The sequence below is a fragment of the Triplophysa rosa genome, linkage group LG3, assembly GCF_024868665.1.
Source record: "Triplophysa rosa linkage group LG3, Trosa_1v2, whole genome shotgun sequence".
Classification (NCBI taxonomy): domain Eukaryota; kingdom Metazoa; phylum Chordata; class Actinopteri; order Cypriniformes; family Nemacheilidae; genus Triplophysa; species Triplophysa rosa.
This window is the reverse complement of record NC_079892.1, coordinates 5,600,365-5,742,764: the sequence shown is the minus strand read 5'-3', so window position 1 is coordinate 5,742,764 and position 142,400 is coordinate 5,600,365. Positions and strand designations below refer to the sequence as shown.

Genomic DNA, 142,400 nt, shown 5'->3' with positions numbered 1-142,400 from the left:
AGCAACTTTTACTCTCTACTTAACTACATTTTTGAACAAGTATATGTACTCTTTACTCCACTACATTTGTAATGACTAATGCAATTACACATTACATTTTGCATGGCACCTATCTTATAATTAATATTGCCATTTACAGGGCAATGAAGGTACTACAATCTTGTGGATTTTGCCCTAACTTACAAAAACTTGTCAACATGGCTTCTTTATATGAATATGAGTGCAGTATCAGGTAGATGTCAATCGCTGGCGGTTTATACATGGTTAGCCCTTACCCGCTATTTCTACAGTAATATATTGGCAACACTGTTGCCAGCTAGTTACTGTAGGTCACACATCTACAAAAGCTCTTATTTTTAAAACTAACTCTTCCTAAATGTGCTCTAAACATGTTTGCTCAAAATTTGACCATGTGGTGGGACTATTGCCATGAAGTGATGTAAACCAGTAAAAAGAATGTATAGTATTTCAATTTTCAAAAGTGCTCTCACACTATATAGACAAAATATTAACCTATAGAATGAGTCGGACACAGAGAAATGAACAATCCACATATGAATCTCAACAATGGTGACAATCAACTGAACAGCTTCATGCTGCAATGCATGCTGGGTACATAGTACAAAACTCATTCATGATTGTTTGTCACCATTGATGAGGTTTGTATGTCAAGTGTCTAACTGTGTCTCAATTGCAAAGAAAGATTTTCTGACAGAGATCTTTCCATTATAACATGTAATCACTTTACCAAACATATCTTAATAAATCTTAAATGCTATATTATTATTATTTAATGATTGAATTCTTTCAGATGTATCTTCAGTTACTAAGCAAACATAAAGTTGCGGTTCCTGTAAAGTCCCTTTCAGTGTTATTGTATAAGTGTACATTTTAAAGCTACAAGAAAGTCAAAGAGTCCAACCAAAGCAAACACTGATCGCCATAATGGTGACTTAAAACATAATTGAACCACTATGAACTAGAGTTAAATCTCAATAAGATCTTACACAGATGACAGAAATAAAGTGAAAGTGGTGTCTGTAATATGTGAAGATGTTATTGATGTTTGTGTTTAATTCTCCTCTGGTGAAATCTTGACAGATTTATTGTGTTCATCTGTTATTTACACTTGTTCATCTAAGACTGTGTGACTTAAGTGCGTTAATAGATTCTTTAATAATGTATCTTCAAACAGCCATTGCAGTAGTTTACTGTAAAACACCTACAGTAACTAGCTGGCAACAGTGTTGCCAATATATTACTGTAGAAATGGCAGGTAAGGGCTAACAGTGTATGTGAAATGAGGACATGACTGCAGCTGGCGATGAGGCCCAAACCAGCATGTCCAGTGCAAAAAGGCTTTGACTTTTTAATTCTACTTAACATTATTTTATTTATCTGTTATATTGAAGAGACCTTTTTGAAGGACTTTGGTTTACTTATGAGCACTTGAGCTTAAATGAGACTTAGGGTGTTTGTAATGACGTAGGTTATGGTGTCGACCATGATTTGTTGCAATTTTGAGGTGTTCAGTCTTATTATGATTTAAGAAAATAAATGCGATTGCTCTCCTCACAAATCAACTGTTTCTAGTTTTTCACTGACGTGTCTCTTAAGTGTTGAGGACTAGTGCTGCTTTGAGCCTACATTCAGTATGAGTAAAATACTCAAGTACTGTTCAAATCAGATACTCGAAGACTTTTACTCAAGTCGTTTTGAAATTGGTGACTTGTAACTTGTAATGGAGTAATTTTCACTGCAAGGTATCTGTACTTTTACTTAAGTATGGTTTTCAGGTACTCTTTACACCTCTGTCGTAAATACAAAGAAACGAAAAAGTGACAAAATTGTCCTGTGTCAGCCCCCATAGCGCTTTGGAATTGGTTGCAGTTTGCAATCTCACCGCTAGATGCCGCTAAATTTCATACACTGGACCTTTAAATGCGTTCCCTTGTGTCAGGCTAAATTCATTTTTTAGACATTTGTGTAGAAAAAGAATAACGCTTAAATAGGAAGCATTATAATTCGACATTGCAGTGCCTGAATAATATGACTAAGCGAGCAGGTGTTTTGGACAGCTCAGAGGTGTTCATGTTGTGACTGTAACCTTTTAACACGGTCCCCAGACGACCCACGGGCAGATAAAAGGAATCCAGAATGTTATGACAGAAGAGCGACGTGCCGACTGTGAGAGAGATACAAACTGCACTCCGGGTGTCGAAAGCACTTCATAAATGATTTGGCATTTCAAAGTTTTGATATAGTAAAGTCATCACGTTTTATTTTGTCCTCTCTCTTTTAGGTGCAGGTAGGACGCTCCGCTCAGGAACAACGGGTTGTCGGATATATCACGTGTACTCATCTGCATGCTGTTGAAGGTGGGTGTCTGTAACAAATATACACAATAGACAGCACACATTCGACATATCGTCCTGAAACCTTGGATGTCCACATTGGCCTTTTTTTTAGGAAATGGAAAACACACTTTACTTTTGATGATTAAATATGATTAAATGATTAATACTGTGTTATCAAAGTTGACGAGCACTTTTTATTGATTAGATATTTGCAAAAACCAGTGACAAACATGGTGACTAATTATAATGATTTATGGCAACAAATTAAAATGACGAAATATGGAGATACAAGGTGTTTAGATTAGATATCTAGTGGTTATTGCTTTTCTAAGCAATTTACTTCTTTTTTTACCAGGCAGATAATAAAATGAAAAATCCCATAGATTTGACTAGAGCCATGTCTATGAACCTGAATCTCATACTTGATATTGGGCTTTTTTACTTTTTTAATCACACAGGACACCTTAGCAACCGCAAATAAAATGTCCCTGGCAACCACCTAGAATACTTTAGTGACTGCATAGCGATGCCCTAGCAACCCTCCAAAGAACCCCAGGATTGTTATGCAAGTTTTGCATTATATAAAATCATGAATTTATACACCCCATTTGTACGTTTTAGTTTGTTTTAGTTTACTCTGCTTTTTTATTTTTTATATAATAATCGTATCACATTGTATGAATTCATACAAATTAGGCTGAATTAGACATTATCTAGTCCGCTTATAAAGCTGTTGTGTTTGAGGGAACACACAGCAGGTCTCCACATTGTTTTGATTTTGAGGTTTTACTGTGTTTAATGGAACAATACGGCCCCACATACATAGCAAAACCAGACGCACAAACCCAAACCCCGCCCCGGCCGTGATGCGGATCTCTGACTTGTGACGTTGAGTGAAACTGACAGGTTCGTCCGGATCTACTGTGTGGTAGCACACATCCGAGTAGATTTCCACATAAAGAGAGGAAAAAAGAGAAAGAGAGAGATGCACATAAAAGTCAAGCAGTGCTTATGTGTGCAAAATAAAAGGCTCTATATTTTATCGCACATCTGACCAAATCGACACTTCACATACAGCGCCCTGTGACATCACTGCATGTTGACCCCTCTTCTCCGCCGCTCAGATTAATCAACGTGTCCCGCTCGCCCACAGGGTCTCCGTTCCCATGGCGACAGGCTCCTCACCGATCCTAGAGTCAGCCCTATTTAAAGCTCGCAGTCTCCAGCGCTCATTTTTTACGAAGACAATCTTGCTATTCCGGGATCCTCCTACGGCTCCGTGTGTCTGCCACCCGTTCTAATTATAGAGCGAGGGCTATTTCAGGAGCGTAAATGAAACATAGGGGAAAGAGGCAAGAGAAGGATAGCGAGACCTGATTATGTTGGAGATGATGTTGGACGGACACTTCCAGGGACGACCGCCGCTCGGTTAATAGAAGGAGGCAGGGCCGTCTCTGGATATTCTCAAGCCCTTGTTTGCTGTCAAAGCGTGTGCGTGTTATAGAGTTCGAGCGCGGAGGTGGATTTAAGTTATCCCACTGACATACACACATGTATGTGAGGTTTCTTGACTTGAATACATTTTTGCTCTTTTATAGCCCAGGAGATCTCAGTTATGGTTCAGGTATAACTTTGTTTCAGATGATTCTCTTGAAATTGGTTTGAAAAAAGAGACAATTAAGGTGAAATAAGAGAATAGGGCTAAAAATATAAAACCCTCAACTGGTTGGTATTGCGAAATAAAAACCAATATGCGGATCAAGTGTTGAGAAAACTTGTATTTCAGATTTAGTAGTACTCGGCAAACCTGGGCGCAATGTTTTGCTCACCGTTTCATCACTGAATTTAAATGTGATTTAACCTTTTTCTTTATTTCTCTGCCTTTGTCAGATCTCGTCTGCTCCTTCTATATGCTCATGCGCTTTCTATTTTATTTCTTCTCTGGTCTTATTAATTCTCTTCATCTGCCAGAAGTTCAGAATGAGTCGCGAGAATGTGACACCTCAGCGCGACGTTACTTCATTAAATTACACAGAAATTAAACTAGCTGCGTGCTTGTGTTCTTTATTAAATAAAATTCGCCGTAAAATGGAATTTGTGCATTTTGTTCGATTTCGCTTTATTGTTTGTGTGAATGTCTCCCTCTCTCAGGTGATTCGTCTGTGCGGTGCGAGCAGCTAGATCTGTTACTGGAGTGGGGCTCTGAGTTCAGGAGGGCCACCTCGGGGTCGCCAGATGAGGAGAAGGTTCTGGAAGATCAGGTGGCCTTTGACGTCATACTTGGAGACCTCAACTTTGACAACTGCTCCTCGGGTAAAAGCGTTTGGCCGGATAAACGTCAAATACAACCTACAACCCAGCGGAAATAAAACGGCATTAAAGCAATACGACATTACTGTTTAAAAAAGAACTACATTTATTAATACTTGTTAATTATTTTGATCATATTACATTTTTGGATCAAATTAGTTAAACTGTAAGATTTAATGCATGTCAGGTTTGACCAGGGCTTCATTTTAAAAGATTGCTCTTGATATAGCCTTGAGGTTGACTCATCAAGTGAGATTTTAGAACCAGATCTATTCTTATTTTACATTTGTATTATTGTACATCTTATAAAATAGATTTGTAAATGTAAACTTGCTAGGGTTTTTTCAATGTGGAAACAATGAATTGGCATTGTGTGACCAGGAGGAGGCAATATAGACCTTTCCTAAAACTCTGTATATCTCTCTCATGCCGTTTCTCTGTTTGGTTCTTTTTTCTCCAGAGGATAAGCTGGAACAGCAGCATTCTCTCTTCACTCAGTATAAAGACCCGTGTCGTCTCGGCCCTGGAGAGGACAAACCATGGGCCCTGGGTGAGTTTAACATCAGACAATAAGAGTCTAGCTGGTGTAAAAGTATTTTATAATAAATTGTTTTTTATAAACAATTTTAGATTAAATATGTGTGACACCACTAACATAATCAAAATATCTGACAATTTATAGGCTTATATATCGCTCTGTCTACTTGTGACTATAGGGTTGTCACTATATCATAAACATATCTTACGATACTATACTGAAGTATGATAATACCAAGTCGGATTGCGATGCTGTGCCATGTTCATAATTCAAATCTAAAAAATAACCCAAAATACACAAATACCGTATATGAAACAGTTTATTTTTACTATAGTAAACTATGTTATACTGTAATATATTACATATGCAATATACAGTATTAATATATATTGCATATGCAACATTATACTACCGTTATAATATAAAATAGAGCGGCACGGTGGGTACTTTGATGCTATAGCATCGCTATGCTACCGTAGCACCGGTACACCTTTTCAACCCTACTTGTGACACAAAAACAACTTTTAATTCAGTTGATAAACTTAACAATGTTGGTTTTGTTCATAAACCTTTGTGCCACTTGTCCAGGACATTCATCATGTAGGTGCAACTTAAAACCAAGCACCCACATGCTTTCATTTTCTCAAAAGCTCCACAAACCTCAAGCTCATCTCTTTTAGCATTGCATCAGGTTGACTGAAGAGTCCTCCACATCAGGGATAAATTAGATGGCACACGGCCGTCCCCACCGCGGTCGCACACAGATGGTGCACTAGTTGAGCTGGCGGGGGACCACCGGAGGGAAGTTGTTGCCCAGCCCTGCTTCCAAAATAGATCTAAAGGTTTTTTATGACACTTTAGATTTTAGCGGGGTGCTGCATGTGGGCATGTTCCACTTCTCTTTTGTAGCACACCCTGTTTTTTCTCTGTCCTCTGGGCTTCCGAACCTCCGAGGTCAAGATGAAATGAAAAACAAAACTATTTTTTAAATGACCTCTAGAAAAATGAGACACTTTTGCCAAAATGTGGGTTTAGTTTTTAAGCTTTTAGTTTTTAAACACGGTTCGAACGGGATCAGTTTAGATTTAAACAAAGAATTACATGTAGAATTAAAGTGATAGTTCACCCAAAAGTTTTCTTTTCTTCTGCAGACACAATAGAAGATATTTTGAAGAACGTTGGTAACCGAACAACGGTGGTACCCATTCACTTCTATTGTGTGGATACAAAACCAATTGAAGTCAATGGATACTGTCACTGTTTGGTTACCAACATTTTTCAAAATATCTTCTTGTGTGTTCTGGAGCAGAAAGGAAGAACCACAGGTTTAAAATGACAAGGGCGTGACAAAATGATGACAGAATTTTCATTTTTGGGTGAACTATCCCATTAAACTATTAGAATTAAGGATCCTGCATCACTCTGTATGGCAATGGTTATTTATCTAGGTAAAAAAAGTAGGTAAAGGCCATAATAAATGTACACCAGTCAGCGCAATGACAAATTTAGATTTAGTTACAGTAGTCAACAAAGGAGAAGCATTACTGTACATTACTGCAAACACAGACATTATTATCCCGACAGGATTAGATTTCTTAGAGCGTGCTTAATTTAGCTGAAAAACAGGGAAAAAGGCAGATGTGTTAAATTCTGATCAATCTGAAATGACAAATTATAATATTACCTTTATAAAATAATCATATTTTATACAGCAAGTACAAAATATGCATTGCATTGGCTTTAAATTGGTTGCATTCATTTTATTAAATTCCCAAGACATTTTTTTAAAAAGCATTTAATAAAAGTGCGTCAGTCAGAAAGATCACCTTCATCTGAATATAGCCCTCTGGAAAGTACTGGAAGACCTCATCTGCATTCTAGAACCAGTGAAGCAGTAAGAACAGAGAACAGAGTTGAGGGGGAACCTTAGAAACCTATTATGGTTATACTGTATATATCAGAACTACTGTTTGACTCATAAGATTTTCCCTTGAGCTTATTTTAATAGTGTGTGATACCCCGGGTGGCTCCACTGGGTTTATTCTCTAGAGGCGTTAAAGAATTAAAGAAATCTTAATTGCAGAAGGATGTCATATATCTTGTACATGAGTGACACTCTATTAAATAATGAAAACTGTCAGACTTTTCTTTTTTAAATTAAATGCAGTGCTGTTGATGTTAAAAGGGCAAAGATGGATTGTGTAATTTAGAAGAGATGAATGATTCAGAGGCCAATGATTTTACTACTCAACTCAACTTTATTTATATAGCGCTTTTACAATTTTCATTGTTACAAAGCAGCTGTACATGAGACACATTGACTACAAGCAAAACAATCAAAGTTGTACCTGCAAAAACAAGAAAAGGTTGAAAACACAGAAGACAGACACACCCACACACAAAACACTCCACACACACAACACGCACACGCACCAACACACACAGACACAGAGACACACACACACACACACACACACACGTACACACACAGACAAGTACGCACACACACACACGCTCAGTGAGAGCACACATTTAGGATAAAGGAGAGAGAAGCACAGGTCAAATATAACAGATAATAAATTCCTATATGCAATATTAATTAAGTAAAACTTTAAGATTCTAAAGCAGCCCCCCCGGTCAGGCAGATAGTGCAAAAACAGTATGCAAACGGTGGCGAGGAACCCAAAACTCTAATCGAGAAAAAAAACCTCAGGAGAACCCAGGCCCAACCAGGGGATTCCAGTTCCCCTCTGGCAAAAGCTGCTGCCTCTGCACAAGCTCCAGAGAACTTGCACAACAAGGCTAAATAAAATAAATAAACTTAATAATAAAATAAATTATAGTTTAAGATTATCATTAATAATCTAATAGCATTTGAAGTTTTGTGGTGAAGACATGTCAAGAGACCGCGTCCTTCTTTATCCAGCTCTATCATCTCAGCTCTTGTCAGGTCCCCACTTCCCATTCTCCGCTCTACCATCAGGTCAGGCCATGAACTGCATCCTGCTCGCTGTGGTAACCTTGGAACAATGAGACAAGACTGGCTGAGAGTAGAGTACTGTTCTGTACTCTTTGATGCAACAAGTACATCAGTTGTGTTTTTGGTTCCGGTTGATCTAACTAATGCAGCCTAAACCCTCTGAAGATTTATATTATGGAAGAGTAGTGTATGCAAGATTAAAAAGATGCGTCTTTAGTCTAGATTTAAACTGACAGAGTGTGTCTGCCTCCCGGACAGTGCAGGGAAGACTATTCCAAAGTTTAGGCGCTAGATAGGAAAAGGATCTACCACCTGCACTTGATTTTGAAATTCTAGGTATTACCAACTGACAGGACGCCTGAGAGCGTAATGCACGTGAAGGACTGTAATACAAAAGGAGTTCATTCAAGTACTGAGGAGCTAAACCATGTAAGGCTTTATAGGTAATAAGCAAGATTTTAAAGTTAACGCGATGCTTTATAGGTAACCAGTGCAAGGTTGACAGAACCGGGCTAATATGTTCATACTTTTTTGTACGTGTAAGAACTCGAGCTGCCGCGTTTTGGACCAATTGGAGTTTTTGTAATAAGCCTGCAGGGCAACCACCTAACAGTGCATTACAGTAATCTAGTCTTGATGTCATGAATGCATGAATTAACTTCTCTGCATCTGAGATTGACAGCATATGACGTAGTTTAGATATATTCTTAAAATGGAAAAACGCAATTTTACAGGTGTTGGCGACGTGGCTCTCAAATGACAGATTACTATCGAATAGAACGCCAAGATTCTTTGCTGACGACGAGGGTTTTATGGAACATCCGTCAATAGTTAAACAGTATTCTTGGTTGTTACTTATAGCAGTTTTCGGTCCAATAAGTAACACTTCCGTTTTGTCCGAGTTCAGTAATAAAAAGTTGTTACTCATCCAGTTTTTTATATCGACTATGCATTCCATTATTCGATGGAACTGCTGTGTTTCATGAGGCTTCGAGGAAATATAAAGTTGAGTATCATCAGCATAACAGTGAAAGCTAACTCCGTGTCGCTTTATTATATCTCCTAGAGGTAGCATGTATAATGCGAAGAGCAGAGGCCCTAAGACTGAGCCCTGTGGTACACCGTACTGGACTTGCGATTTGCGTGACACCTCATTGTTTATTGCTACAAATTGAAAACGGTCGGATAAATAAGATTTAAACCATTTCAAAGCTATTCCCTTAATGCCGACATAATTTTCGAGTCTATGTAGGAGTGTGCTGTGGTCAATGGTATCGAATGCAGCACTAAGGTCTAGCAGCACCAATAACGAGATACAACCTCGGTCAGACGCCAATAGCAGATCATTTGTAACTCTGATCAAAGCAGTCTCTGTACTGTGACATGCTCTAAATCCAGACTGGAATTCTTCATTGATGTCATTCCTTTGGAGGAAGGAGCATAATTGAGTTGAAACTACTTTTTCCAGAACTTTAGATATGAAAGGTAGATTCGATATAGGCCTGTAGTTCCTTAGTTCTCTAGGGTCGAGTTGGGGTTTTTTGACAAGGGGCCTTATAACAGCCACCTTATATGCTTTAGGCACATGTCCTAATGTCAGAGATGAGTTAATAATACCAAGAAGAGGATCTATAATTTCTGGGAGCATCTCTTTCAGTAGATTTGTAGGTATAGGGTCTAGTATGCATGTTGTTGATTTAGATGATCTAATAATTTTAGACAGCTCATCTTGATCTACGGTATAAAATAATTGCATTTTCTCCTTAAGGGCGCTGTAGTTAGTTTGTTCAGCGGGTTTCACTTCTGATTGCATTGTTATAATTTTTTCTCTAATATCTTGGATTTTATATGTGAAGTAGTTCATAAATTCATCACTGCTATGCTGATATACAGGATCAGAAGTCACTGACGATTTATTTTTTGTTAATTTAGCCACCGTGTTAAATAAAAACCTAGGGTTGTGCTGGTTTTCTTCTATTAGTGATGAAAAGTAGGCGGATCTAGAAGTTATTAGGGCTTTCCTGTATTTTCGAATACTATCCTTCCATGCTGTACGAAATACCTCTAATTTAGTTTTCTTAAAGTTGCGCTCCATTTTTCGGGCCGCTTTCTTTAGAGCCTGAGTGTGTTCATTATACCACGGTGTGGGGCTGCCATTTTTAATCTTCTTTAAACGTAGAGGAGCAACTGTGTCTAGCGTTACCGAGAAGGTGGAATTAAAATTTTCAGTGGTAATGTCAAGATCTTCAACGTTATTTCTCATGATTTGAGACAATTCGGGCAGATTATCGAGAAACGCATCTTTGGTAGTTGAAGTTATTGTTCTACCATATTTGTAACAATGAGTTTTATTTGCAGCCGTAGGCCAGTGAAGCAAACATAATACCAGATAATGATCCGAAATGTCTTCACTCTGCTGAAGGATTTTAACGTCGTCCACATTTATACCGTAAGACAGTATTAAATCTAAAGTATGATTACGAAGGTGAGTGGGTCCTGACACATGTTGACTAATGCCCATGGAGTTAAGAGTGTCTTTGAAAGCCATTCCTAAGGCATCTGTAACGTTATCTACGTGGATGTTAAAGTCACCAACGACAAGGAGTCTATCTGCGGCCAGTACTAGTTCTGATAAGAACCCACCAAATTCTTTAATAAAATCTGTGTGGTGCCCTGGAGGCCTATATACAATAGCTAGAATTAATTTAAAAAGTGTTTTATCTTTAGTATTAGGTGTTGAAACATGAAGAACCATGACTTCAAAAGAATTATATTTAGAGTTCGACTTCTGGGAAATGCTAAGAGAGTTATTGTAAAGTGCTGCGACACCTACCATCAGTATATGTCAGCTGTTCACTATATATCTATGCATATACCTCCAATTTATGTAGTAAGAAGAAATTAAAAGTTTTTCGTCATTTACTTGCCCTCATGTCATTCCAAAATCAGTACATTTTTTTATACTGCAGAACACAAAAGAAGATATTTTGAAGAATGTTAGTAACCAAACAACATTGGCCCCCATTGACTTTCATTGTATTGACACAAAACCACAGTCATTTCACAATTTTTTATTTTTGGGGTGAACTATCCCTTTAAGAACCATTGTATATAACCTGTCCTGTACATTGTGTTTGTACAGGTACACTGCTGGACACGAGCGGGCTATATGACGACGAAGTCAGCTCACCAGAGAGCCTTCAAAAGTAGGTTGAACATAACGTTCAAAAACGTACAAAACGTTCAAAAATATGCAAGGGTAGACACTCATTTATATTTCATTTGTCCGACAGGGTCATGGAGAACGAAGAAGGAAGAAAGGAGTACTTGGTTTTTCCCGCCAGCAAGAATCACTGCCCCAGCCAGAAGGGGCGTAAAATCCCCCTGAAGGGCAACGGCAGACGAATCGACTACATCCTCTATAGAGAGGAAGGCCTGCAGCAGGACTGGAAAGTGGTGAGTTGTGATTACAGATCAACTTCCCATATCAAGTTGCTGATACGACTAAACACTGAGTTGTGTTTCAACAAAACATTGTAAATGAATCATGAGATTGTACTGAATAATAATAATGAGAAAAGACCAGATAAAAACATAAACTAAATGATTTACTTCCAGATTATTCCATGTGTTTATATTGTGCTCGGAATGTTGAATTGTCTTTATGCAAAGAATACCCAGATGACCTTACAGGGGACTGTTTTATTGCTCAGAAGTTACTCCGTTTATTCCGTAAACAATAATCTAATACGCTATTTGGAACATAGTCCTTATTTTGATACGGTATTTTTTTGTTTGCTATGCAGTGCCATCACATGGATAAGTGATGTACTAACATGTTAGCATGTTTATTAACACCAGTTACCTTCATATAAGATCATTCATGGAGAATTAAACTGCCATCACCAGATGATGTGTATATTTTATAGATACATTTTTCTGTCACTTTAGTACTCACTCGCGCTTTGATCTATAAACTTCAACAGGACATAGAAGAGTTCAGCTTCATCACTCAACTGGCCGGATTGACTGACCACCTCTCGGTGGCCGCGAGACTGGTAGTGTCGACTGGAGAAGAGGAGAGTTAGAATCCAGCCGTAAATTTACAAAAAAATCAATGCCACGGAGAGACAGAGAGCAGTGAGTAGAAAGTAAAAAACAGCAGGAGGCATTTGTCAAGCCTCCAGATGTCAGATGAGGCCCGAGTGATGGAGATGGTCGAGAGGTCGTATAAAACCATCGATGAGATGAATCGGCCGAGAGCAGTACACGGGCGTGACATCCGGACCGCCGTTCTCAAATGACACAGACACGCACGTTCTGTTGTTGCCATGGATACGGACACGGTCTCACACACCATCTACTCCTGCACTGTCCGTGTTTACATCTCAATTGAAGAAGAAATCGAAAGACTGACTCACCTCGCACATCCAATGCTTTTCTCCGGGGCCGGCGAGGAGACGGAGGAGTTTTTCTGGTGCCATGACCCGGTTGTTGCATGAAGCGGTCCTGTCACACAGTATGGAAAGGACATCGACCACGAGAGGACACAACCTCTCGATGTCTATCCCTCAGCGTTCTTCAAGACCTCAGCAAAGTGTCTTTCTTTTCTAACATCTTTCTAAGGTTTCTATGGCCTCGCGTCATCTTTTTAGGGAGTTTATATACTCATGCTGAGGTTTTATTGTACCTCAGCCAACACTACTACGTCCGTCATAAACGATTAAGCGCAAAGCTGGGATACGAAAATGTCTGAAATGTCCCGGACTGCTTACCACTGGATGTTTGGATTGCCGGAAGATGCATGTGTTTCAATGCACTGCTATGTTTGTCATGGCCTGCATGTTTGACATGAAATCCCCAGAAGTTATTAACACAATGTCCACCTCGCTCTCTCTCTCTCTCTCATCTCTCTCTCTCACGCACGCACGCACGCACGCCACGCACGCACGGCACGCACGCACCCACGCCACGACGCACGCACGCACGCAACGCGACGCACGCACGGCACGCACGCACGCAGCGCGCAGCACGCACGCACGCCACGCACGACGCACGCACGCACGCACGCACGCACACATTTCCCTTTTGCAGTATTGCTTTGGCTCCATCACTGGAAATGGTGCCGTAAAAAGAGTCACAGTGTTCAGTGTTTACATATTTGAGCCAAGATGGCCGTCCCCTGAAAATGTTTACACACTTATCGATTTCAGGCAACAGTACCAAAACCGGCCGATCTAACCAATCCCAGTTAAACCCACAGATGATCTCTCTATATTGCTTTTATACGGTCTAAAATTCTCTTGTTATAAATTGATATTATTGTTGTTATTATTCTTATCATTATTCTTATAAAAATTGTTTGTAGATTATGTGCTTTTTACAAATAACTACATTTCCCATAATGCATTTATTATCCGCTTTGGCTGTGTTAGAGGTTTACAGCAACCTAGCGTAGAGCTCCGCCATGTTTCAACCGGCAGACTGATTGGCCAATCAGCATGCTAGCTTAAGTTTAACCAATCACCTGTGTGATGTCACATGGGGGGGGGGTGAATCGTAAACCAACCTTTCACATGACTTTGGATAAAATGCAGCGTAAAAAACATACATCCTGTCCCCAAACACTCTTCTGGCACTATTTTTTTTCATGACCTTTGATGCGATCACTGTGCCATAAAAATGAAACCTGTACAAACCTTTATAAAGGGTGTGGGGACCATTTTAGGTCATCTAGGTTAGTGCCTGTAGTATTTTTCCATCTTCACTATTGTAAGGGATTAAAATTCAAGAGTAAGATTGTAAAAAGTAGTTTTAGAATGTAAACTGTCATCCTCTTCTTAAAAGCAGGGGGTCAAAGGTCAAACAGGGAGAGCTGTAGTTAAGATGCATGCAGTTAAAAACCAGAAGCTTCACCAATTCTCACTCTAATTGCTGTCCATTAACATCTTACTGTTATCTATATATTGTTTTGAAAACGATTAACTTGTTCTTTAGTTTTCTTAAAATCTTGAGGAATGCTGCTTGCTGCAAGCTCACGGCTGGTCATGTATTTAAGGGAAGAGTGGGAAGGGAACAGCTTTCTCCATGTCAGCTCTTTATAACACGTTTGGTTTTTATTAAAAAAAATCCCTCTTTGATTCAATGTGTGTGCTTGATTATATTTATACACTTGACAGACACTTTCGTTTTAAAAGGCATTTAAATGCATATACATTTTGACCCGTGACAAGAAACAGTGTTTTTAACACATCACTATAGAATCTTTACAGTCAAATCTAAGCGGCAACACTGGATGTCATAAATACTTTTGAGAAAGCCATAAAATGCTACATTAATAACAATCGCTTTGCATGAAAGACAAAACATTCACTTTACACTTGCTGTTTATCTGAAAAAAATTCCACAGGAAGCTGTTAAAAGTTACAAGGTTGAACATGTGTTTATGGTTCTGTACATCACAATCAGAAAGTACCCGCTGAAGCACATTCTTCAAAAGCAAAGATTCAGCCAGATCCTCGCTTGTAAAATTGTGAGAAAGGTTGGGTATGAACAAGACAAATTATTATATACTGTATATGAAAAACATTTTTCTCTGATTCCTCAAAAGAAAGTATTCAAGGGAAAGTATTAAATAGAGTATTATTGACTCAAATGTCAATTGAGTATTCAAAAAGAAAACAAAAAATAAACTATAAATAATATAAAGTATTCATGGTATAGATGATGTATAGAATATAGATTTATTTTTATTTCGGAACACTGTCTGCACACGTCTCTTAAAATCAGTGATGTCATTCACCAAGACTAAACTGCTACCGAAAGAGGAAGTGATGCTTTGGCATTTTGGTTTCCTGAAACTTGCAGTCTACAATCAAAATGATCCCAACTTATTAGTAAGGAACAGTACACCCAAAAATGATCACCTTCAAGTTGTTTCAAATCTGAATAAATGTATTTGCTCTGACTGATGAACACAGAGAAAGATATTTGGAAGAACTGTAAACAGTTCTTGGCCACCATTGACTACCATAATAGGAAAAATTACTTTATAAATTTCTTTGTTCTGTTGAACACAAAAGAAGATATTTTGAAGAATGTAGGAAAGCAAACAGTTCTGGGGCACTTTTGACTACCATTGTCATTTTTCCTACTATGGTAGTCAATGCTTGGTTACAAGCATTCTTCCACATGTCTTTCTCTGTGTTCATCAGAACAAAGAAAGTTACACAGATGATTGGAACAACTTGAGGGAGACTGAATGATGACAGAATTTTTATTTTTAGATGACTGTCCCTTTAAACAGATTTTTATGTTTACGGCAAAACGAGATCGCTGTTGTACCTGATGTAAAATATAGCAGAATATGAGCTTCACATGAGATGCAGGAGCACATGAAATTCTGTAGCTTGATCCACTTCAGTGAACCTCAATCCCCAGATAGGACTAATAGCTAGAATCGGCTTTTCTAAATTTTCAATTTATGAGTTCTTTACACCTACACTGTACAGCTCTGCCAATCTTAACACAATCAACCCATGTGCACATGGCCAAAGTGTACAGTATGTGACTGGTTCCATTTCTCTCTCGAGTGGGCTGCTGTCACTCTTTTCCTGTTTCTGAAATGTCAAAAGAAAAACTGCAATAAAATAATTATACAATTCTAAAAATATAAAAGTTTAAAGGTTGAAAACCTGCTTCTTGAAACTGCAAACACTCAGATTTGAATAGTTACAGATACTCTTGCTAAATGAGCTTTCGCGGTTTGTCCCCTTTGGGCATCTGACAAGTCACCTATTTGACCAATTTCTTGTACCCAGGGAAAAAAATGCACCTTGTTTAACTACACTTCTATAATGTACCTCTATAAGTGAAACGCTACAAAAAATGATGTATTTGCATAATTGTGATTGCTGTTATGTGTATTTAAAAAAGCAATGGTGCTTGGATGGACCCATATCTATGCCTACATCTAAGTATTTTACTTCATTGAAATGTATGAATAGTACTAGAGAAGATGTGGCCAAAAGGTCAGGCTGGTTAGTTTCACAAGTTTGTCTCTGCTGGTGGATGCTGGAAATTATGTTCATTAATGTCCATTAGCAGCCGGGGCTAATGGGGTCATGTTAACCCGACATCCATTGACCCCTTGCATGGACCAGAGAAAATCACTTCAACAAGCTTGAGACTGCACATTCTTGTGGTGTTATCAACCAAAAACATATTTCCTTTAGCAAAAGCCCCTGTAAAATGATTCCATTGCATTTTACTTCACAAAAATTACTGATGCATTATCTGGGCTTCCTTGGAAAGTTTCGAAAATGAAGGGATAACTTTGTTACACACACATGCAGGCCATCTTTGGTTTAAATAAATAGTCGATGCATATTGTCATGAGGAAGTTGATGCTATATCATCAAGAGCACAGATTTGTGAGCAAGATATTTCATTTGTGAATCATTAGGAATGCACCTGACTTACCTTCTGTGTTTCTAACAAACTCAAATCAGGAAGTATTCTTCTGTAAAATATTTACAATACTTCTACAGTATATATTTAATAGTATATTGAGTATTTTGCTTACGTGGCTTTTAAACATATATCTTGAAATAAATACACAAGGTTACTAAAGCATGACACACTTGAACGTGCATGAAAATGGCATTCAAACTCATCTAAATTTTATCAATCTTATCAACTCTTTAGGATTTTTGGTTTAATTCAAATGTCAGAATGAGTTTCTTTAATCAATGGTGTTTATGAAATATCTTTGATTGTTTTTTCTAGCTGAAAAGGAAACGTTTTAGTCGCTGGTGAAACTCTGTGTCTATAAATAATTCAATAGTTCACTCGACAAACGTGGCTGACGTCATTTGTCATGCGTTAAGAGTGATTTTTTGAATGAGGATGTGAAGCATCTGGGGGGCCACATTTAAACGTGATGCCATTTCCTATTTAAAATTATTTATATCAAATTCAACAATGACATTTAACAATTTGTGGGATTTTAGGTATTTTATTTGTCAACCATAATAAAGAATAGCAATGATATTTAAGGAGACTTTAAATTACATTTTCTAAGATAAAGATATTTTAATACATTCATATCATTCATGAAATTTAAATCATATTAATAATTTATGATTAATAATTTATAATACAATTAATTAAATGATGAAACAATTCATAGTTCTTTTGAATGTAAAATATTCTTAGTATGATTATTAATGATTGATTATTTATATGACTTGAATTTAAATAAAACATACTTATATTGTAAACATCTAAATTTATAAAATATAAATATTCTATGAAACATCCTACATTTTAAAATTAAATCTTTACATCTTTAATAATGTAAAAAAAGTAAAATTATCCACAAAAAAAATCCCAAATTGTATTTATTTTCTGTTTGTGGCGCACAAAACAAAAATAATGCACAGCTGTTATTACAGTATTTATCAAGCTCCACACTTATGTTATGGTTGTCACAATGAACTGTCGTTTTATACAAAGAAATGAAATAAAAAAAATCATGTGGTGTCACACAGAAAGAAATATGTTTGAAATGACATTCGGAGGGCAAATAAATAATACATGAACTATTCCTTTACACAGTCAAGTACAGTGACATACGACATAAAATGACTTTCCATGGTGCGGTAGCGAAAGAGGAACCGAAAGCTTTGCAATTCAGACAGTCCCGAACACAACAGCGTTCTGTTACTAAACAAATCTTGTGAAGGTCAAAAGCACACATGAGACAACAACAGATACTGTGGATTTTTATATTATGAGTGGGAGAATTCAAACCAGAATTCCCCATCACTTGAGGGTTCCCCCCACACAGAAAACTCTGTATAAAGACAAGGAGCCTTGTCATTGAACGACACAGTAGCAAGTTAAACTTGAGTGTTTCACCTTATCCAACAGACTTCATCCAGTACAACAGAACGACCAGAATGACTGCTTCTCGCCTTGTCGTTTTCTCCGCAATGGTGGTGCTTCTGGGCGCTATTACACTCAGTGAAGGTAAGATGGAGGAGAAACAAAGATTTATATTTTGTGATAAAGTAAAATTGCTACAAGGAAATATGTAAACAAATGACCTACACACTAAGATTTATCTCCTACTCACGACCATAACTAACAAAGTCTTGACGTATTGTTTTTGTCTCGGCATTCCAGGTATGCGTATGGGACCAACGAAATGCTGTTTCACTTTTTCGGACCGTGCACTGCCAATCAAACAACTGAGCGCCTACAGCATGACAAGCCAGCAGTGCCCAAAAGAAGCTGTGATGTAAGTGTGCAATATATCTTTAAATACAATATATCTTTGTCTCTGTAATGTTAGCATAAGATGAGGGTTTACCAATTTCATCAAGTTCATTCACACTTAGGGCTGTCATGATTATGAAATTTGGCTGACGATTAATTGTCTAATAAATGATTGCGATTATGATGATTAATTGTCTGTTTTAGAGCTTTGACTTTTAATTCTCATACATTTTTTATTCAGCTTTGAAACTATCATATTGTTCTGAATATAAAGACTATGTTCTTTCTCTTGGAAATACATAAGAAAAAATTGGGTCATCATACTTAAGGTTTAGGCTTTTACCTGTCAATAATACAACCGCCAAATACTTGTAAATGAAGTAAATTGATCAGGAGTGAATTGAAGCCACCATTAAAATGCTATCAGTCATAGAAAAGCTTCTAGTCTGTTTTTTTCTCACTTGCGAGACTACAATACATGTTTACTTCTATGTTAATGAGATTTTGGTAGACTGGTTTTCACACTGAAATAATATTAAATTGTACTGCAGGTTATTTGTATGGTATATGCTTTAGTTTTTTTAAGTGATGGTGTTGTGGTGGTACATTTTACAAGTATTACCATGCTTTAGTTACAATATATACACTAAAATATGCAATATGCAGATCCACTACAGCTCCCCCTAGTGTCTTCTATAGAGATGTGCAATAATTGCGATGATCTGAATCCATCGCGATGAGACGATTATTCAATAATCGTGACAGCCCTATTCACACTCATACACATTTGATCCATAGACGAGTTTACATTTGTTTGATGGAATTGATTTGCTTTTTACAGGTTTAAGACTATAAAGGGACGTCTGGTGTGTGCCAAACCCACAGACCCATGGGTACAGGATCGCATGAAGGTCCTTGACGCAAGGGGCTTAGGGGGCCAGGGGACCTTGTAAGCACGGTGACCTGCATCTTTCAACGGCATCACTGTTTGGAAGCACAAGAACAAGTGTAATGTAATGTTTGCACTCGCCGACAAATGTATTGTCACTAATTATTCAGCATATTAAAGCTATGGGTTCAACAAACCACCAAAAATGGTACCTTAGAAAAACTGTTTTTCTGTTGTTTGAATTATTTACCTTTTGACTTAACTGTCATGTGTCTAACTAATGTATTTCTGAAGAGTGTAGTGCTGAAAGATACTGTATTTCAGTTTTATATAAACTGAGCTAGTGCAAATAAAAAAAACGATTATAGAAAAGATGATCTATAAATTTCTTCTATTATCTTTTTCCATGTTGTGTCATTAAAGAACATGGCAATATAAAGTTTGCCATATTTTGTGTATTATGTAACGGATGTTTTCTTTTTGTGCTACAAACTTAACCACAATAAAAACTAGTTTAAAATAAAATAAAAAAACAGTTGGTTTGGTTCATTTATTCACTGTCTGGGTCTTTATATTTGTACTAGCTGGAATGTTTGGAAAAACTTTTTGACCTTATGTGTGGTGACGCACAGACATTTTTTAACCACATTTATGGTTTGTGGATATGTGTTAATGAATATTCCTTTGCTGAAATTGAGAAGGCCGGCTGAAATATAAACCAAGTTCAGTTCTCTTTTCTACTTGCAAACAAATATCGACATGATCTCAGACGTTGTCACCTTTAGATGTCAGTGGCATTTCTTTTTGGGGGTCCCACCTTAAAAATTAGGGGGGAACTAAAATGTATATAGCCTGTATACTAGGGTAGGCCTACATATATAAGCACAGAGACATATGAGGGTCTAGACATAAAAAGGTTTCCCAGACACTCTTGTGGCTACGCTACAGTATTTAAACCACACTGTACATGACAATCTACGGAATATGTAAGCAAATAAAACACTATCACAATGAATCTGAACGTCATGAGAAAAAGAAGCCCGAAATGTTTTTATGTGATATAAATTTTCTTGGGACTGAGAGGATCGAGAGGTCAGATTTAGAACAAACAAACTGTTCCTTTCAATACAGGCTAAGCCTTCACATCCCCTGAGATGAGAAGCAATTTCTGCAGAAGTGGAACACACGCTGCTTCTAAAACGCTTTCTGCTGATCTGCGGAGATTAAAATTAAAATAAAGCACTATTTTTAACTTTTTTGGTTAAAAGGGGAAAAAAACATAAAATATTAAGCAAGTACATAAAAATCTGTGTTCAAAATGTCTTACCGTACCCCGGTGCGCAACGGTAAGCGTAGACGTCGTTCATCTCTACGTGTTACGTCACACCGTAAACAGAACGAAGAGGACCCGGCTACTTTATTGCGTTTGTAAATTGTGTGCTGAGATCGGAGAAGTGTTTGCAACTTGTTTTTGAGTTACAATTTACAACAGCTGTTAGTAGTATAACATCTGTCATCCACACGGCGGCATTTAATTAGGAAAGAAACAGCAAACATATGGGGAATGCCAACAAATTAATTTAATAATTCTTTGCTCTACATACAAAACCTGTTGTCGAATCCAATAGACTTCAAAATTAGAAGAGCCTGCAGTCAAAAAGGCAAAGCGACAGAGCCTGCCTGTGCTAAAACGAGATTAAATATCGGCGGGGAGAGGAGGCCACAACTCTTGAGATCTAAAGGGAATGAAGTATGATGCTAAAACTTAAGTAACATGATACATTTTAAAATATTTGTTTTCAGTTTGTCATAACAAAAGGGACAGGTATTATAGGCCAGATGACATATTTTTCAATTTATGTTAACGTAGGACTTAATGATAAACTCATACTGTAACCAGCAGTGTTGCCAGATTGGGTGGACAATTTCCAGCCCAAAGGCTCAATAAAACCCGCCCACTCCAACAAAAACCAGCCCAAATTTTAACTGCCAAAATAATGTGTGACAGAAATGTATTGCGATGTCAATCAACGATGATAATGACCATTTTATCTCCTTACAACGAACTATGACAAGATGAAAAAATGCAATTAAACCAGAAAAACAGGTCAAACGGATCAAACATAGCATTAAAAAGAGTTAGAAAATATGACTAATATGTCCAGAAACCACTTCAGCGACAATCAAGAAATTAACCAATGACTTTAACCCTCAAAAAACACATTTTGTGCAAAAAGTGGCCACTTCAATTAATCGATTCAGAAAGCTGAGTAGGCATTTTCCACTCGTTCATGAACTTCATTCACACACCACGGCAGCCAAAAATTTGCAATTCATTGATACATACATACAACAGAACAAAAAAAGAACAGCAGCAACAATAATGTGCTCACCTTTGAGAGTTGCCTTAACATCTGACAGAACTACAGTACGTCTTTCGTGAAGTATATATTGCAGAACATATAATGCAAAATTTAGCAAGTGCAGCAGCTTTCAAGGACGGGTATGATGAACAGAAGTAACATTAGCAGAATCCCATATTCAGTTTGATTTTTATTAAATCACTCAACTGCTGTGAATTCAGTTATAGTTATATTTACAAAGTATTCAAGTCGTCTGTCACCACTTGTGTAATCCACGTTGTGAGATTTGAGTTACTCTCCCTATCATGCAACATATATTTGGGCAACTTTGGCATTGCGATCGCTTCAATATACAAAATCTGGTCCTTTATCGCACCAAAACCCCGTCACTCACGAGCCATCACATGATCTCATCTGTAGATTGATTGACAGGTGAGGTCTCACTATCCCAGACCTGTTTGGTTAAACTGAACCAATAAGGGCTGTGTTAAGGAATAATGTGTTTGGACTACACATTACTTTCGAACGTTTTGAAATAACTTGACTAATCAAAAGCAAAGAAAAGGCAAGCAGCTTGGGCGGGTTTTTAATTTCATAAGCAGCCCAAATTTTGTCCACCCGCCCAATGCATTTTTCTCCGGTGTAACCCGTTCAAAAGAAGCCCAATTGGGCGGCAACCCGCACAATCTGGCAACACAGGTAACCAGATGATATCCGCGCAGAATAGCAGTGCCGAAGCACAACCCATACAGAAAATAACTTCGCAAATATGTTATTTTACACACAAGATGGCGATAGAGTGGTAAAAGTTACGGATTGCAGCATACATCTGTCAACTCAGTTGTGTGTGCTTTCAACGTTGTAGCAACATTTATATTTTGTTATTAACATGCAGTACCAAAATACTATGTGAAAAATAATTGCATTAGTCGATTGCTACCTGTGCTAAGAACAGAAGTTACAGCACTACAGTCCCTTTCTACTTGAAGTCTTGTGCAAACCTCTACTGCACTCTAGTGGTTAAACGTTTTTTTTTTTAAATTCTCATTAGGAAATATGATAGAACCTCTAAGGAACACTAGATATAAAAATGTTTTTGTCCAAGGCAGGGATTATGTCATTTTAATATGCTACAGTCAATTAGATATTGATTTTTGGATAATAAAATCAAGAGAGGGTGAAAAGGTAGAATGACACAGAATTGGTCTACTAATCAAACTCTTCACAGATAGTTAAAAAGAAACGAACAAATAAAAGAAAGGAAGGAAGAAAGAAAAATAAATTTGCTCTCAGTTTGCCGACAAAAAAACATCAATCAAGTAAATAAGTTTGTTCTGAAAAGTTCAAAGTATACTTTGCCACAAATGTGACTTAGGGTTGGGCGATGTCTACCAAATTGACATCGGACGATGCCTACAGTGAAACATCGCGATGGACGATGACATCGGGGGGCGGGGCGAGGCGGGGGTTGTGGTATATCAGTTTGCTAGATGGCCATCTGCCAAAACATTAAAAACAATGATATCAGTGATCCAGACTGCGACCAGAACACATTTTGTGACCAGTTTTCAAGACAGCATGATTTTTTTCACAAGTACTCGCACATGTACGACCTGCAAATTTGGAATTTCTTCTGGTTGTTATTTCATGTGGAAAGACGAGTAGATCGTGAGCCCAGCAGTGTAGGCTGTGTGTGTAGGTGTGTGTGTGTGCGTGCGTGTGTGTGCGTGATAAGTCAACTACGCGGGTCACGCGGCACTGATGTTTCCCGCTGCCATTGCGGACGCGCATAGTTCAGGTCGTCATTGACAACTTTACACACACACAACGTGAGCGCATTACGATTCACTATTTGCGTTCACTTTCTACATCCGTCTCGCGCACACACGCGTCGCGCAGCTTCCAAATCATACTCAACTGCGGATAAGCATGAATGGACGAGCTCGACACATGCGCAGAATGTCATACTGTGGACTCGGCTGTCAACATCTGTCTTGGGAATGTGCTGTATGAGTACGGGATGTGCGGACAACCGCGGTCCCTCCTGATGACGAAAATTGCGTCTTTTCAGAAAAAGACATAGAATAGTAGTAAAATAGAATAATAGTAAAGAAAACATATTTAAAAAGTATTAAGCAAAACTATTTTGTTATAATAATACTTAGAAATGATTGACCTTGAATAGGTTTAAGAACCTCCACTTAACTATATAAAAGGGTCAGGCAGCGCACATTTGTGAATGATTGCTGATCTGTTTGGTGCAGCTGACTGATGGTAAAAGTATTTTATTAACAAAAATGTTTACATTATTGATGCATGTGTGGTAGAGCACAATGCTTATTTGAATAATGTTGAATGTGTGTATACATGTATACTGTATTATTAGGGATGTAACAATAGCAACATTGTCTCAATATTGTCGTGGTCACATGACTGTATGAAACGATAGGTCTTCTGGGCCTAACATAAAGAAAGTTAGAAAAAATAATAGATGTTTGTCAAGGTCCATCTTTATTTTTTTTAAAGGGATTTTTAGGTCATTTGACCCATCTCATACTATAACTCATACCTCTAAGCAACAGTTATGATAAGAGGATAAAGAAAAGAGGATGCTCCAAGTCATCATTTGTCATTTTAAATATTGCAATAAATACCGGACCGTGGACTTTACCGGGGTATTATCGTACAGTGAGATTTTGATATTGTTACATTCCTATGTATTATTTAAGATAACCAATTTATTAAAGCTCACTAATTATTTAGCATATTAAATCCACAAAAATGTTTACCTCAGGAAAACTGTTGGTTTCCTGTTGTTTCATCTCTTCTACAAAGTGCTCAGATTATATTCTGATGTGCTGGTTTTTGAGATTGCAAAAAAATGGAATTTTATAATTCATATATTTCTATGTATTTTAATATTCAGTACTACAGTGGTGTTAAAATCAGCCATTCAGACCACGCTAACCTATTTCTGGCCCCAATGCTCTGCACACCTCTGCCATCACCAACAGATCACACCTTTTTTTTCTTATTGTCACATTCTTTGTATACATGAAGGTGATCAGATGATATTCTGCACACACCATCTCTTATCCAGCTCTGATATATTCAAGCTCAACATAACGTCTTCACTGTTAACACATTATCTGAAAGAATGAGACGTCTTATGGCTTTGTTGTTTCTGGTGATCTTCGGCTCTCTGCCGCTGACTACAAGGGGTGAGATGTCTTTTCCTGTATTACGACAAATCTTTTTCCCAAAGCATTTGTATTTTGGTAGCATTCCAGTTTGCTCTTTTTAAAAACACTAAACGTACTTCGAAAACTATAAGCAGATCATGGTACAGATTTTACAAATCTTAACATTTCAACTATAGCTGCCTCTAAATGGGCCAATTCCAAGTGCTGTTTTAACTTCAACAACACACCGATTCCTTTGAAACGAGTGAAGTCATACTACTGGACCAGCAGAGAATGCTTCAAACGTGCCATTGTGTGAGTGTTCTAATTTGCAGAGTTTAACTGAATAAGTCTAGATCTGTTGAAACCTTTCCCAGAATCATTGTTATGTTTGTCAGGTTTCAGACTGAAAAAAGGGAGATCTGTGCAGACCCAAAATTCACCTGGGTAAGTGATTATATTGCTAGGATAGACCTCAGAACATCTAGTACTGCAAAGAAAGACATTGGAACACCTACTGCAAAGAAAGACATTGGAACACCTACTGCAAAGAAAGACATTGGAGCACCTACTACTGCAAAGAAACACCTCCCAACATCTACTATTGCAGGCATAGACCCCAGAACATCTACCACAGTTGAAAGAAACTATTCCTTTCGGAAAACTTCAGAGGCTGCTCCATCGCTATTCCAATTAAAAATATGTTTGTAATTAATATAACCGTTATCTTTTGATTTTAATAGGTCAACTAAAATGATATCCTTGTTGTGTCCATTTCCAGAGAACAGCAAGGTATTTCTGTCTAAATATAGTGATGCAGAAATTACACATTTTTGTTAGCCAATTGGCCCCCTCAACCAAAAGCCTATGCATTTTTCCATATACTTTTGGAAGCTCGCAAAAAATAAGCTTTGTGATTAACAAAAGTTTATGATACTTGCACGTTTTGTGTATCAAGATAATATTTACAAATTAACACCATGTTTGCTATTTTTGAAAAGCTAACGTGAGGCTATGAACATACAATACGGTCGCTCGATATAAACGTCACCACCACCACGCCTGTGACAACTTTTTCAAACTTTATTAAAACATGTTCCCTGGTAAGTAATTACTTCGTAAATGAATCTTCATCCGCATTGAAAGAAATTTGTATCTATGTTGCATTATTTGTTAGATTTTTATGCGTGACGACATTTAACTCCCCGCCAAAGCATGAAGTAGCTTTATGCAACTACTTGCTTGCAACCGTTGTTTTTACGACACGATAAAGCTTTAAAAAATCATGAGCGGGTTATAACGTGTGTTTTGTCATAAAATAAAACTTAAAAAATGTAGAAATTTTGTTAACCACAGACCTTGTTTTAAGTGAAAGTGACCTATTTGTCAGGTATGGTGACACATACCCAAAATGTGACCTCTGCATTTAACCCATCCAGTGAGTAGTGAACACACGTACACCCAGAGCAGTGGGCAGCTATCACTGCAGCACCCGGGGAGCAAGTAGGGGTAAGGTGCCTTGCTCAAAGGCACCTCAGTCGTTACCAGCCGGCCCTGAGAATTAAACCAGCAACCTTCTGGTCACGAGGCCGACTCTCTAACCATTAGGCCATGACTGCCTTTAAGCATTTAACCGAAAACCCATTGACTTTGGGGCGAAGGAACTGGTAGTGCTAAAATGCTAACTCGCTTCCGGTTTATGCATACAAAAATACGTCATCTCATCCGTACTCTATTCTATAACATTAAGAGGTCATGCATGTACACTGCAAAATATGGTTGTAAATTATGTATTTGAGAGTTTTAAAAGGTTGCCTTCACAAGCAGTTCGGTTATTGACTCATTCAAACCACATTAACCCATTTCGTGACAGTTACAATGCTCTGCACACCCCTGACATCAATGTTTCCATGCAGATCACACTTTTTTTTACACCGTCTCTTAAGAGAAAACAGCTAGCCTCTTTGTTTCATTTGCATGCTTGTATTCTGAGAATGCAGCTGGATTATTTTGGTTTCTTTGCTTGAATACAGGATGTAATTCGGTATCACTCACTGCACTTCTAGCTACAGTTATAAACCAGAAGTGACAAGGGGCTTTTTAAGAGCAGGGATACTCAGTTCTGCTGTGTGAGGTCAACCTAATAAACTATTCTCATAAAAATATGTGAGCCAAGTACAATATACAACAAATACACTTGCTTTTCCCCTTTTAAAAAAGGAAGAGAAAGTTTTGAGTAAAACAATTTTGTGTGATAACCAATGATACTTTTTGTTTTACGAATAAGGTTTGCCTCTCACTATATAAAGCCAGTGGGCCTCATTCATGAAACAGAACGATTTATGTGTAAATCGTTCGTAAAGTCGTTTTGACGTAAATTTTCGTATTCATGAAAATGTTCGTTTTTTCAAAATGTTAGTTGGTACGAAAGAAATGTACACCTGCTCCATACCACGTGTAAATAGTGCGTAAATACTCGCGTTAGTCCGTAACAAAGTATTTTACAATGAAAATATACTTACAGGCTGCGAATCTGAAGCGCCAGACTTTCCTTGCGAAGTTTTTATGGTTGGAATTGACCCACTTTTTAACAAAAGCTTTCGTGCATAGCCGGTCTTGATCTCTCCCAGGTTTGTGAAGCATTCGTCGGTGAAATGCGCTGCTCAAACTTGAACAATCTGATTGTACTTCTCTGGAACAGTGTTATAAATAAAATGTAACCATTCCGTTTTAGTCGTCTCATCTTTTGGCAAGGCAAACAAAGACTCTTTCTTTTCGCAAAGAAACACACATCGTCTCCGCGCTGGCGACGATACAATGAGATTTACAATTACGCCCACCTCACTTGCATTTAGATTTGGGCGGTCTTAAGTCAAATCATGTTACGAAGTTACGTAGATTCGCCGGGGTGTGGTTACACGAGGCGTTTCAGGCAGGTCTGGGTTCGCACTCGCTTTTAGATAGAATTCATCTTTTGTTCCGACACTTTAATTTAGCAATTTTACGTGTCTAATACATGCACGGTCAATTTATAACACACCAAAAACACAGAAAAACACGTACTTCCCTTTAATTTCAGAACACGAATTTGCAGCGTCTTCATACACGGACAAAACTTACTACGGAAGTTTGAAGGGTAATTTAAAGGCGGGGTAACCGATTTCCGAATTACGCTTTAGACAACTGAGTCGGGCCTAGTATCAAAACAACCTTGTAGTCAATCAGCAGTAAGGTGCACAGGACGGACATTAGCCGAGCCGAGCACTGACGAAAGCGAAAGATGGGGGTAGGGATGTGTTTGTTTTGGTGATTTGTACATCAACAACGGCTAAGAGAAATCGGACACCCCACCTTTAACCGCAATCATGAGATTTGCGTAACGTTAGTAGTTACGTTTAGTGCACTTCAATGCCCTTTATGTCCACTTCGCAGGGCTTTTACGGGCAAATTGAACAAACCTCTGAAGCGGTAAGAGACGCATACAAAATATGCAGAGGAGAGTCGTGAAGACCAGGATTAAGTAGCTCGGCGGCTACCAGTCAAACCATTGTCTTACCTTTTACATGACAAGGCGGAGTGTTCGAGGGTGAGGAAGGTTTCTGTTGAGAAAAGTCTACAAGAAGTTAAATGCAGTGTAACCGTTATCTTTAGCAGTCTACTGATTTTCTTCTTGCTCATCTTTTCGTAATTTATCAAAAAAAGAAACAGAATATTGTGCGCACCCGCCATTGCAGCGTACAAATTAAACTCTTGGCGCAGAAGTCAAGATGCTACCCACACAACACGTGACATAATTAAACCAATAACTTTGAAAACAGCGGGGAGCACTGATTGGTCGATCAACCAGCGTAACAAATCAACAATTCCTTGTTTTTTTATTTTAAGCAATCAAAAATCTAAGGGGGCCGTACATGTAAATGAGGGAGCCTAGGTCCCCTCAGGCCCCCTCGTGGCTACGCTACTGGGGTGAACGGCTTGTTAAGCCAAAAAAGAGAATGTCCGCTACTATAGAAGCACCACAGTTGAGAAAAAATATTCCTTTAATATTTTTCCACAGAAACTGTTCCAACAGAAAATTTGTTATTTTTCATTTAATTTTACAATTTGTAATTTAATCATTTCTAACTTTATATGATGTACACAAATCAAATAAAACCAATTTAACTATTTTTTGTGTTCAATATAGTTTTGTGTGTTTTTGTTAGGAGATGATATAAACAAGAAACACCCTTGCAGACATTTTTCATAATAAAAAATATTTTATTATTTTAAAGACTTCTAAGCTACATCACTATAGGTGCATCAATGTAGCTTCCTCGTTTTAAAATATTGCTTAATTTAACAGATTAATGTTATACTGTGTCGTATATATTTTAAATAATAATAAGGCTCAGTGCCTATAATCTGTGGTAGCAAAATATACATTTTCTTGTGCAGATTTTTCCGATAAGAGTATAGGGCATTTGAAGCAGCTTTTTTCTGAATATTTTCCATTGTGAAATGTTTAACCGAGCTTCATTTACTGCTGAACCAGACCTGACAAATAAGGAAGCAGCATGTTTTCCTGAAGCACGTTTTCAGTAATTCAGTAAGTATTCTCACATGGGGGGAAGTGGCAGCAGACCGCACAGAAACGGAAGAGGAAAAGGAAGAGCTAAAAAATAATTCTGCATTACTTTAATACTCAGAAATGGACTAACTTGAAAACCTGTTGGAAGAAAATCTATACACCTGACCTGATAAGTCAAGTGGAGAGTCGAGTCAAGTCCAGCTTTATTGTCATTCCGCTTCATGTGGGGAGCGGACCACCGTGCTACATAAATACGGACATACAACAGTGGAGTAAAACAAGAATAAACCTATACACAAACTATCCTCCTTATTTACTGAGAGATTTGTATGGGGTTTCACAGGGGGGAAGGTTGAATTGAGTTCAGGGCTCTCACAGCCTGGGGGAAAGCTGTTAAGCATTCTGGCGGAGTGGGCTCTGATGCTCCGGTACCGTCTTCCTGATGGCAGGAGCTGGAAGAGACGGTGGGTGGGGTCCTTCATGATACTGTTGGCTTTGCTGGAGAATTGTGTGAGGAAAATGTCCAGGATGGAGGAGAGAGGGGCACCGATGATCTCTTCAGCTGTGTTCACTGACCTCTGGAGGGTCTTGCGGTCTGCTGAACTACAGTTCCCATACCAGACAGTGATGCAACTGCTCAGCACTCCTTTGTGATGTGCACCCCCAGGAATTTAGTGCTGCTGACTTTTTCCACAGTTGTGCTGTCGATAGTCAGTGGGGGGTGTTCAGTTGAGTTTCTCCTGAAGTCCATTATAACCTCTTTGTCTTCTCCATATTGAGGGACAGGTTGTTTGTGCCATGCCATAATGTGTGAAGAGCAGCGGGCTGAGCACACAGCCTTGTGGGGCAACTGTGCTCAGTGTGGTAGTGCTTGAGGTGTTGTGGCCAACACGTTCTGACTGAGGTCTTCCGGTTAGAAAATCCAGGATCCAATTATAGAGGGAATTGTTATGCAAACTGGAGCGGGTCGAGTGTTGGGGAGGCTGCATGGCTTTGATGTTGTGCATGACTAGCCTCTCAAAGCACCTCATCATGATTGGGGTCAGCTATGGGACGTTAATCATTCATACAGGACACAAGTGATTTCTTTGCTACCGGTATGATGGTTGTGGATTTGAGACACGTGGGGACGACTGCGTGGCTAAGTGAGATGTTGAAGATATCGGTTAGGACCTCTGTCAGCTGTTTTATTTATTTTTTAGGACTTTTATTTATTAGAATATGCAAAGCCAATTATAAAAAAAACCTGTATTTTATAAATAATATTGCTTTTCCCAGTGTTGCATTTTACATCTATTTGGGATGGATGAAATCAACATGCATTATGGATTTGACAAAAAAGGCCACAGGTTTTTGAGAGACAACTAAATTTGTAGGATTTCTGCGAGTTAAAATACACAAACCAAAAGCAATAATACCCAACAAAAACATAAAATAATTCTTATTAGAGATGCACCGATACTTAATTTCTCCACCGAAACCAATTCGACTATTCAGAGTGATGATATCTGGCGATCTGCCGTTTTTGAAGATTAAATTAATAAATTCATATTTCTTAACTTTCTGAATGTTATTAATTCATACAACTAGTACTGAACATCAAACTGGTGATGTTTCTTAACATTTTCTATATACAGAGCACAAATTCATTGCATTTTCATGTCCTCTTTTGATTGACAGGATATGTCGGCCTAATCATTGGCTGTTTTTAAACTATCTGCCTATAGCCGATGTGTGAAAACTGTCTGGCGATATCTCGGAGCATCTCTTATTATTATATTTTATATGCCAATTTATGAGGAATACGGATTGTCAATTTATGTGCCCATTTTAAAGTTGATTCTCAGTGCCGGCGGGTAACGACCACTTGCTCCCCAGGCGCTGCTCCGGGTGTATGTGTGTTCATGACTTGCAGTTCACAACTACTCAGTGGATGGGTTAAATGCAGCGGTCACCTTTCGGGTATGGATCACCATATCTGACAAATAGGTCACTTTCACTGTTCTCCTGAAATAAGAACGATTTTTAAAACATTATTTTTATAGTTATCGTTATAATGTGAACAGCCGTTAAGACTAACCTGAAAAAAACCTGAAGATTCGTTCAAGTTTTCCTGAAAAACGTTTTCAATGGACTGGTCCCGTTCTTGCAACACTAAGCAGAATAAAACAGAAAGTGAAAAAGGACGAGCTTAAAAGAACGTCATGCACCACTTCTGTGTGTTGATACTCAGAAATGGATTTACATGAATATCTGTTAAAGGAACATGTCTCCTGCTGTGTATATAAGAAGATGTTCAGATGATATTCTGCACACATCTCTTCTCCAGCTTTGAGATCTTCATTTCGTCACTGTGAACACATCATCTGGAAGAATGAGACATCTGATGATGCTGCTGTTTCTGGTGATCTTCTGCTGTCTGCAGCTGACTACAAGTGGTGAGACCTCTTTTCACGCATTGCATTTTTTTCAGCAATTTTGAAGGACTGAATGGTTGCTGTTGTATTTTTGGAAGTGTAAAACAGTATGCAATTACTAAAACATTTTACATAAACATTGTCTTGAAAACTCGTAGCAGATTGTGATATTTTACAAATTCTGATATTTCAGCTCCAATTGCTTCTGAGATGGTAAATTCAGAGTGCTGTTTCAAGTTCAATAATGTACTGATTCCTTTGAAGCGTGTGAAGTTGTACTATTGGACCAGCGATAACTGCGCCAAGCGTGCCATTGTGTAAGTGTTCTGTCATTTTTTCATTTCAACTTTAAAGTTAATGTGAAAGAGTTTTTCAATAAGACGTTATTTATGTTTATCTCTTCAGGTTTCAGACTGATAAAAGGAAGATCTGTGTAGACCCAGAAACCACCTGGGTGAGCCGCCATATGGCTAAAGTGGACAACAGAACAACTACAGCTACACCAAAGACTCAAACCACCACAGTCTAAAAGAATCTGTTCATCTCTGTTTGATGTGTAAATTTAACATTGTACATATGCTTCACTCATACCATGTTCTCATGTTTATATGGTATGATAACCATGTATTTTTTTACAAAATATTTATGATTTGTATAAACTCTTTTCATTAAAATGTATATAACATAAATATGTCCGTGTGTTGTGAAGTTTCCCTCTTAAATTTCACGTGTAAATGTGAATGCAAGCAAGGCTTGTGTCTCTTTTCCAAAGATTGCTTATACTGTACAACACATTCACTGCTTCAAAAAACGTGTACGTTTGAATATGCTGAGGCAGTTATTCAAATCCTAAATATGGGATTGATGCAACACCAATATACACAAGAAACATTGCACATGGTTTTACATTTAGTCATTTAGCAGACGCTTTTATCCAAAGCGACTAACAGATGAGGGAAAGAATGGAAGCAATTGGAACAACATAAGGACAACAAAAAGCATAAGTGCAATAAAAGAAAACTGGTCTCATATAGCCTACCACAGTATACAGAGCTAAGTATTTTTTGTGTGTTTTTTTGAAAGAGTAGAAAAGAGATAGATCGGCAGATCATTCCATAAATATAGAACCGATCCCAAGAAGGTACGTGAGAGAGGTTTTTTACCTTTTTGGGATGGCACCACAAGACGTCGTTCGTTTGCAGAGCGTAGGGATCTGGCGGGTATATAAGTCTGCATTAGCGAGTGAAGATAAGGGGGTGCCAAATCAGTGGTGGTCTTGTAGGCCAGGAGTAGAGTCTTGAATTTGATTCGAGCGACTATAGGTTTTGAAACCTTCTGACATCATTCCATGACACGTTTTCTTCTCTCTCCACATAAGTTTATACTATGTTGCTGTCACAAACTTTCCAGCCAACAGTGTCTATTCAGATTAAATTCCATTTTCCTTAAGGTTTTTGTGTAAAATAATGAAAATGGACTTAGAACATTGTTACCAAACTGAAAATATATTACTAGATGACTTTTAGGTAAGAATAAACATACAGACAATGACTATTAAGTAAAAGACTATCTGTCCATCCTCTGTCAACCAGGCAGGCAGAGATACGCAGACAGACAACAACCCTGAGGGGAAGTGAAACAAAGTAGTAGGAAAAGAACCATTTTAAAAGCAACTATTTAAAAAACCCTGGACCATTTTGACACTCGGAAGTGCATTTTTTAATAGACGGTTTCATCAGACACACATGCCTTGCCCGAAGTTAACTTCCAGTCTGCGTTTGGTTATAATATAACAAACAATTTGTTTTATTTTATTTATATTAATTTCCATTAATAGTTTATTGTACATTATATTAAATTGAATTGAACCTACTCAATAGTCATTGATTCTTTGCAGAGGTTTAGTTTGGGCCACATTTGTTTACGTTGCCACTGAGAACCGTCCGTATGTTGTAGGAATATCTTCCATTCCATAAGAAATGAAACAACATGCTTAAATTATTCTGGATCTATTTGTCTTTAATGCAATTCTCAGATATTTTCTTGGAACATCTACTCTTTTGAACTGCTGAGACAGATTTGAGAACCAGAAACGGGGGTTTAGAGCATGTTTTCCATTTAAGGAACAATGTCTTAACTTTGACCCTGGTTAAATACAGAAGTAATGGAAATCTCAAAATGGCCAATAGATTAATATATTAGTCTTTTACTGTCACAGTTCTTAAATGATATTAAATGAAAACCAGTGTCAGTATATATTACCTTAATTTACAGTAAATGCAATGCTTTATTNTGAAATGAAGATCTCAAAGCTGGAGAAGAGATGTGTGCAGAATATCATCTGAACATCTTCTTATTTACACAGTAGGAGATATGTTCCTTTAACAGATATTCATGTAAATCCATTTCTGAGTATCAACACACAGAAGTGGTGCATGACTTTCTTTTAAGCTCTTCCTTTTTCACTTTCTGTTTTATTCTGCTTAGTGTTGCAAGAACGGGACCAGTCCATTGAAAACGTTTTTCAAGGAAAATGTGCAGCATCAAGTGGTTTTTAAATCTTAGTCAGCAAAAAATGAATGTTTTACAGATAAATGTTCATAAGGTGAATTTATTTTCTGGTTATCAGCATATTACAGAAGGGAGTGGGGTCTGGGCTTTTAGAGCACATCTCTTTAATGTTGTAGAAATGTAAAAATGTTCTTTCATTCACTGAAAGACAAACTATTTCAAGATTCTTGCTTTTGCAAAAGATCACTTTCATACAACCTGAAAAGATCATCTGAGAATGCTGTTGTATATTAAGGAACTCTGGTGTTGACTTAACCTTTTAACTAACTTTTTAGGGGAGCAAAAAATAGCAATGTGGAGTCGTTTTGTATTTAAGCTTGCACTCGTTTTTTTTTGGTCGACCACCTGCTTAATTTTTTTGGGATGTGCGGACATTACTTTAAATAAATATCATCATGTGACAATGAGAAGTAAATGTGACATTGTCACCCTGTCTGTAATGTGAGATTTTATGTAACAATCTGAGACAATTCTTCTTTCAATTATTCTGACAAGCTTGACTCCTCTTCTTTTATGAGTATACAGTACACACCAATGTATTCATTTAAAAACAGTAAATGTACTTAGAGATGGATGATTTTATCTTAAGTAGGCCATATAAGTCTTAAAAGTATTCAGGTATTTCCCTTAGTTTAGCAGAGAATCTAAAATCAGTTTTCTGAGAGGTTTGATGTTTCTGAGAGCAGTATAAGGTGCTTCACGATGCCATATAAGAACCTAGTTTGTCTAAATGGTTCCATAAAGAACCTTTAACATCCAAATAACTTTTTCGTTTCACAGAAAGTTTTTTGTTGCGATAAAAGGTTCTTCATCTTATAAAAAGCTAAGAAAGAGATGGTTCTTTAAAGAACCTGAAAGGTTCTTTGTGGAACCAAAAATGGTTCTTCCATGGCATCGCTGTGAAAAACCTTTTAAGCACCTTTATTTATAAGAGTGTAATGGAAGCAAAGCCAAACAGTTTTTAATGTTGTGTTCTCATTTTAATGTCGTTGACAAACACGTGAGTGTCTGGGATGATGACACAAGGTTTAAGAGAAATATACAGGACAAAAGATTGTGTTTCTCTATACTGTATGTCGATGTTACATCATGTGTTTGGGTTTTTACATTTTCTCCTATTCAAACTTTCTTTTTTGCTAGAGCAGTGAATCTGTTTATTGCAATATTACATAAATTCAATTTAACACAATCCTGACTTTGTTGGACACTTTTTGTGGAAAAAAAGAGAGGAAAAACTTCGCCACACATGGATGTAGTCATTATTTAAATTTTATTAGAAAGAGTTTGGACAAATCATAAATATTTTGTAAAAAAATACGATGTTATCATATATCATATAAACACGAGAACATGAGGGAAGTAAATGTACAGTAGATGTAGATGTACAGATTAAACAGGCAGAGATAAACAGATTCTTTTAGACTGTGGTGGTTTGAGTCTTTGGTGTAGCTGTAGTTGTTCTGTTGTCCACTTTAGCCATATGGTGGCTCACCCAGGTGGTTTCTGGGTCTACACAGATCTCCTTTTCAGTTTGAAACCTGAAGAGAAAAACTAAGTCTTAGAAAAACTTGTTCACGTTAACTTTACAGTTTATAATGAATTAATATTAGAAAACTCACACAATGGCACGTTTGGGGCAGTTATCGCTGGTCCAATAGTACGACTTCACACGTCTCAAAGGAATCCGTGCATTATTGAACTTGGAACAACACTTTGACTTTGCCAAATCAGAGGCAACTGGAGCTGAAATATCACAATTTAAAAAATATCACAAATCTGTATTATGATCTGTCAACAGTTTTCTAAGTACATTTACTGTTTTTAAATGCAACAAATATGATATAACAAATACAATAGGTTCAGTAGCCTTTGGAAAATGTTTTGTCGCAATGCGTGAAAAGAGGTCTCACCACTTGTAGTCAGCTGCAGACAGCAGAAGATCACCAGAAACAGCAGTTTCATCAGATGTCTCATTCTTCCAGATGATGTGTTCACAGTGACGAAATGAAGATCTCAAAGCTGTAGAAGAGATGTGTGCAGAATATCATCTGAACATCTTCTTATTTACACAGCAGGAGACATGTTCCTTTAACAGATATTCATGTAAATCCATTTCTGAGTATCAACACACAGAAGTGGTGCATGACGTTCTTTTAAGCTCGTCCTTTTTCACTTTCTGTTTTATTCTGCTTAGTGTTGCAAGAACGGGACCAGTCCATTGAAAACGTTTTTCAGGAAAACTTGAACGAATCTTCAGGTTTTTTTCAGGTTAGTCTTAACGGCTGTTCACATTATAACGATAACTATAAAAATAATGTTTTAAAAATCGTTCTTATTTCAGGAGAACAGTGAAAGTGACCTATTTGTCAGATATGGTGATCCATACCCGAAAGGTGACCGCTGCATTTAACCCATCCACTGAGTAGTTGTGAACTGCAAGTCATGAACACACATACACCCGGAGCAGCGCCTGGGGAGCAAGTGGTCGTTACCCGCCGGCACTGAGAATCAACTTTAAAATGGGCACATAAATTGACAATCCGTATTCCTCATAAATTGGCATATAAAATATAATAATAAGAGATGCTCCGAGATATCGCCAGACAGTTTTCACACATCGGCTATAGGCAGATAGTTTAAAAACAGCCAATGATTAGGCCGACATATCCTGTCAATCAAAAGAGGACATGAAAATGCAATGAATTTGTGCTCTGTATATAGAAAATGTTAAGAAACATCACCAGTTTGATGTTCAGTACTAGTTGTATGAATTAATAACATTCAGAAAGTTAAGAAATATGAATTTATTAATTTAATCTTCAAAAACGGCAGATCGCCAGATATCATCACTCTGAATAGTCGAATTGGTTTCGGTGGAGAAATTAAGTATCGGTGCATCTCTAATAAGAATTATTTTATGTTTTTGTTGGGTATTATTGCTTTTGGTTTGTGTATTTTAACTCGCAGAAATCCTACAAATTTAGTTGTCTCTCAAAAACCTGTGGCCTTTTTTGTCAAATCCATAATGCATGTTGATTTCATCCATCCCAAATAGATGTAAAATGCAACACTGGGAAAAGCAATATTATTTATAAAATACAGGTTTTTTTTATAATTGGCTTTGCATATTCTAATAAATAAAAGTCCTAAAAAATAAATAAAACAGCTGACAGAGGTCCTAACCGATATCTTCAACATCTCACTTAGCCACGCAGTCGTCCCCACGTGTCTCAAATCCACAACCATCATACCGGTAGCAAAGAAATCACTTGTGTCCTGTATGAATGATTAACGTCCCATAGCTGACCCCAATCATGATGAGGTGCTTTGAGAGGCTAGTCATGCACAACATCAAAGCCATGCAGCCTCCCCAACACTCGACCCGCTCCAGTTTGCATAACAATTCCCTCTATAATTGGATCCTGGATTTTCTAACCGGAAGACCTCAGTCAGAACGTGTTGGCCACAACACCTCAAGCACTACCACACTGAGCACAGTTGCCCCACAAGGCTGTGTGCTCAGCCCGCTGCTCTTCACACATTATGGCATGGCACAAACAACCTGTCCCTCAATATGGAGAAGACAAAGAGGTTATAATGGACTTCAGGAGAAACTCAACTGAACACCCCCCACTGACTATCGACAGCACAACTGTGGAAAAAGTCAGCAGCACTAAATTCCTGGGGGTGCACATCACAAAGGAGTGCTGAGCAGTTGCATCACTGTCTGGTATGGGAACTGTAGTTCAGCAGACCGCAAGACCCTCCAGAGGTCAGTGAACACAGCTGAAGAGATCATCGGTGCCCCTCTCTCCTCCATCCTGGACATTTTCCTCACACAATTCTCCAGCAAAGCCAACAGTATCATGAAGGACCCCACCCACCGTCTCTTCCAGCTCCTGCCATCAGGAAGACGGTACCGGAGCATCAGAGCCCACTCCGCCAGAATGCTTAACAGCTTTCCCCCAGGCTGTGAGAGCCCTGAACTCAATTCAACCTTCCCCCCTGTGAAACCCCATACAAATCTCTCAGTAAATAAGGAGGATAGTTTGTGTATAGGTTTATTCTTGTTTTACTCCACTGTTGTATGTCCGTATTTATGTAGCACGGTGGTCCGCTCCCCACATGAAGCGGAATGACAATAAAGCTGGACTTGACTCGACTCTCCACTTGACTTATCAGGTCAGGTGTATAGATTTTCTTCCAACAGGTTTTCAAGTTAGTCCATTTCTGAGTATTAAAGTAATGCAGAATTATTTTTTAGCTCTTCCTTTTCCTCTTCCGTTTCTGTGCGGTCTGCTGCCACTTCCCCCCATGTGAGAATACTTACTGAATTACTGAAAACGTGCTTCAGGAAAACATGCTGCTTCCTTATTTGTCAGGTCTGGTTCAGCAGTAAATGAAGCTCGGTTAAACATTTCACAATGGAAAATATTCAGAAAAAAGCTGCTTCAAATGCCCTATACTCTTATCGGAAAAATCTGCACAAGAAAATGTATATTTTGCTACCACAGATTATAGGCACTGAGCCTTATTATTATTTAAAATATATACGACACAGTATAACATTAATCTGTTAAATTAAGCAATATTTTAAAACGAGGAAGCTACATTGATGCACCTATAGTGATGTAGCTTAGAAGTCTTTAAAATAATAAAATATTTTTTATTATGAAAAATGTCTGCAAGGGTGTTTCTTGTTTATATCATCTCCTAACAAAAACACACAAAACTATATTGAACACAAAAAATAGTTAAATTGGTTTTATTTGATTTGTGTACATCATATAAAGTTAGAAATGATTAAATTACAAATTGTAAAATTAAATGAAAAATAACAAATTTTCTGTTGGAACAGTTTCTGTGGAAAAATATTAAAGGAATATTTTTTCTCAACTGTGGTGCTTCTATAGTAGCGGACATTCTCTTTTTTGGCTTAACAAGCCGTTCACCCCAGTAGCGTAGCCACGAGGGGGCCTGAGGGGACCTAGGCTCCCTCATTTACATGTACGGCCCCCTTAGATTTTTGATTGCTTAAAATAAAAAAACAAGGAATTGTTGATTTGTTACGCTGGTTGATCGACCAATCAGTGCTCCCCGCTGTTTTCAAAGTTATTGGTTTAATTATGTCACGTGTTGTGTGGGTAGCATCTTGACTTCTGCGCCAAGAGTTTAATTTGTACGCTGCAATGGCGGGTGCGCACAATATTCTGTTTCTTTTTTTGATAAATTACGAAAAGATGAGCAAGAAGAAAATCAGTAGACTGCTAAAGATAACGGTTACACTGCATTTAACTTCTTGTAGACTTTTCTCAACAGAAACCTTCCTCACCCTCGAACACTCCGCCTTGTCATGTAAAAGGTAAGACAATGGTTTGACTGGTAGCCGCCGAGCTACTTAATCCTGGTCTTCACGACTCTCCTCTGCATATTTTGTATGCGTCTCTTACCGCTTCAGAGGTTTGTTCAATTTGCCCGTAAAAGCCCTGCGAAGTGGACATAAAGGGCATTGAAGTGCACTAAACGTAACTACTAACGTTACGCAAATCTCATGATTGCGGTTAAAGGTGGGGTGTCCGATTTCTCTTAGCCGTTGTTGATGTACAAATCACCAAAACAAACACATCCCTACCCCCATCTTTCGCTTTCGTCAGTGCTCGGCTCGGCTAATGTCCGTCCTGTGCACCTTACTGCTGATTGACTACAAGGTTGTTTTGATACTAGGCCCGACTCAGTTGTCTAAAGCGTAATTCGGAAATCGGTTACCCCGCCTTTAAATTACCCTTCAAACTTCCGTAGTAAGTTTTGTCCGTGTATGAAGACGCTGCAAATTCGTGTTCTGAAATTAAAGGGAAGTACGTGTTTTTCTGTGTTTTTGGTGTGTTATAAATTGACCGTGCATGTATTAGACACGTAAAATTGCTAAATTAAAGTGTCGGAACAAAAGATGAATTCTATCTAAAAGCGAGTGCGAACCCAGACCTGCCTGAAACGCCTCGTGTAACCACACCCCGGCGAATCTACGTAACTTCGTAACATGATTTGACTTAAGACCGCCCAAATCTAAATGCAAGTGAGGTGGGCGTAATTGTAAATCTCATTGTATCGTCGCCAGCGCGGAGACGATGTGTGTTTCTTTGCGAAAAGAAAGAGTCTTTGTTTGCCTTGCCAAAAGATGAGACGACTAAAACGGAATGGTTACATTTTATTTATAACACTGTTCCAGAGAAGTACAATCAGATTGTTCAAGTTTGAGCAGCGCATTTCACCGACGAATGCTTCACAAACCTGGGAGAGATCAAGACCGGCTATGCACGAAAGCTTTTGTTAAAAAGTGGGTCAATTCCAACCATAAAAACTTCGCAAGGAAAGTCTGGCGCTTCAGATTCGCAGCCTGTAAGTATATTTTCATTGTAAAATACTTTGTTACGGACTAACGCGAGTATTTACGCACTATTTACACGTGGTATGGAGCAGGTGTACATTTCTTTCGTACCAACTAACATTTTGAAAAAACGAACATTTTCATGAATACGAAAATTTACGTCAAAACGACTTTACGAACGATTTACACATAAATCGTTCTGTTTCATGAATGAGGCCCACTGGCTTTATATAGTGAGAGGCAAACCTTATTCGTAAAACAAAAAGTATCATTGGTTATCACACAAAATTGTTTTACTCAAAACTTTCTCTTCCTTTTTTAAAAGGGGAAAAGCAAGTGTATTTGTTGTATATTGTACTTGGCTCACATATTTTTATGAGAATAGTTTATTAGGTTGACCTCACACAGCAGAACTGAGTATCCCTGCTCTTAAAAAGCCCCTTGTCACTTCTGGTTTATAACTGTAGCTAGAAGTGCAGTGAGTGATACCGAATTACATCCTGTATTCAAGCAAAGAAACCAAAATAATCCAGCTGCATTCTCAGAATACAAGCATGCAAATGAAACAAAGAGGCTAGCTGTTTTCTCTTAAGAGACGGTGTAAAAAAAAGTGTGATCTGCATGGAAACATTGATGTCAGGGGTGTGCAGAGCATTGTAACTGTCACGAAATTGGTTAATGTGTTTTGAATGAGTCAATAACCGAACTGCTTGTGAAGGCAACCTTTTAAAACTCTCAAATACATTATTTACAACCATATTTTGCATTGTACATGCATGACCTCTTAATGTTATAGAATAGAGTACGGATGAGATGACGTATTTTTGTATGCATAAACCGGAAGCGAGTTAGCATTTTAGCACTACCAGTTCCTTCGCCCCAAAGTCAATGGGTTTTCGGTTAAATGCTTAAAGGCAGTCATGGCCTAATGGTTAGAGAGTCGGCCTCGTGACCAGAAGGTTGCTGGTTTAATTCTCAGGGCCGGCTGGTAACGACTGAGGTGCCTTTGAGCAAGGCACCTTACCCCTACTTGCTCCCCGGGTGCTGCAGTGATAGCTGCCCACTGCTCTGGGTGTACGTGTGTTCACTACTCACTGGATGGGTTAAATGCAGAGGTCACATTTTGGGTATGTGTCACCATACCTGACAAATAGGTCACTTTCACTTAAAACAAGGTCTGTGGTTAACAAAATTTCTACATTTTTTAAGTTTTATTTTATGACAAAACACACGTTATAACCCGCTCATGATTTTTTAAAGCTTTATCGTGTCGTAAAAACAACGGTTGCAAGCAAGTAGTTGCATAAAGCTACTTCATGCTTTGGCGGGGAGTTAAATGTCGTCACGCATAAAAATCTAACAAATAATGCAACATAGATACAAATTTCTTTCAATGCGGATGAAGATTCATTTACGAAGTAATTACTTACCAGGGAACATGTTTTAATAAAGTTTGAAAAAGTTGTCACAGGCGTGGTGGTGGTGACGTTTATATCGAGCGACCGTATTGTATGTTCATAGCCTCACGTTAGCTTTTCAAAAATAGCAAACATGGTGTTAATTTGTAAATATTATCTTGATACACAAAACGTGCAAGTATCATAAACTTTTGTTAATCACAAAGCTTATTTTTTGCGAGCTTCCAAAAGTATATGGAAAAATGCATAGGCTTTTGGTTGAGGGGGCCAATTGGCTAACAAAAATGTGTAATTTCTGCATCACTATATTTAGACAGAAATACCTTGCTGTTCTCTGGAAATGGACACAACAAGGATATCATTTTAGTTGACCTATTAAAATCAAAAGATAACGGTTATATTAATTACAAACATATTTTTAATTGGAATAGCGATGGAGCAGCCTCTGAAGTTTTCCGAAAGGAATAGTTTCTTTCAACTGTGGTAGATGTTCTGGGGTCTATGCCTGCAATAGTAGATGTTGGGAGGTGTTTCTTTGCAGTAGTAGGTGCTCCAATGTCTTTCTTTGCAGTAGGTGTTCCAATGTCTTTCTTTGCAGTAGGTGTTCCAATGTCTTTCTTTGCAGTACTAGATGTTCTGAGGTCTATCCTAGCAATATAATCACTTACCCAGGTGAATTTTGGGTCTGCACAGATCTCCCTTTTTTCAGTCTGAAACCTGACAAACATAACAATGATTCTGGGAAAGGTTTCAACAGATCTAGACTTATTCAGTTAAACTCTGCAAATTAGAACACTCACACAATGGCACGTTTGAAGCATTCTCTGCTGGTCCAGTAGTATGACTTCACTCGTTTCAAAGGAATCGGTGTGTTGTTGAAGTTAAAACAGCACTTGGAATTGGCCCATTTAGAGGCAGCTATAGTTGAAATGTTAAGATTTGTAAAATCTGTACCATGATCTGCTTATAGTTTTCGAAGTACGTTTAGTGTTTTTAAAAAGAGCAAACTGGAATGCTACCAAAATACAAATGCTTTGGGAAAAAGATTTGTCGTAATACAGGAAAAGACATCTCACCCCTTGTAGTCAGCGGCAGAGAGCCGAAGATCACCAGAAACAACAAAGCCATAAGACGTCTCATTCTTTCAGATAATGTGTTAACAGTGAAGACGTTATGTTGAGCTTGAATATATCAGAGCTGGATAAGAGATGGTGTGTGCAGAATATCATCTGATCACCTTCATGTATACAAAGAATGTGACAATAAGAAAAAAAAGGTGTGATCTGTTGGTGATGGCAGAGGTGTGCAGAGCATTGGGGCCAGAAATAGGTTAGCGTGGTCTGAATGGCTGATTTTAACACCACTGTAGTACTGAATATTAAAATACATAGAAATATATGAATTATAAAATTCCATTTTTTTGCAATCTCAAAAACCAGCACATCAGAATATAATCTGAGCACTTTGTAGAAGAGATGAAACAACAGGAAACCAACAGTTTTCCTGAGGTAAACATTTTTGTGGATTTAATATGCTAAATAATTAGTGAGCTTTAATAAATTGGTTATCTTAAATAATACATAGGAATGTAACAATATCAAAATCTCACTGTACGATAATACCCCGGTAAAGTCCACGGTCCGGTATTTATTGCAATATTTAAAATGACAAATGATGACTTGGAGCATCCTCTTTTCTTTATCCTCTTATCATAACTGTTGCTTAGAGGTATGAGTTATAGTATGAGATGGGTCAAATGACCTAAAAATCCCTTTAAAAAAAATAAAGATGGACCTTGACAAACATCTATTATTTTTTCTAACTTTCTTTATGTTAGGCCCAGAAGACCTATCGTTTCATACAGTCATGTGACCACGACAATATTGAGACAATGTTGCTATTGTTACATCCCTAATAATACAGTATACATGTATACACACATTCAACATTATTCAAATAAGCATTGTGCTCTACCACACATGCATCAATAATGTAAACATTTTTGTTAATAAAATACTTTTACCATCAGTCAGCTGCACCAAACAGATCAGCAATCATTCACAAATGTGCGCTGCCTGACCCTTTTATATAGTTAAGTGGAGGTTCTTAAACCTATTCAAGGTCAATCATTTCTAAGTATTATTATAACAAAATAGTTTTGCTTAATACTTTTTAAATATGTTTTCTTTACTATTATTCTATTTTACTACTATTCTATGTCTTTTTCTGAAAAGACGCAATTTTCGTCATCAGGAGGGACCGCGGTTGTCCGCACATCCCGTACTCATACAGCACATTCCCAAGACAGATGTTGACAGCCGAGTCCACAGTATGACATTCTGCGCATGTGTCGAGCTCGTCCATTCATGCTTATCCGCAGTTGAGTATGATTTGGAAGCTGCGCGACGCGTGTGTGCGCGAGACGGATGTAGAAAGTGAACGCAAATAGTGAATCGTAATGCGCTCACGTTGTGTGTGTGTAAAGTTGTCAATGACGACCTGAACTATGCGCGTCCGCAATGGCAGCGGGAAACATCAGTGCCGCGTGACCCGCGTAGTTGACTTATCACGCACACACACGCACGCACACACACACACCTACACACACAGCCTACACTGCTGGGCTCACGATCTACTCGTCTTTCCACATGAAATAACAACCAGAAGAAATTCCAAATTTGCAGGTCGTACATGTGCGAGTACTTGTGAAAAAAATCATGCTGTCTTGAAAACTGGTCACAAAATGTGTTCTGGTCGCAGTCTGGATCACTGATATCATTGTTTTTAATGTTTTGGCAGATGGCCATCTAGCAAACTGATATACCACAACCCCCGCCTCGCCCCGCCCCCCGATGTCATCGTCCATCGCGATGTTTCACTGTAGGCATCGTCCGATGTCAATTTGGTAGACATCGCCCAACCCTAAGTCACATTTGTGGCAAAGTATACTTTGAACTTTTCAGAACAAACTTATTTACTTGATTGATGTTTTTTTGTCGGCAAACTGAGAGCAAATTTATTTTTCTTTCTTCCTTCCTTTCTTTTATTTGTTCGTTTCTTTTTAACTATCTGTGAAGAGTTTGATTAGTAGACCAATTCTGTGTCATTCTACCTTTTCACCCTCTCTTGATTTTATTATCCAAAAATCAATATCTAATTGACTGTAGCATATTAAAATGACATAATCCCTGCCTTGGACAAAAACATTTTTATATCTAGTGTTCCTTAGAGGTTCTATCATATTTCCTAATGAGAATTTAAAAAAAAAAACGTTTAACCACTAGAGTGCAGTAGAGGTTTGCACAAGACTTCAAGTAGAAAGGGACTGTAGTGCTGTAACTTCTGTTCTTAGCACAGGTAGCAATCGACTAATGCAATTATTTTTCACATAGTATTTTGGTACTGCATGTTAATAACAAAATATAAATGTTGCTACAACGTTGAAAGCACACACAACTGAGTTGACAGATGTATGCTGCAATCCGTAACTTTTACCACTCTATCGCCATCTTGTGTGTAAAATAACATATTTGCGAAGTTATTTTCTGTATGGGTTGTGCTTCGGCACTGCTATTCTGCGCGGATATCATCTGGTTACCTGTGTTGCCAGATTGTGCGGGTTGCCGCCCAATTGGGCTTCTTTTGAACGGGTTACACCGGAGAAAAATGCATTGGGCGGGTGGACAAAATTTGGGCTGCTTATGAAATTAAAAACCCGCCCAAGCTGCTTGCCTTTTCTTTGCTTTTGATTAGTCAAGTTATTTCAAAACGTTCGAAAGTAATGTGTAGTCCAAACACATTATTCCTTAACACAGCCCTTATTGGTTCAGTTTAACCAAACAGGTCTGGGATAGTGAGACCTCACCTGTCAATCAATCTACAGATGAGATCATGTGATGGCTCGTGAGTGACGGGGTTTTGGTGCGATAAAGGACCAGATTTTGTATATTGAAGCGATCGCAATGCCAAAGTTGCCCAAATATATGTTGCATGATAGGGAGAGTAACTCAAATCTCACAACGTGGATTACACAAGTGGTGACAGACGACTTGAATACTTTGTAAATATAACTATAACTGAATTCACAGCAGTTGAGTGATTTAATAAAAATCAAACTGAATATGGGATTCTGCTAATGTTACTTCTGTTCATCATACCCGTCCTTGAAAGCTGCTGCACTTGCTAAATTTTGCATTATATGTTCTGCAATATATACTTCACGAAAGACGTACTGTAGTTCTGTCAGATGTTAAGGCAACTCTCAAAGGTGAGCACATTATTGTTGCTGCTGTTCTTTTTTTGTTCTGTTGTATGTATGTATCAATGAATTGCAAATTTTTGGCTGCCGTGGTGTGTGAATGAAGTTCATGAACGAGTGGAAAATGCCTACTCAGCTTTCTGAATCGATTAATTGAAGTGGCCACTTTTTGCACAAAATGTGTTTTTTGAGGGTTAAAGTCATTGGTTAATTTCTTGATTGTCGCTGAAGTGGTTTCTGGACATATTAGTCATATTTTCTAACTCTTTTTAATGCTATGTTTGATCCGTTTGACCTGTTTTTCTGGTTTAATTGCATTTTTTCATCTTGTCATAGTTCGTTGTAAGGAGATAAAATGGTCATTATCATCGTTGATTGACATCGCAATACATTTCTGTCACACATTATTTTGGCAGTTAAAATTTGGGCTGGTTTTTGTTGGAGTGGGCGGGTTTTATTGAGCCTTTGGGCTGGAAATTGTCCACCCAATCTGGCAACACTGCTGGTTACAGTATGAGTTTATCATTAAGTCCTACGTTAACATAAATTGAAAAATATGTCATCTGGCCTATAATACCTGTCCCTTTTGTTATGACAAACTGAAAACAAATATTTTAAAATGTATCATGTTACTTAAGTTTTAGCATCATACTTCATTCCCTTTAGATCTCAAGAGTTGTGGCCTCCTCTCCCCGCCGATATTTAATCTCGTTTTAGCACAGGCAGGCTCTGTCGCTTTGCCTTTTTGACTGCAGGCTCTTCTAATTTTGAAGTCTATTGGATTCGACAACAGGTTTTGTATGTAGAGCAAAGAATTATTAAATTAATTTGTTGGCATTCCCCATATGTTTGCTGTTTCTTTCCTAATTAAATGCCGCCGTGTGGATGACAGATGTTATACTACTAACAGCTGTTGTAAATTGTAACTCAAAAACAAGTTGCAAACACTTCTCCGATCTCAGCACACAATTTACAAACGCAATAAAGTAGCCGGGTCCTCTTCGTTCTGTTTACGGTGTGACGTAACACGTAGAGATGAACGACGTCTACGCTTACCGTTGCGCACCGGGGTACGGTAAGACATTTTGAACACAGATTTTTATGTACTTGCTTAATATTTTATGTTTTTTTCCCCTTTTAACCAAAAAAGTTAAAAATAGTGCTTTATTTTAATTTTAATCTCCGCAGATCAGCAGAAAGCGTTTTAGAAGCAGCGTGTGTTCCACTTCTGCAGAAATTGCTTCTCATCTCAGGGGATGTGAAGGCTTAGCCTGTATTGAAAGGAACAGTTTGTTTGTTCTAAATCTGACCTCTCGATCCTCTCAGTCCCAAGAAAATTTATATCACATAAAAACATTTCGGGCTTCTTTTTCTCATGACGTTCAGATTCATTGTGATAGTGTTTTATTTGCTTACATATTCCGTAGATTGTCATGTACAGTGTGGTTTAAATACTGTAGCGTAGCCACAAGAGTGTCTGGGAAACCTTTTTATGTCTAGACCCTCATATGTCTCTGTGCTTATTCACTGTGAACACATCATCTGGAAGAATGAGACATCTGATGACTCTGCTGTTTCTGGTGATCTTCTGCTGTCTGCAGCTGACTACAAGTGGTGAGACCTCTTTTCACGCATTGCATTTTTTTCAGCAATTTTGAAGGACTGAATGGTTGCTGTTGTATTTTTGGAAGTGTAAAACAGTATGCAATTACTAAAACATTTTACATAAACATTGTCTTGAAAACTCGTATAGCAGATTGTGATATTTTACAAATTCTGATATTTCAGCTCCAATTGCTTCTGAGATGGTAAATTCAGAGTGCTGTTTCAAGTTCAATAATGTACTGATTCCTTTGAAGCATGTGAAGTTGTACTATTGGACCAGCGATAACTGCGCCAAGCGTGCCATTGTGTAAGTGTTCTGTCATTTTTTCATTTCAACTTTAAAGTTAATGTGAAAGAGTTTTTCAATAAGACGTTATTTATGTTTATCTCTTCAGGTTTCAGACTGATAAAAGGAAGATCTGTGTAGACCCAGAAACCACCTGGGTGAGCCGCCATATGGCTAAAGTGGACAACAGAACAACTACAGCTACACCAAAGACTCAAACCACCACAGTCTAAAAGAATCTGTTCATCTCTGTTTGATGTGTAAATTTAACATTGTACATATGCTTCACTCATACCATGTTCTCATGTTTATATGGTATGATAACCATGTATTTTTTTACAAAATATTTATGATTTGTATAAACTCTTTTCATTAAAATGTATATAACATAAATATGTCCGTGTGTTGTGAAGTTTCCCTCTTAAATTTCACGTGTAAATGTGAATGCAAGCAAGGCTTGTGTCTCTTTTCCAAAGATTGCTTATACTGTACAACACATTCACTGCTTCAAAAAACGTGTACGTTTGAATATGCTGAGGCAGTTATTCAAATCCTAAATATGGGATTGATGCAACACCAAAATACACAAGAAACATTGCACATGGTTTTACATTTAGTCATTTAGCAGACGCTTTTATCCAAAGCGACTAACAGATGAGGGAAAGAATGGAAGCAATTGGAACAACATAAGGACAACAAAAAGCAAAAGTGCAATAAAAGAAAACTGGTCTCATATAGCCTACCACAGTATACAGAGCTAAGTATTTTTTGTTTGTTTTTTGAAAGAGTAGAAAAGAGATAGATAGGCAGATCATTCCATAAATATAGAACCGATCCCAAGAAGGTACGTGAGAGAGGTTTTTTACCTTTTTGGGATGGCACCACAAGACGTCGTTCGTTTGCAGAGCGTAGGGATCTGGCGGGTATATAAGTCTGCATTAGCGAGTGAAGATAAGGGGGTGCCAAATCAGTGGTGGTCTTGTAGGCCAGGAGTAGAGTCTTGAATTTGATTCGAGCGACTATAGGTTTTGAAACCTTCTGACATCATTCCATGACACGTTTTCTTCTCTCTCCACATAAGTTTATACTATGTTACTGTCACAAACTTTCCAGCCAACAGTGTCTATTCAGATTAAATTCCATTTTCCTTAAGGTTTTTGTGTAAAATAATGAAAATGGACTTAGAACATTGTTACCAAACTGAAAATATATTACTAGATGACTTTTAGGTAAGAATAAACATACAGACAATGACTATTAAGTAAAAGACTATCTGTCCAACCTCTGTCAACCAGGCAGGCAGAGATACGCAGACAGACAACAACCCTGAGGGGAAGTGAAACAAAGTAGTAGGAAAAGAACCATTTTAAAAGCAACTATTTAAAAAACCCTGGACCATTTTGACACTCGGAAGTGCATTTTTTAATAGACGGTTTCATCAGACACACATGCCTTGCCCGAAGTTAACTTCCAGTCTGCGTTTGGTTATAATATAACAAACAATTTGTTTTATTTTATTTATATTAATTTCCATTAATAGTTTATTGTACATTAAATTCAATTGAACCTACTCAATAGTCATTGATTCTTTGCAGAGGTTTAGTTTGGGCCACATTTGTTTACGTTGCCACTGAGAACCGTCCATATGTTGTAGGAATATCTTCCATTCCATAAGAAATGAAACAACATGCTTAAATTATTCTGGATCTATTTGTCTTTAATGCAATTCTCAGATATTTTCTTGGAACATCTACTCTTTAGAACTGCTGAGACAGATTTGAGAACCAGAAACGGGGGTTTAGAGCATGTTTTCCATTTAAGGAACAATGTTTTAACTTTGACCCTGGTTAAATACAGAAGTAAAATAAAGCATTGCATTTACTGTAAATTAAGGTAATATATACTGACACTGGTTTTCATTTAATATCATTTAAGAACTGTGACAGTAAAAGACTAATATATTAATCTATTGGCCATTTTGAGATTTCCATATGCTGTTATTTTCTTTTCTTTTGTGAAATTATCTTAGATAGATTGCTTACGAACATTATATTACACACAGTTGCATTTCATGCGCATTTGCAATGAGGAAAACTGTCTTTGGTATTAAAGACTTCTTTTACAACATACACCAAAGTAGAAAAACTATTTTCACAACCATGACACCCATGAACCAGAGGAAGTCAAAGGAAACAATTGAAGGTTTGATAAGGACGTTATTTCAATACGTCATTTCAATACTTGGAAATCGCGGTCCACATCATGTCTAAGAATAGCTGTCATGTCCTATAAATCAGAGCACAAGCGCAGGTTCTCAACACTCTCAAACCACTTCAGAGAGCACCTATAAGTCTGGTAGGCTTTTCTAATCTCTATTTGACAAAATATTCCTAAAGAATGGCAAATCTGATGTCTCTACTGCTTCTGGGTCTGTTCTGCTCAGTTCATCTGACCTCAAGTGGTAAGTATGAATTGGATATACTGTAAATACTTTACATTTGTGCTGCTATTTGGGTTTTAAATATGACAGACAATATGCATTTACTGCAACAATGTCATATATGAACTATAGGTTAAATGGCAAATCTTTGATTCTTTAAGGTCCTGCGGCACTTGATTCTGCTAAATCAACATGCTGTCCAAAAAACATTCCTAATAAGCCGATTCCTTTGAAGAAGATCGTGTCTGTTTACTGGACCAGTAGCAGTTGTCCCACAAAACGTGTTGTGTAAGTGTTTACACTGAAATTGTTGTTTTCGGTATTTCAAACTGAACTGAAAGGGCCAGCTTTAGAAAATCTTTCACTTATGTCTTGTTGTCATAATTTTTGCCCTCAGGTTTCGGTCAATTAAAGGCAAGGAGATTTGTGCAGATCCAGAAAAAGCCTGGGTGAACAGCCATATTATTAAAGTGAACAAGAAAAGAACTACACAAACAGCAAATACTCTAGGGACGGGTCTGACAGACTAAATAAAATGTGGTGAAATGTACATGATTGAATATTATTTAATATTTTGCCCTCTTGTTTATATTATGATGGTGCACATTAAGTACCGTATATAGGCTATACAGTATTCATTTAAAAATATATTTTTTTTATTCCGTTTTTGTATTTTTTGTATTTAAATGATCTCACACACTAGCTGTTTTAAACCACCACGTTGTACCCATTTTGTCATTTACTTTGTAAATAAATGCTTTTATAATCAAATTTAACTTGTAAAGCAGCATTTGTATAAGCAACAATTTCTATAAACCATTTCAAACTTGGTTTCCTTCTTTATTTCGTTTTTATGGCAGGTTTTAGGAATTGCAAATATCAGAAAACACATAAGAACAATAATACAAGTGAAGAATTACAGTTTACTAAAACATGTGTGATGTTTTCAATGCTTTTTATTGGAGATTTTAAAAAAACAACAATAGTAAAGTCAAAAGCAAAATGTTTGAATTCAAGGCATCTTGTTTTGTGAATGTGGTTTTACCCACCATACAAAGATGGCATCATCTAGCTTTATCATAAACGTTTTCATTCTCAATGTTTAAATATAAAAATGAAGAATTCATTATTATCATGAATTTACACTGGACCCGGAAAAAACGTTGCCACCTCATTTGATAAGTCAACCAAAGAAATAGCCTATCATGTAATCATGTTAGACAAAGGTATGTCCTAAAAGTCTGTGAATATGTGAATATTTTGCTAAATGCCTATTAACTGTAATTAAAATGAAATAAAATGTTTATTTTAAAACAAATATAAAGCCTAGCGATCATATAGGCTATACAATATGTCATGAACACCATTGAGAAATATAAACATTCTTCATTAAAAATGTATGCATGATACAATTCCTGTTCTTTCAAATGAGTATAAGAGTCTAAAGTAAACATTGTATTAACGTTACATCAACATCTGGTGTCTTTAAAGTTAATGTCTATGTCTAAAGTTATCAATAAGTAATTCTTACCAGTTTGCAGTCTCTATAGACCACTGGCATATCACTTTATACACACAACTCATCGAACATAAAATATATTCTGCTTTTGTGCATAACTAGAGAATGAGGACGATGTTTTCAGCCCTGTTTCTGTGCTGTGTTTTGCATCTTTCATCAGTTGGTGAGTGTCTAACATTCTGTCAGATATCTTAGTACTGTTTTGGAAAGAGACAAAATTATAATGTCTGAAGAACATTAACAGAATGTATATACACTGCAAAAAATGACTTTCTTACTTTTTTTCTTGTTTTCCAGTAAAAATGTAAAAAAAATCTTGAATCAAGATGCATTTTCTTGATGAGCAAACTGACCTAAGAAAATAAGTCTCGTTTTTAGTCAAAAAATATGAAGATAGAAAAATAATCTTGAATTGAGTGACTAAGAAAAAGGTAACCCTTAATTCAAGATTATTTTTCTTAACCCATTGTCAGATTTCTTTGCTTGTTTTAAGCACAAATTCACTGAAATGTCATATTTTTTTTACTAAAAACAAGACTTATTTTCTTAGGTCAGTTTGCTCATCAAGAAAATGCATCTTGATTCAAGAATTTTTAGACATTTTTTACTGGAAAACAAGAAAAAAAGACTAAGTAAGAAAGTCATTTTTTGCAGTGTAGGCCTATGTAAAATCTTTATTTTTCCTAGTGTGTAGGAAACTTGAATAGATAATTGAATATCTTTCATTGAATATCTAAAAAATTAATAAGTGATTGAATACCATGCTGTTGTATGGATCATGTGTATGTGTAAGAAATCACTCATCTACAATGTTATTTTTCAGCTCCTTTTGCAATTATAAAAGCAAACAGCATATGTTGCCCAGAACCATCCAAGACCGTTACACCTCTGCCACGACTGGAGTCTTATTTCTGGACAAGCAGCAGTTGCCCTTTCAGACATGTTGTGTGAGTATCTCAACTATGCATAAATCCCATTCTGGGATGAACAGAAATATTGGTACAAGCATACACATGTTGTTGTAATGTGTATCTCTCATCTGACGCAGCCTCATAACCAAAGCTAAAAAGCAGTTTTGTGTGAATCCTAATGAGCAGTGGGTAAAGCGAGCCATAAACCACATTGACAAAAAAACGTTCTTCAAACTCAACAAAATAAATGTATGCTTCAAGAGTTTCTGTATACTCACTCTATATATGAACTCAATAGTAAAATAACATTATGATGGTGTACTGTTAGCCTTCACTCTGTTTATTTTTATAATATGATGGTGCAAAATGTTTTTAAACATACATTTGTTTAATAGTGCTTCAAAATCATCAAAATATATGTATGGGTCAGGATTTTTTGGATGCACTCGCTGTATATATGAATTAAATTGTAAAATACAATTATTATTGCGTACTGTAAACCTTCACTGTGTTTTATTTTTATATGACTGCGCAAAATGTTTTTTAAAGGGATAGTTCATCCAAAAAAAAAATTCTGTCATCATTTACTCACCCTTGTGTAATTTCATACCTGTATAAATTACTTTGTTCTGTTGAACACAAAGAAAGATATTTGGAAGAATGTTAGCAATTTTCATCATTCACTGCCATAGTAGGAAAAATTAAATGTTTGTTTTCCTTAATTCTTCAAAATATCTCATTTTGTGTTCAACAGAACAAATACATTTATACAGGTTTGAAACAACCTGAGGACGGAAACCATTTTTGGGTGAACTATCCCTTTGACATACATTTATTTAATGGTATATTCCAGAAGATGGCGCACGAACATTACTAGAATACGTGAATTGTTTAAGAATCGGTCTTTCGTAGTCTGTGAAACCTTCTATTTAACTTCTTTCAATTACGTTTTCTGTGTAACAATTTGATGCTGACATAAATACTTGAAATACATTATAGCTATACTTTGCAATATCATGTCCGCACCTTTCGAAGCATTCGCACAGCTGTCCTGCGTCTTTTTGATTCGAGTCGTCTTGCTTCTGACTACATTTACCACAAAGCATTGTGTTCTTCCATCGAACCAATCAAACGCCTGGGCGGGTCTTGTTGCATGACATCACGATAAGCGGTCGGTCTTTGGCCAATGAGTGTTGAGTTCTGTAGGAGGAGGACAATCGCCGTTCATGCGCTCGATGCATTGTACCTATTTCCCCGGCCGATGCTCACGTGCTGGTTTTTGTCCTATGCGCGAATACTTCGATTTAAACATTTTTTAGACAGTGTTTGAATCTGTTGTATCGAATTTTAAGTCAGGGTTGACCAGTGGCTTTGCACTGGACCTTTATTGAATCGACTCATCTTTTTATGCCTGATCCATTTGGATTCAGAGTGGGTGTTGTCACAGGACAATGATCGAGAGACCCGACTCGGCTGTTTCCAGCGTTGCAGTGAGTATATTTCATACATTTTCCTGAAAATACATAGATCATGAAACATATCCTATAGGGTTTGAACCTTTTAGTATTATTCGATCTCGGATTCGCGTGGTGGTAGGCGATTGGATCCCTAGTCTGACTGCCCACCAGTTATCTATCCGATTTAATGCACAGAACATCCGAATCCTATTGGTTTATACTGTAACGTTAGTTACTATTGGCAATGTAATTGGCAAATATACATCATGCCTTGATTCATATACAAATATAACACGTTTATATACACAGTATGTTTATAACAATGGTAGGTTGGGCATTGAGATTGATGATTAATAGTAATTTGAATCTAGTTAGTTTAACGTTAGTTTATATAGCTTTTGGTAAGGCAAATGTGAACGACAGGCTCTTACATAGCATGATGCGAAGCTCTCTTGTGGAGAGCAGTGAATGGTGATGCATTTCAATGGGGTGAGAAAGGGAACAGCAGCCAAAATCTGTCACTATATCACGGTTCCTTCTGAACAGAGACTGTATCTTCACAGTATATATGCACAGTCACGTTATAGAAACATTATTTTCAAGACAAAACTTACACACTTAGTGTCTTCGTGAAGTCACTAGAGAGAATTTAAGAACCCACTAGTCCAAAAAGTATTTGACACGTAAGCCTGTGGATGCTCACCTGTGTGAATCTTCATCTCCAAAGGTGGATAAAGGCAAAAAGAATGGTCATTTTGTTTTCGACATATTATCCGAAATGGTCAAATAAATGCTCAAAAACATTCTGGGGCACAAATTGTGTTCATAGTATGCTCGTGAACACCCACATAATATTTTGCCTCACATTTTCCACCTACACACACTCTTCAACATGTCCTTTCCTCCACCTTGGTCTCCTATCTTATATTATTAATACAGAGAGTGGGTCGATAATTATTTGATTTACCCATTTGGCCAGATGTGGTTGTGTTTTCCCAAAGTTGGGCTATGACATCAGTTGAAGAGTCAAAGCGTGGAAAATGCCCTGAGCAGTTCACAGAGCAGATCTAATTATAGATTGATTTATAAATTATATTGTATAGATTTGGATAAGCTGCAGAATGGTCTGCGTGTGTACTTGATATGTATAAATCAGTATAATCAGGATTCAGCATTATTTCTAGGTCACTTAATGTCAGGTTTCCGATTTCCATGCTTTCAGTGATGCACACACAAGATGCTCTTTGGAACGTGCTCGGATCACGCTGGGTTAACATGCATCATCAGGTTTTGAACAAACTTGTGGAGTTCGTGCCTGCTCAAATGCATGCTGCCATTAAAGCAGAAGGGGGCAAATTCTAAGAAATACTTTATTTTTTCATTTAAAGGCGTAGTTCACCCAAAATTCTGTCATTATTTACAGCTCTGGGGCACCATTGACAACCATAGTAGTTACAAACTTTGTTTGGGTTTAGCAGAACGACAAAATGTACGCAGGTTTGAAACAACTTGAGGGTGAGTAAATGATGACAGAATTTTCATTTTTGGGTGAACTGTCCCTTTAACTTAATTGTTTTCCAACAAGTCTATCAGCCTGTAATTGTGCATTGAACCCATGAGCTGTCATTATCAATCGTTCAGACCAGAAATGGTTAACATGATGACCGTAGCTCTCCCCCTCAAATGATCTCTCTCTCTAAATGATCAGCATGGCCCCTTCTAGTTAGTTTTCCATTGGCCTGGCACGCATGAGAAACTCGACGCAGCCAAAGCAAAGCAATCAATTGTGTTTGCCTCGCCTAGCGTGTGCTACAGCCTCGCGCTTCCGAGAGCATGAGATTACGGGAGAGAGAAACTGGGGAAGAAACGGAAGGAGAGAAAGGGATGGAGGAGTTTGAGAGAGAGAGGGGGGATTTACTGCTGGACAAGGCGCTTGCTGTCATATGGAACGAAATCCACTGTCTCCATGACGACATCGAGTTCATGATGGATTTGATACGAAACGTAAAGGAGCATGTGGAACGGGCTTTACCTCCCTTCAATCTGTCCATACCCCCCCCCCCCCGTTACTGTATCAGACCCCTTTGTTCCTCCTTCCCCAGGTTCTTTCAAAGTTTGCGTTTAGGCTAGAAAATCTGCCTTTGGCTGTTTTTTTGTATCTGTCGTTCATAACTGATGCAGGTTTGTTCGCTTATCCTCAAATTATCGACACAAAAATTCCATGTCATCCTCTGTTGTGGGATGCTGGCATGTAGGATTAGGAGTTAGACCGTGCTAAGTCATTATCCACTGTAACTAATGTTGACATTAGCAAAGCCTTTATTATCTTTCCTCTGTGAAGTGTTCTTCAGCCCTGTTTAGACGGGGATGACGGTAATGGAGAAGCCGTTATGCTCTTTAATCAGTGGAATGTGGAGTAAATTGTGTTCTCCTTCAGCAGAGGAATCTGGAGGGTTATGTCGGCTTCGCCAACCTCCCCAACCAGGTGTACAGGAAGTCTGTGAAGAGGGGCTTTGAGTTCACGCTTATGGTTGTCGGTAAGTCGAAAAACTGTTTTTTGTTTACCTGCCTTGGATGAGAATGTGGTTTGCCGTTTGATTTTTGCCGTTTTATTTTGCCGCTTCTTAGTGTCCACACTAGACACGACGTCACATCACATCGCAACACATGTATTTCCTAGAACTGTAGTTTTCTAAACAAATTTCATTAACTATTTTTACATAATTACCCTTCAGGAAATGTGACGGGGTTGACATTTTTACATCAGTGTTGTGAAACTATGAAGTATTTCTTACAGTTTCCACACCAGGTGTGACGTGATGTCACAACACCTTGGAAAAGCTGTCTTTTCCATGTTATTTACATTTTTTTGTCCTAACCAGCCGTGGCGGCGATACTCGACAACTTACAATGAATTCTGTATTCGATTTTTTTGAAATGTTGTGATGTCCATCTGCAGTGGACACAGTGTTAGAAAATGTTCTGTTAGTATTGCCAAAATCATTAATATTTTCATTTGTTTACTATTCAAATTCATACTTTAACAGGGTTGACTTTTTAGGATTCTTCAGCTGCTTCTTACAACTCATCAATCCTTTTGCTGGCATAACGCAAAACATTTGAATGCGATGAGAACAAAAAGATGTTTAAAAACCTTTTGTCTTTGTATATTTCAGACAACTGTTTTTATGACGACCCTGTAAATAAGTGTTTCCTGTTGTTTTCCTTACTTTTACTCTGAGACAGGATTCATCTTTTTTCTACATATTGTTAATCAATGCCATTGTCGTCATCACACACACTGCAGTTAGGATGCTGTGACTAAAGTGGTAATGGAAATATGTATCTGAGTTACATAACGGCTGCTGAGAACTTCACCATAGTAACCGGGTGTGTGTCTGTGGCGTCGTCTTCCCGCTCTAGTGTGAAAATGATCAAGCTGATCTCTTTATGTCTCCTCCCTTCTATTCCTTATCCAAACTGTTACTCATTCTCATTATTTGTCTTTCTCTTTCTTCCTCTTTCCTTGAGTTAAAAAGGCTGTTTGTCTATTTTGAAGTGTCCTCTTTGGTAAACCGGACTATTTAGATGGTTGTGCTCGTGCCAGGAGCTACCCTTTATATAATGTTTGTTGTATCATTTCTAGTGCACAACTTACACTCGTTGTGCGTGTCTTATGACAGTTTTTGTCATTCTCTAATTATGCACACCCACCGATTTTTACCTCAGGAACAAGATTCCGCCCACCAACACTCTTTTTCTTTTCGTGTGTTTTTCAGTGTTTACCGAGTGCACCAAAAGCGTGACGTCGCTGAACTATTTTTGTGTAGAATGTATGTAGTATGTTTTGTTTTGTGTCTACTTTGAATCGGTCCTCAGGCAAATCCAGTGGCCGCACTGAGAAGGGTCGTCTTGTTCTCGTGTCACTCAGCCCGACAGACACCACAGGGCTTTGGCCGTGTACTCTATTTTTCCCTCCAAAATTTCAGGGAGGGAAAAATCTGTTTCCTGTCTTTTCTCTTTTTTTTCCTAAACTGTCGTACTCTTTTATTCCACAAGCATTTCCTTTCTTGAGCTTTCTCTCTCAAAGCTTTCTCTCTCAAAGCTCTCTCAAATAATGTTGTAAGTAGAGGTAGTGTTATATACATGTATAAATAAAATGTACATATAATAAGGCACTATAGTGCACTGCACACTATAGGAGTAGTGAAAGTGGAATATTGCTCTTAAGGAGCAGTTATCTGTTTAGGAGGGAGATTGCCTGGGAGAAATGATACTCCTTGTAAATTATTTTGAATTACTATAAAGACTAAACGACTAAATTGCAGAGGTTACAATAATTCACTTTTAATTGAACAACCAACACTGAACGATTCGCAACGTTTGATAATAAAGAGTTTCATATTTCGTAACTGTTCAAAACCTTGGATGTCCAAATTCACTGTTTTTCAGGAAATGGAAAAAAACAACTAAATGATGAATTACTTTTTAATACTTTTTATTTGTTAGATATTTGCGAAACCCAGTGACAAACATAAAAGGTGACTAATAATAATTATTTACGTCAAAAAATAAATGTGGAGATGCGAGGTTTCAGAATGACAGCAGCGATTTGTTAGATTAGTTGAGACATTTAACGTTCCAGAGAATTTTATTTATTGATTTATTTATTTACTGTGGAGAAGACATACACGTTTTCCCTAAAAGGTAAATTTATTTTGAATCGTTTTAATCTTCAAACACCTCTGATATTATTTTAAAGCCATAATTTCTTTACGTTTATATAGAGATAAAAGGCAAAAATTTACCTAATCTGGTAACAAATCTTGCTTTATTGGATACACATATGCCGCTTGTTGGGCATTACTTTTGAGGCTTTACACCAACAGATAGCAAAGGAACGTAGAAAGTGGCAGATTGTAGTTGATTACTGTGTTTACATTCCTTCACAATAACTCTGACAGCTGTGTTTGGAATAAACTTCCCGATGATTTTTCCACTTGGAAGCCGAAGTCCAACACAATGTTAAATACCACGTCTTTCACTTCTAAACTCTGCAACTACTTATCTAAGGTTGAAGAAAGATGAAATTGACACGACTGCAATTTACATTTGGCTTGGCTATGCTAGCATTGATGCCGCTAGCAACTTTAGTTACTTTTCTACTGTGTTAGCATAGTGTAGGTGGGTTTAAAAGTCCCTCACAGAGAGGATCTAATCTCTTGGATTATGAAGCCAAAACTTCCCCTCTTTCACCTGCCAGCAGGTCATCAAACTAGTCGGTCATGAAGCTAATCCTGTCAGATGCTCTTAGCAAACACACATGCTAATGCATCCCAAACAAAGAAACACTATATATGACTACTTCCTCAACAGTCTTACATGATTGTTGTGAAATTAAATGCGAAATATTGAATTTGCAGACTGTAGTGCTACATGTTAAGAGGAGAGGTCTGTACGTTCTCAACACAGGTAAAACTATTATAGCAGATATTATAGCATCTTATTTGTTTTATTTTAGATTAAAGGACTGCACCCCTGAAATCCAAGCAGTTTTATTGTAGATGGACCCCAAATTTTTTTTTAATAAGGATTGGGTATAAAATGTTGATGTTATTTGTCATGTATGACTTTAAATGGAAGGTACTGATATGACAACCTGAGGTGGCTAATTCATATGAATTTGTATGTGAATCGTACAAAAACATAGGATTACTAGAAAAAAAACAATACTGAAGCCCCACCCCTAAACCTAACGTCAATAGCTCAAAATCAAATCGTTCAAAAATGTGCGTATAAAATCGTACAAATTCATACGGATTAACCAAAATTAGCCACATCGTAAAATAGTTACGTTTTTGCCATGGGATTGTGTTGGATATTAATGTATTTTAAAACAGTTGAATGGTTAGAAGAACAAATTAATAAAGAGCTTTTCTCTGATGGGAATATAAATGTTTCAGTATGCTCATTTTAACCACAGGTTCTAGAGAAGAAGCAAATTACGCTGTAGGTTATTTAAAGTCATTCTGTTTCCTCCTGACACATACAGAGAATTAAAAATAAACCGTTACCTTCTTGAGATGTGTAGCAGGGCTCAATCAGAATCAGTTGCTGCATTTACATGGACACATCAAATTGAATTTAATCAAGTTGTGCAATCTGAATGTAGTATTTACATGACAAACTTCAAATCCGATATAATCTGCTGACATGCGCACACTGCACAAGTGTTCACCTAAATACCCACTAAAACAGTGTTTTAAAGCACATGTTGTGTATATTTTATTTGACAAACGGCACAAAAAAATGCAGTTTTACCATGGTAAAACCATGACAAAACTACCAAGACCCACCAGAGCATCTGCAGGCAAACAATAATTAAATAAATGTTTAGCAACAGCTAATACCGAACTTGAGAAGTGATAATATGCGGACTCATATATCAGCATTAACGTTAAACAGAGACGGGCGCGGTGGATGCGGGTATCATTATAATATTCGCAAAACGGCTACTCAAGCAATGTTGTAAACACAGATTTATTTATTTTATGTCACAGACACCAGCATAATGTTGTTCCAATTCATAAACGCAAAATAATGTCTACATATCAATGAAGCAATGTCGTTACAGCGACTAACATTGGAAGGATTAACTGTTTTTACCATGTTAAGTAAACGATAAATAAAATCAATGTTCGGTAGTCTACTGATGAAATGTTATGATTAGATATTTTAGCTTACAGTAGGCTATGCTTGTGCATCTGCAAATGTATCGCGTTTTAAAAAGGAACTGGGAAATTGAGGTTAAAAACTCAATTCAGGGAAACAGTTAACACATTTTAAATGCATAGAAACATTAATATGTTCATTTAGAGATGACAAGCATATGGAAATTTGTACCGCTTTGTCAGATTTATGGTTTTTGATTTCTTTAGCAACAGCTGCTCCGTTCCGTGCGTCATACACCCTTACGTCTGTACGAGCCAGCGTCGTCTTTGCACATGCGCACAACTTCCTAATTCGATGTTTACATGTCCTATCAAGCGGATTACAAACGGCATAAACCACCCCTTACAATCCAACTGAAATTTCGATCGGCTTGGGCATTTTTAATCTGATTGGTGTGTTTATATGGAGCGTTTTCATTCGGATTGGATTTTTAATCAGATTACATTGGTCCATGTAAACGCAGATAATGTTTCACGTGGCGCATTCGGAGAATATTTTTACCTGAATTGAAGCTGGGTATGAATGTGCTCAAAAACATGTTGCCTTTTATTCCCTGACAAGTGTTCCGCACATGCAGCTGACATAAAGGAAAAATCCTATCTAATGAAGTGTTTTGCGTGTTAACTTCTATCTTTTGCGATGTTCTAAAAGCTGAAAAACAAACAGAGCGTCAATGTCTGCTAATGTCCGATTCGCGACGAAATGACTCATTTGAACCGATTCATTTTGTCGAAACAACTCATATGTCAAACACTGAACCCATGAGACTCACTGACTGAACCCATCAAATCAGTCACTCAAAACACTTCAGAACACAAGCGTGCTGAGAGAGAGAGAGACCCGTGTCTGCTTGATATTGTGTGTGTTTTACACATGCTGATACTGTCACATTGAGTTTTTTCAGTGTGTGTGCGCGCGTGTGTGTCACAGAGTTGCTGATTGTTATCTCAGCCTGCTCACAGATGAACTCATGACCTTCCCTGTAGTCACATCTCACAATGAATCTTATCACTACAGAAGCCTCTCTGTGCGACCCAAAAACACAGATGCATGCTATTTTTTTGTTCAAACCTTTCAAAATGAGCTACAGTTTTGGAAAGTTACAGGTTAAACGGTTCTGTGCTCCTGCTTGTCTTCTGGACTTGTAGCTTAGTCTATTTATCTGTTGAGATGGTGGGCCTCTCTTTTTCTCCTCTCTGTTTGTGAAAGGGTTAAACTACTTGTATGGCTGAGGTACTTAACATCCTTTTATGAGTGGAAAAGAGAGAGAGCAGGAAGGAAAGAAAGAGAGAAAGGAGGAGAAGAGGATGGATGTTATTGGACAGGATGGGGGCAGGGCTGTGGAAAGGGGGTGTAGGTGGACGATTGTCAGGATACCTGAGCTCATTTTGCCCCAGGGGAACTTTTTGGCCCATTGAATGATGTCAGGAAGAGGTAGAAAGATGAAAGTTAAGAATGTTTGGAATCTCCCGGATAATTTGCCCATCTGTCTATTTATCTGTCTACTGTGGAAATGTCTGCATTGGTCCCATTACTACTCACTAAAGGACAATTTACCCCAAAATGAAAATTCTTTCATTATTTATTCACCCTCATGTCATTCCCAACCTGTATGACCTTTTTTCTTGTGCAGAATACAAAAGAAGATATTTTGAAGAATGTTGGTCGCCGAACAACATTGACTTCCATTGCATAGATACTAAACCACACATCTTCTTTTGCGTTTCACCGAATGAATGACCTGAGAGTGAATAAATGAATGTGTTTTTATTGTTAGGTGACTAATCTGATCATTGAGACCCAAATGCTATAAAACCAAAATAGCTTTTCTTTTTGTGACTTGATGTTTTCAACAGCTTTCATCCACCATCAGTATTGACCTCTTCAATGAACACCAGAGCCGGCCCTCCCTATAAGCGAACTAAGCGGCTGCTTAGGGCCTCGTCGCCACTAGGGGCCCCCAAGATCACACGAAATTACAACTTTTTTTGTGATATATTCACGACACACATCCATTTTCTCACGTAGGGCCGTGCCCACTATTTTTTCTGAGGTGTGTGTCAAAATTTGTGAAATTACTGACTAAACGCAACATTGCAATATCAAAATAAGTGAGGTGGCCAATCAAATGAAAGGAGGCGGGAATTACTGGTTACAAAGCCGAGCAGTGACCAATCAAATTAAAGAAGACTGAGCTACTGTCACGTCTTTAGCTGTTCAGCAAGACGCTTCAGTTTTCAAGTTAAAAGAGTGCTTTGCAACACGACAGTGACTAAAACATTAACTATTTGACAACTGTTTAGTGTTTAACGATAGAAATGTTGAACATCTGACAGTATTCGTTGATGCAAACAACAAAATGCTGATTTAGATAAAAAATATGTAATTTACGTGATTCGTGTAATTTATAATTATCTGTTAATTTAGCGTTTTATTTGGGATAAGGTTGAGAATAATTGTGTGCATATTGTAAATTAATTTAATGGTTATCAACCATTAATAAACTAAATAAAAAAATAAAAAGGGGATTAAATCATCGTCAAGGGCTGTGTGGCTTTAAAGGGGTGTTTTATAGGTTGTGGTTAAAATAAAATGAAGATTAAAATGATTTTTAAAATAGAATCTTTGCAAATAGTTAAATGCATTGAACAATAAATTCCACAAGTTTTGTATGTTATGTGCTCGAAATTTAAAGGGACAGTTCACCTAAAATTGAAAGTCATGAAATTATCAAATGTTTTGACAATCACAATACACCTTGCATGGTTTATGTGTTTTTGTTTTTATGACATTCCTACATCCCAAACACAGCTACAACTAATAGAATTGGGTGTGCAAGGTTTAAAGTGTGCGTGCAAATAATCAAACATTGACAATACTCGATTGTATTGGGGTCACAGTGGGACCCCCAAATAAAATTCTGCTTAGGGCCCCGTAAAGGCTTGGGCCGGCCCTGATGAACACACACAGTTAGCTTTTGAATGCCACTTCCTCAACCTTTTGAGCTAAAACCGTATCAACTGGGTCAGGAAGTGATGCTAGCTTACACCTTTTATTCTGAAATGTCTGGTCCCCGGGTGACCTGTCTGGGTCTAGTTTAATGTGCGGTGGAAATTACGCCCTATTTTTCCACACTATGTAGTTGTACCGGTTTATTAGCACTAATGTTAATGGTTTCTCTCTATAGTGTCTCTGTTTGTCCTAGCTGGACAAGGACATATGACTGGTCTTTGGATAGGAGCTTTAAAGGAAAGACGAATAAATAACACAAAGGAGACCAAAGCTAAATTATGCCAATTCATCCGTAAGGTTGACGAAGGTCAGCCAGCTGTGAACTAGATCTGGATCCATGCTGTGTGACTGAAGCATCTCGTTCTCAGAGATCATGTGGACCGATATTTAATTAGAAGAGGGGATGAGGCTAATTGGGTCTGAGAGAGGGGGGAGGGGTGAGAAATGGAGAGATAGAGAAAGTTGGCTAGCTACAAGCTTCTGCTAATCTACTCATTCTTGCCCGGTAATGCAGTGACATCAGGATTTCACAACACATCCTGCTGTGTGTGTGTGTGGGCATAAGCATTAATGTGCATTGTATACACACACAACCTATACAAGTGGTTGGTTTTGCAGTGCATTTTTGGAAGCATTTACATGAAGGTGAAGTTTTGCTGCTGTTTGGTTGTACATTGTAATTGTGACCAATGTACTGGTTATTATGCATAATTCTTTATTTTTGTGATTTAGTTTTTTAATTTGTTATTTGTTTGTTAGTTATCATCGCTGTTGAACTGAAATCTCGTATCTCATGTTTTTAGTCTTTTTATTTTTTCATACGTCATTACAGCTGATCACATTTCATGTTTGTTTGTGGGTTTTGCAAATATTTAACCAGTGAAAAGAATTAAAGTATAATCAAATTGGCTTTAAAGTCACATCAGCTCACTATTATAAATTGTAGTTAGTGGTTAGTTGTCGTAACTCATAAAAACAAGTTGATATTGCTTATTTTATTTTGATGAGTTGATGAGTTTCCATTAGTGGTGTAGTCTAGTTTTTTGTAGTGAGTTTACTCTGACCCCCCCAGCCTACTCACACATCCCAGATCGACAACCCATGAGCAACACCACACTCACAAATGCCTCTATATGTAATAAAGTGCATTCTGAAAGATTTATTGCAAGCAAGATTTCAATAGCCAATGACAGCTAGGGGGACTTGCTGGTTTTGTTAATCACTGTCTAACTCAGCCAGTTAAGAGTTACATTTAGCCTACATTCTGCCGATACCAGTTCTTAAAGTCCCAGTGAAAATAAAAATGAAAATGATAAGTTTTTTCATGAAATATTGCAGCGTTTATAGTAAATAGCTTATCAATGTGGTTCATTTTCTTTTTAAAATTCGTGTACCCTCATTATCTTAAAAATAAAAACAATGCACTTCCGCCCTGAAATGACTATCCATCTCAAATGACATAAATTCGACTGCTTGGCCGGAGCATCCGTTAACTCCTCCCCTTCCACTGTCAGTCTGCTGCCAGTTTCATTTCAAAATCAATGCAACAGCTGTTTTTACACATCCAATCAATTAGCAGTGAAAACCGCAAGCCACGCCCAATAATTTTCTTCTTTGAAATTCCTTTTCACTCGGAAATGTGTCAGAACACGGAAGTAAAAACGATCGCAACTTCCGGTTCACAGGGACTTTAAGATTAAATTAATATTTCTTAACTTTCTAAATGTTATTAATTCCAATAATGACTATTAATATTGAACATTAAACTGGTGATGTTTCTTTTCAATATACAGAGCACAAATTTATTGCATTTTCCTGCCCTCTCTTGATTGACAGGATATATCGGCACTGATCATTGGCTGTTTTTAAACTATTGTCCGATGGCTGATAGTGTGAAAAATTGCTTTTATCGACCAATATCGATTATTCGGCCCATCTCTAATCAATATTATTAGTCACCCTTTACGTTTCTCTCTGGCTTTTGCTAATATCTAACCAATAAAAAGTATTCTAAAGTGCTTGTCAACTTATTTAATCATTTAAAAAGTACGGTGTTTTTTCCATTTCCTGAAAAACAGCAAATTTGCACATAGAAGGATTCAGCAGGACAGCGACGACATAAAAGCCACTGTATATTTGGACTCTTTAAAGTTTACAAAATATCAATTGAGCAGAATGTTGCGTCTTGCTGATATATTGGCACCGGGAGACGAGGCAAAAAGAGAGGATGCTTCTTTAGAGTGTTTGTTTGTTGCTGTTGTGGCTTCAATTAAAATGCCCGTGTAAGTGTAGACAGACCAAACTCTCAAACTGTCGTTAATTCTTCTGCCTTTCCCTCTCTTCCACTGGTCGTTTCTGTCTCACATATGCTCCCATCTTCAGTTTACACACACACAGGAGCTTTCACAGTCCAGTCACTTTGTCTTGTTTAGGTCAGTCCCTATACTAAGAGAAGTAAATTTACTCTGTAGACTGAGGGCGTGTTTGATGTGTGTGTGTTATATCTGGCATACAACAGAGAACTTTGAAATGTGTGTTTCTATGAGCTGAGAACTGGCTCTATAGGACACACTGGAAACTGCCACTTTCAAAAAAGAAACGTAGACCAAGAGGGTCAGAAGATGGTGGTCTGGGTCAGAAGTAGAGGGTTGAACAATGAATAATAACCAATAATGTCACAACCGATCGAATCAAATTGTGATGAGTTAAGTCAAATCCTTCTCTATTCTTTGACTGTTTGTCACATTATTGTGTTACACAAACGGTTCATCTTTGATTGCGTCTTCCGTCTTGTATAGAAGTGTTATTCAGCCATGTGTCTTGCAGATTCAGGCCTGTTTGCCTTCACTCCAACCTACTCTCTCATTGGTGATGAGTAAAACATTGGTGGTCTTCTTTGCCAGATGATCCCAAGTGTTCCCTTCCCCCTACCTTTATCTGAGATGACAAGACACAAGCCTATCAGTTAAGCGAAGGAGTTGAGCTAGCTGGAGGGAATGCAGGAAGAAATATTTTATTGCTTCAGAAAAAAAGAGAGAAAAGAGCTTTCTTGTGTTCTTCATTGCTCACTCTTACTCTGTCTTGAAAATCGGTCCGCAACGTTTTCCCTATGTGTCCATGAATCGTCAGTTTTCAACACAAACGAAGTTCTGGCCAGCGTCCCATTTGTGCCATTGGTTGGCTTTAAAACAACAAACTAATTGTGTGTTTGTTTTTGTGTGGGTGTGTGGATGTGAGATACTGCACAGATTCTCAAACTTTCTCGCATTTAAATGCACGGGTGTCTCGGTCCGTTTCTTCTATGGACAGCGATTGAACGTGGCCACTTCATATTTTTTGTCGCTTTCCTTTTATAGGTGAATCCGGATTGGGAAAATCCACGCTGATCAACTCCCTCTTTCTGACGGACCTGTACTCCAAAGACTACCCCGGCCCATCTCAAAGGATCAAGAAGACTGTTCAGGTATGTTGTCTTTACCTGACCCTTAACCTTTGATACCGATCCAGCGGTTTTACTTTTATGGCTGTCTTGTTTTCCCTTCTTTCCAAATTACCTTTGACTCTACACCCATCATTGTAATGTCAAAAGTCTCTCAATGAAATGTGACCACATGTGGTTCGTGGTTTGTTGTTGTTTCCTCCCTCATGTCTTAAGCTGATTTTGTATCCCCACCTTAAACTAGGGATCAGCAACCTTTTGACACGATGGGTCAAAGTGCAAGACGAAAGACAAAGTGCAAGACAAACGCAACGCAAAGCACCATCGTGATCCCAAATAGTACTTTACAAACACATCTAAAGTTGAGTTCAGTTGTAAAGACTAAGTCCAAATCCTTGGTGTTTCGAGTCAGACGACATCATGCGGGCGTGTTTTTTTGGCACGTTCAAGGAGCATAGGTAGTCTACATGGCTACGGTAAGGGTAAGGCTATCGTAAGACTCGAAACACCAAGGATTTTGTGAGAGCCCACCTAATTGCATTCAGGGCTGCAGCTGGAATGTAGAGAATCAGGCTGAAGCAATCGCAAACAGATCGCTCATGGTCTAGACTCCCAGGCCAGAGCAAACGCTCTCAGACTCGCCAAAAGAAAGAGACAGTCAAGTTTTGCCCTTATATGGATTTGATAAACACGAGTAGAACAGATTCTGTGGCTGGAAGATCAGGAATGGGAGGGACACTGACATTGTGGTACGATGGAGTGACTCAATTGGAGTGTTTTTTGAGGATGACGGGAGGGGTCTATATGATGGGGTCTGGATTCCTCAAGAGGCTGGAAGGGTTCAGTGGTAGGTCAAGCATTTTCCCACGAAACCCAACACCGGCAATGACTTTCCCACCACCCTACAGCAGAGATGTGTTCGGGGACGGCCCAGCCTTTTCTGGCATGTAAGAGTAGCCCCCTGTTAAGTCATCCAGCACCATGATGGACAAACAAATAAACAAAGTGTTTTTTTCTGCACTCAAGTTCATGGATTTAAAGTTCAGATCCAAGTGGTTTTGGACCTCGCTTAAGCTTGGATAATGACAAGTCCTTTTTAAAGCAAGTCAGTCAGCTCGGCGGCCATCTTGGTAACGCCCTGGGCAGCTGTTTCCACTCATGCAATTATAGCTTCGATCTACTTAATGGGAAATGACAGATCTCTAAAACTGTCAGAAGTTTTAATGTCATCACCAATAAAATCTAACATATGTTATCAAAAACGCTACTTATATTCAAGACAGATTGAGACACAATGTTTAGAAGCGTTTTTTCCGCCACTTATTTTTCATTGTTCTGTTTGTGATCACATAGATCATGTTTTGGGTTGCGTTTAAGTTGGTTGTTTGGTTTTGTTAAGGGTTTTGCTTTTCTCAACACTGTGCAGAAACCCAACAAACTCAACCCACGCATCGTCTTTCAGCTTGAATCCAGTGACTGTGGAATCTAACACCCAACATCTAAACAAATCCCTTCTGGTTTAGTGAGATGCAGTAAAACCAAGCTGACTGGAATTCAGTAGAAGTTTCTTGAAGATATTACATTTGATCTTGACACAGATTCATATGGACCAAAGGTGGACAGTAGTGAAGATTTTTTTTTGAAGTACATGTTTTAAGTGTCTGTACTTATTTTGGAAAAGTTATACTAAATTATTTATCATACTTTTCACTTCACTACATTTTTTTTAGTTTTAATACTTCAATCCATTAGAAATCTAGTACTTCACACTACTGTTCACATGAGAGCTCTCGCCAACATTTCAAACTTTCCCAAATTCCTGTGTTTTCATCCTGAGGCCCCATTTAACCTTCTGTGGCACTTTTGCCTTGTGGAAGGTTACAGTTGCATCTTTTATTCTGTTCTGACAAGAGTGCCAGTTGTATAAATATGTTGAGATGTGTGGCTGTCTAGTCTTCCGTGGTCAATTCAGGCAGGACAAGGAGACGACGGCCAGAGTATTTATATTCCAAAGCAATCTACTGTGTTTGTCATAGCAGACACACGAGGGCCGTTTGGGTTGGGTCGAATGACAGTCTTGACATTTTTGTGGCTTTATGTTTGCAGGTTTTAATGTCTTTCCTTGTTTATGTTGGTGCAAACTGAAGTGGTCTGATATGCCTCATAAACATAGCGTTTTATGAAGGATCACAATGTTTTCTGTTTTGGTTGCCCTTCCAACATATTTTTTTATTTAAAATGTGCAGAAAAGAATAAAAACGGTCGACAGAAGTTGTGGTTATTTTTGTTAGCGTGAATGTATGAGTGTGTTAGCATCTAGCGTTAGCATATGTCAATGAGAGTGTAGTTTAAAAAAAAAATAAGGTCAGCCAAAAATAACCAGGCCTGTGAGAATAAGCCTTTTTTACTGAAAGCAGCTGAAATAACTGGAGATGATGAAGCTGCATCATATGAAAGCAGAGATGACAAAGAGGTCTCGGCTATGTCTTAAACTGATCCGCCATAAAATGCAACTAACACAGGGTAACATCTACCGTATATGAGAAAACATTAACCCTCACCAGGTTAAGGTAAATGTATTTAGACAAGGTGAAAAATGACAAGTGTGTGATGATCTCAAAATAGCCGACTAATGACCAGTTAATCACCTTGAGCTAATATATCAGTCTCTTACACATTTTTGTCTATATTTATGTTCACGGGTCATCTATTATCTTTTTTTAAAGAACTAAGATGTGACTGTTTGTGGTTTAAAGGAATACCCCACCCAAAAATGAAAATTCTGTCAGCATATTCTCACCCTCAAGTAGATCCAAATCTGTATAAATGTCCTTGTTCTGTTGAACACAAAGAAAGATATTTGGAAGAATGTTAGCATTTGAGATTTCTGGGGTAGTCAAAGGTGCTCCAGAACTGTTTGTTTTCTTAAATTCTTCCCAATTTCTTCTTTGTGTTTAACAGAAAAAAAAAACAAATTCTACTATGGTAGTCAATGGTGCCCCAGAAATCTCAGTTGCTACCATTTTTCCAAATATCTTTCTTTGTGTTCAACAGAACAAAGACATGTAAACAGGTTTGGAACAACTTGAGGATGAGTAATTCATGACAGTGTTTTTATTTTTGGGTGGACTATCCCTTTAAGGGTAGTTGGAGGTAATGGTCTACTTTACTCTGCTTTGATGATGTGAACAGACCAGGTTGCTCTTATGGTAACACACGTGACAAATTGTGGGTCCTGTTTTCAGGTGGAACAGTCCAAAGTGCTGATAAAGGAGGGGGGTGTACAGCTCACACTCACTATTGTTGACACACCAGGCTTTGGGGATGCTGTGGATAACAGTAACTGGTAAGAAAATCGAGCATAGTTTACCCACAAGTAAAAATTCTGTTATCCTATATTTACCCGCATGTTGTTCAAAACCTGTATATGAGGCTTTCTTCTGTGTAACACAAAAAATATATATTTTGAGAAATGGTTTTGTGTCCATACAATGGAAGTCAATGGGGACCAGTGTTATATGGTTATTTGGTTCTTAGGAAAAATAGTTTTATAAATGTCTTTGTTCTGTTGAACACAAAAGAAGATATTTTGAAGAATGTACACAGCAAAATCGACAGTGTTAAAAGGTAAAGTTAACTCTCACAGTGTATTTATAATCCACACTTTGAGAGCAAACAGTTCTTGGGCACGTTCGCCTACCATTGTCATTTTTCCCATATGCCGGTCAAAGGTGGCCAAGAACTGTTTGGTTACAAGCGTTATTCCTCTTTTCTCTGAAAAGAAATTTATACAGATTTGGAAAAAAATCAAGGGTGAGTGAATGATGACAGAATTTTTAATTTTGGGTGAACTGTTCCTTTAAGAAGACATTTTGGAGACCACCTTTTTTGATGTGCTCTACAAATGATTTAAGTATCATTTTGGCATCTCTTCTTCTTTCCTCAGTTGGCAGCCTGTCATCAACTACATCGACAGTAAATTTGAAGACTTCCTCAATGCAGAATCGCGAGTTAACAGGAGGCAAATGCCTGACAACCGGGTGCACTGCTGCTTGTACTTCATCGCCCCCTCTGGCCACGGGTGAGTACTGCGTGCTCTAATGTAGAAACCTGGCATGAATTAACCAGCTCAAAATAGACGCCGTGTACACATGTCCTAATTCACAAATTTTGCACTGCAGTGTCAGCGTGGGGAACATGTTAGGATTTCATATATGAATACTCTTGAAACGAGGGAGAATTAAGGTCAGGATGCGTGACTATGCATTGATTTAAATGCATTGGTGAAAGGGGGAGAGAGAGTGTGTAGCAGCACAGATGGAGATGCATACAACCCACACCCAGATCCAGAAGTCTTACATAATGCCCGCTAATTTGACGTATGATAGGCGTTGACTCGCTCGAAATCCAATCAGAAGCCCATGAGCACCATCCAAAGCCCTTCATCTAAATTCCCAAAACTGCTCATATAAACCACAGGCATATTTTTAGCAGAGATGCAGTGAAATTATGGGGAGTTGTCACCACGTAGATTGCTCATTGAATATGAAGCATTTTAACAGCTTGTGCTTTATTTGCTTCTGGAAATATTTATCACAGGATCAAAGTATAGCCTTTTCATTTTCTGTTCAATGTATATTTAAGTTCGGTTGTTTGTATTTATTATGGTTGTATTTATGATGTAATTCTTTGTAGAAAAGCAAAGCGTTTACATTTCGAAAAGGTTGACCCTTTCACCCCGTGTGTCCACGCAGCCTGTCACTTTTTCTATTTGAAAAGCCGGCATGAAACATTATCCATATCTCCGTGACCTTTGCGTTGCATCTTAAGTCTTGGCATTCCTGAAATGTATAAACAGCCCCTCAGCTGGCCCCGACCACACACACATACACACACAAGCCCTTCTCAGTGTAAAGAACAGTCTCTTTGTCTGGATTTTCAAATGAAAGTGACATAATTTTACTGCTTTGGGAGGAAGCGATGAGAAACTGTTGTGTGTTGTGTAGCGGCTCTGTGCTGGCGGTCTTCTCTGCTCGCCTCTGTTTATTCATCACTGCTTTTGCCATCCCAGTTGTTTGGCTTCAGTTGCGTCACTTCAAAGGATCTTGTTTTTGCATTTGGTTTTGTGTTTTATTCATATTATTCATAAGTGAGTAATTTGGAAATAGTGTATTTGTATCATATTATTCGTCGTTTGGTATTGAAGATCGAACTTTACAAGTGTTCTACTAGCCCACAAAATATTGACAGATGAAATACATATAGGCGTAGTTTAATATTAGCGCTTTTGCACTGCGCTGTGATATAAAGTGGTACCGGAAACCTCCCTTGAAATTGAATACACTGCAGTGAATGCAGTTGGTTTAACAGAGATGCTCTTTGCAGATTGAAGCCTCTGGATATTGAGTTCATGAAGCGTCTACATGACAAAGTCAACGTCATCCCTCTCATCGCCAAAGCCGACACTCTCACACCAGAGGAATGCCAGCTGTTCAAGAAACAGGTGTGTGTGCGCATATGTGTGTTTTTTATTTTAGAAGTGATTGTTCGATGTTCTTCTAAAGATGTCCTTGTGTCGTCTTTAGATTATGAAGGAGATCCAGGAGCACAAAATCAAGATCTACGAGTTTCCCGACACAGAAGACGATGAAGACAGTAAACTCATCCGCAAGATAAAGGTACAGATACCGTCCGTCAGCTCGGTAATGTTTGTCATTGTTAGCCACACCATAAATGGAAAAGTGGTGTTTTAAGACCATCTGTGTGCCTAGTGTACTCAAAATATGACCTCAAACGTTGGTCTAAATAACTCAAATACACATTTAAGACACAGTATTTCTTTCTTGGGCCAGTGGACGAGAATTATTGACAGACTTCTAAACTTGTTTCCCAATAAATGCAATACAAGAAATGGGATTTTTAAGGTCTGTAACTTTGCCAGCAGGGTCAGCGGTGACTCTAGGTCAACTTGGGATTCCAATATTGATTATATGCAGCCTGCTACTGAACTCATTTATTTGTTTCATCCAGCTCTTCAGAATTCAATGTGAACTTTCGTCAGATCCCCGTTCTCATCCGTTCTCATTCTCTCTCTGTGTGGTCGATATAAGCCGTCTGTAATTAACTGTTTTGTACCAACAGGAAAAGATGCCTCTGGCCGTGGTCGGTAGCAACGTGGTGATCGAAGTGAATGGCAGGAAGGTCAGAGGTCGCCAGTACCCCTGGGGCGTGGCAGAAGGTACGTGCTGCATCAGCCTGACCCGTTTGAGTTTATTGTGTGGAGTGTACCATTTTTAAAGGCAACAGGGGTGTTCCGATGCAAAAGTGTGCTGCATGGGCCTTCTGCTGGACGATGTCCCTCCAAAATCGAACGCCCCACCTGAGGGATTCTGGAAAAGGGAGGGGGACAAGGTGTATCCTGGAAACGGTAGTTGAACCAGCTTTGGAACGAGGAAAATTGTCACCCCCCTTTTCATCACAGGCCACAAATTACTTTTTGAGTTTTTGTGGTGATGTTCTCCCCACATTTCTTTCTATCCTTACAAAGCTCCTCCCTGTGACTTTATTCATTTTGAATTGTTGTTCTGTGGTGAGTGAGTGAGTGAGTTTTTCCTCGGTTGTTTACGTGTCATTTTCTTTCTTTTCTCTTTTTATTCTTTCTGTCCGCTCTTTTCCATGACTGACAGAGGGCATTATTGGTAAACAAAACCATTTTTTCATTTATACGCTCTTCTTTGTTTAAGACTCCCTCTTACTTTTCCACTTTTTTGCTGCCCCGAATCTTTGCTGATTGTCAAATTCGTGCTAAACAAATAGTCATGGAGAAACATAAGCCGCAGCCCCCATAGAAAATAGAGCAACTGTTATTTAACATGTTTATAGGTTCTTATTGACCCCTCATGTAGGGCTGGGGGATTATATCCCAATATTTTATACTTTAACGTGACACGATTTCGTGAATTAGGGCTGTACAATGTTAAAGAAAGATGCAATAAAAAATATAAACATATAATGAATATACATTAAAATACGTATGTAATTAAAAATAATGTGAGATTGTAATGCTTTGAGTTTGTAATATCGATTTGAATTATATTGCGAATTACGAATTTTAGCTTTTAAAAACTAAAAGCTGCATCTTATATGGTTTTAATAATCATTTTTCTTATTTTACGTAATTTTTAAATGATCAATGTCATTGTTATTTTGAAACGGACGTTTGCAACACAATAATTATATTGTGCAGTTTTTGAAATCGTATATAAAAATATATTGTGCAGCCCTATTGCGAATACGTTTTTGCAAATCCATCACTGACGGTTTTTTAAACATTCACTCGAAATTTCAAAGAAATTGCAAGCCGAGGGTCACTTGCCTACTCGCACCATGACCCCCATAAGAAATCAGACCAGAAAATGTTACAGCCACATTAAAATCTCCAAAACATTCACAGCGTCGCAAAAAATTTGTATTATAAACAAATCCATTGCGAAGATAGTTAATACGCGATGTATCGCCCAGCCCTGCCGTTACATTTAAACAAAACCTTGCATCCAGAAATGCATGCCATCCATTACTTATGTTCAACCCTTACTTCCGATATAAAAACATGAGAAAATGTGCCTTGGGTCAGGGGTCACAACATAGTTTTTAACATACATTTTTCATTTCATAGTTTGACATTGTCCGTGAGTTGTGAGGTTAACTGAGTGCTAATTTTCCCATTTTAACCTAACATCAATCTAAAAACAACCCCATATACTGTATGGGACACCAATTGGAAGCAAGTCACCATCCAATCCTGTAAGGATTCATCTTTTGACATTACGGCCCCAGAAAAAAATGAGCATTCTTAGGAAATTCTTACAAATCCCATAATTCCTTTTGCCCTTTGACTCCACTCCCTCCCCAGCTCCATTTGGCTGGTTTTGCTCTGCTTATCATCACTGTCATGTAACCCTTCCTCAAACACCATTCTTAGTCATAGTAGCTCATGAATCACAGGTTGAGTGAGGGTTCCTACAGGCTCCTTAAGTCCCGCCCCTCCAAGTGCTCTCTCACAGGTAGGTGGTTGTAGCAGATGGTTGACACATGAGGTGGCCAATCAGCATGAGTTCTCCTCATAGGTAAGGAACTCATTCGGTAAAGCAGTTTGGACTTACTGGAGAATAAAACCAGTTTCATCCTTTAACCATTTTGTCAGAAAACAGTGTCTCTCTCTAGTCCTTTTCCAGAATCCCATGTGATGACACGTGTTTGATCATAATTATGATCATAACCGCAATCTGAACTGCTAACATGACGCTTTATGTATTTTTGTTTCAGACCGTTTAACATTTTGCCATTTGCAGTCCTTTTTTCTAATTGCTACATGAGCCAACCACCTGACCTGTCCTTTGGTTTTCATTTGTCTGACGTTTGTACTTGTATTGTTGCGTTACCCTTTCATGCACAGACATCAGTACGGTTACCTAAGAGCCATTTCTTGCTTTTGCATGGGTAGTAATGGCATGGTTGAACATCAACCGCCATAGTGGACATATATGCGTCGTTCTATACACTGTCACCTCTTCAGATGTCCACTCAATGGGAAAGTTTCAATCTCATCATCAATAAAAACACAGGAAACTAATCTTGAAGGTTATCGTGGGTCATGCATGAAAGGGTTAATTGTATGTTACGTCTACAACCTCACTGTCTGATGTTTGCTTATAAATGTCTAGTTTGTTGTGACATTATTTTACTGCATTTTTTTAAGAACTGTATCCACACTCATTTCATGTCAACATTTATTGCCGCATTTAACAAATTTAAATTATTATTTTTTTTTTTTTTTTTTTAGATTTAGATTCAATTTATTGTCATTGCACATGTACAAGGCGGTACAACGAAATGTGACCTCTGCATTTAACCCATCCAGAGAGTAGTGAACACACGTACCCCCGGAGCAGTGGGCAGCTATCACTACAGCGCCCGGGGAGCAAGTAGGGGTAAGGTGCCTTGCTCAAGGGCACCTCAGTTGTTACCCGCCGGCCCTGGGAATCGAACCGGCAACCTTCTGGTCATGAGTCCGACTCTCTAACCATTAGGCCACAACTGCCCTCGATTATAGTCATGTATTAGCTTTTATGTTAAAAATCAAATGTAGTTCAAGTACTTTATAAAGGTTCAACTTAAATATTATAATATGTATGTGCAATTCTGGCTATTTTATTAGTTTATGGTTATGCACTGTAATGTTAGTGTTGTTGTTGTTGTAAAGTTCTCTGTGTTTTCCTGTTTTAGTGGAGAACGGTGAGCACTGTGACTTCACAGTCCTGAGGAATATGCTTATCAGGTGAGAAACATCTTGTGTTATGTTAAATGTGAATTAAGACCCCGACAGGTGACATTTCTCTCCTCGCTGAAAACAATATGTTGCTTTTGAAACTACAAAATCACAGCCAGTTAGACCAAAATGTGTTGTTTACTGCAGTGGTTTTCGAACGTTTCCGTTGTGCGGCCCCCTTTGTGTAGAGTGCATCGCTTTGCGGCCCCCCTTATAAAAACTAATTATCTTAAACTTATCATTTTAATTAAACCAAAAACTAATTCTGTTATACAATCCTGGGGCATCAATACTTTTGGTTGGTTGTCTTATTTTTCTGATGTTTGATTATATAAAATGTATGATAAATGTCTATATTTCATATAATGCCACAAAATCTGTGGCCCCCCCTGGATCCATATTGGGGCCTCCCAGGGGTCCACGGCCCCCAGTTTGAGAACCACTGGTTTACTGTACATCTGTCTGACATGATTTTAGAAAACTTTCTTGAAATACCCAAACATATACCTGTAACCATTGTAAGTGATTTTGTCACATTTAGAAAAGTACAAATTTTAACCCGTGCCACCAAACTTTCCAGGACTCACATGCAGGACCTGAAGGACGTGACGAATAACGTTCACTACGAAAACTACCGCAGCAAGAAACTTGCAGCCGTCACCTGCAATGGGGTCGACGCCACCAAGAACAAGGGCCAACTGACTAAGTACAACATTTACATTTTTTGTTACAAGTCGTGGATAGAAAATAAAAATCCGTGTTTTTTAAAATCTGAAATGTGTATTTGTCTCCTGACGGTTCTCGCTCTAATGTGACTCTTACAGGAGTCCCCTGGCCCAGATGGAGGAAGAGAGGAGAGAACATGTGATGAAGATGAAGAAAATGGAGACCGAAATGGAGCAGGTGTTTGAAATGAAGGTCAAAGAGAAGAAGCAAAAACTGAAGGACTCTGAAGCAGAGGTTTGTATGATTGATCCATTCTAACACCTTAAATATTTGAGTCATCTCAATAATAGTAATGTGCATAATACACATAATAATGTGTTTAATTTATTATTGTGTTGCTTATTCCTTTGCATTTGCTGTTGGATGCTAGACTGATTCAATTCTTGTTTCAGCTGGAGCGGCGTCATGAGCAGATGAAGAAGAATCTAGAAGCTCAGTATAAAGAACTAGAAGAGAAGAGACGCCAGTTTGAGGAGGAAAAAGTCAACTGGGAGACTCAGCAACGCATCCTGGAGCAACAGAAGCTGGACGCATCAAAGTGAGATACGCTCAGATCTTTATTCTTTAAGTGTGCTTCTCTCTCTTTCTTTTACTCTCCTCACTTAGAGACGATTTGTTTTGTAGTATAAATGCATAAAGGCTGACTAAAACGGACTTTCTGAATTACTTTTGGGTAATGTTTTTGTTCAAATATGTTTTTTGTTTTACAGGACAATGGAAAAGAACAAGAAAAAAGGAAAAATCTTTTAAAGATGCCAAGAAGCTCCGTTCCTCCTCAAACCAGAAACTTTTTTTTTTTTGCAGCTGTTGATGCATTCATGTGCCGTGACCCCCAAGAATCACACACACACACACACACACACACACACACACACACACACACACACACACATACATCGAGTCAGTGTGTGTTTTTTATTTATGAATTTTTGTACACGTTATTGCGACAACCACACAAAACTATATCGCCCCCTTCTGGTCGTGTCATATCACGTCTCTAATTAATTTGTTGTATTATAGAATGCATGCACTCTAGTGGTTAATACCACTGCAAATTTTTAGAAGTTTATTCAAGGACGTTTAAAGCAATTTTTGAGCTTTCATCAGAGGGCGGACAACTGTCCCCATGTATTTTGGCAGCTGTTTTTGTCGGAACACACATAGGTTTTTGTTTGCGCTCATTGCATTCACACACCTCAGTGTTTTGAAGGTTGTCTCACGGCAGGTTTAATGGATGTGATGGAGGATGTCGAGAGAGGTGGAGGCGAGGAACACATACTGTTTGGAGCAGTAGCCATAGGTGAAAGATGGATTTTATATATACTGTATTTGTATATGTGAGGGATGCTTAAAGGTTCTAAGTGTGTTTGAGGTTTTGTGTGGCTCTGGTTTGTGTGTGTTTCTTTGGGGGTCATAAATCTGTTTTAACACATTATGGCACAGCTAAATTATGACAGTAACATTTTTTCATGTTTTTAGCCTGTTTGGCTGTGTACGTAGATCAATGTTTCCCTACCATAGATGGTATTATACAAAATGGCATGAGTGTCGACATTAATAATAACAGTCGTTTTTTGATATGCATTGTTATGAGAAATACTATATTGTAGGATGTTCAAGCAGTTGCTGGGACTTTCTGCGCACAGACGGTTTCAGTAATTCTGTCTGCTCGTGTTTTTTATTTTTTACGTTCCTTTGTTTTCTATTGTGAAAAGGTCCAATGTTCCTCGGTTTCCATTCCCAACCTGGTCTGAGAGCAGTTTTGTTTTATTTCGTGTAATGGTTGGGACTTGGACTTATGCCTGTTGGGCTGGTCCTAGATCAGGGCTTATATTGAACCTAAGTGAGTTCTGAATATTTAGCCAGAATTTCTTTTAGCCACACTTACCTACTCAGAATAACCTTTATAATAATCCTACATAGTTCTTATATGTAAATGACAAATGAAGTGCTATTTGTTTCTTTAGGACGGTTTAATCGAGGTCATCACATGATAAGTAGCGCAGATGACTTGCATAGATGCGCAGATGCGATCTGATGCATAAAGAAGTCGTCGCATTCACACTAAAAGCAACACGCTAGCTTCAGCTCTGGCCACAGTTTGGGCATCTGTCATGTAGGATGAGACATCTGTACAAACTCTCACCCAATGCTGTTCATGTGTACACACTTATATGTTTTGCTATTATGCAAGTTCTTGCTGTTGTGGATTTTAGACGAACAGTAAAGAAAAACTTTCCTTAAATTTAACCTCTTGTACCTTTTTTTTAAAGTAGACATGAACATTCTCAAAATTATTTCTTTACATGTTGTTCTTATTGTTTTTTATGCGTACGGTTTTCAATCTCCAATTGATTTTCCCTTATTTTATCGTCTTTTCTTTGTCTAACCGTACATTATTAAACAAGATGTTATGCTAATGCCAAAGCCTCTTGTCTTTTTTAATTGAATATGCACACATTTGAAGAAGTTGGGCACAAATGCAAGACACTGTTTTAAATGGATTTTTAGGGCCTCGTTTTTTAAGATGAAAGTGCAAAGTGCCCTTTTGTTTGCCTCAGAATTATTATTTTTATTTATTTTCAATGTTTTGGGCACTTTGGGACCATTAACGCAGAAAGTTGGGAGAGTTGTTGACCATAAGGCATGAGCAAAGGTTGGCACAACATTATGAATCTTGGTCAACAATATAAAGGTGCTGAATTGCAAACAATTTTTTCTCAAATGGTGGTGCCATGGCAAGGCAATAAAATTATGACAAATTCATGAAAACAGGTAGGCTAGTGGCTTCTTCTGTATTTATTGCACACACGCAGTTGATGTACATCACACTTGAGCTGTGTGTTTGGTCATGGGGTGTGATAACATAGATTTGACTGTTGTGAGACTATATTTATTTATATATTTATTTAGCTATATTTGTTTATTTTGTTTATTAGCCTTTTCAACAAAATTAACATGAAACAGGAATTTTGCTGTTTATTGCATCATTTGTATAACTTACAGTATTAAAGAGGAACAGCAACAATACATTTTGAGATGCAGGCATATAGTATTAAATGATTATTAAAAATAAAAAATTGAAGCCAAGGCTCATCTGGTTTCACACAAAACTTGTTGCCCTTTTCAGTTGTAACCCTGAGGGGTGGAGAAAAAAGTTCACATTTGTTATCATGTTGCTGGTGTTGAATAATAAGACATTTTCTTTTTTAATAATTGCTTTCGATAATGAATCGTTTTAAAGAGTATATAACTAGGGATTTGTATGGTCCTACTTTGGTTTATGGAGTGTCCAACAAGTTTATGTACATACAAGGTGTAAAAACAGTATTATTCTTACCTTACTTCTTGACTGGCTCTCAAATGATGCGTTCTGCGATTCCTCCGTCTAATCCCCTCCTTTCCGCTAGCCTAGTCTGACGTGATTGGTCAGATGTTCTAGTCTGCTGTGATTGGTCTACCGCGAATGAGGCTCACGCGCTACAAGGCTTGTTCGACTTGATGCGGCGCCGAAGATCCGACAGGCGGATGACATCAAAGTACCGCGAGAGCGATTCGAAAAATGATAAATAGTTTGCTTTCGAATCGCTCTCGCGGTACTTTGATGTCATCCGCCTGTCGGATCTTGCGGCGCCGCATCAAGTCGAACAAGCCTACAGTGTTTGGGGGAGAAGAGTGAAGTTTTCACGGGCAGTCCTAGCAAAACGTAGGACTATATGTAGTGACGTAAATCTGTGGCGGTTCGCGAATCGGACTAGTGACGACTCGTTTGCGTGATTCAGAGTCGACTCCCTTTATTCCAAGCCAATAACTTTGTTATTCATTCACCTTCGGATTTACAACTTGGCAGACTGCTTACTTTCAAACACGCCAACATTACACACTGCATGAAATGTCATTTTCATGATCTCATGTTATGTACTCTTTAAATATTTCACTCTCAAATACTCACACAATAGCTTGTTTGCACACAGTAGGCTTGTTTTCACACAACTTTTAATTTTGTTAGCTGGAATTTGAAACCCAATAAAAGAGAAGCAGCAGAAAGAAGGGATTGCAGGCCCAGGAGCTGTTAAAGAGATAAAGCAGTGTGTTACAGCACAGTCCTGCAATTTACATATGAGATTATTCAATGCCTAAATAAAAATATATATATTTTCATGAATCAACAGATATTGCTTTAGTTTGTACTGAATCTTAAATGTTACAATTTTAAATATGCTTATACCTAAATACAGTAGATTCATGGCAGAAAGAATTAAAATTTATTTATACAGTCAAACCAAAAATGATTCAGACACCAGATATATATTATATTATATGTTTTACTAGTGGGGGCAGGACACTGTTCATTCAGCAAAATAAAGTAAACTGTGACATATTATACCCAAATATTCTTCATACAGTGACTAACAGTAAAACCTTTAAACTGACCATATTTTGCTTTGACCTGACCAAGTTTTTTTTTTCTTAATTTGCTAATGCGACCTTTTTTTACACCACAGACTGAACATAATTAAGCATTGCTTGGTAAGTGGTTGCCCTAAACTGGTATTATCTAATTGTGTCTTAGATGTAACAAGCTATTCAACCTAATAATGTGAGAAATGTTGAAGGCGTCTGAATAGATTTAGGTTTGACTGTATTTTGGATATTACAATTATTCACGCTGAAAAAGAATACATATGAAATGTACTCGCTGGTATTTAACAAGTTGCTGTAGTACATTCCACAATATGACTAATTAATATTAAATTAATATTTTATTTTGGAAACATTTCTGAACAAGCAAAGTTACACCCCAAACTTCCCACGACCTTCAGAATTCAGGATCCACATCAGCACCAGACCAAGAAACAGACCCACGGAAGTTGTCCTCATGGTTTCTAATGTGAAGTTGATCTGCAGATGTCTGAGTCTATTAAAGTCAGATTACTCTTTTAAATACGTTCTGTTGTGATGTTAGATAGAAAGTCAGATCTGAGGTTTGATTAGAATTGATTTTTGGGTTACATATTACAAACTGATTAATGTTGGGTTGGCAAAACCCAGTTTGGGTTGTTTTGTGACCTTTGGTTTAGGCAAATATGGACAAACCCATCAGAGTCACAGTTGGATTTGTCAATAATTGATGAAACCATAGTTCGCAAAACAACCCAAATCGGTTTTAACATTGAATGATGTGCATCCGACCTGTGTAATGTTTAAATCTGTGCATGAAGGACCCTGTTATTTTGCCTCCTTAAGTCCCAGGTAGGTTGTAGCACATGAGGTGGCCAATCAGCATGAGTTCTCCTCATAGGTAAGGAACTCATTTGGTATCGCAAAATCTGACTGCCAGCTATAGTGTAACTTATTGGAAGACAAAACCAGTTTCATCCTTTAACCATCTGTCAGAAAACAGTGTCTCTCTAGTCCTTTTACCAGAATCCCATGTGATGACAACAAGTGTTTGATTATAATCATTACAATACTAAACTGCTAACATCTTTATTTATTTATTTTATTACTGTTTAAACATTTTGGCATGTGCAGTCCCGTTTTCTAATTGCCACATGAGCCAACCACCTGACCTGTCCTTTGAATGGGCTCTAATGATACTCACAAGGGATCAATTGTGGAACTCTGCAGCCCCCTGTGGTTGTTTATAGTATCACACCTCAAATCGTTTTTGTAATGTCGAATGCATGCACTCTACTAGTAAATTTTTAGGAGTTTATTTCAAGCTTTTGTGGTTTTGACAAGGCTGTCATTAGACGGTCCCCATATACATTTTGTCACAGTCTCTTTGAATTTAAGACACTGCACTGTTTGAACTCTTTTTGACAGAACAAGTTGTTCTGTTTCCATGGTTTGGTCTGGTGTTTTCACACCTGCAACACATATATACTTTTTCACATACCTGAGTGTTCTGAAGAGTGTCTCACAGCGGGTTTGAGGGCTGAACGAATTGTAGCCAAACTTACTCAGAATTCCCGACCTATAGAGTCTGTAGTCTGACCTTTTATTATCAACTTACATAGTTCGTAATTGAAGTGTAGTTTGATCGAGGTCATCACATGCAAAATACCACAGTTGACTTTGAGATTTGATACACAAAGTTGTCACATCACAATATTCACAACACACTGGCATCAGATCTCTAGATTGAGTTTGTCTGGCTGGCTTGTTTACCATTATCTAGACTGAACAGGCTGGCGAACTCGTCAACCCATGTCAAAGATTGAGTTTCTAGATTGAGTTTGCCTGGCTGGCGTGTAGGAGGAGACAGCTCTTCATTTGATTTTTATGTGAACCAGAGGTTCATTTTCTCATATTATTCTTTGCACATGTACACAGCTGTTTTTCTTAGATTTTATCGTCTTTTATTCTTTATGCATGTACATTATTAAACAAGATGTCATGCTAATGTCTTTATAAAGTTAATTAATAGGCACATTACACATTAAATAAGTTGTACACAAACACGACACACCATTTTAAGCTTCTGTTTTATTATTCATTAACATTTTTAGTAAGCATGTAGCAAATTTGTTGATTTGAGCACAGTTTGAGTACAAAATTATTTAATACATCATTTTGTGAAAGTGTATTTTGTAAGAAAGGACAGGTGTACAGTCTAAAGCGATCATTCAAAATGATCAAAATTTATTTTAAATTTATGAATCTTTGATTATGCTTGCCAACCAAGGCTCATCTAGTTTCACACAAAAGTTGTTGCCCTTTTCAGTTGTGACACTGAGGGGAGAAAGAATTCATATGTTTATGTAGCAGAGAATGATACATTTTCTATTAAAATAATTGTGCTCCTAAATTACAAAGGTAGCAACTATTATAAATTATATATTTGTTAGGTAGTTATAATTATATTTCACAGTTAAATACTCACACAGCGGCTTTGTTTACACAAGCTGGGCTTGTTTTCACGGCACTTTTAATTTTATTGGCTGGAATTGCAAACCCAATGAAAGAAAAGCAGCAGACAGCAGGGACTGGAGGCCCAAGAGCTGTTAAGAAATGAATGTTAATATGAATATTAAAATATTACTGCAGTAGAACAGTGGATTCTGAATTAAGAAACAAGCAAGTCTACACCCCAAAGAAACTTACACTCAGCTTCAGAATCCCAGATCCCCATCAGCACCAGCCCGAGCAGCAGGTACACACAAGTTGTCTTCATGGTTTCTGACTGGATTGTTTGAAGGTTTGATTGGGGCTGTTATTTTTACCCTCTATTTCTTATCAACTCCCCAGCCGCCCACTAAAAACGTACACACACCTCCCCTTCGAGGCCCATACATATCATTACAATTTCTACACCAAGATACAGCGGGCATCTGGTGACAGGTACATAGAGTAATATACCATAAATTATCTGTAATAACCTCAAATCTGTACACATTTATTTGTTCTGATGAACACAGAGATAGATATTTGGAAGAATGCTTGTAACCAAACAGTTCTTGGCCACCATTGACTACCATAGTAGGAAAAATTGCTTTATAAATTTCTTGTTCTGTAGAACACAAAAGAAGATATTTTGAAGAATGTAAGAAAAGCAAACAGTTTTGGGACACTTTTGACTACCATTGTCATTTGGTGGCCAGGAACTGTCTTATAAGCATTCTTCCAAATATCTTTCTTCATCAGAACAAAGACATGTATACAGATTTGGAACTCAAGGATGAGTAAATGAAGACAGAATTTTTATTTTGGGGTGAACTGTCCCTTTAAACGTGATAATAAAGCATATGTTTCAAAGTTTTATAGTATTTCTAACTACATGTTATGTAATAAAAATCTTATATTAATCATTATACGTTATCTGAAGTGTATGATAATTAAATCTATTACATCTTGTAAGTAATAATATAATTCATACTTTATTTAAATAATTTATATTTTATGATTAATATTTGCTTTGTAATATTTTAAGGTTGGATGTGTAATATCTTGCTCTCTTTTATTAATAAGGTAATAATGGTGGTCAGATGAGATTATAATTAGCGGTTTAAAAAATGTATGCACAAATTTCTGCCTACTTGGCTTGTATGAGAACATATTCGTACATAGATTTCATTCATATTTTAATAGTATTAATAGAAAGTGTAAATGTGGGCATTTTTGGTTACATATTACAAACTGATTAATGTTGGGTTGGCAAAACCCAGTTTGGGTTGTTTTGTGACCTTTGGTTTAGGCAAATATGGACAAACCCATCAGAGTCACAGTTGGATTTGTCAATAATTGATGAAACCATAGTTCGCAAAACAACCCAAATCGGTTTTAACATTGAATGATGTGCATCCGACCTGTGTAATGTTTAAATCTGTGCATGAAGGACCCTGTTATTTTGCCTCCTTAAGTCCCAGGTAGGTTGTAGCACATGAGGTGGCCAATCAGCATGAGTTCTCCTCATAGGTAAGGAACTCATTTGGTATCGCAAAATCTGACTGCCAGCTATAGTGTAACTTATTGGAAGACAAAACCAGTTTCATCCTTTAACCATCTGTCAGAAAACAGTGTCTCTCTAGTCCTTTTACCAGAATCCCATGTGATGACAACAAGTGTTTGATTATAATTATTACAATACTAAACTGCTAACATCTTTATTTATTTATTTTATTACTGTTTAAACATTTTGGCATGTGCAGTCCCGTTTTCTAATTGCCACATGAGCCAACCACCTGACCTGTCCTTTGAATGGGCTCTAATGATACGCACAAGGGATCACTTGTGGAACTCTGCAGCCCCCTGTGGTTGTTTATAGTATCACACCTCAAATCGTTTTTGTAATGTCGAATGCATGCACTCTACTAGTAAATTTTTAGGAGTTTATTTCAAGCTTTTGTGGTTTTGACAAGGCTGTCATTAGACGGTCCCCATATACATTTTGTCACAGTCTCTTTGAATTTAAGACACTGCACTGTTTGAACTCTTTTTGACAGAACAAGTTGTTCTGTTTCCATGGTTTGGTCTGGTGTTTTCACACCTGCAACACATATATACTTTTTCACATACCTGAGTGTTCTGAAGAGTGTCTCACAGCGGGTTTGAGGGCTGAACGAATTGTAGCCAAACTTACTCAGAATTCCCGACCTATAGAGTCTGTAGTCTGACCTTTTATTATCAACTTACATAGTTCGTAATTGAAGTGTAGTTTGATCGAGGTCATCACATGCAAAATACCACAGTTGACTTTGAGATTTGATACACAAAGTTGTCACATCACAATATTCACAACACACTGGCATCAGATCTGTAGATTGAGTTTGTCTGGCTGGCTTGTTTACCATTATCTAGACTGAACAGGCTGGCGAACTCGTCAACCCATGTCAAAGATTGAGTTTCTAGATTGAGTTTGCCTGGCTGGCGTGTAGGAGGAGACAGCTCTTCATTTGATTTTTATGTGAACCAGAGGTTCATTTTCTCATATTATTCTTTGCACATGTACACAGCTGTTTTTTCTTAGATTTTATCGTCTTTTATTCTGTATGCCTGTACATTATTAAACAAGATGTCATGCGACATATGACTTTATAAAGTTAATTAATAGGCACACTACACGTTAAATAAGTTGTACACAAATACGACACACCATTTTAAGCTTCTGTTTTTATTATTCATTATTATTATTCAATAACAATTTCAGCAAGCATGTAGCAAATCTGAGCATAGTTTGAGTACAAAATTATTTATTGTATCATTTATTGCATCATTTTGTAACGTGTATTTTGTAAGAAAGGGCAAGTGTACAGTATTAAGCGACTATTAAAAAATTAAAATTCAAGAAGTTCCAAATACGAATTTTACAATTATGAATCTTTTTGTATGCTTGCCAACCAAGGCTCATCTAGTTTCACACAAAACTTGTTGCCCTTTTCAGTTGTGACCCTGAGGGGAGAAAGAATTCATATGTAATTTATGTAGCAGAGAATGATACATTTTCTATTAAAATAATTGTGCTCCTAAATTACAAAGGTAGCAACTATTATAAATTATATATTTGTTAGGTCTATATATTAGTTATAATTATATTTCACAGTTAAATACTCACACAACGGCTTTGTTTACACAAGCTGGGCTTGTTTCAACAACACCTTTAATTTTATTGGCTGGAATTTGAAACCCAATGAAAGAAAAGCAGCAGACAGCAGGGATTGGAGGCCCAAGAGCTGTTAAGAAAATAAAACAGTATGTTACTGTTTTCAGCACAGTTCTTCAATTCGCACAAAAAATATCCAATGCTTAAAAATGCTCAAAATATGCTTATTTAGTTATGAATTCATACCCAAATACTGTAGTTTATAAAAGTGTCTTATTTCATGTAAACCTCAATTAAAATGTCATTAATAAATTAAATACACTATTAAAATGATTCAGGTTCTGTAAAAAACATGTTAAGAGCAATTTTGTAGTGCAGGGTTTGGAATGACTATGGGTCTTTGTGTGATAATAAAAATTCCTGATGCTACATTACAGATTACAGATTATTACAGATTAACAATCAGTAATCTGTAACGTAATATCAGGAATTTTTATTTTTTATATAAAATATAAAAATAAATATTGTACAGATATTGTATAATCTGAGATGACACAATATCTGTACAATATATATTTCTGAGATGATACAATATCTGTACAATATATATTTCTGAGATTATACAAAATCTGTACAATATATTTTTTAAAATACAATTATAATATAAATAATTAAATAAATATATCTTTGTATTAATAATATAAATATAAACAAATTACATTTCTGGTAGTGCATTCATTTGGTTCTAACAGGATTTTTAATTGTTGACAGTGTTTTATTAATATTAAAATGCTGAGTTCTGAATTATCAACAAACAAACAAATCCACACCCCTAAAATACTTACGCTGAGCTTCACAATCTAGGATGCCCAACAGCACCAGCCCAAGAATCACAGTTGTCCTCATTGTTTCTGAAGTTGTTCGAGTTGCAGACGTCTGAGTCAATTACAGTTTGCTTGCCCTTTTAAATGCTTTCCATTGTGATTTTAGATAGGAAGTCAGATCTGTGGTTTGATAAGGGCCGCTATTTTTCAGCCCTCCACCACCTCTTAGAAGCCCATGCATATCATTACAAGTTTCCTTGGTCTTTGCAAACAGAGATTGCGAGATGATAAAATGCAGGTGCGAGAAACATGCAGGACATGGCGAGCATCTTGTGACATTGCAGATGTTTGCTGATGCAGACTTAAAGAATTGAATACACACAGTAAATGCAACATAAATTAGTCATAGGCCAATATGAAAATGTATTTCATATGTCAAGTTTTTATTAACTGTATGAATGTGTTAATTATTAAACATTGTATATTGATGTAAGAATATTACATCTAAATAATTGTGTCTATTGCATCTAGTCATTTAAATAGGCCTACTACTAGTTATTTATTTTAAACAATTCATGTTGTCTATATTAATATTTGCTTTGCAACTTTATTTATAGTTGCAGGTGTAATGTCTTGCTCTTTCTTTATCATTGTGTGAGATCTACTTTCTATCTGTCGTTGGTCAGATGATACGGCAAGATTATTAGCAACATCAAAATATTTACGAGCGGTTGCATACTGCATGTTAAAATTTTACAAGCAGTATTTTTTGCTTGTATAGGAATATTTTCATATATACTATTATTGTATTAATAAAAAGTTTAAATGGTATGTGCAATTTCGAGTTCACATTTTGCACTTGCAGAAAAAAGTTGGGTTAACAATAACCCAATTTGGGTTGTTTTGCAACCTGGTTTAGAGTCAAACATGGACAAACCCAACCATAGTTTGCAAAACATCCCTGTTGGGTTCTTCAACCCAGCTGTGAAATGTGTTTTGATCTGTAAATGAAGGGTTTAAATTATATTTTTCCTAGAGTTTTTATAAATTTATAACCACTTTGGAGATAGTTAGTCATAGTTATAGTCTAATTTATTGTTTCATTTTTAGACAGCATATTTACAAAGCATTGTATTGTCAATGAACATTAAAACTGCTTATTTCATTCTATTTGAATGTACAAATCTTAAGAAACACTGCTTAAACATTAACAATAAATAGTGTCACAGTGTTTACAATGCTAAATCATCCATACAACAAAGAAAAGCCAACAAAGCTGTTTCTAATAAGTGTTACTGTTAAGATGATGCGTTGGCTTTGAACGGGCCAAGATTACACAAAACCCAACATTGAAAAAAATAAACCCAGTAAAATAACCCAAGTGGCTCAATACAATGACTAAGAAACAGCAGATGCATGGTGAACACACTAGTTCTCCTCATCGGCATGCAAAAGTCATATTAAGTTGTATTACAAACCACTATCGCCCTGCAAATAAAAAGTGATGCATATCAGGAAAACATTTCTGCAGTCTGCTCTAAGTTGCATGCTCTGTAGGCTGGTTTTAAATAGTGTTGTTCAGTCTTAAATTATCACCCAGAGTCCCAGACACATCTTAGAAAAATTGGGTAGTTGTTTATATCTCATGACTTTATTTGCATATATGTATATGCATAGAGTAGAGGTAGCACACCTGTGTTATTCACATGGACTATGAGTGCATTGTCTCCAACATTTGTAGTTTTGTTTGTTTTAAACATAATTTTAAACACTCCTAAGTGAACAAATGATACCCATTACTACAAATATGAACTATATAATAATGTTGAGCTGTCTTTCATGATTTAGGTCATGTGGAACATGTGTTTACAAATTCATCAGTTTATTACATTTTTGGGCCATTTTAACTGATTACACTTTGTTGAAAAGCCTATTTCCCCCGCCAATCATGTGGTACAGTAAATCGGTAAAGGATTTGGTCAAAGAACAGCATGGGAAATTATTATAACTACTAACACAGTTTTTGCTTTTATTAAAAATTGCATTGCAACAGACAAACAAATACTGTTAAGACCCATATGAGCACGTGAACGCGATCTGATAATGTGTCAGAAGTGCAATTCATAACCATGCATATTAGCATAAAGATTTGCTGGCACAAAATATGAATCAGAAAATTTCAAAAGAACGTCAAAAAGTCCCCAAGAAACCACCAACAGTTTCCTTTGCTGTAGTAAGTGACACCAGAAATGTTGATTTGCTTGGGTGACTCATTTTGTCTGCTTAGTAAAGTGTTTAGTAAAATTACTCCAGTATACAATGTGCATGTGTCTGGAGATTTGACTCACTATATTTGCCTTCTAGGTTTTTACATTTTACTCAGTTCTCAAGTTCACGTGCATTAAAGGTTGCACAATATAGGCCTCCTGTTTCAGTCATTTAACAAATAATTATTTAAAAAGTATTGCTTTTCTATACCTCTAAACCCAATATTGTATACGGAAAACTTCCTGTTTTGCATTTAATAAAACATAAATTATCTATGAATATGTTTATTATGACATTTTGCTTGCAGGGACCCTTCTCACTGTAAACATGTTAATGCGTGTTTTTCCATTACTCATTAGAATAATTAGACCAATTTCAACTTCATAAATTATAGAAAAACAGAAATATACCGTAAAATAATTTACCCTGTAAAATCATAGGATATAAGGATATATGTTAAATTGTTGCCCCATTTTTCTTTTAAATTTGATGTATTTTTCTATAATTGTATATTTTTTGACCGTATTTAAAAAATAAACTGTAAAAACAAGAAATCTTGTTGAAAAAAACAGATACTTTCTGGCAGCTGCGGGGCATCAGAAATAAACTGTAAAATAACTTTTTTCACTGTAAAATTTAAATTTCCCCTCTAAATTTGCGTTTTTTTACTGTAATTTTCTGTTTTTTTACTGTATTTAAAAAATACATAGAATTTTTTTTAGAGTGTAGACTTTTTAAGTCAGTATAATATAATTTATATTCAAGTGACTTACAAAGGCAATTTGCTTTAACCAAAGTTTGAACTAAAGTTTTTAAGTTAGGTGGAAATTTTTTACAGTGTATAGGTACAACCTGCCCCACCAACAGCACTGCTCCCACACACACGTATCTTTTTTCCGAGAATCCCACCCATCCGAAACTGTCACCTACACTTCACAAATTTGTGGTGGACTGTATTGCGTGGACGTATAATATTGCATGTTTTCCATTTCTTTCATTGGTAACACTTTAAGGTCTCATTAAGATGAGTTAGCTAACGTGAATTAACAAAAAGTATCATCAGCATTTATTAGTCTTTTATATGTAATATTCATAAATATTTATTAATTTGTATATCTTTTGTTATCTTCTTGTTTGTCCATGTCAGTTCATTGTGCATTAACTAATGGGTTACTATTGTATGATTTAACAAACATAGTTGTTAACATTCATTTATTGTTCTTTGTTATTTCATTTTAAAGGGATAGTTCACACACACAAACAAAAAAATCATCATTTACTCACGCTCATGTCATTTCAAACCTGGACGACTTTCTTTCTTCAGCAGACTCAAAAGAAGCTATTTTGAAGACCCTGCACCCACACAACATTGACTTCTATTGACTGAACACAAAACGACTGAAGCATTTCTAAAACTATATATTCTTCTTTTGTGTTGCATAGAAAAAAAGAGTCGAGATGATGGTGAATAAATGATGATAGAATTCTTATTTTGGGGTGAACCTTTAACTAATGTAGATGCTTAATGCTGCTGTCGTAAATACAAAAGTAATACAGCATATTAAATATAGATTTTTTTTCGTTTTAATATTTCTGTAAAATTGTTTAACTTTAAGTGTATTGTATCGTCTTGTTCTATTTCTGTATATAACGGTATGTAGACTCCCGATCAAGACAAAAGCCTCTCCAGCTCAGCCGTACCAGCAGAGGGCACCATTAAAACCTCCTGCGTCTTTACGCGCCTCTCTCGAAGCGGTCTTGAAGCCTCCGCGCATGCGCACCAGCGGCGCGCCTCTTCCCTCCTCGCAAAATCAAACCACCGCTCGTCCGCCAAACGCCGAGCCGACAATGGCACAACTGGTGGGTCCTCTCCGCAAAGAGCTCGCCGACTCCCTCTCCTCCTGCCGGGTGCTGGTGGTCGGGGCCGGGGGCATCGGCTGCGAGCTCCTAAAAAACTTGGTCCTCACGGGCTTTAAGAATATTGAAGTGGTAAGTTGGAGAAAGGCGGACTCTCTTTGTGCTGAGTGCGTTAGGCCCCGTTATCACACGATCACCGTTTACAGTGAACTCGTAGAGGAACAAAACGAGTCGTGAGCTTTATATTTTTGCATATGCAAGTTGCGTTATGTGTTTTAATAGTGTAATGTCGATTGTATTGTCGTAGACATTAAAATCTGATTTTTACCCGTCGAGCCATGTTTATCTCCTGCTGAAAGAAGTAAACAAACGAGAGTAATCGTCTCAGAAATTCTAATGGTTTTAGTAAGAATTGTATTGGGTTTAATGACAACTATAATGGTTTCTACTGGTAATGTTTTGGGTTCTTTTAGCGGGATGGTATCTGGCTGATGGGAACCAATTAGCACACTATTAAATCCTACTGGAATAAGACCCCAAAATACAAAACATTAAGGAATTTTATAAGGGTTTTAATGGTGAACAGCTGATGATTCATATTGCTATTGTAATGTAAACCATTGGCCTTTTAGGTTCTTGTAAATGCATGAAATCTGGGGACTTGTTATTCTACACACCAGATAAAAGAAATCATGCAACGTTTTTCTTGTAAGAAGGTATTCAATTTTATATATATAATAGTATATATAATAATAGTAACTTACTGCAGTAATGTTTATTTGTAAGAAAAATGTAAAACCCATTAACGAACATTTTGAATATAATGAAATAAGCAAGATACTTGTGTTTCACGTCAATGAATCAATTATCTTTGAATATAACAGTTAATGCCAAAAACTTTAGAAATAGTTATTGATATTAGTTATTGACAAAAGCAAAATTCATCCTTTATGCACCTGCTGTTTTCTTACTGTGTCCATTAGCTAGTATGAGCACCAGGCTTTAGTATTATGTTTGACGTTTGTCATGTTTGCAGATCGACCTGGACACCATTGACGTCAGCAACCTCAACAGGCAGTTTCTGTTCCAAAAGAAACATGTTGGCAAGTCCAAAGCGCAGGTAAATGGCGTTTCAACTGAGCTCAGCCCACATGACATGCATGTGTCAGACACTAAAGAATTATCAATGCGTTTCAGGTTGCCAAGGAGAGCGTGCTGAGATTTTGCCCGTCTGCAAATATCACTGCTTATCATGACAGCATCATGAAGTGAGTCCTGACAACTTGGTGTTATATTAACACGCATACGGTAACACTTTACAATAAGGTGCTATTATTTAACATTAGTAAATGCATTAGCTAACGTTAGATAACAATGAACAATTAATTTTTTCAGCATTTATTAATCCTTGTTAATGTTAGTTTATGTCAATACAGTTATTCATGTTAATTCATGATGCATTAACTAATGTTAACAGTGACCATGTTTGATTTTAATAATGTATTAGTAAATGCTGAAATGAACACGAATTAACATTAATAAGTGATGTATTAGTATTGTCCATTGTTAGATCATTTTAGCTAATGCATTAACTAGTTGTTAATAAATAGCACCTTATTGTAAAGTGTTACCACGCATACTTTATCTGGAGCATCAAAATGCAGATGGTTCTCTCGAGATGCTGTTTAACATTGGTTTGTGTGCTCTTTACAGTCCAGACTACAACGTGGAGTTCTTTAGGAATTTCCAGCTTGTCATGAATGCTTTGGACAACAGAGGTAAGTCATGTTCTCTAAAACCTTGCACATGTAGATAAGCACATTTACATTTATACATTTGGCAATCACTTTTCATTCCGAAGCTTTTGAGCTAAATGTTTTACTACATTCTCTAGGAGTTGTATACAAGACCTTTGCATTGTTAACCTTCAAAAATGTTTTTGTTTTTGCAGCGGCCAGAAATCACGTCAACAGAATGTGTTTGGCAGCAAACATTCCTCTCATTGAAAGTGGCACAGCGGGGTATCTGGGACAAGTTACGGTTATCAAGAAGGCAAGGAACATTTGTTAAGTTTTGAGACAAATATGCCGTTTTCTCACGTTTTTAATTTTTTTGAAATGCAGGGTAAGACAGAATGCTACGAGTGTCAGCCTAAACCTACACAGAAAACCTTCCCAGGTTGCACCATTCGCAACACACCCTCAGAACCCATTCACTGCATCGTGTGGGCCAAATATCTCTTCAAGTAAGTTGACTGAAATAAATCCTGTCATGCTTTAGTGACCAAATTGATTGTGTGCCTAATCGAATTAGACCATCTTGACATGAGCACCTGCTATTTGTATTTCAATATTAGTGATATTACTTCTTACAAGCTTAAAGAATTATTGCACCCTGTATGTAATTGGTATGACTTGTCTCCACAGTCAGCTGTTTGGCGAGGAGGATGCGGATCAGGAAGTTTCGCCTGACACGGCTGATCCGGAGGCCGCCTGTGAGTTAGCACCACATTAAAAAAAGTGATGCACCGTATCGTCATCTATTTTATTAAAGCTTCCTGCTTAATTATGTACATGGTGTGTTGAATGTCCAAAAAAATAAACGTTTCAAAGTTTATAAGCTTTTATATATGCTCGGAAACTATGTTGGGGTGCTATTTTTTAATGTTTGTATGGTTTGACTGCAGGGAATCCTGCAGACGCAGCGGCACGAGCTACAGCCTCCGAGCAGGACGGAGACATCAAACGAGTGTCCACTAAAGAGTGGGCTCGCTCCACAGGCTACAATCCCGTCAAACTCTTCAACAAGGTGCAGTTAAAATCCTAACTTCACGTTTGACCCTTAACAAATAAAGTAAGGATTTTTAAAAGTGTTTTTTATCTTCCTTTTCGATGGAACATTTCAGCTTTTTAAAGACGACATCATGTATCTGTTGACTATGGATAAGTTGTGGAAAAAGAGGAAAGCCCCTGTACCTCTTGACTGGACTGAGATCCAGCAGCTGGGTGAGTTTTTACATTTACATTTATGCATTTGGCAGACGCTTTTATCCAAAGCGACTTACATTGCATTGTACTATACATTTGTTTCTGACTATGTGCAATCCCCTGGGATCGAACCCATGACCTTGGCGTTGCTAGCGCCATGCTCGAACCACTGAGCCACAGTTTCAATTGTAGTTTCAGACTGAATGTGGGCATTGGCTATCACAGTGAGCTCTAAGTTAAATAATAATTTATTTGGGTTAATAAGGTTGTTTTGTGATAGCATGTTCTCAGGATGACGTCTGTGGGTCTGGTCTGAAGGATCAGCAGGTTTTGGGCGTTCAGGGTTATGCTCAGCTCTTCCAATGCAGTGTGGAGACTCTCCGATCTCAGCTCAAAGAGAAGGGTGACGGTGCAGAGCTGGTTTGGGACAAGGTGAGCTTTTACATGATAGAAGGACAAGCAGTATTAAACATCTAGTTTACCAAGAACCTTTTTTCTGACACTAGTACCGTCTATAGAAATGAGTGACATTGGTGACCATATTGTTTTTTCTTGTCAAAATGTGTAAGATGTATAAAAAATGTCTCTGATTTCAGGATGACCCTCCAGCCATGGACTTTGTAACGGCAGCTGCAAACCTTCGTATGCACGTCTTCAGCATGAACATGAAAAGCCGTTTTGATGTCAAATGTAAGCCGTTGAAAAGCAAAAAAATATAATTATATACAGAAAAGTCATTACACAATACAAACATTAAAAGGGATTTTTCTTAAACATGAACTAAGAATAAGCTTAATTATTTAAATGTGTATACAATTAAAATCCTAAATTATGAAGTAAGGGGATAAAATAACATTCTTTGTATTAGTGAAGTTGTTCTGATGTATTTATTAACAAAAATTGACTACCTTACACTTCAATAGACAATGGCTGTACAACTTTCGGAAATAATTGTCGTTTTAAATCTTTTTGTCTGTTCATGTAGCCATGGCTGGGAACATCATTCCAGCGATCGCCACCACTAACGCCGTCATCGCCGGTCTCATTGTTCTGGAGGGGCTGAAGATTCTCAACTCAGACTTTGAACAGTGTCGCACGGTAAAATGCTGCAGATTACAGTCAGTGTTAACCAAACTGCATCATTAATGCAACACGTTTTTTTGGTCGAGGTAAAGCTGGTACCTTTTTCTATTTAGTGAACTTTGGTTCAATCGTTTTTTTTTTTTTTAGATCTTTCTGAACAAACAACCCAATCCCAGGAAGAAGCTCCTGGTTCCATGTGCGCTGGACCCTCCCAATCCCAACTGTTACGTGTGTGCCAGCAAACCTGAGGTCACCGTCAAACTTAATGTGCACAAGACCGTTGTGCTGGCTCTTCAGGACAAGGTAGCAAAAATCCCTAGAATACACCATAATCTGTAGTTATACCACAGGGCTGTTGAATGCTTCAATCTGATTGGTTGACAAACGTTCTATGGGTGTGCATTAACTTTCAGTAAATGCATACCTATGAAGATGTGTCAAATGTGTGCCGACCGCATCTCAGTTCCACATCACTTCGCCAAGATTAAATAACAGAAGGTTATAGTGTAGCCTACAGGCCATCAACTCACACAGCAACCTGCTCTTGATCTGACGTTTGTAATGTCAAACTTTACTGTTAATGGAAACACGTGCACAGTTTCGTTTCAATAAACATTAAAAAAATAATATAAAAATACATATATAAATGAAACATCTTCAGGCACATTTTTATTTTTGTGTGGATTGACACACTCTTATAGCTAATATATCTGCATTTTGGCCTTTTCAGATATTGAAAGAAAAAATTGGCATGGTGGCACCGGATGTGCAAATTGAAGATGGAAAAGGAACTATCCTCATCTCTTCTGAGGAAGGAGAGACTGAAGGTTGTCATTTAGTACATTGGTGCACTTTACAAGTCTGCCTCTAGAGGGTGTTCTTATTATAACCTCAGCTCTCATCTTGTTTTAATGTTTTGGTCTCTGTCTCTCTTTAGCAAACAATAACAAGTTTTTGTCCGACTTTGGGATTCGAAACGGGAGCCGTCTTCAAGTGGATGACTTCCTACAAGATTACACACTTTTGGTCAATGTACTTCACAGGTCAGTGTATGTCTATAAAGCTACTTTTATACCTTATTATTACTCTTCTTGAACTTTGAGATTTGTTATGTTGGTTGTAGTGAGGACTTGGAAAAGGATGTGGAGTTTGAAGTTGTGGGTGATGCGCCAGAAAAAGCGCCAGGCCCAAGTGCCCCAGAGGAGGGGAAAAGCATTGCCAATGGTAGCAACGATTCTGCCCAGCCTTCTACCTCATCTAAAGGTAAACCTATATAGTTCCGACCCATATGATAGACTAAAGACATAACTTCAATTAATGTACCGAGTTGATTTGTATTTTTAGGTAAGCGATTTATTTATGGATCAAATGAAACGGTCCTCTTCTGTTTGGCATTTGTAAGTAAAACAGAGTTTCTCTCTTATAGCCGCTGCAGACGATGATGATGTCCTTATTGTAGACTCCGATGAAGAACCAACCTCAAGCACCATGGAAACCTCCCCGGACACCAGTAACCGCAAGAGAAAACACCAAGACGCTGATACAGACGATGCTGCGTCCAAGCGCAAACGCGTTGACCAACACCCAGCCCAGGACGATGATGACATCATTGCTCTAGATTAGCACATTTCCTTATGACTCCCATCAGAGGATTTTCCTCCATTGTATTTTCGTATGGATTCTCTTACCAACATGTAAATATATCTACAAAACGGTTCAAGTTCAGTGGATGTCTTTTTCCTTCTGTCCTTTGTTAAGAACAGAAAATAAGTTCTGAACTGCACTTGGTTCGATTTTTTTTCTCAGATGGATAAAATGCTTTTCAACTTTTTTACAAATGTGTGCACCTCCCGGTGTTTCAGAAAAGCTGGAGAAAAGTGCTTGCTGTATTTCAGTGCGTTTTATCATCTTTGAAAACCATATTTATTACAGATTTTCTGCAGCCAACCTTTGTTATATTTACCATCATTTTACAGTATAGTTGTATTACTGTATGGGACTGTATTATCAACTGTTGCATTGCTTAAGCACCACAATGAAATATATAGGGTTTTTTTTACAGAAAAAATACACTTGGATAAATATTTATACCTTAGCGTTTCTTCTTATATTTACTTATACGATTTTTGCCCAGTAAATAATAATCCCTAATTTTTTGGTCAGAATTGGCAGCTGAATAAAGGGTCCGAAAACGTGTCGTTGTAGGGGTACAATATCTTGATTGCTCGTTGGCGTATGTTAGTGTAAGACGTTAGAACACGATGTTTTTCTCTTTGCTGTCACGTAGAAATCAGAGTCCACGGGCCACGTCGTGATTGCTGTCAACAAACAAGATGCTGCCAAAGACTAGATGTTAAAATGAAGGTATAGGGGTGCAAAGTTCGTTAGGTCCCGACTTCGCGATTGGCGCATAACTCACATCCTTGCGCATGCGTATTAGCTAGAACAGCCAGGAAAAGGTATTTTTTGGCGCAATTTGAGTTTATGAAACAGAATTTATTATACCGTTTATTTCAGGTTTAGTCGTTTGTCGAAAAAATTACAATTTATTTTGACATTAGTCAGCAATTTTAGAGATATCTGCCCTACCCCATTCAAGTGGATAGGGCTTGGTCTTGTATGACTGAAGATGCTGCCTGGAGGCGTGGAAAATATGGCCGCCGAGTTCGACGACTTTCTCAAAAAAAGCTTTGACGATGCTGCTTGACTCATATTGTTGCCTATTTTCTGGTTGCCAAGTGAAATGTAAATTTTGCGTCTTTAGTGGTTTATTACGTAGACCTATGTAATGCAGTGTCTGCCGAACATAGTGTAAAGAAGAATTGCTGATAATTCCTAAAAATATATCTTTGGGTTTGTAGTAACTGTTTTTATATAATTTTTGAATAAATAGTTGAATAACGATACATTTTTGTAACGGGTAAATTCAACTGAAGCCACTCCATGCTTACATAAACACGGCCGCTCCCATTTTTTTTATATGCATTACTAACCAGAACAACCATTAGTCCTTCCAAGAATTACTTTTTCATTTAAGAATTCCCTAAAATAAGTAATGTGATTTAAAATATCCATGTCAGTGTCCAGCCATGTCCCTCCGCCTCGCTTTGGATGAAGCTGATTGGATTGAGCTGTACGACCCCCCAGCCTGACACACCGGCGACTGGATTTCGTCCTCCATTTTATTCCCCTTTCGTTGGGGTATTTAAATCTGCCCATCCACAGACAACCTATTTGTGAGCTTTTGTTTCGAGTAGAAAAAAAGAGTTTTGGAAACATTTAGCTCCTCTTTGTATTTTGGTGGGCGTTGCAGCCTTTTTTCATTCATCCGCCAATCAACGGCAAGTTGTGGTTTGTTGTTACAAGTTTGGCTACAAGCTCGCACGTAAAGGACTTAATTTCACATGGCGTGCCTTGACACCACCTATTAATCGAGTTTTGAGCACAGCGTTTGGTCTGTTTTAAGGTCCTGCGCGATTCATTTATCATAAAGGAAAACAGCACGCAACATGGTGACACTGACAGCTATCGTATCTCCTCTCGGTCGGCAGATCCACATACGTTTAGTGAGACAAGTTAGGAGCCAGCGTTGGATACCTGCTCGGAAATGCAACCTGTCTCTCTGCTCCAGCAAACTTGCTTCGACCCAATGTAAGTTTTTTTTCTTTAAATTGACTTTTTTGTCAGGTGGCTTTTGTTTTGGTTGTGGCCACATAGTGATTCTTTTAATAAACAGCTTGTGCGCAAATTTCCAACCCCGTTTTATTAGTGTTGTTGTAATGCTATTTATGACAGTGTTGATGATTATGCAGTCACATCTGGAATGTTTATCAGAAAACGCCTTCCTGCGCCGATTCTTTACACTTCCGGGTCTTGCATAACCAGGAATGTTTACACGAGACTTGATGGTAAATGATCAGAATGACGAAAGATTGATTGTACCAGCACAGCTTTAGTATATTAATTAATTTCTATGGTAAAACTTTAAATGTTTTTTATATATAAATTGTATACGTTTCATGTTTTGACGTGTTTCCACAAGCCCCGCCCATTGACATAAGGGTTATGTTTATGATATCTGAAGAACATTTGAACGAAACCAGCCCTAAGGATGCGGTATGTCAAATGAGAAACATTGTGTCATTAAGTGTTATTAAGCATCTCTGTAAGAGCAATTTTAAACAGCAGTTATTAGACAATAGAGCAATTTTAGAGAAAAGCAGTGTAAATGCTACAATTTCTTTTTGTTAGTTTTAGGGGATACATTTGACCAAAATTCAATCAATTTAAACAATAAAAATAGTAAATAATTATATATTTATATATATATATATTATAATATATATATATATTATTATTATAAATAATAATTTGTGCTTGTAGTTTTCCTGCAAATCCAGTAGCTGTTTACAGCACAGTATTTCTATTGTGTGCTGTTATCTTATCTAAACCCAGATTATCTGAAAAGCACATAAAGTCGGATTGAAATCACAGAAAGTAAATGTTAAAGTGTAATAGCCTGTTCGCGGAAACAGGTGAACATTTACAATAAAGTAATAAAATGTTTATAGACGTACAGTAGTATGACAGCTCCATGTTTGTGGTAAAGAAAATAACAGGGTAAACTCATTTAATCAAAGAGTGCATTTGGTTCATATTTAATCGAAGACTATACTGTAAGGCTATAGTTAGATGTTGCGTTTGCACAATTGTAATCTGCTAGACCATTTAAAAGGCTGTCAGGAATTATAGTAAAGTGCCTTGTGTAGTATTTTAATCCAATGAAAGCCCTGCTGGTCACATTCCCTGGCAGTTTATACATTTCATTCCTTTTGTGGACCCGAAAGCATGTGACCATAATCTTAACTTCCCCACTTGTGATTCATGAAGTATAAAGGTCTCTTTCTTGTTTGCTCAAGGATGTAATGTCTAGGGCATGCCCATTCATAAAGATGTCTTGAAACCCGGCTGAATGTCTTCCTGTTTGTTCTCTTAAATTTTCCCAGGACATTCCTATTGTCCGTTTCTTTTATTTGAGTCATCAAATCACAGGAGGAAGTTTCATTTTTTTCTCTTGACTGTTTCTTTCGTGAGGCGAAAAGTACAGCTCGTTGGCCGAGTCCCTACGTTTTCTCGCTTTCGTTTTCCCTCGCTAGTTGTTTAAGTTTTTTAAATTTTTTAAAGCTTTTTAGAAGAAATGTGTAACGTAATGCACGAGGCGGCGTATTGCTCTTTAAATTGTAAGTATCTATCTATCTATCTATCTATCTATCTATCTATCTATCTATCTATCTATCTATCTATCTATCTATCTATCTATCTATCTATCTATCTATCTATCTATCTTGTACTGTACTGTACGCCTACTACTATAACGCGTTTTACCGCATTGATAATTCTGTCATTTTTTTATTTGGGCTGTCTACGTAGGCAGCATTTTGTCCTTCAGATAGGTTTATTTATCTTAATTATTTTAATGGCGTCAAAGACGCGCAATGCCCAAAAACGCAGAAAAAAGATGTTTCAGTATATGGAAAGACGCAGGGCTTTTGAGACACCGTTGTGTTTGTGACTGAAAATTATCTCCTGGCCGTTTTTCTTCTTTCGTTTTAGTGCATCCGATGTGGCAGGAGCCTCTCGCGGTTCCCGGTGGAGACAAACAATCGCCCATTGACATAACGGTGCGCAAAAGCGTCTTTGACTCGCGGCTCAGACCCCTGAAAGCGCAATACGACCCGAGGAGCTGCCAGCAGATCTGGAACAACGGCTACTCCTTCCTTGTGGAGTATGACGACACCAACGACAAATCCAGTAAGTCGCACTGTTTCGTCAGAAACTATGATAAAATGTTAGTTTTTTTTTAGTTTTGTGGTTTAAGCCTCCCGTCGGAAAGAAATCTATAGATTTAATAGTTATAATGGGAATTGTGTTGGTTTAAATGGTTTAAACTATAATAATCTCTACAAAATGTGTTGTGTTGTGTTTTTACCATCTTAATTTTCTCAAACATTGACAAATAGTGATCTTGCTTTTATTTTGTTGCAAAATAAAAGTATTTATTTTTTCAAATCGATCAGTAAATCAACCTTAACAAGGTAAAACAAATCGTGCTGGGTTGTGAGAGACTGTAAATTATACTAAAATAAATTTGCTTCAGCTTTAAAGGGAGGACCATTGGAGGACCAGTTCAGACTGTGTCAGTTTCATTTCCACTGGGGGGAGAACAAAGCCTGGGGCTCAGAGCACTCCATAGATCGACGCCTTTACCCTGCTGAGGTACCCTTAACCCACACCCAAAAAATGAACTCGTGAACATTGCTCTTTCTGTCTAAACATTGCATCATGTATGCAATGATGAATCAGAGGTTTTTTGTTGTTGTTGTCATAATCATGCATGTGTATTTGTTAATATTTCATTTTGGTATATACTTTAAAATTGAGAAAGTTTCAAATAAAAAAATTGAACATGTTTGGTTAATCGAAAGTAAAAAAACATCTTTTCAGTCTCTGGCCTTATAGTCGTCATTTTTTTCTGAGAAGGAAATACTCCCCTCTTGCGTTACAGAGGGCGGAGGCATTATAGTTAAACATCCTTCTATTTTTGCTGCTTGACTGTTAAAGACATTTGATTGACAGTTTGGCACTGAACCTGGATATGCACTATTGTCACTTAAACTGTTTCATAATTTATAGACGGGTGTGTTACTGGCGTTGAGAATGTGACCTTGTTTAAACTCTCAACACTCTTGTTGCTGTAATGATTTGTGTGTGTGTGTGTGTGTGTGTGTGTGTGTGTTGTGTGTGTGTGTTGTGTGTGTGTGCGCGTGTGTGTGCGTGCGTGCGTGTGTGCGTGTGTGCGCGTGTGTGTGTGTGTGCGCGTGTGTGTGTGCATGCAAAAGAGCTCATATTTCAGTCCTGTAAATGTATCCTCTATTGCGTAAAGTGCATTTATTTTCCACTTCTGGATTAAAGGCACGCATTTGTTTCCATGGTTTTGACTGTGTCCAAGCCATTGTGCTTCGGAAGAAAAACGTCCAAAAAGACAAACCTTGACTATGAAGTTATGAAAGAAGGACTGAGTATAGTTGTAAACTGAATCAAACCAAATGCATTATGGGAAAGGAATGCAACATTTATACGTATTCACAGTAGTATGGGTGTGTATCTGTTTTCTTTACAAACAGCTTCACATTGTTCACTGGAATTCTGACAAGTACAGTTTGTTTGAAGAGGCTGTTGTGGAAGAAAATGGACTGGCTGTTATTGGAGTCTTTTTGAAGGTACTTCAACTTTTTTATAAAATAGTTCATTAAAAAAAAGAAAACTAACTAAATACTGATGAAAAAGCAGCCAATAAGAGCCCATCATAGCCGGAACTGAAATATGCTGAAATATATGAATATGAAATATAATCAAATGTTGATGTTGGAATTTTTAAAAGTTACATTTGGGTCGTTCTATAGTTTTAAGTCTACTTTTGTTCTTAATTAAGCAAAACTTTTCTTAAATTACCATAAAGTTTTGAACTGTAGTGTTTTTAAAAAGCATTTTTTTGTCTTCACAGGTTGGAAAGAGGCATGAGGGTTTGCAGAAACTGGTGGGTGCCTTGCCTGCCGTCAGACACAAGGTAAAGAAGCAAAAAACAGTATAAAGTAGATGTTTGGTACACATTGAGCCACGCATTTGTTGTGCTTTATTGAGATAATAATCTTGTTGCAAGAATAATCTCACATTGTTAGATTTGAGTTCACTTTTAGAAGCATTTGTAGTTACAAAATGCTTTGTGAATAGTATAATATCTCTGTCCCAACTAGGACAGCGTGGTAGAGTTCACCAAGTTCGACCCCGCATGTCTTCTCCCGAAGAACATCGATGACTATTGGACCTACGCGGGATCTCTGACCACCCCTCCCCTCACGGAGGCCGTGACGTGGATCATAATGAAACAGCATATTGAAGTCAGTCATGATCAGGTAGGAGACTAATATTTTTGGGGAATGTGAGGCAGGAAATTGAGGGGTGATTTTCCATAGAAAATCTTAAAGGAGGAAATTAACTTTCCTAAAGTTGAAAGGATACCTCTCTGGACAAATCTAGATTAAAACTATATATTTTGGTTTAATAAGCGAGTTATAAAGTTAGACTTTGAGAGCTTTCTGACACTGGCTGTTAACTCGGCCGGTGGGCTGTTCGTCATTTGTTCCCCTGCTCCATGGTAACCTGGGAAATGGAATGGAAAGTTCATCTGGTTTACTGCTGACGTCTGTTTATTCATCTGTCTGAACCCCCCTTAAACGGGCAAAATGACTTAGAACCAACAACACATTATAAGAAACACCAATGCTCAATAACAGAAATATTTTAGTAATAATTTGAAAGATATAATATGTAATCATTAAAACAATATAATAATTATATAATCCTTAAAATATTTTTGTTTACCATTGCATTAAAACAGATCACGGCTGTGTTTATAGTCACTTTAAAATGGCTTTGAATGAATCTCATTCAATAAACATTTACATTTCTAACTCTCAGTTGTATATTTATTAACATATTCTCTCACAAACTTCTCTCGTTCTCTCAGTTGGCAGTGTTTCGCAGCTTGCTCTTTACATCTGCAGAGGAGCAGGTGCAGAAGAGTATGGTCAACAACTTCCGCGTCCAGCAGGACTTGAAAGGACGGGCCGTCCGTTCCTCTTTCACCCCCTTCCTACAGGACGCTCCATCGATGGAGTAACAACACAAATTCACAACCTAACGTCTAAAAGAAGCACAAACTCAGTTGTTACTTTTACCGGAGACTCTGTTATCAATCAAGGTCTTAAACTGGATTTTCTCATTTACACACTCATCTAACAGGTTGAAAGGGATTAGAAAAGGTATAGTGTTCTCAAATGAGTGCAGTATCGGAAGGGTGTTTGTTGCTGTATTTGTACAAGTACTGAATCTAGGATTTTATTTTCAAAACGTAACACAGCATTGCCTCGGTCAAAATATTGGCGAGTTTTTTTTTTCACTTTTGAGGATAAAACGCCCCCTCTTGTGGATAACTGACAGATTACAACACATGCTTTCTAGTTAGTCTAGTTAGTTTTAATTCAGCACTTTTAGTTTAATTGCAAACTTGTTTACTGTCTGAGGGAATTTCTTTTAAGCATGAAACTGCACAATGCCTTTGACTTTTAAGATGTTATAATCGTTTTAACGAAGTATTTTCAATATTTTCAATTTTCAATAGTGCAGTATGTTTAAGACTAGAAGTATAATCTTTATAAAAGGTGCACTGGTAATATGAGATGTAGAGTGATGTAGATTAATACGCACAATTCTTTAAATTATTAGCATTATTGTACTTTCAATATTATCAGAGCAGGTTATTATCATCCATAGTGCCTTTAAAGTTGTACGATGATTTATTCTCCATTAATTTCATGTAATCAACAAATCAAGCGCACAATGTCTTTGGCCACATTTGCATCTGGGTGAAATATGTGCATGCAGTACAATATTTTTTTACCATTTGTTGGTCTCATCTCATCGATTAAGCTCACGTTTATTGTTGTTACGCTGTTTCTGGGACTTTAAGTGCATTTGTAGCGGAGATGAGGTTTGTATATAAGAATGTCTTGTAGAATTTATTCCGGGTCACTTGGATGTGTTTTCCACTGTATTTCATTATACAATTTTAAAAGAGGGACCTTATTTCTCCACTAGAGGCGCATGGGAGACCACTCAATATCGAATTGGGAAGCACAGCAAGACCAATTGGTATTTGAATCTCATTCGTGGCATTCCATTTGCAATTTCTAAAAAATCCTGTAAATGCAATAAGGCAAAAAATATTAAAATAGGGTACTGAGACATGTTATTACTTGTATGCATGCAAGTTGTGAGAATTCTATTGAGGAGAGATGGAGTTTTCTTGCTTGGTATTGAAAAGATGCTTCAAAGTTAAATTGCTACGGAGATGTGCAGTTTTTTTTCATTGCCAACTGACGCTGGTCTTTTGTTATGGCTGAATAACAACGTTCTTGTATAAACTCTCCCTAAAATGGCCTCCCATTTGAATGGGCCACCTGGTTCTCTCTCCACCGGGTCGATGGCTGAAATTCAGAGTGATGCTGAGTAGATTGGAAAGCTGTATTTGCACTGTACAAACACTGGGATATGGACGGTTGGGAGCTCTTCCCTCCACCTGCACGAGTTTTCAGCTACTCTGTGCCCTTAGTCTAAAAAGTAGGGAACATTCTTTCGCATCAGGAGGGAGGCGCAGTGTTTTCCTATTGAAGCAGGAGTGAATAGCTTGTGAAGGATCTTTTGTTTGGGTTTAAATTATGCATTGCAGTTCTTAATATTTAAATGAACATCAAATTGATATTCTTGATAGGATTGCACGGCTGAAATCTTTCTGGTATGATTTGGCTTCGATCTAGTTACCTTGAGGTCTTCATTCAATTAAAAAATAACACTAAAACTTCACTGCCACTTTGCTTACAACTCATTTGTAAAATGGTCACTTATATACTTGTGGTAACTTTTATAAATGTTATGATCTAAAAGTATGCAAAACTTAACATGATTGGATTCCACCGTGTGCGAAAGGTATTGTTGTATTTACTATGTAATCGAACCTTCACGTTTCCGTTTTATATGGGTCACTATTTGTTTTACTTTTGGGCGGATACAAGATTCTGCCCTGGGGATTCAGACAGGGTAAGAGGGTGGTGCCGGAGGTTTATGGAGGCCCCATCCCTGCATTCACAGCATGCACCAAAATGCTTGTTAGGTCCGGCTCAGCTGCATTAAAAGGCACATGTTTTGGTGGACTCTGCATAGGAGGTGCCTGAATGTCAACAACTGCTTAGTAACCTCCCATTCATACTGTCTGAAATGTTTGTGTATTATCATTTTATGTGTAAAAAATAATAAATACATTTTTTCTTTACATGTGTGTTTGTTTAATGATTGGCTGTATGTTAGTTTTTTGTATGCTTTGACAACAACTATAGCCATGATGTCTATGTGGAGGCCTGGAAATCTCTCGGATCTTGCCTAAAATATATTTATTTGTGTTCCCGAAAATGCCGTGAGGTCTTGAAACATGCTGAACATCATGTGGGTGGGTAAAAAATAACACCTGATTTTCAGGTGAACTTTTCCTTTAACGACTGAATTTGCCAGCAGTCTAAAAAAATGCTGGGCTATTTTCAATTCAGCGTTGGTCAAAAAGGGACAAACCCAACTGTTGGGTTGTTTCAACACGAAAATTCTGGGTTGTCAAATAGACCATTTGCTGGGTTAATTTAACCCAGTTTTATTTTGTCCCGTTTTGACCCAACGCGGGTTTAAAATAACCCAGCATTTTTAACAAACTTCTCTTTTTACTCTGAAGTTATAGATTGTCTTACAGTATCTTAGATTTGTACGTTTTGTTTATCATTTAAGTGAACATGGCATCTTATAACAATAAAACATCTGGAACTTTTTTCTATAGTGCACGTCACATTTGATCTTAAAATGGTTTTGATAATATACTGTAATAGGGAGGATTCTTGCAGGTGCCTTTTCTGGAATTAACAAAGGTCCTTTGAGTACTCACTTTATATTAATGGCTGCCGTCAATTGTCCTCTGAGCACTGGAGAAGGTTCCAGGCAAAATATCCGAACCTTTGGCATGCAAGGTCTAAACTAGTTCGGACTAGATAGCACCTTTAAAGACAAAACAGCAAAAAGGGCAAGGATGTGGGTGTTTGAAGAAGCTGGGGAACCTGTATTGAGTTTTGTCTCAAACTTGGTTCAAAAAGATTCCGTTCTGTGTTTGTTGTTCTTGGCTGTGTGACTTATATAATGGTATGAGACGCTGGGTTTTTGCGTATCCCACACACCATGGCTTCCCATCATTGTGTGAGAGAGTTTGGGAACGAGCTCTTTGAGCACTGCATGAAAAACAAACTATAGAGGTAAACTGATTGAAGAGCAGCAAAACTCTTCTCAGCTGTGATGAAGAAGGTGCTCAAGACCTTCTGCAGCTGTGGAGTATCTCAAGAGATGGTGGGCACCTTCTGGGGTCCGGACCTTATCCACAGAGTCCCATACAGCCGTTTCTGACTGATAATCAGGCATTCCTGAATAGGGGACAAGGATGAAAGCATCTAAAATTAAGCCTCTTCCTCTTTTATGGTTTTGTTCTGCATGTTCAATGATTTTGCAGGTTATTTTTAGACAAAAAGAAAACTCCATTCAGTCCCATTGCTCTTCTATAAACAGGAACCAATGACTTTAAGATGTTTCTCAGAACTTTATTCCAACTGTTTTCCTCTTTAGATCAAACGGATTTGGAGTTTACTCTTGGTTCTGTTAACAGGACTCTTATAGGGTTCTGTGCTATAATACAAATTTCCAACACATATAGTGCGTACTTGAATGTTGTGTTGAAACAAGTTTAATGATTTTGGTTACATTATTACCTCTTGCCTCATTTTCTCTTTTACATTTAATAATAACCTTGTTTTTTTCTTTTAATGATAACCAGCCCTTGTGGTGCCAGAGAACTGAGTCACCCACGCCCATCTCTCCCGTTGAGGAAGAAAACCGAACTCTTACATCTGCAAGCTCAACACAGCATTACCCACAAAACTTATTAAACACAAAGTCCCCTGCTATCTCCTTCATCTTTAAGCTGAAATAACAATAAACCACATATTCAATTTAGTTCTGTAACAAGGGAGGTTAAACTAAACGATATGTAAATGAGACCCACAGAAAAGTGCAGGTGTCAAACGTAGGCTGGTCGGACTTTTAACATAAATCCAAAATATGCCTTGATGTGAAACTTTTAACCCTGTGGTTCAAAAGAATTAGCCCTCCCCTGCAGAGTACCAAAGTCTTCCGAGAATGATACCTTGTAGGCATGGTCCCACGCGTCTATGAAACACAAAAGCTAGAAACGAAGAGATGAAATTTAAGATGTTTTGTTTAATTTGGAAACTAATATCTTTAAAGCCCATTGGGAATCTGGCATAATTTGATAAGCACCTTTACCTGAAAACAGGAAATTAGTCGGGGAAACTTTGTTATTTTTTCATACGTTTTCCAGACGTTATAAACATGCCAAGGGTTTGAATAAGAAATTTCTTTGAGTTATTATAGTTTTATTTTTAATTTTACTGTAGTTTTATAAATATTTTGAATTAGCTTTTATTTTTAAATGTTTAGTTTTTATGTAGGCAAAATTTCTGTTTAAGTTTTAGCAATTATTTTGTTTTTCTAAATAAAAAAAATGTTTTTGTTTATTTTTTATGTTGCTAATGGCTGGAATACACTACAAGACTTTTGCTCAGATTTTTGCTGGAGTTGTTGCAGACAGTCTGCGCCCGTCTGCAGATTTGATCATGTATTGTTTTCTATGCAAACGTTAAAAAATTCTGCAAGTGTATGATGTCTAGTTTTTTAAAAATCTGTTCAGATTTTAAAAGTCTTGTATTCCCGCCTGAAGTTGATTTTTTTAATTATTATTATTTATATTATTATCATTTTATTTATTTTTTTCAACTCTCAACTCAACTTTATGTCATGGTTCTGCCCCATCTTGTCTTGCTTTTCTTGATCTTGTGGCAGAGCCATGACAGAACCTCTTGTTTTATGTGGAGAGAGGTGTTTTGACCCTGTTGGCCTTCCACTCTCCGGTGTTGCGTCTTTGTTCCCGCCCTTTCGTCTCCTCGTTATTGATTGTTAATTAGTTCATGCCCCACACCTGTTCCCTCTTGATTCGTCCCCTTTATAAGGTCCCTGTGTTTTCTGCCCTGTGCTGGATCATTGTACTGTTGTGTTGTGTTTGTGTCGTCGTGGCGAGGTCATGTGCTGTAGTGAGTCTAGTATATTGTGGTTAATGTCAAGTGTTATTTCTTAGTCTAGTTAGTCCTTGTTCCTGTTTCCATGTTTTATGTTCCCCATCGTGGGTTTTTGTTTTGTCCTTGTTTTATTAAAGTCTTGTTTAACCTCCCGTCTGCACTTGGGTCCTCTGTCCGTGTATCCGTGTTTCTCACCTCGAATCATGAAACTTTATTTATATAGCGCTTTTTACAGTTTTCATTGTTACAAAGCAGCTGTACATGAGACATATTGACTACAAGCAAAACAATTAAAGTTAAACCTGTAAAAACAAGAAAAAGGTGAAAACACAGAAGACAGACATACCCACATACAAAACACACAATATGCACACGTTCTAACACACATAGACACACACACACACACACACGGACGCGCAGACAGTTAATCATTTCTGTGCCTCAATGTGAAATTATTTCAGATTATTCCTGAGGCAACGTTTCTAATCTTCGTTTAGTTTAAGTGTTTCAACAAATATTGGGGCCAGTATTTTGTAATGGTGGTCTAGCCACTGGTTTTTGTCTGAATATTTTGTAAAATCGTCAGGTGAGGTTCAAATCTAATTTCACAACCTAGAAAAACTCGCGCAGTGTGAGAAACGTGCTAAACCTGCTGGACCACTCAGATTTGAAACTCTAGAGGGCGATAAATACACCACTGAAACTAGAGCGGATTGCATGACGCGAGGAGGAGGAAAGAGGAGGCAGGCCTAACAGGAGATGCTTTTGTACGTTTCTACACACATTGACACACTTCAGAAACCACGTTTCTGTGAGTCAGAGCGGACCTCGCGGTACCGCCGTACAACAGCCGAGCCCTGATTTACGTGTTCTCCAAACGGTCGTTTTCACCTTCGATACAGTAAAACAAAGCGTCCAGCTTTGTTGAGATAGAGGAAGAAATGTCAGGGTTGAAGAAACGGAGTTCGAATGCATCCGCGGACCGAGATGAAGACGACAAGCAGGTGACGGAGAAGATGCTCTCCGGCAGAGGTGGAAACGGCAGGCAGGCAGCTACGCCAGAAAGTCCGACAGCAGACATCAGCACTGCGGAAGGAGAACAGACAGTCGAGCTCAAAAGAACTATAACGCTTGTAAACGGCGTGGCCATCATTGTAGGCACCATCATCGGCTCGGGTATCTTCGTGACACCCACCGGAGTGGTGAAAGAAGCCGGTTCGGTCGGGCTGTCGCTGGTCGTGTGGACCATATGCGGCGTGTTCTCCACCATAGGCGCGCTGTGTTACGCCGAACTGGGGACCACCATCACGAAGTCCGGCGGCGACTACGCTTACATCCTTGAAGTTTACGGTTCCCTACCTGCGTTTCTGAAACTTTGGATCGAGCTTCTCATTATCAGGCCGTCCTCGCAGTATATCGTTGCTTATGTTTTCGCAACCTACCTCCTCAAGCCCATCTTCCCGGTATGCCCGGTCCCCGAGACGGGGGCTAAACTGGTCGCCTGTCTCTGCATCCGTAAGTGACCTGTTACCTCATTAGTTCACATAGATATCAATTTCCACATTTCTATATCATACATAAGTGATGGTTTGGGTAAGTCTATGTCTACAATCACCTTAATAATCGTTAGGTTTTTGTTAAGACGTTGAAATTTCGCTCAGCTGTCACTCCACGTGCCTGTCGCGCTTCATCGCTACGCCTCGAGCGCTGTCCAGTTTCCTCACATGATACTCATTCTGTATTTGTTATTTCTTTCGTAATTTCCTTGATGAATCTTGAAACGCGCATTTGTGGGGAAAATACGTAAACACACACACGATGGGAGTGAGCATGCTGAAAATATTCTGAACAATTTCATCATCCGGACGAGGATGAAGTGGCATGCGCAGACACACCTTGGCGGGTTTTATGCAAATCATGTCCGCTGTTAATATCAATTATACAGTATAGAAGTTTGAGCATTAATTAGCTTTACATCATTATAATGTGAGCAGATATAAAAAAAATAATAATAAAAAAATCACAAGATAAAAAATTACATTATATATTACATACTTTTTAATAATTGTAATTAATAACATAAATTACGTGATATAATTAATGAAATATTTAATAAACAATCTAACGCAGAGACTTTTAATATTGCTTGTGTAATAATAAAATCAGTATAAACCATAATTATTTTCTCATTGCAAATGATTATGGTGCTAATTGTATTTCTTTAGTGGTTTGCCGTAAATCATGTTTTCATCCTGCAGTGAGAATAAAGACCGATGTTGATATACTCAACCCTGCGGTGCTGCAGTCGCGGATCTTTGACATGCATGCTCATGGCAATATGCTGAGGGAGTGATGTGGCAGCCATCCGAGCAATGCAGCCCTCCCGCAGGGTTTGAACCAGCCAGGATTAGCAGAATTAGCTCAAACCGTAATTACCAATTGAACAACAAATTTAAACCCATATTTCTCTCTTCCTCTTTCAGGATTTTTTCATCCCGCTTAATTTCGTACTCCCGACCTTTCTCATTAATTGCAGTTGAATGCTTGATTTGGATACAGGAATGCATCGTCTTTGTGAATGTGAGGGATTGAATAAATGCAGCACCCACTATCCGCTGTAATCTCGCCCTGTCTAATCCTTTCATAAGAAACCACATGACGAGGGCACTAAAGACTATTCAAACTCTAGTCGAGTAACAACAAGTTGCGTGTGTTGAAATGAAACACTCATCAGCCCAGGTACCCAGTGTTAATACCCATAGTCAAGATTTGGGTCTGTTGGCATAGAAGCTGCTGGCCATTGTCCCGTGACCCATTTCTCAATTGTTTTGTGGTTATGATTGAAAAAGGGACTCCAGGATTGGTGTGTGCATCATAGGACTCCACGTATCCATGGCAGCGACCCCCTGAGAGGTAGCGCATACTTGCCTTAGGGAGGTTCGGGAAGGAACATCTGCCTGATGGTCCCTAGTTTATTATGCAGACTACTTTTCCAGACAATGTAGTATACAAGAGTGTGTGCGTATATTCTTGCGTGAGGGTATCGCGGCCCAATTGTCCTACCCGATACAGACCCCCTTTTGTATTCAGGCCTACACAAAGGCCGCCAAGCTTTGGCTCTCAGTTTGGTGCCCTGACCGATTTACAGCTAATGTGGCTTTGAAGTAATCATTTCATGACTTATTATAGGGAGCTCAGATGCCAAAGAGGTAGGAGTTCGGGATTTCTATGATACCGAGGAATCTGTTTATTTAGTCTGTAAGCTACCACAAAGGCAGCCATACCTGCTAATAACGTCAACAAAATAAGAATGTTATAAAAATGTATTATTGCGTGGATTATAATTATTGTATTTATTTTGATTATATTTGTTTTTATTACTTTATGTATTTATTCATCAATTTTATTAATTAGCATTTTGCTAATAGCACAGTCAGTTGAGTCATTTAAAGTCCCCGTGAACCGGAAGTTGCAATCGTTATTACTTCCGATGCATTTCTGAGTGAAACGGAATTTCAAATGAGAAAAATAGTGGACGTGGTTTGTTTTTTTCAATGCGACTTGATTGGATGTATAAAAACAGCCATTGCATTTTGAAATAGAGCTGGGAGCAGACTGACAGTTGAAGGGGAGGAGTTAACAGATGCTCCTCCCAAGCCGTCTAACTTACGTCATTTGAGATGGATAGTCTGTAGAGGTTCTGCATTTTCACATTTAAACCGAAGATTATGAGGGCACATGAATTTTGAAATGAGAATGACCCACATTGGTAGGCTATTTACAATTAACGCTGCAATATTCAATGAAAAATAAGAATTGTATTTTTTTATTTCACTGGGACTGTGAAATGAATGATTAATTTGAAGTGTAGAGGGTAGACTGGTACTGTAATACATTAGCCTAGTATTTCTAGTTGTTCTGGTTCTTTCAAACTGCTTCGTTCAAATTTCTTAAAACATATCAAACAGATTTGATCTAAAGGGTTGGATTTGTTTATATTTCCAACACAAGTTTGATATGGCTAACCCCTCTGTCCACATTGCATTACTTAAAGTGACAGTTCACCCAGAAATGAAAATCCTGTCATCATTTCAAACCTGTATGACTTTCTTTCTTCTGCTCAACACAAAATATTTTGAAGAACGTTGATAACCGAACAATGGCGGTACCTATTCACTTCAACTGTATGGACTTGATTGTTTTGATTCTTCAAAATATCTTCTTTAGTGTTCTGCAGAAGAAAGAAAGTTTGACAAGAGGGTTAGTAAATGATGATAAAATTTTCATTTTTGGGTGAACTATCACTTTAACTGTTCAGAAAACAGCGTTTTTTCTTCAGGCGTCAAACGAACCCAAGTGCCCTCGATTGCGCGCAGTCACACTTGTTGCTTTGAAAAACTAACACAGTAATGCGTGCGCCCATGTGCAGCTGCAAAGGTAAACATCACTTTGCGTGTGAGGCCTTTTGAGTTTAAAGCGTGGCTGACAAATTCTACCGTAATTAGTTTACCAAGTATTTAGGTTAACTTCCTCTGAGCCTCTGTTGTGAGAGACTAAAAATAACAAACGATCTCCTGTCACTCTCTCTTTCCAGTGTTGTTGACTGCCATTAACTGCTACAGTGTGAAAGCCGCCACAAGGGTCCAAGATGCCTTCGCCGCTGCTAAGCTACTTGCTCTGGGCCTCATCATCATTATTGGCTTTGTGCAGATTGGCAAAGGTGGGTAACACAGAGTACCTACATGTACACCAATTTTTTAGTGGAGCATTTGTCAAGGTCATGGGTTCGATCCCCAGGGAATGCAATAGTGTATGATGGTACGTTGTCGTTTAGGCAAAGATCTGATATGAATAAGGATTTGCATGTGTTTGGGTAGACCTTGGCATCAGTGACATTGTTTTTGTCTGTTCCTTCCTGTTGTGGTTATGATATTTAATACTAGAATTTTAGTTCAGAGTAAGTTCTCTCATTCTACACGAATGTGGATGTGCAGTATTTACCTGGTGAAAATTGTCTAAGGTGCAGAACAATTTCACAAGTCTTTACATTTTCAAGCTCTTCTATGCTTCATACTCATACTAAAAACACCCTATAATGTACGTACGATATTTATTTGAAATTATGTTATATAAAATAAACTGGTTCCTCTGTTTCTGTTCCTTTTATGTTAACGTTTTGAAACCCCTTTGGTTCACCAGTTGTCTGGACTCATGCATCAGACATTGAAATGTTGCCTGGTCATGGCGTCCCGTTGCCCGGGTTTAGATTCAGGCCTAATAAAGGGAATGTGTGCTGTTTCACCGCAGGACAAGTTTTGTGGCTGTTCAGTCAGGTCAAAAGTAATTGAGTTGTCTAAATTGCCGACCTACTGCATGTGTAGCCAGGACAGTTTGTTTGCCATTACGAAACTTCAACGCAGACACCAGCCGTCTGGAGAAACAGTGAGCGAATAAAAGAAAGCAATTGAACGATTTGTTGTAACAGCTGACGTGCTTTACCAAAAGGCTTGACATGAGCTACGATAGTCTCTGTTTAAATGTTCACAGTCACCGAGTGGAATTAACTTGAAGATAAGTAGCCATGAGGTCAGAAAGTAAGAGTGGTTGTTGAAACGGGATAGTTAACAAAAAATTTCAACACAATCTCACGGGAATTCGTAGTGGCTAATTTGTATGAATTTGTACGATCTTATTCGTACGTTTTTGTTCGATTTGCTTTCGACCCAGTGATGTTAGGTTTAGGGGTGGGGCCTTGGTATTGCTTTTTTCTAAGAATCGTGCATTTTTGTACGAATTACATCATACAAATTCATACGAATTAGTTACCTCGTAAAAATTCACCAGGTTGAAAATTGAGATGTTTTTTTCACACCCTGGTGTTGTTTTAAAGCGATATGACCTTTCATTTTTGTAACACAAAAGCAAACATACGACTAGGTTTGGCAAGAAAGAAACTTAATTATAATTTATTATTTAGTGAATATCTGGACCTCATTTGAAATCAAACTAAATTTCAATGCTTTTCAGGCATAAAATACGGCTACTTTGAAGGGTCTGTGTGTAATTTTTTGGATGATCTATTGACAGAAATGCAATCTAATATACATAACTATGTATTCAGAGGTGTATGAAGACGTTACATAATGAAGCGTTATGTTTTTATTATCTTGGAATGAGCTATTTCTATCTACATACACAGTGGGTCCCCTTGCAGGGAATTCACCATGTTGTTTCTACAGTAGCCGGACAAACTGCTCCACAAAACGTGTTTCGTAAATATGTTATCTCATTCGGCAAAAAAGCGAAAACGCGATGACATCCTCATCCTGTGTCAGCCTCCGTAGTGCTTCGGAAAGGGAGTAGTCGAGTGAGCCGTTGGTTGCAATTCGCAACCTCAAAACTAGACGCCGCTAAATCTCATACACTGGACCTTTAATCACATTTGTTTGGCTCGGTTCTTCATTAACATTTAGGGAAAAAGAGGATTTTACAGGCTGAGATGTAGATTAGCAAATGTCCACACAAAGGTCCTGTCTGTCAATGTCTACTGCACAAACAAAGACCTGACGCCGATACAGTTGCCTTTAATGTATGTGAGTCAGCGGGTGGAACAGGTTAATATAATTATATGGATTGTTAGTTGCTCTTTTTATCTCCCCACCAACCACTCCATCCACCCTCGCTGCCCACACCTGTGGACATGTAGGTACAGAGAGTAAGTGGGTTAATGAAAGAAAATTACGACTCATCATGTTGATAACTAAATCTTGTAGCCTGGGAGCCAGAATTGTGGCCTTTCAATTGGCTCGCTTCACCCAAATTCTGTCAAGACTGGTAAATTTTGGCTTTGCTTTTGGGTGTGTTTGAGGCCTATTGTGTGTTGACATTTAAGTACATTCACCCCACTTTTTGGCCCAATTGGCGCCATGCAAAAATACCGTATCTGCTAGTGGAATAAACCTAAATCCTGTCCAGACACATAAATTGCTTTTTAAAATCAGTATGTTCAAACGCAACAACAAACCATGATGTATCATCATTACTTACAAATTTACTTTACAATTTAAACATTGTGTTGTTACTCTCTACATTATAGTAATGAAAATGAGCCTATAATAAAACTGTGCTTAATAAATAACACATCGACCTCACGTTTTTCTGGGCATTTTCTGACAATTTTGATGTGCTTTTGTGTGTATGTGTGTTTGAGGTAGATAAGCAGAGGGATTGTGAGAAGCTTATCTGGTAAATTCTCTGTGTATTGATTCCTGTGAATTTGACATTAAAACTTGGTCTCAACCTAAGACGCAAAGAGTAACATTCAATATGGTCATTATAGCAAACATGCTCCGATGTGTATGTCTAAAACAACGATCACCCTATTTTACTCATGAAGTTGTGCTGTGAGAGCTGTTAATCTGTGATGTTTACTTGCTCACTTTCTCTCCCTCCGCACGAAGTGTCTTCTGTTTGACAATAGTAACTGGGTTTATCTCACTTAAACGTCCAGAAAAGGTCTTACTGGGTATTTTTGAAATCGTGCCTGTGTGTGTTGCTTAGACTTTGCGAAAATGAAACATGCAACAGGACGCCCCTGTGCTTATCTACAATCTTTAACTCCCAGCCATGCCCACAGACAGGAAGTAAACCTGTCACCACTCCCCAGACCACGCCCATTTATTAACAACATTATTACTAGAAATTATTTTCTTTTATTGTTTTACCCTTTTGCCACGTTAGTGTTAAAGGAGCAGTTCACCCAAAAATAAAAATTCTGTCATCATTTACTCACCCTCGAGTTGTTCCAAACTTGTATACATTTCTTTGTTCTGATGAACACAGAGAAAGATATTTGGAAGAATGCTTGTAGCCAAACCACCATTGACTACCATAGTAGGAAAAATGACAATGGTAGTCAAAAGTGCCCCAGAACGGTTTGCTTTCCTACATTCTTCAAAATATCTCATTTCGTGTTCAACAGAACAAAGACATTTAGAAAGCAATTTTCCTATTATGGCAGTCAGTGGTAGCCAAGAACTGTTTGGTTGACCTCGATCATTACCTTTGAAATTACCTTTAGAATTTGTATTTATTCTGTTGACCAATCAAAATCAAGCATTTCTAAAAGCCACGTAAAGTTTTAACATTTAGTTGAACGTGACAATAACTCCACACACTCGACTGCGTGTGTTCATTTTGTCTGTTGTGTTTTAGATTTGCGTGTTGTTTTTCTGAACCCCTCTGAATGGAGGCTATGTAAACTGAGATCTGCTGTCTAAGCATTTCTCTCAGGCAAAGATCAGGGCGCCTCTGTGCTGCTGTGGCCCTCTCGAGCTCAGTCTCGGCCTGTAATACTCAAGTTTATACAAAGAATTTAAATAGGCTTTCACTCATACCACGCCTGACTGCCTCAGGCATACAGTCACACAAACACTCGCCCGGCTCTTGCGTCATGTGACCGGCAGCATTAGCCTCCATTGATCGGCACTGATCTGTCACATGAGTTCCCGGTGGGCTGCAGTCATTCTATCATGCATACAGACATTCACAAGTACCTGTGAACTGACTGGCTTTGAATTCCATACAATTCTTTAATAAAAATAAGCAAAAAATCACGAACAAAAATGCTTGGAAGTGACATACGTAGACCTGCTTTCTCACAGGGACCCTGAGAATGGGCCCCGGCTTAAAACAACACAAAGTTCATCTGTTGATTTAGTGGAAAATGCATTTTTTTGTTCAAGATCTTTTCTGTATTTATGCTCTATATGTTTGATTTATTTGTAGGCGTCCTTGAAAGACGCCCTTCCACGTCCTTACATTGAAATACAATCTTGTTTCTTCCTGTCATGGGAAATTGGGAATAATATAGTGTGGGAATTGCCGAGTAGTCTCTGGATATTATGTCTGGCTCTGGTTGTTTATTACACATAATGTTCTTCACAGTCTGTGGAGACTGGACTTGTTTTAAATGTAGTAATCTTTCACATTTATGGTTTTGGTAACAGGTGACACCGTTGAGCTTCTTCCCTCCAATTCATTCAAAGGAAGCAATTCGGACTTTGGCCAGATCGGATTGGCTCTTTACAGTGGACTGTTTGCCTATGGAGGATGGTACGACCACAGAACTAGAGATACATTTGCATTTAGTACAAGGGTTAAAGAATTAGTTGCTTTTACCATCTTTGCCATGATACAATAGAAAGATGTTGGCCAGAATCAGTACATAATGTAAATAATAACATTATAGAGTTTCCTAATTCAGTTTCTCCTTTTACCAGGAATTATTTGAATTTCGTCACAGAGGAGATGATTGACCCATACAGGTAAGTCAAACATATGCAAAAAGAAAGAGTTGATGTATAGAGTTGTAGTATGTATTATGTAAATAAAAACATATTGTAATGTTTTCGAAAGTGGTGAAGAATGTGTTGTAATATTGGTTAACGTTACAGAAATCTGCCCCTGGCCATCATCATATCCCTTCCTATTGTCACCATCGTCTATGTTCTGACCAACTTGGCCTACTTCACCACGCTGAGTCCGGATCAAATGCTCTCATCTGAAGCTGTTGCTGTGGTGAGTGATGCTACACAGACATCAGTTTCAGATAATAAAACAGAAAATAAAACAAAAGTTACATTCTATACATGTTCTTTTTTCTTCTTTTTCACTACAGTACATAGTTGGATTTACAGACGTTTAATCATTTAAACTTTTTTATAAACTTTGTATTGAAGGCTGAAGATCTCTATTGTTTGTGATTCAAAATCAAATCTACCTCATTTCAAATTTGCATACTGAATTGCATCTTGTCTGCATATATTTGCATACCGAGTTTTGATGGCACAGAAAGTCTGTTATGTGTTGAATTACGTGTAGAAGATCTGTTGTCTTTTTAACATCAGGCTTTAAATGAAAACATATTTTGTAGGACTTTGGCAACTACCACCTGGGGCCTATGGCTTGGATAATCCCCGTGTTTGTGGGATTGTCGTGCTTTGGTTCTGTGAATGGGTCCCTTTTCACATCATCCAGGTAACACTCACACCGACACGCACATACGTGTGCTGCGTGGAAGAGGTTGCATTAGTCAGATCTATTTCCAACGTTTACTCTGTTTATTTGATAGATCTGTCTTGTTACTGTTGTTATGAAACACCCTGCAACCTTTTCCATGGCAAGCGGTGATCAGGTTATCTGGGAAGGGTTTCATCTGGGCAGTTAGTTTGAGGTTTAATGGACATCTGTCTTTCGCCTCAGGCTGTTCTTCGTGGGGTCCAGAGAAGGTCATCTTCCCAGTTTGCTGTCGATGATCCATCCTGACCTGATGACTCCACTTCCATCTCTGATATTTACTGTAAGTGTCTGAAACCCTACTCGCACTATTCACAAATAAATTGTTCTATGCACAGATTTCAAAGATTTTTGAGGACTTTTAGAAGCCTCGAAGTGCTCAAAAATCTTTGATTTAAAAATTTAAATCTTAGAAGCCACAGAAATGACTACAGTTAGAAATATTAGCGTTATACATTTAGCTCTTTTTATAAATTTCCGATTATTCTTTTGATGCTTGTTTCGGTCATTTAAACCAGAGTTATTATAGTTTTGTTTTCAGTTTTATTGTAGTTTAAGTAATATTTTAATCAAATAAAATATGTTTGTATTTTTATGTAAATAATAATGTTAATTTTAGGTAAAGGGTTAGCCATATTGTTATGTGCTTTTATCATTTTTCTATTTATTTATTTTAATATTGCAATTCATTTTTTTAATATAAATAAATAAACAGTTAAAAATTATTTTTATATTATTTTAGTTGTTTAATATACTAATTTTTTTACAAAATAAATTATTTGACTTCCGTTTTAATTTTTTATTAGATTATTGTCTCAATTTATTACTACAGAATCATTTTAGGTTTTCATTTAGTTCAAATGATAAATAATAATTAGCCCAATATTGCATTTGATTTCAATTAACATAATTTTTTCATAGTTTCATAGTTTAATAATCTATAATAATCTTGATTCAAACTGGTTCACAGTTTGGTTGGAATGATCTACTTCTAAATTGGTGGGAATTGGAATGATTGTATGAAAAATATAAAGATGAAGTACAGAGATATTGGATCCTCAAAATAATTCACCAGCTTGGTTACAATCTTGCTGGACTTCAACCATCGTTTCTTTCCTTCGTTTTACAGTGCATCATGACTCTACTGTACGCCTTCTCCAACGACATATTCTCCGTCATCAACTTCTTCAGCTTCTTCAACTGGCTCTGCATCGCCATGGCGATTCTCGGCATGATGTGGCTACGCTATAAAAAGCCCGAGCTGGAACGTCCAATTAAGGTGAGCTCATTAACAGGTCTTTTCCTATTGGCTGAACACTTACTGTAGATCGTACAGCACGGATGGATTGCATGAGGGTGGACGGTGCCATTTTTCTTTATTCTCAGCCTGAAACGGGGCATAGCCAGTTACTGCCGGGTAACACACAGACCCTTTTGTACGCCCTGCCCTGCCCTCCCTCTCTCATTCATTTACATTCTATCTCTCTCTTCTCATCAGTAAACTCAGTGGCCTCAGCTCATCAGCTGGACACAGAGATAGTTTGGAAGCACTGAAGTGAAAGAGGCCATTTGCTTAATGCGTATAGTCTTCCATTCTCACTGTCTCTCGCTCTCATTAGAGATAGTCCAGTATCTGTCGCATTCACTGTACAATGTAGTCTGTGACATTCTGTGCCATTCTTATCTAGATCGTTGGTTTCATTGATAGTTTAATGGCAATTCCAGTCCAGTGTCTGTTGAATGTCAACCAAATCAAACCTCAGGAGTGACATAAAGTCATCCAACAGCAACGTGAAAGACTGACAGCATGACAAGACACTTGAAAACTGTAATGAAAATTCACATAAAAAAACAATATTTTAACTTTTCCTAAATACATGTACACATAATACTGTTGTATTGCTTAAAAGTGAATATGAATGTTTGGGGTCTGAAAAAATACAGAGCATCTTTTCTGTTTGTTGATCTGTTTCTCCAGTATTCATTTTCTGCAAATCGAAACAATAATTGTATGGGAGAAATATTGTTAGTAGTTCACAGAATGAAACAAAAACGATCATTTTACCTTAACACACGCCTGACAATAGTAAATTCAGACAAACTGAAAATAATTTTGAAATCGTCTCTTTTTCTGCGGATGTGGATTTTATGTTTAGGCTAATCTATTTGCAAACGATTCCAAATCCAATCCACCAAAAGAGACCAAGGAGCTGCCCTGGGGAACTTTGATGAACTTGTTAGGAAGAAAAATAGCAGGAAAGGGTTATAAAAGGATTCGATGCTTTGAAGCGTTCTTGGAACCCTGTGAGGTCCATTGTATCCAAACACATCAAAGATCAGGATGTCCTTCCAACATTATACAAGCCAAGAAGAATAAGACTCAGACATTGGCAGAAACAAATGATCTGATGAAAGCACATATTGTTGTTGTTTAATGAGCACTTTGAATCGATAGACCAACTTTTTTCGTGGTTATCTTGTAGGTGAATATTCTGCTGCCCGTTTCCTTTGTGTTGGCCTGCATGTTCCTCATTGTGGTGTCCATCTGGAAAACACCTGTCGAGTGCGCAATTGGATTCGGCATCATCGCCACGGGAGTTCCGGTGTACTTCTTCGGCGTTTGTTGGAAGAGCAAACCCAAGTGGCTGTTGCAGTTGATCTGTGAGCGTTTTCCCTTTTTTGCATTTCTGTCATGAAGTTAAAGCAATTATTCACAATCATTTTCTTTTTAAAATCTCACAGAGGCATTAACAAAAATGTCAAATGTTTTACAAGTATTAAATGCTAACTTCAAACATTTTTTACTGGGAATTATTTTTTACACTGTCTGACAAATACTTGTTGGTATGTGTTGAAAAAAGCCGACCAAACAAACAAACTGGACTTGTTGCTTGCAATGCATGCATTTGGCACTCGTTGAAAATTTGTTGACAAAATTTAGAGTTTATGTGTAAACCGGACCCGTTGTAGAGTTGCGACATTGCGACATTGCATTACAAAAGGCATCATGTTGATGCCATATAGCCGTAACATTAACAGTCTGAGCACGTGAAAGGTTAAGACACTAATGAAAGAATTCCGTCAGACCCCTTACAGAAAAACCGCAGGTATTTCACACGTGACCACACGTGTTTGCACACGTGAAATTCGCATGCCTTTTCTATAAGGGACAGTACAATAATCAATCACAACGTTCTTCGCAATGTGATGTGATGTGGATCACTTATATGGAAAGCCATCGTTTGTACTTTACGTAAATTAATTTTGATTCTTAAGTGAAACTGGGTATTAAATGTCTTTCTACAGTCTCCTCCACGGCCATGTGTCAGAAAATGATGGAGGTGGTACCTCAGGAATCCTGAAGACCACACAGACTGACGGATTCCCCCACGACGCACAAGTCTCCTCGTACCCGCCTAAGACCCCCTCACTGTATTTCCCCTTTGTGTGAGACAGAAAAAAGTCTTAACCTGCTGACATGGGCAAAATCTGAAAGGAGGCAAGAGGCATTTGGACTTCAAGAGTCCATGAGCATTTCAGTTTGGATGTAGATTTCATCAGCCCTGAATCAAGTGTATCGTACTGTATACATTTTACATTCTATGACTTTCAATCAGAATTGTCCTGTTTCAATTAATTTTGTATTTTATTTGAGGTATGTGTCATAACGTTTTCGTGATTGTTCAGTTGTGTGCGTGTTTGAGTGATTGTTAGCTTCCTATATTGTGCTTTAAACTTTAGTTTCGGATGGTATGCGAGGAAGAACGTGGACCGGAACACCTGCCGGTATTCTGTCGGAACGCACCGTTGTCTCTTAGCTCCTGTTCCCCTATTTACAGACAAATTTGCATCTCGGATCGTGTCAGCAATGAAACATTTTTTTGATATACAGTACATGCATATTTCCTTTATTCTACAGCTGGTTTGATCCGTTTGCTGTGCCTTGTCTGTTGTGTTTTATTTTTGAAGATCTTGTTGATACGACTTTATACTTCAACAGATTTATTTTTGATAGGTTCAAGCAGTGATGCTTTTTTATGCAGTTACTAAGAATCCAGTCTTCTTATTTTTATTATTGTGAAAGGCGTATGCGTACAGTATGAAGACATTTTTCTGAATACCTGTCAAGCCCAACAGTTACTGTTTCTGCCTTGTGTTACCTCAGTTAGAACCCGATTGTATATTTTCATGACTTATAATTTTAGGTAGCAGATGTGCTGACAGTAGTAAATATACATCAAGCACTTAACACTGGACCCTAGGACATCTTTAGATAATTAACTGCTATTTTATTTCATTCCTTTTGTATTTACATTTTTGAGTTTTCACACAAAACACAATCAGTTGTCTGGTTGCTACAGACATTTTTTTAATAAACCGCAAATAGCAGATTTGCTATAAATTCTGGTAGTGTTGCCAGCTGGTTACAATAGTTAGGTCTTTTTATTGCACTTCAATAAATCATCAGAATCCCCCAAAGTTTGATCTTTTAGTGCCTCGTCAGCTTACGGGGCGATAAATTGGACGGATTTTGCTGTGATATACATTTGTGTTTCAGTTTTGAATGACCTTTGCTTGTGAGAGACGCAGTGTTTTGGGGTTATCAATGTTTTGCTAAACGGTAAAAAGATTGTTGGTTAGCTTCTGGACCAAAATCATCTGTGTGCATGTGAGAATGAGATGTTCGAGAAGGCTGATGTGAGGAAAGTTTAGTGACTGGGAAGTTGGAGTTGCGGTCGGGGGAGTGAAGTATTTTGGGTGAGCATGGGGAGGTTCAGGAGGAAGAGATAAAATCATCCTTTGATATTACGAATACAGAAACAATATCAAGTTTCTGGTTGGATGGACTTTGAAGATCTGAGTTGATCTACTTTATTATGATTTTAGGTTATGAAGCTTTGTATCATTTAGAAAACTACAGTAGTATGACTAACAGCCAACAAGAACTAATTTAAATAGGCATGTTGACATTTACTGATATGTATTTATTTATTGTTTGTAGGGTTACATTGAGCTAGTGCTTTAATAATGTTATAGAGCATTTTTAAAATGCTTAATATAAATTGTTACTGATTTTTTTATGCTTTCGGATTCTTTGTTGCAAGTCTGTAAGTGTTTTTTTGTAAGTGATGGTTTGGTTTACCCTCTATTGTTGCTTATTAATATTTAATGAAAGTGCAGATGAGCTGAGTCTGCCCTCCACCGTATAGAACCAGATAACTGCACAATGACATCACAGCGACTGCTGTACATAAATTAACTATACCTACAACATTATAACACTTCTGTACATTTTTTTATTAAATGTTTAATTTGACTTTAAAAATTGATTTATTTTAAACAGGAAATCCTGAATAGATAACGTTTTTCCTCATATGCATTCCAGTTCTGCAGTGTGAAACTGGCACTCTAATAATCTTTTGCTCGCAATGCAGTTACACCCACAGGGCCACTACATTCCCGTGCGACACTTACCTAGCCTGTCATCAGTTGGGTTTGACAGAAGAATATTTCTTGTGTAATCTACATGCCACATACAGTCTGTAAACTGTAAGTACACTGTTCAACAATCTCTCGACTTTTCTGTGATTTAGGGACGAAATACTCTATAAACCTGTAAAGCAGTTCGTAATTCATGTTCTTCTGATGTAATGGTTATACTGTATGTCTACTGTAAAAAAACTCTTTGATTTCATTTTTTAGAAAATAAACATCTTTTGCTCTGAAGTGGTTTTTACTTTGTTTCAGAGAGTCAAAATATGACTGCATTCAACCCAGGGCTGGGGTTGGGGGGGTCATTGCCTCCCAAATTTTTCTTGGGCCCCTCCAAAAATATCCACCTGACAATCAAAATTATTAAATACTTATTTGTATTATCTATTAAACAATAATGTGTCAATTTAATCACAAAAAAAGTAAAAATTATGCATACAATGATTATATATCTGTAATTGCCCCCCAGTTGAGCCAGGTCCCCGGCCTGTGTAGTCTTCTCCAGACAGATGAATAATTGCTTATGGGAACTCAATCTTTCCACACTGCAGATAAAACCTACAAATAAACACTATTGCTTCGGTATTCAAGAAAAACTACAAATACATAAGAATCATTATTTAAGCCTGGAATGCAGGTCTTAGTTTAAAGATATTGCTCGCGGCATCATGCATGACGTGATTAAACATGACCTGTGACTCGTGGCCTGAGTAGAGATTTCCCCTTAAACTGACGATGATTCTAGAAAAGTGTGCTCGTGATTTTGGCCCGTGCTATTCTGCCTCTCCTTCAAAATACATTTTTCTCTTAAGGATTACTGTAATAGGTCTGGTGTCGGGTCAGCTGCCGCGGCCCGAGGAAAACTCTGGGGTCATGTGACCTGCCAAAAAAAGATTAACATTGCTCGAGTTTCTTATTGTTCAGGATTCAAACAGTTCCTTCATAGTTGGTTAAACAGTCAATGAGCTGTTCACTGATAGAGCAATAATAGACAAACTAATGACCAATTTAAAGGCAAAACATTTTACGAGCCATACACAGTTTTATGTATTTTAGGATCCGTTCATAAAAGAGTATATGATGAAATAAGCCAGATCTTTTGCAACTTTGCATTCTCTCAGTCTTTCACACTTTTTTTAGATGACTTTCCTGAGGTTTGTTTTTGTTGAAATTCAACAGACGCTGGACTGGAATTGCCGCGATACACCCAGAAATGCTGACTGAAGGCAAAATATTTTCTATTTTTTCTGTGGCCGTATATGTGTCTACTACAGTAGTGAAAGTCAACAGAGAACCCATCCATTTCATAGAACTTGACTGTCAAATTTAACATGTAGACACCGAATGACCCTCTGACAGTATGTCTGGTGTAGAGACATGTCAGCAACAGTAGCACATGGAAAATACAGCTTAAACTGGTAGCTGTGTTTTGGAACATGATAGTTGGTTCCTACGTGGTCCAAGCTCTGGTCCAAGTCTACAAACCATCTTGGACCAGCAACACCAGACCTCATTTTTGAATTTGTGAAGAAACCTGTATTATATCCACATTAGCAACATTTAGATTCTGATGCTGTTGGTTCATAAATTATTGTCTGTTGAAGAGAAAATTAATGGTGCCCAAGCTAAGAACGACAACCAGTTTAACAGCTTCTGTGGGTCTGTTCCATTTGCATGAAGGTTAAGTTGTGGTAACCTGATAGATAGCCACTACAGTTTGAAGATAAAGCAACACTTTGTAGCTTTTTACCTTAAAACAATGTCTCTGTAGAATAACTGTTAACCGGACAACTTCTACTGCTGTTGCTACCTGAGCAGCCTCATAGCGTGCTGAAAGGTGCCACATTGTTTCCAAACAACGTTTCTGCATTCACCGGTTCCACAAATTCAAAAACAAATTCACGACATTACTTACAACACTGGTGACAGACAATTGCACTCATCAACCACATGGGGGAACCGTGAGCAAAAGTTCTAAAGTGTTGCTTTAATTCTCATGAATACTGATAAATGTGCATCTTACAAAACAGGCAATACACGAAGCATAGTTTAATCCAAAATGACTGACAATGAATAAAACCCAGAAGCTAAACACATTGGCTAATCCATAGAAATGAAAAGAACTGCTTGAGATTTTTTTGTGGTTGAAGAGGTTTGGTGCCGTGCTCAGGGTCAGAGCCACGTCAATCCGCCTGAGGGTGAAAGGATGTTTTGTTCCTAAAATAAAACCGAGGACCTCCTATTTGGATCGAAGAATCGGACGTCAAACACAACAAAAAAATTTGTTGTTAATATTGGTTCACCTAAACACAAATGTAGATAATCCTAGCCGTATGGAGATCTGATAGCTTTCTGATAAAAAGCTGACAGCTGGATTTAGTATTGACATTGTGTAGGTTCAATCAGGAGAATAAGCTCTATTGCTTTAGTATCATGGCAACAGGGAAATCTTCCTCTGTTTCAAAGATAAAATCATTTGTTGTCAATATTTTCAACACAGGCAATTTGTGAGCTCATCTCAGTCCTCTATTTCACAGATGTCCCTTTGGTCACGACTTTAATACACATCCCTTTTGTGCAGCTGATATCAGGTGGGCATGTTTCCTCTGCTGATGTGGACTCATGCGCACACAAATGCAAAGAACCCAGGAGGGGTCAATAAGGGTCTCTGTTCCTAGTAAGCTGCATAGGTAAACCAAATTGTAAAGCATCAGAAGGTAAACAGCGATGTTGGTAAGACACTCCGTTTTTTGGTTTATAACGCAATCCCATAATGCACTGAAAGAGGCTGGGAGAAAAGCAATATGTGACCCTGGATCACAAAACCAGTCTTAAGTAGCACAGGAACATTTTTAGTAAAAGACAAAAATACATTGTATGGGTCAAAATTATCGATTTTTCTTTTATGCCAAAAATCATTAGGATATTAAGTAAAGATCATGTTCCATGAAGATATTTTGTAAATTTCCTACCTTAAATATATAAAAACTTTATTTTTGTGAGTGGATGGTCTGCCACAGTGCCCCTGATTAACAACTTCAAAGGCAATTTTCTCAATATTTTGATTTTTTTGCGCTCTCAGATTCCAGAGTTTTAAACGGTTGTATCTCAGCCAGATATTGTCCTATTCTAACAACTCATATATCTATAGAAAGTTTATTTATTCAGCTTTCAGATTATGTAAAAATCTCAATTTCGAAAAATTGACCCATAAGACTGGTTGTCCAGGGTCACATATGGTCAATGCAGAGAAATGTCCAAATGCACTTTACTTATTGGTCGTATCTGTCTCTTTGAATCCTGCCTGGTGTCAACTCACACACAACAAACAACCACAAAAAAATCACTCTGGCTGCTATGAGGTACCCCGTCATAAACAGAACTTGAACTAAACAGGAAAAAACAGGATGCTGGGATTTGAAGAGGCGGAGAAACAGGTCAAAAAGGTCAGGGGTAAGACGTGAGAAGTCTGGAGGCAGGGAGACCAACAACACACGGAATGAGAGCAATCTTTCATAGAAGGTCAGCAATCCACTTTCACAATGCTGGTCAGGTGTTTGGACTAAAGGCCCAGACAGTCATGTGTTTGTCAAACAAAGACTTTAATTTGTCCTTTGTGTATAAAAAAGGCAAAAGTGACTGAAAACCGATCCTAAAGTCAGGCTTTCATGTCTTTGAAAGCCTGTTTTCATACTTTAACTTCACATGGTTACTGTTTCTGCTTTGTGTAATAAATAAAAACTGCAAAAATACACCCTCTCTTGCACATAAATCCGTACTGACGAATCACAAAAGATGCCCGGCCGATAATCATACTGCTTACTCCTAGCCGCTGATATTGCGAGAGGATATTTCTCACAGATCCAGATCACTTTAATTTCCTCTGGTATCATTAGCTTACATAACATTGTGATCTGTTTACTCTGTGACAAAGAATTACGTGTCAGCACATTGTTATAAACTATTCAATATACCATATAATTAGCACTGAAATTGTTTCATAAGGGGAAAAGTAAACCAAAACTTGCAGTTAATGCATACAACTTTTCATATTTTTGTATATTTTCACATATCCCTTGGAGTTATGACAGTGCTGTATCAGAGCTTCATGGGGATCAGGGCCCATGGGAGTGTTTCCACGGTAACCGAATGTAAACCTTACAAGTTCGCTCTGTTATTACATTCCCCATGGTTCAGGGGAATGTAGAGACTTCATATTTGCCATTTATTAGACCTTTTTCTCAGTTAACGATAAAAACACTGAGAAGTTCACCATTTAAATATGTGCGTTTATTTACATTTATACATTTTTGTATTATTTTATTAAATGTATTTGTTGTATACATTTCAGACTGTTTTTGATTATTTATTTAATAAATATAATTTCAATTCGTTAATTGCATTATAGATAGGCACAAAATGTGATTTCTTTTTTATATTTATACATTTTGTATTATTTCTTAAATGTATTTATTATTCATGAATAAAATTGTATATGTTGTATACATTTCAGATTGTTTTTGATTATTTATTTAATAAATATAATTTCAATTCATTAATTGCATTATAGATATATCGAATTATGGCACAAAATGTGATTTATTATTCACAAAAAGGAGCTGACACTAACAGGTCCCAATATGTAGGAAATGTGCATATTGCCCTCTGCTGTCGAGTTTTATTTTATCTATATTTTTTTTCATTTGACAAAGATACCCTGGAATAACACTTTATTCAGCAAATATATATATATATATATATATATATATATTTAATAATAAAATTGTTTTATATTTAATCGTTTTCAATTTGTAGCAATAAACAATGACGTGTAACGCAAATCGCAAGTCCAGTACGGTGTACCACAGGGCTCAGTCTTAGGGCCTCTGCTCTTCGCATTATACATGCTACCTCTAGGAGATATAATAAAGCGACACGGAGTTAGCTTTCACTGTTATGCTGATGATACTCAACTTTATATTTCCTCGAAGCCTCATGAAACACAGCAGTTCCATCGAATAATGGAATGCATAGTCGATATAAAAAACTGGATGAGTAACAACTTTTTATTACTGAACTCGGACAAAACGGAAGTGTTACTTATTGGACCGAAAACTGCTATAAGTAACAACCAAGAATACTGTTTAACTATTGACGGATGTTCCATAAAACCCTCGTCGTCAGCAAAGAATCTTGGCGTTCTATTCGATAGTAATCTGTCATTTGAGAGCCACGTCGCCAACACCTGTAAAATTGCGTTTTTCCATCTTAAGAATATATCTAAACTACGTCATATGCTGTCAATCTCAGATGCAGAGAAGTTAATTCATGCATTCATGACATCAAGACTAGATTACTGTAATGCACTGTTAGGTGGTTGCCCTGCAGGCTTATTACAAAAACTCCAATTGGTCCAAAACGCGGCAGCTCGAGTTCTTACACGTACAAAAAAGTATGAACATATTAGCCCGGTTCTGTCAACCTTGCACTGGTTACCTATAAAGCATCGCGTTAACTTTAAAATCTTGCTTATTACCTATAAAGCCTTACATGGTTTAGCTCCTCAGTACTTGAATGAACTCCTTTTGTATTACAGTCCTTCACGTGCATTACGCTCTCAGGCGTCCTGTCAGTTGGTAATACCTAGAATTTCAAAATCAAGTGCAGGTGGTAGATCCTTTTCCTATCTAGCGCCTAAACTTTGGAATAGTCTTCCCTGCACTGTCCGGGAGGCAGACACACTCTGTCAGTTTAAATCTAGACTAAAGACGCATCTTTTTAATCTTGCATACACTACTCTTCCATAATATAAATCTTCAGAGGGTTTAGGCTGCATTAGTTAGATCAACCGGAACCAAAAACACAACTGATGTACTTGTTGCATCAAAGAGTACAGAACAGTACTCTACTCTCAGCCAGTCTTGTCTCATTGTTCCAAGGTTACCACAGCGAGCAGGATGCAGTTCATGGCCTGACCTGATGGTAGAGCGGAGAATGGGAAGCGGCGACCTGACAAGAGCTGAGATGATAGAGCTGGATAAAGAAGGACGCGGTCACCTGACACGTCTTCACCACAAAATTTCAAATGCTATTAGATTATTAATGATAATCTTAAACTATAATTTACCTTATTAGTAAGTTTATTTATTTTATTTAGCCTTGTTGTGCAAGCTCTCTAGAGCTTGTGCAGAGGCAGCAGCTTTTGCCAGAGGGGAACTGGAATCCCCTGGTTGGGCCTGGGTTCTCCTGAGTTTTTTTTTTCTCGATTAGAGTTTTGGGTTCCTCGCCACCGTTTGCATACTGTTTTTTGCACTATTTGTCTGGCCGGGGGGGCTGCTTTAGAATTTTAAAGTTTTACTTAATTAATATTGCATATAGGAATTTATAGTCTGTTATATTTGACCTGTGTTTCTCTCTCCTTTATCTTAAATGTGTGCTCTCACTGAGCGTGTGTCTGTGTGTGTGTGCGTACTTGTCTGTGTACGTGTGTGTGTGCGTGTGCGTCCGTGTGTCGCATTAGAAGGGTGCATACGGAGTGTCCTACATGCTTTTATGAAACGAGTCAGCCTCGATGACGTAGCAGCCTTCGAATGAGACCTCCGGAGGACGCAGCCTTCCGAAACGAGACACAGCTAATAAATACTTGTATGTTTAATGCTACAAGATTATTGTTTAAATGTTATTAAATACCTTTAATGTTACTAAATCCAGACATTGCTTCCAGGTTTGTATTTAGAAAGTAAACATTATAATAGTTAGCAGTGAACAATAAATGAAACATCAAATAAATTAATTTTTTATAAAAATGAAAAATGTGAACACATACAATTTAGGAATTTTATATTTAAAGCAAAATAACATACAAAACAACCACAGTAAAATGCTGAATAATTTCCACAAATTAAGTTGTAATTGTTTTGAGTAAAAAACACAAACTATATTTACAAAACACATCAACTGCAAGTAACAGTAAATAACTATCAACGCACGTTCTTCTCCTTCTTCTTTCCTTTTAATGGCGGGTCGCAAACAACATGTTTAGGTGTATATCGCCACCTACGGTACCGGGGTGTGTAACATCAGGGCCCAGTTGCATAAAGCACCTTAAGTGTAATTTTCCCTTAAGTATACCTTAAGTTTTACTTAAGTTATTCTCCTATTGTCTTTGGTAAAGGAAAATCACCCCTTAAGTGTCATACTTAAGGGAAAAACTTAAGGTGCTTTATGCAACCGGGCCCAGGGTTTTAAGTACTTCGGTGGATTTGGATTATATTAAAAAATCGGATTTTCTAAACCTGTATTTTAAAGAAATTCATGCAACATCAGCTAACATTGGCGAGACATCAATATTGATCGTCAAAAATATATAAATCCATCGTGTTTATTCATCATTTTTGCGTAATTTCACGGAAGCCATATGCGTTCTGCTTGCATTGCACGTTAAAACAGTGTCAGTCTGCAAGTAGTGTAGGGATGCTGAGATAAAATTACCCGAGCTAAAGTTCGAACTTCAGAGAGCTCAGCGACGCCATTTTGCCCCTTCTTTATTATTGAGTGGAGGTGACGCATTTCCTGTTCGAGAGTGGCGCTCCACTCGCCCCATCGGCTGCAGCCAGCCCCTATTGAAAAAAGGGGAAAAAGAAAAGAAAAGAAAAGAGGTTTCGAAACGTAAAACAGACAAGAGGTGAGTGAATGTTATGAAATGAAAGGACCTGAAAAACCAACATAAAGGTTTCAACCCAGGGGTGGGCCATGTTCATCTCTATGATTAAAAGTGTCCTGAATTCACCAAAGTTTAAAATATCTTCTAACTTCAGTTTTAGACTAAAGTCACTTACTTTAGTTTTCTATAATATAAACAGTCAATTTCACTTAGTAAACAGGTTACTCAGTGATACTGATATGTATTTGGATGTCTGGTTTCACAGCCTTACTCGAAAAGCACCTTCAAATCCAGGGATTTTTTTCTTTATTAAGATTATTGGATTCAAGATTAATGTCGGCCATATCAAATCTATAAAGGCACGGCCACCATACTAATATAATAAGGCTTATTCTTACGATCATAACGTCACGTTTTATTACAACACCTGCACCACAATGTAGTGCTGCCACCTTGTGTTGTTATTGTAAAATTGCATTTGTGATTTAAAGAAATTACAGGGGAATGTGAGACATTTTAAGGCAGTCCCCACAGCAAGAAAATACTGTAGTATACTCTAGTATTTGCTATAGTAAACTAATACATGGCGTTATATTCCACTATCCACGTCAACAGATAAAAGCAAATCATTTAAACAGACAGAAAAAAGAAAAAGTTCTTATATTATTTGTTCTCACATTTATACTGAAATTCTGATTTCAAGCGTTGAATATGAACATGTGTTTAAGAATTCACAGTTTACACGAAACCAAACTAAGGAGATCAAACTAAAGGAAAACTGAAAACCTGTTTGAGTGTAAAGGTCAGTTCAGAAGCTATAATTCATCACATGAATAGATAAACATTAACTTAAGCGAAGACAACTATTCACAAGGATGGACAGCAAGGAGAACAAGGAAGACAACATTCTAAAGTTAGTCCATTTGTGAGCAGCACTACAAAAAACGAATCATATAAGTATCCACAATATGGATAAACTTCTAGTCCTGTTTTTGCTTTCCCTTCCAACAGCAGCTCCAAAAGGTAAGAACATATTTTAAACAACGTTTTTGGATGTACAATATCTCCTTAACCAAACCATTTTCCTGCTTCTTGATAAATCTAGTTTTGTGTTCTGTAAGAATTTTGATAAATGAGGCAAGAAGCATGCATTTTTTATTATTATTTATAAGCATGTAAAGTCAGTGAAGATATTAGACATGACATTCATTTTTTACCTGCTAATGACAAAACGTTGTTAATGCGACGTTGTTTCACTTTATAATTGTTCGTTAATCTCTGTAGCAAATGACGGATTAATAAAAAATAATTGTCTTGTTATTACCAGGCTCTCATTCTTTGTGGTTGCTTGCAACCTACCTGAGGGGACAAATGCCTTTTCCTCAATTTAGTTACACATTGATGTTGGATGATGTCAGAGTTCTGTATTATAACGGTGAGACAAGGACCTTCATTCGAAGAGGAAACACAGCACCCGAAAATCATGTGTTTGATTCTAATGTTCTCCTCACCATCAGTGACTACATAGAATCATCTTTTCAGAGCAAATGGGCAGTAGCGACAAACACCCTGAATAAAACTGAGGGTAAATATTGCAGTTATTCTTTTGACTTTAGTTAAAATGGCTTGAAAGACATGAAAAGGAACATGTACAGTCAAACACTTTGATCACATCCATACCCCAAAGCATTATCAATAGTAATAGTGAATACTTTATTAGGCAAGTTTAATATTTTGAGGAATAGCTGTTAGGCTTCACAAGCACCAACAAAACCAAGAAGCTGTGTAAGTATTTGATTTGTAATATCTATGAAAAATTTAATAAAAAAAATGACTTATTGTGTTTGCTCTCAGTTAAAGGTGCTCTTGTGTTGCAAAGACTGGTTTTGTGTGAGATGAAGGATAATGGCGAACCGGGACAAATGATCACGCGGGACGCCTTCGAAGGATTCACCACAGATGAGCTGCGATATATAGACAAGAATTTTACATACCAGGGTTCTTTAAATGTCACCGCTCAGGTGCTGAAAATCCATCTTGAGATCTCTATGTGGCGTCATAAACATTTATATCTCCCAACCTGCCTAAAAACTCTCAAGGGTTACACTGAAACAAGGAAAAATCAAATAAATAGAAAAGGTAAGACGGCTGAAAATATTGTAAATATTAAATGTACGTTCTACTGTGCTATTGTTTAGAAAACAAAAACGGACTCGGATACATCTGTCTTTCAACAGTGAAGCCCAAAATCAGGCTTTTTCAGAAAGAACTGTCTTTTGGTTCCCAAGTAAGTTGCCTGGCAACAGGATTTTACCCTCGACACATCAGTCTGACCATGCTCAGAGACGGGCAGCCTGTATCTGATCATGAGATCACCGGAGGAGATCTTCTGCCCAATGATGACGGGACGTACCAGATGAGGAAGATTCTGAGGATCAGTGCAGAAGAACAGAGAAGGAAACACAAATACACCTGCACTGCCACACATCTCAGTCTGAACAACAAACTGGACATCACTTTAGGTAATTGACACACTATCAAAAAAAAAAGTTAAAATATGTTGTCTATATGTGAACTTAACTCATGGGTTATGTTTCAGAGTATGATCATGGGACACCGGTAAAGTCAATGATTTTCTCAGTTGTAACGGCTTTGGCTTTGGTGTTGATTTTGGGGGCTGTTGCTGCTGTAATTCTATATAGAGAAGGTGAAAGACAGGTAATGCAGGTCTAATGTGTTTTAGTATGCCAAAAAATGAAATTGACTTATTTTCACTAATAGTAGCATTCACATAATGGGTTTATATTTTTATTATTTTACTACTTTTTTTTACTGGAGAAAGAATATACATGACAGGACTTTTAGTTACATAGTTTGTATATTCTTTTGAAGTATTTAACATTTTTTTTTATTTTCAGAATCTGAAGAAAGTGTGGACACAAGTCTGTCATTTTGATGGCGTTAAGCTACAGAAATCAAGTGAAGAGACATCTTTAAACAATGTTCAGTAATAAATCGTTGCAAGTTGTTTCAGTTCAAATAAAAAATGATAGAAATGCATTAAGCAAACAAATATGCAGCGATGGACTATGTATAGCAATATAACCTTCAGACAATATTGACACAGTTTTTTTACTTAGTAAACACTTGCAAGTGACTTTATTTAAGCTGTTGTAAAGAGTGGGCAGGTTATGAATTTTATCGTGCAGTGTTTATGTTTACTAATGCAATTTTGTAACAATTATTTTTTTAATAATATTTTTTGTATATTTTTGATAAATAAATGATGATTTATTGATGATTTAAATAAATTTCGTATGATTTCATAAAGGCAATGTTTCACTTTAAATAAAACATCCAGACAAAAAGTAATATTTAAATGCATTTATTTTAAAAACAATAATAAATATGCAATAAATACAAATGTATTCAGTAGAAAAATATTTGATCTGATCAATAATTACAAATAATGAAATCACAACATAAACAAAGCATAGTTTTTAGGTCACACAATGAGCATCTTTCTTGGCATCAATTCTCTTCTTGGCCTTCTTTATTGGAAAAATGCATGGCCGTAGTCTGTAGCATTTTGTGTCATTGTGCAAGGAAACTGTTGAAGAAAAGAGACCCGTTTAGATTCAGAAATTAAGTACAAGAAAAAGCAAAAATATCTCATTTTCAAACCAGATAAATGTTTAATATCTGTAAAAGCATCCTTACCATATAGGACTGTGCATCTCTGTTGTATGACGTTGAAGGAAAGTTTGCTTCCATCTGTTGTGTTGAATCCGTAAAGGCGGTGAATGTTGAACAGTACCGGGTGCTGTCCTGAAACTGTTCTTGTGTTCCATCCAGACACCAGGTTCCGCTCTGAAGTCTGTCTGATGGCTCTTGTGAGTAGCTTTGTGGTGTTATTTCATGGCTGGAGATCTCTTGACCGTGTTCCAGCTGAGCTGACAAGTACGAGATGTAGCCGATGGTGAGGCGAAGGGTCTCAATCTTGGTCAGGGTCTGTCCAGCAGGAGCCACAGATGGAGGCAAGAAGCTTCTGACATGATGCAGGGCTTTGGTCAGGTCCCTCATTCTGAGTTTCTCTCTCTCGCTGGCCGTCTGGCGCTTCGGTCCTGGATTTTTCGACCTGGAACGTCTTTTTCCTTCTGGTGGTAGAACCGTTCTGGGTTTATTTGCAGGTTGGCTGTCGGCGTTTCCAGCAGCCTCGTGGAGTCTGCCAGCTAACCACGAGTTCGCAGGAGGAGAAAAACAACCAGAATCGACGGAGGAACTTGGAGAAAGGCTGCCACAGGCGCTGTAGTACCCAGCATCGGTGCTGGAGGAATGTTTGTTCTGGCATTGGTCTCCGTAGAGCATCAACGGAGAAAAGTTGAACTCCATGGTTGTGATCTTTCCAAAGCTGAGGAGATGTGTGCTGTTCGTTCTCTAGTACCTGAGTGAATGGCGGACAGCTGAAGGCAGCAGCTCAATATATCCTAGAAGAAGAGGTGTGACGTTGCACCTTCAGAAGGCGCTTAGGAATTTCAAAGCAGAGGAGAGACATCACACCAGGGGCAGGGGGTCTCTGGGAAAACTCGCAGCACGTGCACAGGTGGGAGGCGGTGACTGGAGCGGGTAGAAAAACACGACAAGTTCAAGATTTAGTTTGATTCAACTTGGCTAAAGTATTTAAGTTTTCCGTGTTGTTTTCTTTGAAGGGTGTAGCTTTTAAGCATTTTTGTGCTTAATGCCTTTAAATCTGCAGACATCTTTTTTTCTTGTTTGAGATTATTTTTAGTCTGATCGTTCCTGTATGCTTATACATTACATTTTATAGCATTTTTAAACTTAAACCAACAGAGTTGCACATCTTAAAACTACGATTTCCCCCAATTCAGTATATAATATCGTCACTGTCCTTCTGAAACCTCGTATGTCTAAATTCACTGTTTTTCAGGAAATGGAAAAAACACTGTACTTTTTAAGTGATTACATATTGTGTTGTCAAAGTTGACAAGCACTTTTAAATGCTTTTTATTGGTTAGATATTTGCAAAATCCAGTGACAAACATAAAAGGAGACTGTGAATAATGATTTATGGAAAAAAATAAAAATCACAAAACATGGAGAGACAACGTTTCAGAAGGACAGCAGCCACATTAAGTCAAAACACTTCAGGGTCTTGTTTTCTTTTTATCTTTACGTCTTGTTGAATGAGCCCGGTCTCTCAGAGTAACACCTTTGTTCATGACGTGTGCAGCCTGTAATGTGTCACATGTTCACAGGTCTTTGTTTAGACAACTGACTTCCACCTCTGAGAGCTTCATGGGAACTCCAGAAGAACTTTAACTGCTTCATCAAAAAAAAACCTAATGTTTGAGTAAAACATGGACAAACCCAACCAGTGGTTTAAATGTAACAATATGCTGGACTGTTTTAACCCATGGTTGGGTAAAATATAGATTTTTTTGTCCACATTTTAAACAACCCAGGATTTATCTTGTTTATTTTTACTTTATCTCGTTAGAACTAAAAACTGTTTCATAGGTAATCTATTTAACAATGTATTTTGTTTTATATAATTTGATCATTTATAATAATTGTATAATTTATTTAAGTCTGAGATAATGAGCATCAAAGTTTGATTTCAAGCATTCATTTTACTACGATTTTAATCTTTGACGTGACCTTACTCAGATATTTTCACAGAATGTTCTTTGCATAGGATGATTTGATGTAGAAAACAGTAAATCACCAAAATAGGACTTTGGTTGGGTTTTCACTGTCAGGGTCACATGTGCATTTAACGTTATGAATGCATTTAAATACTTTTAATAAAAAGCTCATTTAAAAGTGCACAAGACAGTGTTTGCCTCTTTTTTTTTTAAGTCGCCTGATACGATTTCTCTGTATGATGCATCTGCTTTAAGGTCCAAAAGAAGATGAAATCTGGACTTTATTGCTGTAGATCCAGTTGTTGTTGTTGTTTTCTGAGGTGTAAGGTGACCTCAAAGGCTTGTGGATTACAGCTTCAATGCGAGCAGGGAAGGGAAATGGTTCCCAGATCACGACGTGTCACTTTTTGCTGCTTCCTTCCCGGTGCTGTCCTGCAATAATTCGATTTTACTCGGGGCCAGACAACACAACACATTAGTTTGAAGCAGGATCAGAAGAAAAGATTTCTATCACTTTGATGGTGAATCTCAGATTATAATTGTCATAAATTTTAGACTAAATAAGACGTCATTGTTACAAGTTTCATATCTTATTATTAAGGGAAAATTTTGTATCTAATTTTAGCTAAAAAATAGTGCAAAATGACAAAAACAAATAACTACAAACCTTAAAAATGAGTGTTATACTTTCAATTGTAAAGATATGCGATCATTAAACATTTAGCTGTTTCCTGTGAGGTCTACAGAATGTTGATTTAAAGTCTCGAGCCTCACTGCAAATGAGCTCACTTCAACCTTTTTAGAGTCTTTCTTAGTTTTTCTTAAAGCATCAAAGGTCGATTAGCACATCAATGCCGTGTGTTTTTCTTCTCCTGCCCGGTTAAATGTTGATTTGAGGTAAATAACTAAATTGTCTAAATCCTTTCCTCCTAGTGATCTGTAAACTGTGGATTGAGCTTTGCATTAGCATTTCAGTCGCAGGGTCAAGGGTAACTAAAGCAGAGTCTCGGTTCTAATGATCTGACACCTCTGTCATGAAACATGAGGCCTGTCGACCTCTCTCACATTAGAGGATTATGAAGATAAGTATGTATGAAGTTCAAGCTTTTGAAGGGATCATCCTTCATCCCAGACTTGGAGGTGCGAGGAAGCTTTTCTTGTTGACTTGTAGTTCATTAAGAAAGAGGTTCTATTTGCACAGACCTGATTAGTACCTGACTGCTGATAGAGGTGAAACGGCTTTGAAAATCAAATATAATCTCTGTAACGAATAAATAGAAAATATTTAATAAAAGAAATAAAATAAGGGTATAAATTGGAAATGTGAAGTAATTTAAAATTAAATCTTCAATATTTTTATAATGTATACTGGGGCCTAATAAATGACATGTCTGGCTGTCTCTTTTTCCATGACTGATCATGCAGAGTGACATGATGTCTGATATAATGCTGATATGTGAAAGATATTTATAATGATAATCGAAAAATTAACAAAAACATTATCAAAAGGCTCTCAGATTTTGAAACCAAAACCAGGTTGAACTAACACCTCTGTTGGGTTATTTGTTGATGCAAAATTTTAAAACGGCCTGGCCATTGTGTTAACATCAAACCACTCATTTTAAGTCTTATTTTTTACTCTTCTCTGATTATAAATTATAAACTTGGCTATATAAGTATATATATATATATATATATATATATATATTATTGTTATATAAAGTAGCTATAATGGCATTTTGGGTTTGATTTGCTTGCTGGGATATGGGATGCTGCCTTTCACAGCCTATCAGGATTCGGAGGTGTGTAATTTACATGTAAATTAAAGGTGTTATCAATAGATCCTTGATGCTGCAATTATCTGTCACAAAAGCCTGTTAAGCTGTAGTCTCGAAAATAATATTTATGCATAATATTAAACAGAGTTTTTGTTTAGCGAAAGAAATGTGTCAGAGGTCAAAACAGATCTGCATACAATAAACAAACGACGCAGATTAATCTTGATCTAGATTGATTTGAATAATAGGCCTACAACAAGAAACACTTAAGTTTATCTCACACTATTAAAACATTAAATACACGTGTAACAATAAATAAATGTGAGTGTCGAGTGAGGCTTGAGTGTACTGTATACAAACGCTAAGCAACAAAAAGAATGCAAAACAGCTGCGATGTGCAATAGCGCCCTCTTCTGGAAACGATAGATATTGACCTTGTGTTTATTTATTTTTAGCAGACTTTTCTGTCTTTTGTTTTTATACATTTAACAAACATAAATGATTACAAGAAGATATTGAGAAATAGGGTTACATTGCAAATAACAATAAACAAGAAGATAATAAATTATAACAATGAAATAGATTATATGTATTAAAAGTATTGGTAGGCCTATATATTATAAATATTTTTTCTTTTTAACAGTATTTAGTTGACGTTAAATAATTTAACATTTGAATAATTTAAATTTAAATATCAGGCTATTACTCCACTATATCTTCCTGAGTTTTATGCTGTGCATCTTTTAAAACTATTTTTAACTACAAATTTCCTATAAAAAAACTATATTTTTTGTTATACATGATTTTATGACATAAACTCTTTTGTCAACCA

The 142,400-nt window shown here is 37.5% G+C and overlaps 12 protein-coding genes across 17 annotated transcripts in view; 9 read left to right on the top strand and 3 right to left on the bottom strand.

Annotated features, from left to right (window-relative positions):
- The window catches only part of smpd3 (sphingomyelin phosphodiesterase 3), a 34,184-nt gene extending 21,098 nt beyond the window's left edge, over positions 1 to 13,086 (top strand). For both annotated transcript variants that reach the window (XM_057329870.1, XM_057329871.1), the window contains exons 3-8: positions 2,303 to 2,378; positions 4,509 to 4,670; positions 5,128 to 5,217; positions 11,328 to 11,391; positions 11,479 to 11,641; positions 12,172 to 13,086. In XM_057329870.1, the coding sequence (XP_057185853.1) occupies positions 2,303 to 2,378; positions 4,509 to 4,670; positions 5,128 to 5,217; positions 11,328 to 11,391; positions 11,479 to 11,641; positions 12,172 to 12,273 (657 nt within the window). In that variant the 3' untranslated portion in view covers positions 12,274 to 13,086. The remainder of the gene's footprint in view (positions 1 to 2,302; positions 2,379 to 4,508; positions 4,671 to 5,127; positions 5,218 to 11,327; positions 11,392 to 11,478; positions 11,642 to 12,171) is intronic.
- Positions 13,087 to 17,969: 4,883 nt separating this feature from the next.
- ccl35.1 (chemokine (C-C motif) ligand 35, duplicate 1) lies at positions 17,970 to 19,868 on the top strand. The gene is made up of 3 exons (XM_057330023.1): positions 17,970 to 18,217; positions 18,374 to 18,488; positions 19,308 to 19,868. Exons 1-3 carry the CDS (start codon positions 18,148 to 18,150, stop codon positions 19,417 to 19,419), a joined length of 297 nt encoding a protein of 98 aa, XP_057186006.1. The 5' UTR covers positions 17,970 to 18,147; the 3' UTR covers positions 19,420 to 19,868.
- An 11,795-nt stretch (positions 19,869 to 31,663) lies between these two features.
- Positions 31,664 to 32,471, top strand: LOC130552224 (C-C motif chemokine 13-like). The gene is made up of 3 exons (XM_057330427.1): positions 31,664 to 31,908; positions 32,081 to 32,204; positions 32,293 to 32,471. Exons 1-3 carry the CDS (start codon positions 31,845 to 31,847, stop codon positions 32,414 to 32,416), a joined length of 312 nt encoding a protein of 103 aa, XP_057186410.1. The 5' UTR covers positions 31,664 to 31,844; the 3' UTR covers positions 32,417 to 32,471.
- A 3,251-nt stretch (positions 32,472 to 35,722) lies between these two features.
- Positions 35,723 to 36,462, bottom strand: LOC130552177 (C-C motif chemokine 13-like). The gene is made up of 3 exons (XM_057330345.1): positions 36,369 to 36,462; positions 36,078 to 36,201; positions 35,723 to 35,996 (listed from the first exon to the last, which is right to left on the bottom strand). The coding sequence occupies exons 1-3, from the start codon at positions 36,430 to 36,432 to the stop codon at positions 35,876 to 35,878; spliced, it is 309 nt and encodes a 102-aa protein (XP_057186328.1). The 5' UTR covers positions 36,433 to 36,462; the 3' UTR covers positions 35,723 to 35,875.
- An 11,606-nt stretch (positions 36,463 to 48,068) lies between these two features.
- On the top strand, positions 48,069 to 51,608 carry LOC130552282 (C-C motif chemokine 2-like). Its single transcript, XM_057330501.1, has 7 exons — positions 48,069 to 48,133; positions 48,308 to 48,431; positions 48,520 to 48,637; positions 49,706 to 49,746; positions 50,807 to 50,871; positions 51,012 to 51,138; positions 51,248 to 51,608. Exons 1-7 carry the CDS (start codon positions 48,070 to 48,072, stop codon positions 51,378 to 51,380), a joined length of 672 nt encoding a protein of 223 aa, XP_057186484.1. The 5' UTR covers position 48,069; the 3' UTR covers positions 51,381 to 51,608.
- A 2,877-nt stretch (positions 51,609 to 54,485) lies between these two features.
- Positions 54,486 to 78,830, top strand: septin15 (septin 15). 4 transcript variants are annotated; one of them, XM_057329770.1, is made up of 14 exons: positions 54,486 to 54,770; positions 57,178 to 57,274; positions 67,838 to 67,944; positions 71,166 to 71,266; positions 71,867 to 72,001; positions 73,306 to 73,423; positions 73,506 to 73,598; positions 74,062 to 74,158; positions 74,607 to 74,618; positions 77,206 to 77,257; positions 77,829 to 77,954; positions 78,073 to 78,208; positions 78,367 to 78,512; positions 78,685 to 78,830. In XM_057329770.1, the coding sequence occupies exons 1-14, from the start codon at positions 54,732 to 54,734 to the stop codon at positions 78,722 to 78,724; spliced, it is 1,299 nt and encodes a 432-aa protein (XP_057185753.1). In that variant the 5' UTR covers positions 54,486 to 54,731; the 3' UTR covers positions 78,725 to 78,830. The 4 variants fall into 4 exon arrangements, with proteins under 4 accessions (XP_057185753.1, XP_057185752.1, XP_057185755.1 ...); XM_057329769.1 differs by having other exon boundaries at positions 57,175 to 57,274; XM_057329772.1 differs by lacking the exon at positions 74,607 to 74,618 and having other exon boundaries at positions 54,487 to 54,770.
- A 5,624-nt stretch (positions 78,831 to 84,454) lies between these two features.
- On the bottom strand, positions 84,455 to 85,154 carry LOC130552130 (C-C motif chemokine 24-like). Its single transcript, XM_057330245.1, has 3 exons — positions 85,085 to 85,154; positions 84,864 to 84,981; positions 84,455 to 84,712 (listed from the first exon to the last, which is right to left on the bottom strand). The coding sequence occupies exons 1-3, from the start codon at positions 85,152 to 85,154 to the stop codon at positions 84,634 to 84,636; spliced, it is 267 nt and encodes an 88-aa protein (XP_057186228.1). The 3' UTR covers positions 84,455 to 84,633.
- Positions 85,155 to 92,901: 7,747 nt separating this feature from the next.
- On the top strand, positions 92,902 to 99,944 carry uba2 (ubiquitin-like modifier activating enzyme 2). Its single transcript, XM_057329618.1, has 17 exons — positions 92,902 to 93,100; positions 94,005 to 94,088; positions 94,166 to 94,236; positions 94,682 to 94,746; positions 94,920 to 95,020; positions 95,092 to 95,213; positions 95,395 to 95,462; positions 95,655 to 95,776; positions 95,874 to 95,973; positions 96,236 to 96,387; positions 96,552 to 96,645; positions 96,941 to 97,053; positions 97,186 to 97,341; positions 97,769 to 97,865; positions 97,976 to 98,081; positions 98,162 to 98,301; positions 98,465 to 99,944. The coding sequence occupies exons 1-17, from the start codon at positions 92,960 to 92,962 to the stop codon at positions 98,659 to 98,661; spliced, it is 1,929 nt and encodes a 642-aa protein (XP_057185601.1). The 5' UTR covers positions 92,902 to 92,959; the 3' UTR covers positions 98,662 to 99,944.
- A 249-nt stretch (positions 99,945 to 100,193) lies between these two features.
- ca5a (carbonic anhydrase Va) lies at positions 100,194 to 107,986 on the top strand. Of its 2 annotated transcripts, none has more exons than XM_057329620.1 (7): positions 100,194 to 100,689; positions 102,652 to 102,849; positions 103,196 to 103,314; positions 104,223 to 104,318; positions 104,603 to 104,665; positions 104,853 to 105,011; positions 105,626 to 107,986. In XM_057329620.1, exons 1-7 carry the CDS (start codon positions 100,548 to 100,550, stop codon positions 105,776 to 105,778), a joined length of 930 nt encoding a protein of 309 aa, XP_057185603.1. In that variant the 5' UTR covers positions 100,194 to 100,547; the 3' UTR covers positions 105,779 to 107,986. The 2 variants fall into 2 exon arrangements, with proteins under 2 accessions (XP_057185603.1, XP_057185604.1); XM_057329621.1 differs by lacking the exon at positions 100,194 to 100,689 and adding an exon at positions 101,559 to 102,278.
- A 3,620-nt stretch (positions 107,987 to 111,606) lies between these two features.
- slc7a5 (solute carrier family 7 member 5) lies at positions 111,607 to 126,695 on the top strand. The gene is made up of 10 exons (XM_057329968.1): positions 111,607 to 112,406; positions 115,486 to 115,611; positions 119,900 to 120,005; positions 120,173 to 120,217; positions 120,347 to 120,470; positions 120,826 to 120,929; positions 121,155 to 121,251; positions 122,098 to 122,247; positions 123,452 to 123,629; positions 124,275 to 126,695. Exons 1-10 carry the CDS (start codon positions 111,833 to 111,835, stop codon positions 124,328 to 124,330), a joined length of 1,560 nt encoding a protein of 519 aa, XP_057185951.1. The 5' UTR covers positions 111,607 to 111,832; the 3' UTR covers positions 124,331 to 126,695.
- An 8,397-nt stretch (positions 126,696 to 135,092) lies between these two features.
- On the top strand, positions 135,093 to 137,283 carry LOC130552059 (hereditary hemochromatosis protein homolog). Its single transcript, XM_057330141.1, has 6 exons — positions 135,093 to 135,147; positions 135,452 to 135,709; positions 135,985 to 136,263; positions 136,362 to 136,646; positions 136,724 to 136,842; positions 137,043 to 137,283. The coding sequence occupies exons 1-6, from the start codon at positions 135,093 to 135,095 to the stop codon at positions 137,133 to 137,135; spliced, it is 1,089 nt and encodes a 362-aa protein (XP_057186124.1). The 3' UTR covers positions 137,136 to 137,283.
- A 302-nt stretch (positions 137,284 to 137,585) lies between these two features.
- On the bottom strand, positions 137,586 to 139,342 carry mespab (mesoderm posterior ab). Its single transcript, XM_057330314.1, has 2 exons — positions 137,845 to 139,342; positions 137,586 to 137,734 (listed from the first exon to the last, which is right to left on the bottom strand). The coding sequence occupies exons 1-2, from the start codon at positions 138,514 to 138,516 to the stop codon at positions 137,678 to 137,680; spliced, it is 729 nt and encodes a 242-aa protein (XP_057186297.1). The 5' UTR covers positions 138,517 to 139,342; the 3' UTR covers positions 137,586 to 137,677.
- Between the last annotated feature and the right edge of the window lie 3,058 nt (positions 139,343 to 142,400).

Excerpts from the sequence above, each read along its gene's own strand:
- slc7a5 (XM_057329968.1), top strand. The coding sequence starts at position 111,833 with ATGTCAGGGTTGAAGAAACGGAGTTCGAATGCATCCGCGGACCGAGAT. Across the intron at positions 112,407-115,485 it reads GGTCGCCTGTCTCTGCATCC|TGTTGTTGACTGCCATTAAC; the intron begins GTAAGTGACCTG and ends CTCTCTTTCCAG. Across the intron at positions 122,248-123,451 it reads AGCTGGAACGTCCAATTAAG|GTGAATATTCTGCTGCCCGT; the intron begins GTGAGCTCATTA and ends GTTATCTTGTAG.
- ccl35.1 (XM_057330023.1), top strand. The coding sequence starts at position 18,148 with ATGACTGCTTCTCGCCTTGTCGTTTTCTCCGCAATGGTGGTGCTTCTG. Across the intron at positions 18,218-18,373 it reads CGCTATTACACTCAGTGAAG|GTATGCGTATGGGACCAACG; the intron begins GTAAGATGGAGG and ends TCGGCATTCCAG. Across the intron at positions 18,489-19,307 it reads TGCCCAAAAGAAGCTGTGAT|GTTTAAGACTATAAAGGGAC; the intron begins GTAAGTGTGCAA and ends TGCTTTTTACAG.
- uba2 (XM_057329618.1), top strand. The coding sequence starts at position 92,960 with ATGGCACAACTGGTGGGTCCTCTCCGCAAAGAGCTCGCCGACTCCCTC. Across the intron at positions 93,101-94,004 it reads GCTTTAAGAATATTGAAGTG|ATCGACCTGGACACCATTGA; the intron begins GTAAGTTGGAGA and ends TCATGTTTGCAG. Across the intron at positions 98,302-98,464 it reads GCCTTCTACCTCATCTAAAG|CCGCTGCAGACGATGATGAT; the intron begins GTAAACCTATAT and ends TCTCTCTTATAG.
- septin15 (XM_057329769.1), top strand. The coding sequence starts at position 54,732 with ATGATCGAGAGACCCGACTCGGCTGTTTCCAGCGTTGCA. Across the intron at positions 73,424-73,505 it reads GCCAGCTGTTCAAGAAACAG|ATTATGAAGGAGATCCAGGA; the intron begins GTGTGTGTGCGC and ends TGTCGTCTTTAG. Across the intron at positions 73,599-74,061 it reads AACTCATCCGCAAGATAAAG|GAAAAGATGCCTCTGGCCGT; the intron begins GTACAGATACCG and ends TTGTACCAACAG.
- LOC130552224 (XM_057330427.1), top strand. The coding sequence starts at position 31,845 with ATGAGACATCTGATGATGCTGCTGTTTCTGGTGATCTTCTGCTGTCTG. Across the intron at positions 31,909-32,080 it reads TCTGCAGCTGACTACAAGTG|CTCCAATTGCTTCTGAGATG; the intron begins GTGAGACCTCTT and ends CTGATATTTCAG. Across the intron at positions 32,205-32,292 it reads TGCGCCAAGCGTGCCATTGT|GTTTCAGACTGATAAAAGGA; the intron begins GTAAGTGTTCTG and ends TTATCTCTTCAG.
- ca5a (XM_057329620.1), top strand. The coding sequence starts at position 100,548 with ATGGTGACACTGACAGCTATCGTATCTCCTCTCGGTCGGCAGATCCAC. Across the intron at positions 100,690-102,651 it reads CAAACTTGCTTCGACCCAAT|TGCATCCGATGTGGCAGGAG; the intron begins GTAAGTTTTTTT and ends CTTTCGTTTTAG. Across the intron at positions 105,012-105,625 it reads TTGAAGTCAGTCATGATCAG|TTGGCAGTGTTTCGCAGCTT; the intron begins GTAGGAGACTAA and ends TCGTTCTCTCAG.
- LOC130552059 (XM_057330141.1), top strand. The coding sequence starts at position 135,093 with ATGGATAAACTTCTAGTCCTGTTTTTGCTTTCCCTTCCAACAGCAGCT. Across the intron at positions 135,710-135,984 it reads CACCCTGAATAAAACTGAGG|GTGCTCTTGTGTTGCAAAGA; the intron begins GTAAATATTGCA and ends TCTCAGTTAAAG. Across the intron at positions 136,264-136,361 it reads AAATCAAATAAATAGAAAAG|TGAAGCCCAAAATCAGGCTT; the intron begins GTAAGACGGCTG and ends GTCTTTCAACAG.
- LOC130552177 (XM_057330345.1), bottom strand. The coding sequence starts at position 36,432 with ATGAGACATCTGATGAAACTGCTGTTTCTGGTGATCTTCTGCTGTCTG. Across the intron at positions 36,202-36,368 it reads TCTGCAGCTGACTACAAGTG|CTCCAGTTGCCTCTGATTTG; the intron begins GTGAGACCTCTT and ends GTGATATTTCAG. Across the intron at positions 35,997-36,077 it reads TGCCCCAAACGTGCCATTGT|GTTTCAAACTGAAAAGGAGA; the intron begins GTGAGTTTTCTA and ends TTTTCTCTTCAG.
- LOC130552282 (XM_057330501.1), top strand. The coding sequence starts at position 48,070 with ATGAGACATCTGATGACTCTGCTGTTTCTGGTGATCTTCTGCTGTCTG. Across the intron at positions 48,134-48,307 it reads TCTGCAGCTGACTACAAGTG|CTCCAATTGCTTCTGAGATG; the intron begins GTGAGACCTCTT and ends CTGATATTTCAG. Across the intron at positions 50,872-51,011 it reads AGTTCATCTGACCTCAAGTG|GTCCTGCGGCACTTGATTCT; the intron begins GTAAGTATGAAT and ends TGATTCTTTAAG.
- mespab (XM_057330314.1), bottom strand. The coding sequence starts at position 138,516 with ATGGAGTTCAACTTTTCTCCGTTGATGCTCTACGGAGACCAATGCCAG. Across the intron at positions 137,735-137,844 it reads GAGATGCACAGTCCTATATG|TTTCCTTGCACAATGACACA; the intron begins GTAAGGATGCTT and ends TTTCTTCAACAG.
- LOC130552130 (XM_057330245.1), bottom strand. The coding sequence starts at position 85,154 with ATGAAGACAACTTGTGTGTACCTGCTGCTCGGGCTGGTGCTGATGGGG. Across the intron at positions 84,982-85,084 it reads CTGGGATTCTGAAGCTGAGT|CTCTTGGGCCTCCAGTCCCT; the intron begins GTAAGTTTCTTT and ends ATTTCTTAACAG. Across the intron at positions 84,713-84,863 it reads TGTGTAAACAAAGCCGCTGT|TGTCACAACTGAAAAGGGCA; the intron begins GTGAGTATTTAA and ends TTCTCCCCTCAG.